The sequence below is a fragment of the Maylandia zebra genome, linkage group LG7 (genome assembly GCF_041146795.1).
Source record: "Maylandia zebra isolate NMK-2024a linkage group LG7, Mzebra_GT3a, whole genome shotgun sequence".
Lineage (NCBI taxonomy): Eukaryota > Metazoa > Chordata > Actinopteri > Cichliformes > Cichlidae > Maylandia > Maylandia zebra.
The window spans coordinates 16,734,827-16,868,322 of record NC_135173.1 but is presented as its reverse complement, the minus strand read 5'-3'; the positions used below and the strand labels follow the sequence as shown (position 1 = coordinate 16,868,322).

Sequence of the window (133,496 nt, the reverse complement as noted above, 5' to 3'; positions counted from 1 at the left end):
TCCTCTGCCTCATTTCCTGCCCAGCAGCTTGGCAGGAATCAGAAGAATGATACTCTGACTCACACTCTGAGCCACCTTCCTTCCTCTCTCCTCAGCTCTTTATACCTCTGTCTCTCCCCCACCTCTGCGGGCAAATCCAGCATGATAAGGGCAAGCTCTCCTCTTCATGTGGCCTCTTTGGCCTGTGGAGAGTTAAGACTGCTGAAATCACTCTGGCACTCCGCTAACCATCGGGAGCCTGTGAAAACTTATTAAAGTCCAGTGAGATAGAGGAAAGGGAAACTGGCACGGAGAGAAAAATCTTGGCACCAAGTGTGGAGGAAGAGAGAGAAATAAGAAACTACAGCTGGACTCTGCGGTCAGCTGCCCTGTCTAATATTTTCCAGAAAAGCACCACATAAACTTTACTTCCGCTGGTGAAATTTTTGAAAAAGTACAACTCTTAAGCACTTATTTTTACCTGACACTTTATATTTTAAACCACTACATTTGAGGGGATTACCAGCTGACACAGGGTGAGATAGAGGGTGTACAGCGGACAGGTTGCCAGCCCATCACAGGGCAAACAACCAGAGACGTATAACAGCACACTCTCACAACCACTGAGCCTAACAAGCATTTCTTTGGACTTTGGAGGGGAAAAATCCCCCATGCAGAAACAAAACAGATATAAAAACCACAGAGAAAGGCCTCAGCTGACCAGATGGCTCAAACCCAGAATTGTTTAGCTGTGAAGCAGCAGCCTGTCCATAAGTACTTAAAAAAATATCTTATTTTCAACATTTCATGTTGATGTGAACAAAAAAAAAAGTTTAAAGTTAAATGGAAACCTGATTTAAGCCCAATTATAGCAGATGAAAAATGGGAGGAAACGTCTAAAGGTGGACGTAAATTCCCAAATAGCCCAAGATGGAAAATCAAAATCAAAATGAGACGTACCAATTATTACTTCAAAATATAATAACTCATCTGAACTTTGTTGGAGGGGTTGTGGCTAGATCGGGAATTTGCGATTAGCCTCATTTATTGATAAGATGTTCAAGAAGAGATTAAACAGATGTTGGGAGTTGATGCTATGTTAGATCTGTTACTTTATATATTGAGCATATGAGTGGATAATATAATAAATGTGAAATTTATATATATATTAAGAATTATGCCACTGTGAATGCATTTTGTTTTTGTCCCCAATTTTTGAAAAATGATCAGTTCACTGCAACAAAATCCTGCAAGAACGTCCTCACAGGCTGGATTACTCTGCCTCTGACGGTCTAGAAAATGGACTTTAGGTTAAGTGGTGATTCTTAATTGGCAGCAGGTGTCAGTGACTGTCTGTCTCTCTGTGTTAGTCTATGATAGACTGGCAAATTGTCCAGGGAGTGAAATGACCTCACCCAAAACCTAAATCTTACCTAAAAGTGTGAAACATTAAATAAACCCTGTGATTTAGCAGATTGTAGAACCACGTGTATCAGAAATAACTTGGAGTAATTGTTTTCTGTATGACTTTATCAGTCTTTTACATCGCTGTGGAGGAATTTTGGCCCACTCTTCACCACAGAACTTCAGTGGTGTTGAGGTCTGGACTTTGGACCATTGCAACACTTTGATTATTTTCACTCTGATGTAGATTTAATGCTGTGCTTGGGATATTTGTTCTTTTGCATGACCTAATTTGGGCCAAGCATTAGCCGTCAGGCAGATGGCCTCACATTTGACTCAAGGCTGCTTTCGTATACAGAGTCACTGATTCATCGACTCAATGACTGCAAGATACCCAGGTCCTGTGGCCCTCAGTCATTGTGTTTTACAGCTGGTATGAGGTGTTTTTACTCATATGCTGTGTTTGTTTTTTTGCACGGTCTGACCTTGAGTCAGTTTGCTGGGACGTCCACTCCTGAGAAGATTGGTAACTCTCTTGAAAGTGTTTCACCTGTAGAAAGATGGTTTTCATCATCCTTCTCACCGTAGAAGGATGGTTTTCAAATTGTTTAGAAATGTCTTTTAAACCCTTTCCAGACTGATGGGAAGATCGGTGCTGATGCCTTTCATCTTCACTAACCCACATCTGAATGTTTCAGACCAGAAAACTGCAAAACTACTTTGAAAATTCTCCCACTCGTCAGCTCCTGGTTCCTTGTTACCCTCTTTCTCTCTCCCCCCCCAACCCCCACCCCCCCACCCCCCCGCCTGTCCCGTTTGGTTCTTTTGCAATCAGAATTATTGTCTAAAGGCCAAGAAAGATGCCCAACGGATTTACTTTACCAAATGGACCATCCCGGCCTTGCCGTATTGGTCCATTTGATTGACCTTTGTTTTTATTGTTTATTTTATTTTATTTTCACTTGCTACACACGGGACAGACATGACTGGGGGAAAGAAAAGGGAGAAAGAAAGAGGTAAGGAAAGAAAAAAAGCGGGGAAGAGGAACGGTGATGAAGGGCAAAAAACAAAAACAAACAGACAAAAAATACATATATCACTCACCTGGATCACCTGTTGAGAAAGAAAAAAGAGAAAACAAGCAAAAAAAAGAGAGCAATTTAATAAACAACATCATCGCGATGATCTATGTGAATATAACAGTAAATACTAAACTTTGAATATTATTGTGCAGCACGTCAGCGCACAGTGTGCTTTGAGGTAGGAGCCAAAAAGGGTGCAGTTTGTGTGTGTGAGCACCCGTGTGTACACCTGTGAGCATGAGCGCGCTTGTATTTAAAAGGTTCCTTCATGTAATGATCTGCTAGAGGGTGTGGGAGCCATAGGGCATGAAGCAGGTATGGAGGAGATCAAAACTCCAGACATCCAGAGACCCTCAGAGCACAAGAGACCAAGGAAGACCAACAGAGGGGCAGCCGTGCCACTGTCTCGGAAAGAGCTGAGGAGAGTCCCAGATGAGGGGTCACTCAGCAGCTGCGGAGCAGAAGGCAGGGGGGGTAGCAGTGATGTGCCCGTGAGCTCCGCTGGCAGCGAGCTGTGCCAGAGTGACCGAGCCCCAGGCCCAGAGGCCGAGGGCACCCCCCTCCCCCGAAGGGGCCTGAGCGAGCCCCAGGCTCCAGGCCTCAACAAGCAGACACCAGGAGTGAGCCGGTGCGTACCTGAACGCCCATCCCCGGACACCAAGAACCACCAATGCACCCATGTCTGAGGGCGTCTGCCACTGGCAGGGGGAGTGGTTGGGGGGATACCCCACCACTATCCTCTTTCTACCCTCATTCTTCCTATAGAAGCAGTAACATTGTACTTAGTTTTTCTGTACACTTCCTCTGCATTTTTTCTTAGTTTTGTTAAAAAAAGAATAATAATTACACGGTGTATTCAGTCATGTGTGGTTGTTAATTTGAGGTTGTATTTGCCTGATTTTAAGGCCTATTAATGACCGTGTTATATTTATTACACATGATACATGTACAATAAATACAAACTTTGGAACTAATAGAGTTCATTTTCTTTTTTACCATGGCTACAGCATTAGATAGAGGCGCTGGACTCATAAATACAGTATTTTATACTTTTTTTTTTTCAATATGGAGGTTTAAAAAAATCTGCTCTCATCCAACCTGAGTCAGCAATAATTTAGAATCAGATGGTGACTTATTTTCATCTGAGACCACCAACACACTCCTTATTAATTAGGTTTCATGCAAAGCTTTGACTGCTTTGAAACACGATTTTGTAGGGTTGTAGAGAAATAATCAAGATAGCTTGCATCTTCCTATTTGAAAGCTAGTATAAATGTGCTAACCGTGCACATGTGGTTGACAGCAACTTTATATAAAAGCTAGATGTAGCCACAGTGACATCGCTTGTTGGGTTTGCGATGTCCCATTGTGAAATCTGGAGTTTGGTTTTGGAAACCAGATGTCACAGATGAGGTGTTCGCTTGTCTCTCCCCATGCCCTGAAACTTACTCAGGATTACTGTTTGTGCAGGCAAAACGGTGTTCATCCTTTGAAAGAACACAGGTTTAAGACATTCCACTTGTTGGTTTCCCTTTTCAGACCTAGAGGAAACAACCATCTTTTACATACTGTTTATGTATTTTCACTCGGAGTGCTATGTCTCATGCAACATCAGCTCTGGCGCTTAGGATTAGGAAGTATGGTGGTTAACACTGTCACCTCCCAGCAAGAAGGTACAAATCCTCAGCAAGAGTTTAAATCCTCAGGCCTTTCTGTCCAGTTTCTCTCTGGGGACTCTGGCTTCCTCCGACAGTCCAAAGACACACATGTTAGGTTAAATGGTGATTCTAAATAGACTGCATAGTCGTCTGTGCGATACCCTGGAGGGCCAGTGCAAAAACTGAAAGAGAATATTACACTACATTAATGCAGTCACTCTAACTCATAATCAAAATTTGATTGTGCAAGAAAATGTAATTGGAGGATCTGAATATTGAATCTATCATCTACAAAGAAACTGCAGACTGCGGTAGCACCTGTAGCTAACACATCTTCATGATCACACCTGACAGTTGTGCTTGAGGTACTAATTATTGTTCATTGTGTCCATAAATACCTCATAATAACACTGCAATCTTCTGCATCAGATTGCATTCTTCATCACTGTTTCCCTCCAGCTGTAATGAGATAACTCTGAATTGAATGTTTGAGGGTGTTTGTGTACGTGCCTGATGTGTTGGTATACTTTAAACATCTATGTATTTGTGAGTGTGTGTCTGTGTGCGTGAGTATTTGGTGCTTGAGTGGGAGTTCATGTCTGATCTGATTGATGGAGGCTGCAGTTGAGGGAGCACTCCCCCTGATTGCAGCTACAGGCAGCACTAGACTTCTCATTAACCTATGATAATGCACCTGTCACCCTGATACGAAAGCCTTGCAGCACATTTGCTGCGGATGACTGTTCTTGCTTCTTCTTCTTTACCCCCCCCCCCCCCCCCCTTTTTTTTTTGTTTCTTTGCCCGGTTTCCCTCCCTGCTTCATCCATCTCCTTCTGCCTGTCCTTTCTTTCTCACTTTCTTCTACATTCATGTTAACACACACACACACACACACACACACACACACACACACACACACACACACACACACACACACACACACACACACAAAGTAAGCTCTACCTTTGGAGAGCCTTGTTGACTCCTTGCCAAAATTGACCACAGCAGATGGGGGTTAGCACCCTCCCCTTCTCTACTGAATAGAGCAGCAGCTACAGTATTTAATAGGATCTGTGCTCACTAACCTATCGGGACAGGGGCTGATACGAGATCAACCGTTCCAGCTTTTGTGTATGGACTACAAATGTGGCAGCAAGTATGTGCAGCAGTATGTGCTTTCACACAACATAAGCCATCTGAGTTGACTTATTTTCTGGCTGGTAGAGACGTGATCTCTCCTTCTGGTGAATTTGAACTCTGAATGAGATAACTTTTCTTTCAATTCAAACACATTTGGTTATGCCAGGAATGTACATTTTAATCCAAATTTGTATCTAAAGTCTACAAATAAGTGGTAAGTTTGGAGTAACAAATAACTACAGTTCTGACTACAAAGGCAAGAAACTAACAACAAAAAAGAAGTCTCTGTACCTAATTTATTGTGTCATGATAGGGTTAAGGTTTTGCTTGAGATATACTTTTTCATTAAAAAAAAAAATTATAATAATAATATTTCATTTAACACATTTCAATAGTCTATGTACTGAGCTTGGAAGATAGCATCAAACTATCAGTCCTATCGCGCTAGTATTAAGCTGATACCAATACCAGGATTGCTATCGATACTATCGATTGATCCACACCTCTAATTTCTAAAATATTTTTGTTTACTAGTTTTTATGACAGGTGATTTAATAAATGTGTCAAGCACTGTATATATAACTGACTTATTTCCATTTTATTAAGGTTTAAAATCAGGTGTTTTAAGAAAAGGTAGGTCGCAGCTAGGCTGCTAGCTGCCCTAGCTAGGCTCCTCCTCAGCTAATTCAGGTCACTGAACTGGACCTATCAAGTGCACCTGTGGTGTTGGGATCTATTTAAGCATTTCTGATGCAATTACCTGCCAAATAAAAGTAGCTTAAGGTGCAGTGGTCAACACGTTCAGCTTACACACAAAAATACCCTGAGACACAAATCTAGCATAACAGGGTCACAAGCTAATGTACTCATAGCGCTGGCCCAAAACCTGGATAAACAGGAGGGGTGCATCAGAAAGAGCATGTAGTGTGGCGACCACTTAAGAAACAAACCTGATAAATAATATGGTTTGATTTCAAGTCACTTTCAATTTCACCCCATCTGTGAAATCGCTACTTCAGTTTTTTGGGGAGAAATCATGCATTTGATTTCTACATTAACACTAATAAGCAGATGTCTGTGCAATGCACCCACACAATCTGTGGCTAAGTTGCTAAGCATTTGCTATCGTTTATGTTTGCTACCATTACCTGATAGTGGTCCACCTGTCTCATCAAAAGACAGACTCTGGAATATGATAGCAACAGCGATAAGGCAAAATTCAAAGCCCTAAAGACGGCACTTGATGAAGTGGAAGGTGATGAATCAGTGGCGAAGTATATCTTTTACGTAGGCTAGCAAAAAACCCACTCTACACGCGGTTTGTTTAAAGTCTTCATTTTGTATTTAGTGGAGACTCGAATAAAGTTCCTTCACACATACAGATTTTTGTGACCACTAAACCACATACGGATGACACACTGAACTTGACACATGAAGTAAATGAAAAATGAGAACGTTACATTAAAGGGATGATGAAATGAACATAAAATAGGTATGAAAATTAAAAGAGTTGTGATTTATAATAAGTCTTCTTCAAAGACATCAATGTTAAGAATCACTGTATGTGTGATGTTCATGCAAAGTTTTGTTCAGATTGTCCCACCTGTTAAGGAGGAGATAGGGTGCACAGAGACATATGTAGCAATCAACATGAAGTCAACACAGGCCTGCCTCCTTTGAGGGGTGAACATCAGAATTCTCAAAAATTCATAAAAATGCCAAAATGTTAAACATATACAGTTTTATATTGGGTCAGATGTGCTTACCGTATATTATCATTTTCACACACAAGTTAGCTATGTGCACCTGACACTTGGTAAACAACATCTCTACCCACGATGCGGCTTGTGTTAATTTTGTGATGTGTAAATATTGTTTTAATTAGCACTTCCATTACATCTGAACTCAAGGCGAGCTGGCACAATCATCTCCAGTAGTCAGTGTCTTATAATAATGTGTCTCTATAAGTCATTTTCTCCTCAGCAGACAGGCTCCAGTTCCTCCACCAGATGTCTTCTTTATTCCCTGTAGCCCGTTCCACTCGGTTTCTCTTTTCTCCAGAGGGCCTGTGTGTGATTTATTTATCATATCTGCACATTTAGTTAGAGCCAGGAACACGCCCAGAGAGCTCGCAGGGCTGCGTGAACACACTCTCTCGAGCTGCTGGGGAGTGTCGAGAAAGGGAGGACTTCAGAGGACAGGCTGTAAATCAGTAAAGACGTGTGTCAGAACCGTTGCGTGTTGAGTCGCGGCTGTTTCACAAGGACATAAATGGAGATTCTCGGTCTATGAATTTGTTGAGCATGTTTAGGTTTGGGTCTTTTCGGCAAAGAGAAGCTTCAGCGGCTCCCATAAGGCACAGTCATAGGCTAGAGAGACCTTTTGATGCCGAGCGTCCTTTGGAATTCAGATTTCCCAATATTGGCAGGACTTGATCATGATTAAAGAATGAGCATGTGTGGTGCTTGGAATGTCTCTGGCATGACTCTTTGCTTCCAACCTCTAATCTCCTCTGTTTCATCTTATGCCACACTCATTTCTCCAAGGACAATCAAACATTGCTTGAACTGTTAATGTCTCTGGACAATAGCCTGAGTTTGTTTGCGTTGGATACCAGCTGCGCTCATTAAGGAAAAGCACAGGGATAATAAAAAAAGAGGAACACCCCTGCTTTGACTCGGACCTTCCTGTTTAACAACCATTCAGCTTCCCGTTGTGGTCTCTGTCTTGGTTTTTTTTTTTGTGTGTGTTCTTTTTGTCCTTTGACTCCCCGCGGTTAAACTGGCATAAATATCCTGCCGTCTTTTTGCTTTTCATCTATAAGCGGATCATCGAGATGTAACAGAACCCACAATCACTTACAAATGAATTCACACGTTTCAAATTGTCAGCAGTGACACGAGTACCTTTTTGAAGTTATTTGGCTGTATTTGCCCAGCAAGCTGTCATTTGGAAATTGCACATTTTCAGCACAAGTGCTCATTTATTTCCACTGCTTACCGAGTGGAGCAAAAAGTACTGGAAAGCAAGCCTCTCTTAATGTGACGAGAGCAAAGTGGATATCTTTAACATGGCAGCCTGCTGTGTTTAACATGTAAAAAAGAGGGAGTCCACGCTGGACATAATTGAAGCTGAGAACAGACGCTGCTTTCTCGAGGAGTTTAAATTAGAACCCTTTATTTTTTTTTTAAAAAAAGAAGAAAAAGGTAATGGTAAATTTATGCATCAGAGTAATCAAAATGAGAGGAAGGAGGTTGGGAGCAGAGCGGATGGCCTTCAGTGGAATATTCTCGGCTGCTGATTAGAGAAGCCCTGTTAATGAGATTCACTGACAGACTAATACGGAGAACAGCATGCCCCCTGCTGCGGCTGTCTGTGTCGTCCCTTTCTCTCACTCCCCATCTTCGGCTCGTATTTTGCTCTTTTTCTCAGTTTCTTCCTCTTTGCTTGTCACGTCCTCACAGAGGGAATCGTGTTTTCACTGGACTGGGACAGCAGGGGATCCGTCTGTTTACCACCAAGTTCTTTAATGATCCCAGTTGAGGAGTTCTACTTTTAACAGCACACGATTCTCACAGTCCTCCTGTCTTCTTCAGGAAGGAGAGACAGGAGGACTGTTCTTAGCAGCCCACCACACACACACATGCACGCTTACGCACAAAGTACCTTGGGATTTGGGTACGGGTGGAGCCATATGAAAGGCAGGCAGAAGGCAGCTGGGTCACATTAGCAGGAGTAATGACAAACGGGCGATTGCTGTTGGTTTTCTCATATATAAACAGTAAACTGCAGCTCTCAGGTACTGTCACTCAAAGGAGTAACCCAGTATGTGTCTTTTAGATGTATGTGCTTGTGTACACTTCATATGCAGCCACATGCTAAGAGGTCCATCTCAGGGCTCAGTGGAAAACTGTGCAGAGGAGGAGGGAGACCCAGCTGTTTTAGCTCAGTAAGCTGAAAGATGAGTTCATGGGGAGAACATCTGAGGCTTTCAGCTCTGTTGACCCCCGAAGAAAGTCTTAATCCAGACATTTTGTGTGCATATGTGTACAGTGAACACTGAAGATGAAACTATTGTTCAGGTGCTTTGGGTCCAATAAACTGTGATCTAATTGCCATTTTGCCATAATGATACTTCAAAACAAAAATAATAAGCCAGATGTGGAAACAAATGCGTTGGTAATGCCTGTGGCTGTGTGTGAGAGAGTCCGATAGAGAGGGTGAAACGGGGTCTTAAGGAAATAGTTGAGAGTGTGATTGTGCCAGACAAAAGTGTTCCCTATTAAGCAGAAGCGTGTCTGTGTGCGCAGGCTAACAGCTTTCACTACAAAAAAAGTCAAGCTGGAGTTAATGGCCTTCCTCGTATCTCACGATTCCCCTTTTCTGTTGGCCCAGCAGCTGCAGCCTCAGTGTTGTGACAAACAGGGAGAGAATTTAGCAGAGGTCAGATGGAGGGATGGCTCGCAGGGTGCGAGTGCCCTCTGGTCGCATCGCTTACCTTCCCCCAGCTGAGGAAAAACAAATTCTCTAAACCACAAGCAAACACCCAAAGACCCCCCCACCACACACACACACACACACACACACACACACACACACACACACACACACACACACTGTACTGCTGCAGAGTCTGTGGTCAACCTCAATGCCTGTATTTAAAAGATGGACACAGTCACAATGACTACGGTCTCTGAATTTTGACCCCTTAGCATTAGCATTTTTGGCCCCCATTATTTTGTCTTTTTTCTTTTTTTAGGAGCCAAAAACGACCGTATTTACACAAGAGGGTGTAAGTTTCATTCATCAAATCTGGAGCACAAACCTGACTGAGCTGCACCAAACAAGAGGCCATAACAGTTTCGGATATGACAGCAAAATCCATCCACAAGCCTTGGCATCCTTTTTAAACGAAGTTAAGTTAGGCACTCTAACGTGGAACTTCATGGGAACTGACTTGCTTCTTGAGTCTGCCTCACTGGCTCAACAGGAACTGCAGTTTTTGACACACTGTTCAGCTCTGGGGGGTGCTTGGTCATACACAGCTGATTCACTTTGATCTCTCACTAGAGTTCTCCTCAATTCAACTTTTTTCAGCAAACCACACACCTAGATTATCATCAGGTCAGTCTATGTGTGAACTTTTCTGTAAGTTATGATCGATTTATTTGTGCCCAGTGCCTGATGTCTATTTAGATATGCCTGTTTTGCTGTCCTGTAAGCTAAATATCCCTCTTTGGTCAAGGAAAAGCTGTAAAGTAGACACAATTGACCAAAGTGGAAATGCAAGAGAATGTCAAAAAAAAAAAACCCATACAAACACCAAGGAAAATATGCTCCAAATATAAAAACTGCAAGAATACCAAAACCCTAGCTAAAAGGGAAAACTAAACACTAATGGAAAATGCTACAAAAAGACTTGGCTGCGGTTTGATTGGGTATGACTGGCTCTTTTGCAACTTTCTTGTGGCATTACAATTTTTTTGTGACCGTGAACAATATTTCCCTAATGTTTTTTCTTTGATCTCTGATGACCAGGAAGGAGGACAGGATGAGCTCATCTGTGAGGCTGTGAACCACTTCAAAAACCAACAAATCACACCCCTTGTTTTTAAGGTTTCAGCCAATCACTGCACCAGTGGACAGGGGGGTCATGTGAGACCAGTTAACTCTTTTACGAGGCCCTACCAGACAGGGGGGAATGGGATGGAGAAACGCTGTCTTTTAAGGGTTACTGGGGGATAGTGCGCTTCCATCTCAAGGTTATTAATAAAGAGCTCGGCATGCGCACTCTCTTGCAACCTGTGGGTGAAGCCTGCTGCACCTGGGCTCAGCTAGAGAAAGAAGCTTAACCCCTGGTCTCCTTGCTCTGGTTGTCCTGATGCTTCATGTTTTCATTTCAGCCCTTATAGATTGTTTTCCCAGTTTGCAACTGTGTCAGAATCAATTCTCCATCTCAGTCATAACTCAGTCTAAACTGAACATAGAGACATGAGAAAGAAGTCTTCATACTTATATCTAAATACCTTTATATCTAATTACCTTTGTGCGAAGTATTTGCTCAGAAATCAGAGATAAGACTCATAGCTTGACATGTATTTCTCAAAATTATTGTAATTCAGAGATTGCATTCACAAGTACACTGCAAATAGAAACTACTAAAGGTATGTTTACATCAATTTAGTAAAGGATATTCAAAAAAGTAAAAACAAAAAAAAAGATTTATACGGCAAAGCTATTGGCTGGACATCATCAGTATACTTTCTTTTTGCACATTCTATTCACACAGTCATGTTCTTAAGAAATAGGAAACATTCCACCAAAGGCCTGACAAAGAACCTAAGAGATTCATCTGACCCTTCAGCTGATCCATCGACCGTTCACTGAAGCCTCATCAGAAATGGGCTCATTGGAAGGGTGGCTGTCAAGAAGCCATATTTACAAAGGGAAACGGTAGAAAAGGCAGAGCTATGCCACATTACACAAGAACTGCACTGAAAATCTGTGTTAGTGGGTCTTGTGGTGTGATGAATCCTAATTTGAAATTTTTGGTTGTATATATGGAGTTGGTTAGGAGAGAGGTACAACTGCAGCCATCTCTAAAACACGATGGAGGCTTAGTCCTGTTTTGGGGCTGCATATACGTCAGTGGTGTTGGGGATCTTTGTAAAACTGATGGATTATGAATGCAGGAAAGCACCATCTGATTTTCATACATCATGCTACACCATCTGGAAAGCGTCTGATTGACAACAGCATCTCAATGATCTCAAACACAGTGCCACTGAGGAAATAGCACACAGTGGAAAACAATGTGTTTTAAACTCTGGGATTTCCCCCCTCAGAGCATGAACCTTAACGTATCTGAAGTAACCTGAGAAAACACCAGTAACTATGTGGTGTATCTGAAGCGAGACACAATCAGTTCATCTTGTCAGATGACCTATGGACCACATGCATATAGTTTTATTTTGTTGTTTTTTTCTAGTCGCAGCACAAACAGTAAAACTGAGAAATAGTTCTGCATAGAGCATGCTGTGTACACTTGAGGTTCTCATTAGATTGAACTCTTCAGGCATCTGCAGCGATAAATGAACACACTTGAGTTTTAGAGATCTTCCTCGTCTCTGTTTCTTGGTCTTTACGATACACGTGTGCCCTCACATAAAGTGAAAGGACTGGGAAGAAGACTAGTCTAGTAAACCAGGATTTGATTAACTCCTCCACAGGGAATTGGTGGGGTGGGGGGGTAATATAGACGGTACATCTAACTGAATTTCACTTTTTAAATTTCCCTAGCTTGTACTCCTGTATCCGGTCTTCCCGAGAGCTGAGCAGTTTACAGCCAGCAAGAGAGAATTTGTCGCCAGATTGGCTTTGTCATTTTGATTCATGTGGGGCTCACTGCCGAGTGTGTTATTGTGCAATCCTGAGCCTATTCTCCTGGCTCACCACGCTCTCGTCTGGTTTTATTAACTTAGCATCTTAGATGTGTTCTGTAAGAGACGAGTAGTCACGGGAAGACTTGGAAAATGATAAATTGATAGAGAAAATTTTCTTTTTTCTACTCCCTGAAACTTGCTGCTGATTGAAGCCTTGAAGTCTTTACATATTGTACCCTCTGCTGTGAGCTGAAGGTAGGTGGATGACAAGAGAAACACAAGGGGAAGAAGAAAGAGTGTGGAGGAGAAGGTACAGGAGACAAAACAGTTAGCAGTGCATGATGTAACAGCCTCTTTTTTTTACCTTTCCCTTTTTCTGCAGCCACAAGATTTCTGTCACCCACATGGGAAACTGAAACAAACTATTCACAAGAGATCTGATGAATAATTCATGATTCTGTTGGATTACCAGTGGTATTTTTTTCACATGACAGAACCACTGGCATCCCATGACAGCATTCTGAGCCTGTTTCATGTGCAGATTGCTTTGACATTGTGGTAAAATTAGTATATTTGCTTTGTTTTCAGGAATTACTGTTAGTGTTGTCCCTTCAATATAAGCACTTTGATCCTGGACCATCAGTGCAACTGGCCAGTCATGCTGGTTGTGATTCCATAGTTCTAACTCAAAGAAAAGAGACTGGCGCATGGCCATAGAAATTCTATAAAGATGGATGTAGCCACTGTGGCCTGAGGTTGACGTGTTATCAGCTAATGCTATCAAGCCTTGATACAAAGCAACATTCATAACATGTATGGGTGCAGGGCAGAAGCACAAACTCTCACTATTCAGTGCTCAGTAATAGACTGTTAACAACACTAGAATTATATTCACCAAAAGTGAAGCAGTGGGTTCAACTACATTTGACATAATAGATAATTCCATGAAAAGGCTCCAACATGGTAAAAAGGTCCAGTTCAGTGTCACCAATTAGCGGAGATGAGGCCTTGGAGACAGCTACTGGCTACAGCGGCTAGTGTCGAGACATCTGCTAATCAAAGCTGCCGAGTCCCTTCCTGTCAGACCTCTACGGTATCCAAATGAACTTCTAAAAATTGTCACGCATATTATGTTATAAAAGGAGAACCATCGATCCAGACGAAAGTGTTTATGTACCAAAAAAGACATGTTTTCACAGCTGAAATTGGGCATTTTAATCGAGGTTTTTCATGTGACATCATGTGCACATTGCTCAGTAGTGGTCTGTCATACTGGCTGTGATACAGTCACCAGTTGGTTGGGAAAAATGTTCATTCACTGATTGGTTGGCAGTGGTTCCTGGAGGTTGCTGGGCAAAATTGGTTGAAAGAAGATGCTGCAGCAAAAACCTCCCAGCATTTTTTTTTTTGCATGCAAACAGATTGCCACGGTAGTTTTTACCCCTCAGCCGTAAAAGGGTCATGGCGTATTGTTGTCCAGGTCACCCACCTACCGTGGGTGGCGTGAACGCCCAAATTTGTGTATGCAATAACTTGAGAACTAGGTGACAAAGACACCATAGAAATAGACACCATAGATCTACTAGGAGTCTTGGGGTCAGCATTGGTAGCCATCAGTTTGTCTTTAAACACTTGCAAACTAGTGGCCAACCAGTGAAAAAATGTGATACAAACTGGAAATGGAAAAGGTTCACCTTCAAAGTAAAAGTTGTGTTTTAGCTCTGCAGGTAACATGTTTCAAAAGGTGCCACTTTTAATTCAACAGTAAACAGTCTCCATTTCCGGCTTGTTTCACGCTTTCCACAGTTTCACTAAAGCTTGGAGAGTGGCTGGACCGTGTTTGTAGACAGCTCTACCACCTTCCTTCAGTCTGCAACTGCACCAATATGCTAGCAAGCAAAGCAATCACAAGTCTTTGCCAACAGATTTGGGGAATACAGGTTTTTCCCAAGTGACCAGTGGTTAACAGGGGGGCACTGAACCCGTCTGTACTCTTGCCTGCATGACTGAGGCTTTAGCATCATTTTTCCTGCAACTGCCATCAAGCAGTTTTTGGCAATTCCAGATTGGCCTATTTTCTTAGGCCTAAGGTTTCCACTTCTCTTTAAGGTTGTGATGGATGAAATACTACTACTAATAATAATGGATTGCATTTTTATAGCGCTTTTCGAGACCCTCAAATTCCACTATTCATTCACACACTGGTGGAGGCAAGCTACAGTTGTAGCCAAAGCTGCCCTGGGGCAAACTGACAGAAGCCAGGCTGCCATATCGCACCATCGGCCCCTCTGGCCATCACCAGTAGGCGGTAGGTGAAGTGTCTTGCCCAAGGACACAACGACCGAGACTGTCCGAGCCGGGGCTCAAACCGGCAACCTTCCGATTACAAGACGAACTGCCAACTCTTGAGCCACAATGCCCCCCCAAAAAGCATGGCTTTGTCTGAAACCAAAAGTAAACATGGCACTACTTAAAGCAGTTTTCAGTCGCACATTGGTTAGGTGTAACAGAAAAAAAAAAGCCTCAGTTATCTTAAGGAAAAGATAATGGTTTCAATTAAAATGGATGCTTCACAACATTAACTATCTATTGAAAAGGTCTTGGTGCTTGTTGAGAGTGCACTGAAGGCCTTCTGGTGTAGTCTTTTTTCCCTGACTTTTGTAATGTTGTCACATTACAAAAACGTGATTGGCCAGTTCCAGACATGGTCTTTGTTGTTTTGGCATGTTTGTTTTTCTATAGTTTAAATAACAACATATAGTGTGTTACTTAAAGAGGCTTATATTTACTGGGTTAATACTGGTTCAGGTCTGTGTGCTGAATCATGCTAATCAGCTGCTGGTGATTCACATTTACCATACGACACAAGAGTAGAATCAGTCTTTCTGACACGCACAGGAAAGTGGAAAAGCAAAACTATTTTTGTAAGTCAGATAAATGCCATATAAAAATTCATGCAAGTTATTCATTCAACTCTCTGTCCCTGTGCCAGGAGTCCAGTTGGTTTCTTCCTTCCTCCTCTGCTTGGCTGCAGTCTGGACTTGTGCGCCATGTGCTTTGTGGTCTGTGGATACAAGAGTGGAAGTGACAGGGTGGGACAGCAATGTCCCCAGAGGGACCTGACGTCCTTCTGCCTCAGCAGTGAGCGAGACTCAGCGAATCCTAAATGAAATGCTCAGCCCAAACTCATCGTGACAGAGAGGACAGAGCCTCAGCTCAACCCTGAAGGTGACTGGACTCTCGCTGTGGTCAGAGGCCACACGTTTACATGCAACACTGCACCCATATGATCTGAAAAAAATACCTTTGGGATCTGAAATATGTTGGAAATCCATCCATAAAAAGAGAGAATCATGTAAAACGGCTTTGACAGCACAGTCGCCTCAACAGGTGCTACGAGACTGGCTCAAAGCCACAGCCCAATCGTCTGTGATGGCGAGACAGACGATGGCAGCAGCAAAGCCGTCCAAGTGTCATTATAAATCACTTATAGATGAGTTTTACTGGCTCGTCTGGTTTTGTGCATATGTAGTTGTGCTGGTAAACCCCAGAAGTCTACTTTGTGATTGGAGAGAGAAATGATGGGCCTCTTGGTTAATGGCGAAAGCAACTGGCGTTGGAAGCCTGTGTTTTTCTAGCTCATCTGGCTTAGATTAGAGCACGCCTGCACTCCACTGTCATAGTGAGAGTGGAAAGGAGATAGAGGCATTAAGAGATGAAGAGAGCACAGAGTGAGGAGGGAGGGGACTAAGGGACGGGTCTGGGCGGTGGGAGGGAGTGAAAACAATAATATAGAGAGCAGGGAGGAAGGAGGGGTGAAAAAAAAGCATTTGCAGAGGTTTTTAGGATTTGTGATGAGCAGTGTCACCCAAAGTGCTTAGCTCAAGTCAGAGGCATAAACCCTTTAGATAGGCCTTGTGAAACAATGAAAAAGGGGGAAAGCTTTTAAGACCAGGCCGTGAATGAAAACCGAGAGGCAGGGAACAGAGCCAAACACCACTGGTTGCCCCTGGCATGTCCTTGCCCGCTAACTAAAGAGTGCACGCCCATTGCGGGAGGGCAACTTTCACCCTTTTCACCTTCAGAACATCCTTCTGCCTCCACATCCGCCTCCTTTGCTAATACTCTCACTTAGCTGACAGTCGCTCCCTACACTCCAGAAGAAAAAAGCAAAACACAGGAAGAAAAAAATAGTAGGCAGGGCATCCATATCACTCAGTGCAGGTTAGAGTACATGGTTCACCAGCTTTGTGTTGTTGTTGTCGTGCACCTGCAGAGTCTCCGAAACAAGTTATAGACATGCTGGAACTAATTATTTCTTCTGCTGACAACAGCACAGTTTCACAATGCCTTAATTACGTCAGCTCCACCCATATCTGTTTCTTGTCTTGCAGTAGGTGCATCTGCAAATCTGCTTTGTGGCTCAAGAGATTTATTTTAAGTTAACTGGCCTTTTCTGTCTGTATGGATTTTGTGTCGTAAATGCTTGTACCCTTTTTTTTGTTTTTGTTAGTTAATCCAGTCTCCTAGACAGCGAGCTGAGTGGAAGGATTTTGAGTGTTTTGAGCCCGTCAGTCTGTCTCAGCTTGTTGTGCACCCTGCGTGCAGACAGGCTTTCTGGGTCATGCCTAATTGACAACCTGTATTAATAACAGTGAGCAGCATGTGCATGCGTGTGTGTGTGTGGATTTATGTGTGCATTACTGTCCTGGTTTTTGCTGTCTCACTGTCCTCAGGCGCAGTCTAGAGCTTTACCCATACAAAGATACAGCCCATCACAGAAGACCACCCTCTGATCCTCCACCCTTTCTTGTTCCCTGGGGTTCCTGCTAATTTTTGGGCTACCAGGGATGACACAGAGGGTGTGTGTGTGTGTGTGTGTGTGGGGTGTATCACGCTGTCACTCCAGACTGGCCAGCCTTCGTTCACGCTCTTACTTATTTTGTCTCTACATGGGGTCGGTTTCCCTCCCGAGCTGGCGTGGGGGATGTTGGGAGGGGTTGCAGTCTGAACAAACAGCATCCCCTCTAATGAGCAGAGAGTACAAAGCAGTGTTCTAACAAGAACCAGGGAAATGCGAATATACTGGCTGCTGTTGTGTAGGTGCAGTCATTATTTCAACTAACTGTTAGTTTTACGTTCACCACAAGCCTGTCCTAAAGGTGAGGGAAATATAACAACAAGGTCACTGCTTTGATGCCAAGACATTTGCACTAAATCTTGATTTCTCCCATCCATGTGAAACAGATGCAGGTGCAAGGATTTTAATCTCAAATGCTTAATTGGCCACCTTATCATACTGCTGTGATCATGTGTAGAGACTGAAGAGTGAATATGAGAAGGACATTGCTACAATACAAACGTCTCCTTGAATAAATTGAGGGAATTTTTAAAAAGGGTGGGTGGGGTTACTCAGTCAGACAGTTTTAAGCAAGCCAAAAGTTACGCCCAATTATCTAAAACTAAAACAAGAGTTCTCAAACTTTTAACGACTCAAAGCCAATTTAGTGAGTGAGCATATAATTGAGGCCGGCGCTGAAGAAATGCACACATCAAACAGTTTTACTGCCGGTAATGTGTCTGGCTTGTGCTATAATCAAAATGTCAGGGCTCCTTCATGTGTATACATTTTTTTAAACCCCATTGACAGAAGTATACTTGTCAGTGTTAGGAAGGTTTACTCTTTATGTTGGCTGCAGTTGAAAGTAACGAGACAAATGACCATTTCTTTCTCAAATCGCTCGACATTCTTTCTTCACCGTGCTTTCATTCAGCATCAAATGTTACTGATCTGCACCAAAGCGCTGCCAGTTTGAGAACCCTAAACCATCTGATCTAAACTATTTTATTTGGGGGTCAGTGTTGGATCTGATATGCTCCACATTAATGTGTAACCAGGGGTTTAAGTGGGCTGGAACAATCTGGAACAGCGTTCGGCCACCTTCAATAAACGAGCAATTGAATCTCGTATGAAGGCTAATACATAATACAGTTAGAGAGTTAATTTTTCCTGGTGTTGTTTCCAGCTGCTAGCTGTTAGCTGTTTCCATTGAGATACTTGCTCAGTAATAAAATAATGACGTCCCACCATCCGCTTACACCTTCAGCTCATCACTTTTTCCTTCTCGTCCCTGTGATGGGTTCATGGTGCAGATGTCAAAGTTACGTTTGTGGCGCTTCAGCATCTAGTTAGCACAACCGTAGAGGAGTGAGCATAAAAGGGACAGCTTTATGAAGCGGCAGGCAATTTAAGGTGTAACTTTTCAATCAACTCAGCAAACATGAAGCATTTCATGTTTGCTGAAAACTTTTTAAAAACACATCAATGTTTGATACTGTCACTTGTGGGCAAAAATAAGAGCGAAACAAGGGGGTGAGGAAAAGGAATTAGTTAAAGACTATCAGATTTTTTGTCTCTGTACATAATGTGTTGCTAAATTTTGTTCTTCTGAATTTCATGCAAAACAAACTTAAGTGTGCTCTTCTTGTGTTATCCAAATTTTGCACAAGTATACTGTACTAACCACTTAGTCTGCAGCTCTGTAGTGAAGTTTACAACAATAATTACAACAACACTGGTACAGAATAGGTTGTGGTGTTCATGGTAAATGCTAGGCTACATCAGCTAATTTAGATTTAACGTATTGATGCTGGTTAGATTCATTCATGATTCATGATTTTACCTTTTGTACTTGGTAAATGGTAAATGGCCTGTATTTATATAGCGCTTTACTAGTCCCTAAGGACCCCAAAGCGCTTTACATATCCAGTCATCCACCCATTCACACACACATTCACACACTTGTGCCATATTGTCTAAGGGTGGGAATCCAAGAAGATAAAAGCAGAAACACATCCCCCAAAGAGCAGCAGAGCAGGTCACATGATGACAGCCTGCACACAGAATGAAATCTACTTTATAATCGATGTGACTTATATCTAAGTGATTCTTTGCCCCATGCTGCACCTGATCATAGGATTTACCTACCTGCCAAATCTCACATTAAACCCTTTGTGTAACTGTAATCACAGTGCATTTGGTAACAAGTTGGTAACAACTGTGTTGTTACTTGCATAATTTCTTTGATTATCTGCAGGATAAGCAAAGAGAGAGAGAGAGCCCTTTTCCTGGAATCATCTGACCAATTCCTGTGCAGGAAGAAGAAAATGGCAGTGGTCTTTATTTGTTTAGCACAGCACTTTTTTTTTCTTTTTCTTATGTTTTGCACAAGGACAAGAATGGCAGACTAAAGCACAAACCGTGTCCTGTTTGGAAATACAGCATGCTAACACAAAGCTACTAGTGTGGAACCTGAGAGTCAGAATGATGTTCAAGCTGTGTGTATGTGGATTTAAGCCAAGCAGCCCGAGCTCGATATTCAGCAGGTAAGAAAAGTAACAATAAGCAGCCAGCAGCATTAATGTATACACACCAACATATATATTTAGGTTTCTGGTAATTAGGTGGGAATATATGCTGTGGGATTGTACAACAGCAATGTCATATGTAAAAAGGAAGGAAGTAGATAAGCAATTTTCCAGAGTAATGTGGAATGCATTACTTTTTTCAGTAATAACTAGAACATGAATGAAACCCTTGTGAACAGTTTATATGGAAGCCAACCCATAGCTGTAGCACGATGTCAGTCTATGAGCTGTGACAAAGATTTACAGGGTGTGAGACGATGTTACTGTTCACATTTTTCTATATTTACAAATCATTTCAGACTGATTGTTTTCCAGTCTGACCGTTTTAAGTGAAGTCATCACGTCCCATGATTACGGTAGCTAATCTGTTCGGTGCAATCTTGCTATAATCAATAGACTTAAATCAGTGGATGTGGGGAACTCCAAGAGGATTGTAAAGTTGAGCTGCGATATTAAAAAGTGTACATTGGCAGATAGAGACCATTTACACCAACAAACTTACATGATGTCTCCACTGCCCCCTTCCACAGTTTTGTTTGTTTTTTTTGGCAAAGACAAAGGTAGCTCATTCTTATTTATTGTCCTTTGGGGTCTTTGGCTGACACACTGAGTTATGACAATAGTGAAACGGCTCTTTTCTTTATATTTTGTTTCCAAGGAGCCTGACTTTCTACATTTTTTTTTCAATCCAGTCATTGTACCGGATCATCTTCAGAGGAATGTTTTTCTTCTTTGTTTGCTAAAAAGCTTAAAACCTACTAAAAATCACTCTGGTATATAAAGCAAATAATGAATTTTAATTGTATCTTTTAGCACTTTGTTACCAGCAGCTTGTTGCTGAAACACATCATTTGTTACATTTTCTTCAGAACAGTCTATAAAAAATGCCAAAGATAAAACAGTTTAACCGACATAAAATAGTATTTTTATGTCATCAAGGTGATTCCCAAGGCGCTATTAACAGACAACCCTAACAACAGACAATATCTCAGCACAGTCTGCAGTGCGTCACTAAAAAAATTGAGGGAACTGCACAAGTGGAGGACAAATGAAGAATTGGCAGCAGATGAACAGTATCTGAAGGTCATGTCTTTAGTAAATAGAAAAAGAAATCAAGCACAATCTGAACCTGAAAGATGCACTTTTGCTTTTAGATGATCCGTCTACTGTTCATTGAAGCCTCATCAGAAATAACCTCTTTGGAAGGGTTGCTGTCGAGAAGCCTTTTTAAGGAAGGAAAACAGGGTAGAAAAGGCTGAAGTTTGCCAAATTACATAAGAACTGGACTGAAAATCAGTGCTAACAGGTCTTATGGAGTGTTGAATCCTAATGTGAACATTTTGGTGGGGGTCAGGAGTGAGGTGCAACAGTGAGTGTGAGGCTCTGTCATGGTTTGGGACTGGATTTCAACCAATGATGTTGGGAATCTTCTCAAAATTGATGGAAATGAATTCAGAAAAACGTAGCGAAAATTCCTAACCTACATTAACCCAAATATTAATCTTTTCCTAAACCTGACCCATGTGTTCTTGGTGTATAAATCTATACAAGCATAACAAGCATTTGACTATAAACGACTACTACTAAAGACATAGACTACCTTCTGCTGACTTAAAAACGTTGGTACTGGCTCTAAAAAGATTGACAAGCCCTGCTCTAAATATTTACAGTTGTTTATTAAGTGTTGCTACTGATTTATATGTCTCTTTATAAATCTGCTCAGTTAGATACTTGACCCGTGTATTTGCATGTCATTTACTGTCTCCTGGAAGTATCCAGCTATTCAACTTCAAGTTTGAAGCAGGAAAAAACGTGGCTGTTATGCAACATCATCGGTAATGGTGCTAAACAAAGAATAAACTTGATTCAATTGGGCTTCACTCTCAGGGTCAGATCTTTGAGTACAGCAAGAGCCAGACAGTTAAGAAACACAACTTTTCTTCTTCTTCTTCTTCTTCACACAACGAGCAAACTTTCTTGTTAATCTTGCAAGAGGCACTTTGAGCTGATGCGTGCGTGTTTGCTGAGTCTGGAAGTGAAAGCCGTGTTACCTTGAAAGTCTGTACACTCTACTCTCTGGGGCAAAGCGCTCCTGCTGCTCGGCCTTCTAATCTCTCGTGGAGTGTGCTGTGTTCAACGCGCACTCTAACAACCCTCTGCTCCTGTTTTTCTCACGCGCGCCTCAGCTTTGTTGGTGCTTCCTGTCTTTCATTTGTGCCTCATCCACTGGCTAGACCCGGAAAGAATCCCGCTTCGTTCTCCTCCACCTCACATCCCAGTAATGTTGTTGTTCCCAAGAAAGATATCGGTGCAAAGAGAAACGGTGTCCACGTTCACAAAACGTCAACACTGACATGATAAACGTCCAAGGCAACAGCAACAACATGTATATGTGTGTGGGAGAGAGCAAAAGTAAAGCAATGGGGAAATTATTTGTTTGTTAATGAGACCGAGTGCGTTCATATGTGCAGTCTGATGTGACTACTTTAAATCCCTCCAATCGACCCTTCTGACTACAATAAATCTTTGTCTCCTTCCTAAGATAATGTTTTGGACTCGGACTCTGGTGCACTATGGTCTGTGGAATTTAAATGTGAGAGCTTGTAATTTCTCACATCTGCTTTTCTCATGAGTATCCACGTCTTTATATGGTCAAACTATTCCGTGCAGCTCCTGCTACTCAGTAACAACATTTAGAAATGGCCTGAGATCATCTAATTACGTCCATGTCCACATGCTGACGGAGCGGTGCAGCCTGTTTAGAGGCGGCACTGAAGCGTGCTGTTCAAACTCTACTTCTGAGATGAATGTCTTCAGTTTAAGTAGCTTCAAGTGAACATTAACATGCATTTTGTCGCCGGAGCACACTTAACGCGCACATTGTTTCACCTCTCCATGACAGTCATGCTGCTTCTGTGTGAGCAGACTGACGGGGCCACGTCCTGCTCGGCTCGCAACACTGAACTCTGTTGTCATGGCGACGGAGACGTCGTGGCAGTTGGAGTGCATCTCCTTCGAAAATAAGACCAGCACACAGCATTATGCATCTACGCGTACTGCCTCTTTACTATTAATGGACATAAATATTTATACGGTTTGGAAGATATTTTCACGGTGGAGGAGAGCCAGTGGCCTGTGGCGAGCATTGTCAGACATTTGTGTCGGTGTGCCCATGTGTGGAGGCGCAAGTGCATTGCTCAGCGCCATACTGTATAAGAATAATGATGCTGGGTTTTATAACATGCAAATTAAGCACTCATTGTGCTTAACATACATTTGAATATCTTCAGTCGTGCTCCGTATTTGAACAGTTAATCTCTGCTGCAGAGCCGTGGTAATGAAGCGTTCACAGTATTCTTTGACTGCAGTGAGCAAAGAAAAAAAAAAACAGCAGTTAGTTAATTGATTTGGCAATTTATACAACAAAATACTGACAAGTTACAGAATCCAGACTCTCTGTTGTTTCTTCTGTTTTATATCAGGTTAAGCGATGGGCTGGGCAGGGGGTATGATCAGTGTGGGACATAATAAAGATGGTGTTGAACTTTAACTAACTAATAATAATCTCACGCAGGTGTAGGTTTGTCTGTTTGCGTTAACCTACACCAGGGGTGTTAAACATAAGGCCAGGGAGACTGAATCAACCCGGCAAAGACTCCAATCCAGCCCAACACAATATATGAACTCACAAACACACTTTGCCATCTTAATTTATGTTCCACCTGCATCCTTACATGCAGTGAATGGGTCATTTGAACAGCACCTCCCCAAGAGACCCCTCACAAAATCAAGAAACTGAAGCTGTTTCACTTTGATATATAAAATAAATTCATACAAGAAAAAAATGTTGCTGATTTATCACCACATAGTCTACCTGCACATTAGTGCCTGTATTGAGCAAATGCTTAGCTAACCCAGATAAATTCACAAAGCATGAATTATGCATCCCAAATGTAACAAGTAAGCCTAATTTCTCTACTTCTAAGTGGATTCACACAGACGGGCGCTGTCTGCACCAAGCAGTGCTAGGGTTTGGGTCACTTACATCCTTCATGCTCTCTGGAGGAACTGAAAAACCTACAGATGACAATGACTAACAGCCAGTTAACCACAATGCACACTGGGTGAGAGTAAGCATCCCTAATTTCCTTAGGGATTAATAAAGTATGCTGATTCTGATAGTCCTGTCTACTGTCTGCACGTAAATACAAACCAAGAGTTTTTATCAATATAAACTGAGAAAAACATGCATGAAAAAAATACTAAATATTTGAATAAATACTGACTATCTTTAAGCAGGTTTTTAGGGTTTATTAAAGTGAGATTTTAAAAAAAGCATCTGAAAATTTAGTTCTGTTGTCAGACCTCCACAACCTTCCACGTGCATTGGTGGAAAGCTGCAGTCATGGAGACACACAGCAACACCTCCTCTGCTAAACAGCGGGCATATGTGACAACAGACAGGGCACTGGTTGGAGCTGGGGTTGAGGTGGCTTGCAAATGTGGAGCAATTGTTGCTTGTATTTGCCAATCCATCTGGCAGTTGGATGCATGTATGGGTTTCAGATGGGTAGTTAGCCAATGTGGGTTGGCCATGGGATTGGTTAATCTGCTAAGACTGTGACCAAGCTTTCTCTCATATTTTTTGAGCAACAATACAACATGTAAAGAAAAGGTTGGATCCACTCTAATGTCCAATGAACATGTATCTAGAGCATCAAGATGATTAGCCTAGCTTAGCATTAGGACTGCAGATACAGCTAGCCTGACATCAAAAGTCTCTGAAGTCTCGTGGTGTAAATCATTATGTTGCTCTTACACTTCAAATAAACAAAATGTGATGTGTTGTACTTTTAGAGGCATTTATTGGCAGATGTATCTGACAGGACCAGGCTAACTTTTTTTCCACTGCTTTGAGAATTTACGCTAAGCTAAGAAAACTGGTTGCTGGAACTTGTTTAAGGTGCAGACTATATGGCATCAGTCTTCTCATTGATTGCAAAAATAGGTAAGTCAATATAAGAACAACAATACCCATGTGTTTTTTTTTACACTGAAAACTGATAAATGTTGCTCACACTACTCTTAAATTTAAAATATAGATCTTGTTCTCTGGCCATGTGGAAACAGAGCTGAAAAGCAGGAAGAGTAAAAAAGGCTTACTTTAAATGAACACAGTCCAATCTTACTGTATTTGCCTTTTCATTCTGTGTTGATAAATTGCATTCCCTGGCTACAAGGTCACCCTGTCACTTCAATGTGCATAAGATCTATATTTTATTGGCTTCTGTGCCGCCTGGATTTCACACTCGGCGCCCCGCTTCCCCATTTCTCTCTCTCTCCAGCTTTGTTCTCTAATGCGCACATCCTCTTTTGTCTTTGCACTTTCTCTTGAAGTTCTCTTGAATCTGTAACATTATTTCTGGTAAAGGTTCAGCATAGAGGCTCCCACAGTGGGCTCAGATTTATAGCAGATTAAATTATACGTAGAGTCCTTGGAATCTAAAGGGAGAGGAGAAAAATGATCCTTTTTATATTTCATTTGCATGCTTTCCCCATCTTTCCTCCAAGCCTTTTGGTTAACGTGACCAACCTCCCATGGCTGTCTCACAATCCATCCTCTCCATAATGACTAATTTAAAAGGCTTTGATAATCCGTTAGTACAATGAATTAAACAGCCATTAGAAGAGGGTTCACAGGGAATGATGTGAATAGAGGATGGTCCAGTCCTCCTCCCTATCTCACCTCTCACTCTGCAGAAAAGTCCTTTTTATGTATTATTTAAAACATTCAGTTTCTCTTATCATTCAAAGCTGGTCTTTGGATGTCTTTAATTTTTAAATAACTAAGTTTATTACTCTTTAGAGCAGCTGTAGCTATACGTTTGTCTTTTAAAAGTATTGTTTTAGTATTATAATTTTTTTTCTTAGCAATATGTGCAAATGATATCTCTCTAACATTTTTAGATATTTACCAGTTAAAGAGAATATTGAATGAAACTGATTATTTTGATTATTTTCCATATTTGTTGTAAAAATATAACCTCTGAACATATTTTAATGTTTTGTCAATACAGAAACTGACCTGGAACACTTTTTACATATTGCCTCAAACTCTTATGTTCAGGTTTCAGTCCAAGTCTTTGCATGAACACCTACTAACAGCTTTTCGGTTATATTCCATTTGAACTGTTGTATTGTTTATGAATATAAGACTTCACACAGATCATTAACCCCAATGTCGGTAAACATTTGGAGAATTTTCCTCCTGCAGCTTTCCCCCCCAAAGCTTTCTCCTCAGCTTTTGTCTCTTAAAATCACTCCTTTCTTGAATCCAGTTATTACTACAAGAACACATTTTTGGTTTCTGTCTTTTCTGCAGCCTTCCCTCAAGTTATTGTCTCTCTGAAAACACTTCCGTTGTGTTTTCAAAGATTTTTTTTTTTTGTATTTGTGGCATTTACTTAAGTTGTAGTGTGTTTGAACTCTCAGGGCCATCGTAGAAAAGAGGTGTCACCTGATTCAGCCCTAAGTCTAAAATTTAATGTGTAATCTGTCTGACATCCTTCCAAGTATCTGAGTTTTTAATGTCTTAGGCTAAAAGTAACAATAATATAGTTGTTGGAACTCAACTGTTCAGTATCTGTCGGGCTTCTTGACCTTTGACCACAGCCTGTTTATAAAAGATGTACATCGTTAAGGTGATGATACTCACTGTTTTCTGCACTCTGCACTGTTAAGTGTCAACATTGGCATTTAGGGGAATGCTACGTCGTTGTTTTTCAGCCAGGCGTGGGGTTATTTTCAATCTGCTATGTTGCTTTTTTAGCAGTCTGCATCCATAAACTGCTCAGGTCTGATACTTCACAGGTAATCATGCTAAGTGTCAGGCTAAAGCTAGAATTTCATCAAAACTGAAGTACAAATATTCAGCTAACTGTACAGTTGTGATGGTGCGAAAAACGATGATATATTATAATTATATTTATATAGAATAGAAAAAACTCTTGCACTAAAGTGTAAACACGCAGATTTTTAACATGGGAGTCTATGTGTATTAACTCACTTTTTGAGATAGTCTCAAGTGGCCATTAGAGGAACTGCAGTTTTTAGCACTTTGTGCTTGGCTTCAGTTTTCGACTTTAGAGTTTGCTGCTTACTTTCTGTCTCATGCTACCACAATGCACACTGGTTCTGGAGCTTAGAAAAGACATGAAATTACTTCTGTCAAATAGCCGGTCAATTACAATCAAGATTCCTTTTTTAAGCTGATCTCTGAAAGCACTATCCTGCATTATAGGACAGACATTCTTACCAGCTACATGTGAAAAAGAAAGCACATGCTCTTTCTTTCAAGGTTTTATATATGAGAACATAAGACAACAAAATCCCCTGGTCCTTAATATGTCTTACATTTAGGTAAATACAAACTAATATGAACAAGAACACACAACATATTAGTCATTAGTTATTTAATAAAAACGAAGCCAAAATACAGAAGCATTGTGAAAAAACTAAGTATAGCCTAACTGCTTCTATAGGAAATAACAGGGTAAATAATAGAGTTGATAATCAAATGCACGTGGTTACCTGATCATCTGTGAAAACAGAGGTTTTTCCGGTTTGCCAGTCTGGAGCAGTCAGGTATTTGTTAACACAGTGCCAAGCAGGAAAGACATGAGTAATGATCTCAGAGAAACAGCTGTTGCTGCCCTTCAGTCTGGGAGGGGTTATAAGGCTTTTTCCAAACAATTTAAAGTCCATCATTCTACAGGGAGAAAATTTATTCACAAGACAGTTGCCAATCTTCCCAGGAGTGGATGTCCCAGCAAATTCACCCTCAAGGTCAGACCATGCAATGCTCAGAGAACTGCAAAAAAGCCAAGAGCTACATCTCCAACTCTACAGGTCTCAGTTAGCATGCTAAATATTAAAGTTCACGACAGGACAATTAGAAGACTGAATATGTAAGGCTTGTTTGGAAAGGCTGCCAAGAGAAAGAAACTCCTCTACATACCAAAACAATTTTGGAGTCAAATATGAGGCCATCTCTCCGACAGCTAAAGCTTAGGACAAACCGGGTAATGCAACAGGACAACGATCCCAAGCACAGCAGCAGATCTAAAACAGAACGGCTGAAAAAGAAGAAAAAAATTAAAGTGTTGCAATGGCACAGCAAAGTCCAGACCTCAACCAGATTGAAATGTTGTGGCCTGGACCTTAAGAGAGCTATGCATAAATGAATATCCACAAACCTCAATGAACTGAAACAGCACTGTAAAGAAGAGTGGGCCAAGATTCCCCCACAGTGATGTGAGAGACTAATAAAGTCACACAGAAAACGATTACTATGGTGGTTCTACAAGCTACTAAATCATGGGATGTACTTAGTTTTTCCCACTTCTGCATTTTGGCTTAGATGCTGTTAATGATAATAATTAATGGCAGGATGTAATATATCATGTGTTGCTGTTCATTTACCAAATTACCATTTACCTTATAACCTGCTAAGGACAAAATGATTTTTTTAATTATTATTTATTATTATTATATCCTGATACATAAAACCTTAGATCTGACAGAGGGTGTAATTTTTTTCTCACATGACTGTGCCAGCATTGTTCCGCTCAAAGACAATGCAGCTCCTAGTTTGTTTTTTTCTCTTTATGTGCAGTCTAAGCCTGTGTAAATAGCAGACAAAAGGCACAAAGAAAGATACAGTGGAGTCTGCATATTAATGAGGCCAATGACGCACCTAATGCCAAGAGAAGACAACAACAACACTCTAAAAGATCAACACACTATACAGCAGACTGAACAATACAAGCACCTAAAACCATGGGCATGTGATGTGTTAATCAATAAATACGAGTTTTAAAAAAGGAAATCTTTCTTCAGTCTTGAGTTTGACACGTGGACGGTGTATTTTAAGCAGCGGTGTCTTAAAAGAATTCAGTCATTTGTTCCAATTTACCAGTATTGTGCAGTTTATCACACCCCGCTTCCAGGAGAGGAAAATGCATTCATTATTAAACATGACCCTGCGGCAATCAAACGTCACTATTGTTAGCAGTAATTAACAAGGCAGCTACCTTTAGGACAACAGTTTAATAAAGAAACAGAAAGCAGTCGAGTTTGAAGCACGCTCTGACTGCCGGGAACAAATTCATAACAAGTCTTCCTGTAAAGCTCCAACAAGATAAACTGATGCAGTGTGTGTGTGTGTATATATATATATATATATATATATATATATATATATATATATATATATATATATATATATATATATATATATATATATAGTTCCATGTTACTGTCAGTTTCAGAATCGGAGCAAATTGAACATTCAACCCGGGGGGAATATAAATATCGCATCAAAGAATCAGATCCTTTTTATTAAGAATATGTACACTGCCAGCTGACAAAGGCATCAATTCTCCCCTGACAGACCCGAGCCAGGGTGGATTTTTGATTTAAAAATGTGATTTTATATGAAACTCAGCAGTCAGGTGTTTCCCCTGAAACTACCTGCTGAGTTTTGACAGGATGAGGAAAATGAGAACTAACCTGTGCTTTGTTGTTTTCCCCTTCTTTTCTTTTTCAACTTCCCTGTTATTTTCCTTTTTCGTTAACCTTTCGGTTTTATACATGTTTTATTCTTGGAACAGCTGCTACATTGGATCTTGAAGCTGCACTTTGATAAAGCAATAGTTCAGCTTTGCACTCTGTAAGCACAGCCTGAGCTTTGACTCATTGCCATTGATGTGATTTCAAGGTTAAACATTATATCAGCCCCCACCAGCCCCTCAACCTCATCCTTTCTACAAAGATTTGTACCATGGACTCACGATAGACTGTTCTAATCAATCACCCGGATTGTCTCTGCGACACCTAGGACATCTTCAAATAATGAGATGGGGATTCATCGGTAAATGAAAGTGTCACATCATTGTGACAAAATGGGTATCATCTTTGTCTTTTGTCGGTGAACAAATAAATGTCTATTTCTTGTTCGCCCTTTCACGTTCTTTGACAGACTTGATGGTGTCGTGACTGTCCCAGCACTGTCTTCATGGCAGCTACTTAATTACAGTCCATCAGTGTGTATAGCTGTCTATCATTTCTAGTCTTTTGATTATTAAGAGATTAAACAGCTGAGAATGTGTGAGGGTTTTTTTTTTAATTCACATCAGCACAAAGGTGTGTAAGATGGAAAATTAGATCTATCCATGTGTTTTCTTAACCACTGGGGGTGAGGGCAGGTGTGTCGTAGTACAAAAATGGTAAATGGCCTGTATTTGTATAGCGCTTTATTAGTCCCTAAGGACCCCATCCAGTCATCCACCCATTCACACACTGGTGATGGCAAGCTACATTATAGCCACAGCCACCCTGGGGCGCACTGACAGAGGTGAGGCTGCCGGACTCTGGCGTCACCGGGCCCTCTGACCACCACCAGTAGCCAACGGGTGAAGTGTCTTGCCCAAGGACACAGCGACTGAGACTGTCCAAGCCGGGGCTCGAACCGGCAACCTTCCGATTACAAGGCGAACTCCGAACTCTTCAGCCACAATCGGCCGTGGTGGAGTCCAACCCGGACAGTCTATAACAGGGCTAGTCAGGGGCTGTGAAACAAAGAGACAGACAAACATTGACTAATTAACCCAACAAGCATATCTTTGGACTGGGGGAGGAAGAGTTCCTCCAACCCCAACCTAAAAGCCATGCAGTCATAGTCACATGCACACTTGACTCCACCAGAACCTGCTTGCTGCTGATACTTACATATCCATGTCTCCCTTGTAGAGAAAGTACAAAAGAGGATGTCCTTAACATGACAGCTGCCACGAGCCAAGTAATTAGATGATCTACGGGTAAACAGTATGTCGTGCGTTTTACACCAGTGCTTCAATTGCAGCATTGTTGAAAAAATTCAGCGATGCAATGGAGCATTAAGACTTTCTTTAACTAATAGGGCAATGTATCTACCAACCCTTGTTTGTTCCTTTCAAGTCTGAGCAAACTAAGAAGTATATTCAGATTTAACAAGGTTTAGTCCTAAACTATTCAGGACTTTATATTTTCTGCAAAACAAAAATAATTAGTAGATGCCAATTTTTGTGATAGATGTTTATGATTGCTTTTACCCTTTAATAATTACCACCTGGTCCCTATAATTATACTGATATTGAACATGGTAGCTTGTGAATCTGACAGCAGTTTCTTTTTTTTCTGGATCTGAGCGAGGCAATAATCACTAAAAGCACAGATGGGAGGTGTGGAGTACAAATTAATAGCTTTGCTTAAAAGGTTACTCTGCGTCTACATGTTATGTCTAAATAATTATTCCTAATACTACTACTAATAAAAATGAAAATGAAAAAAGAACACAACGCTATTTATAAGTGCAGTGCATTTGTCGAGATAGCTTTTTATCTCCAAATTTCCTTAACTCTGACTCATCAACAATGAGAGGTATCCCTAAACCTTAAAATAAAACTAAAGAATCTTTCTTTTTTTTGTTATTATTTATTTATTTATTTATTATTACTATTTTTATATGCACATATATGTCATTTACACACATGTTGTATATATGACATTTTTGTGAGTAAAAACTGGATTCAAAACATATTAATACAGCCATACTTGAGCTAACTTTAACATCTAATCAGACACAAGTTCCTTTTAATTTATATGTATCTTTAGTACTGTATGCCCTCACAAAGCCCTGCATTAACTGAGTTTCTGGGCTCTTGGAGGCAAAGTAACAAAACATGGCTTAACTCAGTTTGGTTTAAAGCTGATGAATTTTTAAAAAGTGTTTTCAGTTGGGTTTTTAATGACGTCTGATTTCAGTGAGATCCTCGTGTGAAGCAGCAGACAGTTCAACAACTTAGAAGTAGCTACTTGTCAGTGGTTTTATCTGGACCTCGTGACAGCCGGGAGCATCTGGTCAGCAGACCTCACTGATTTCATGAGAATGTGCGAAGTAACAAGATCACAGAGTTTAGGAGGTGCTTACTAATTTAATGGGTGAAAAAAACCCCGAATCAATTCAAAATCTTAAGCTTGCTTGGAGCCAAAAAGTGAGCATAGACTAATTGTAATAATAAGCTTTAAACAATAAACTACACAATCTAGACAGTTTTTCAGTTAACTGTATATCTTTGGAGATTCTGCAGATTTCATTTGAAGACTATACGGCTCTACAATATTGAACTTTAATTATAAATGCATTGTTGTGGCAGTGGAAAGCCTGTGCTGTTGACCTTGCACGACCATTAGGAGCTGCCCACGCACAATAAGTTCTGTGGGTGGAAGGAGAGGAATCAATAAAGAGGAATACAGTGTTTATATTGCTTTCTCCTCCAATGACATTATAGGTTTCTGTGACATTTTTCCTTTTGCAGCTACTTGGTTTAACAAGCATCGCAACTTGTCTGGCGATGCCAGCTGTAAAGTATGAAATGTCAAGATGTCTCATGAAAAAAAATTAGATTACGTCTCTCTGCCCTGGGGTTTTTATCTATCATTAGAATTAGGCCCAAAATAGAGGTCCATCCAGTATGGTACATTTTGTTTTGCAGAGTGGATTTAGAGTACCCGCCCACCCTGCAGTTCCAGTGCATGTACAAACAGGGTCACAGGAGAAGCCTGTGATTTGTGTTTTGGGAGCTCAACGAAAATCACGCACGCAAGTTCTGGTGCTTTGAACATGTCTGAGCAATTTCTCTTCTGTTGACATCATATCTGATGACATCTGGAGTGTGATGAGGAAGAAATCCTTCATTTGTGTGCTCAGATTTCTGTTCGGGGTATTGAACAGGTGTTTTTTTTTCCAAGGAGCCGGCCTGTTCTCCTTATTGGCCACACTGTGCACACAAACGCGCAAGTCTCTGATGGTTTCCCTCAGGCCTGCTGAATCTCACATAGAGCAGACAGTAATGAGAAAAAGGATAACTGTGTTCCATCAACAGCTGAGCCCTGCAGCTCCTGTCAGCATTAAATGCACATATATAGCCTCTGGCCATGCAGTTGCTAAGGAAGTGCTGGTATCCAAGCAGAAGTTGGCAGGGAAACATCCCCAAAGTTGATTCAAGAGATTGGATGCCGCTGGAGATGATTTCAAGCTACATCCATATTTCATTTATGTATACGAGTTCTCTGAAGCCAAAGGAGGAAAATTACCTGGACTTCTGTAGGAAGGCTGCAATGTAAAGTGTATCAGATCCAAAAGAAACTCTGTGAACGTCATTATTGGCTCACAGGACATTAAAACAACAACCAGAGTGGTTGGATATGACAGTTGTTAGACTTATGGCCCCGTATTCAAATGTTATAAACACGTGTTCACATCAAACTTGGTCAACGAGGTCCCAAACTGGCCGAAGAAAGAGAAGACGCAAAGCAAAACAAACAGTGACCACCGTGATGTTGTTTCCACACCTGACTGCTGCTCTCCACTCAAAACCAGACAAGCAGGCTATGGCTGACAAGCCACCAAAGTACACTGTAAAACATCAGAGAGCAATTTAAAGCAGTTCTTCATTGTAAATGTATCACAGCAGATCCACAGATCTTCTACAGCAAGTGATTGTATCCCAGACGTTAAATTACTATTTAATCAAGGAATTGAGAGGCGCAGTAGAAGCAGAACAGTGACTCATGGGTGCAAAATGCTGCTACGGTAAGAGGGTCATGCATTTTCTCAAAAACCTGATGCCTATCCTGGCCCAATATGTGACATAAAAGCAGCAAAGACATTCAAATTCACACTCACAGACTTTCTGTTAAGTCCATGAGGACCAAGGGCTTTCAAATTGTCAAGTGCATGAGGGCTCTCTGGCAGGTATCTTGTATCCCTTTGCACTTTCCGTGGAGTGAATTTGGATGTTTTGAGACAGGGAAAAGGAAAATGAAAGCTGAAAGAGCATTATTACAAATCAGAATCCAGCACAATAATAGTTTTTATTTTGTTTATCTTTTTTTAATTATGGTGATATTAGGTGTAATTAGGTGTAAAGGTGTAATCGGAATTAAAATTGGAGCAATTTTACAGTATAATTGTTTATAGAACTGCCAAAGATTAAAATTTCTGCTGTCTCTGCCCCAATATGTAGGTTTTAAGAAGCTTTCCCCCCCACATTACATTATTACAACTTTATTAACAGCTTAACATTCACCTACATCTTTACTCCAATAGCAAGTGGATATAATTCCCACCAGATATTAGCTGAACTGTTGTATAGCGCTACTGTGCACGCGCATCAGTGCAACAGTTTGATTGGCTCATTTCTCTTTCGGATGATTGGCTCTTTGAGGGCAGGGGTAGCATATCTTTGGAGACTTCTTACAGGATCCTTTTAGTCTCTTACTTGTAATGTCTCTACTTTAATGTTGGTTCAAATGAACTCATTTGAATATGAGCGATGGTGCTGACTGTCTTATGCACAAAGTGAATGTGTTTGGGGTGGAAAAACCTTTCTATGTCCCACGGTTCCATTTTCCAAGACTCTCAGACCAGAAAATGTGTCTGGCTCAACCAGTAACCACAGAGCTCCATACTTCTGCAAAGCATCATGGGGCTCTGACTGGCTTCAGCAGCTTCCTTGTAAACCTGTTTGAATTAAGTATGTCAAAACATACGCAGACTGTGTGGCACACGCACAGGACTACAGAGTAGAAAGTGCATGTTGTATCTGAGATAGAACAAACAGCCCATGTCAAACGAAGAAGGAGAGAAATTCAGTGTGACAGACAAATGGATCTTTCCCTGCCAGTGAATCAGATTTCTGGAGGAGGGGATGCAGCGGTGGCTTGCCTGGCCTACTTTCCTCCATTCATCAGCCAGTTCATCCTCCTGGGAAGACTGGAGGTACGGTATATGAAGGGAGTTCAGCCACGCTTGGCCTGCCACCACAACAGCAAAGAAATGGCTGCACTCATCAAGCAAGAGGGGATGGGTGGAGAGTCAGCATGCAAAGGTAAAAAATGGACCGCTCGCTCCTCTTTTCCATCTTTACACTCTCCATTTGCACTCACCCCGTGGCCCTATAAGCCTCGTGTGTGGCTTCTTTCTTTCCCCTTTCCGCTTGGTTAAGTTCAGGCCCTCCAGATGTTTCTGCTGTGTGCATTCCTGAATGAAGAGGTGTATAAAGTATCTGGTTAGACTGGCATATAACTCTACAGTATTCCCCCTCACACCCCCTCATATCCTCGGGCTCCTGTCACAGACTGAGATACAGCAGGTAGACATCCATAATTATTAAGGTGGAGGAAGGCATCGCGCTAGATTGCCTACAGGTGTTTTTTAATGCTAAGGAATGCACACGCAGAGGGAGAAACACAATCCAGAGCAGTCTCAATACAGTGAGCCTTAAAGATACTTTCAAAGCTTTCTAATTCCAGATTTAGCCTGCTAATGCTCTGATTTCCTTCTTTATTCCTCTTCCCACGGATTTGTCCAATTACTCCTCTAAACAGCGCTGGGGGCTTGTTGCTAGGTTACCACCAGGTAACACACACACACGCAGTCACCACAGAGTTGCTAAGATGAAGGTGTTTCCAAATAAAGATGATTCCTTAGCTTCTGGCTTAAGAGTTAAACAGACACGTCTACTGTCACCTTCCTCTAACCCTTCTCCATCAGCTTGGTGAACGTGACAGATGCAGACAGGCTCACTAAGCCAGATGGAGCCGCATGAATTCACACATGATTTCATGTGAAAGCACACTGATTTTAAATGGTGTCGCAGACAAAGTCATAGAGGGGAAATTTGTTTGCCACTCTCTTCACAAGTACTGCTTCAGCTTAAATCCCATATATTTCACATATATATATCATCATTTTTTCTCCAAAAGTTTCCTCTCTGGGCAAATGCATGCCTAAATTCAATCTGGAAAACCAAATTATGACTCAAACAATACAATGGAAAATTAAAGACAGCAAGCTCATTCAGTGCAGTGGCATTGCAACTTGAATGTGTGTTATACAGCCCTGATCCAAAGGATGAGTCTACTCTCTGCCTCACAGCTTGAGTCCCGTCCTGGAGACTTAGAGGGGGCAGAAAAGCTGGGACACATGCCACGTCCCCCCTGGGCATTGGCTGATGCCCCCTGACAGATTGAGGCTGCAAAGATGTGTTCACATTTGTGTACTGTGTGCGCTTAAGGGTCTTACATTAATCAGAATTGACAAACTGCGCAGTTTGGGACAAGTAAAGGTCTGTTTGTTCAAGTAAATAACATGTAAAAAAATTGATCTGTCATAAAAGTCTATGGCTGGACTGCTCTGTTTACAGTAATGTGCAAGAGTCACCCTTGATTTCATTATATTTTGCAAGGGAAATGAAAAATAGGTGAGGTGATTTACTGAAACGTGTGCTATCTAGGTATGCTTTTACTGCATTGGCAGTGTGTTTGGCATCACTGCCATGTTGAAAAATGAAGCTGTTGGCAGTCAGATGCTTTCCAGATGGTATTAGCTGATGGATCAAAATCTCATTATAGTTTTCATCATAATTCCATCAATTTTGACAAGATCCCCAACATCACTGTTAGAAATGCAGTCCCGAACCATGACAGAGCCTCGACCGTGTTTTACAGATGGGTCTAGACACTCACTGTTGTACCTCTCTGCTGACCACCTCCATACAATTTCACATTCTACCCATAAGATCTGTTGCCACTGAAAGTCCAGTTCTTGCATAATTTGGCATACCTTTGGTGTAGACATTTATACAGTCCTAACACTTTTTGCACATAGAGGCGTCACCTCTTGCTAGCCAAAAAACAATGCAGGTTTAAAGATTCTTTACGGTTGCCTTTACTTTTCAGACCCAGACGCTGTGTCCATCTTTTATACAATTTAATTCTGCTTCATTTAATTTGCACTGCAAGAAAGTCAATCCTGTGTGTTTCAGGGACCAAAGTAACACAGATATAAGATATGAGGTAACACTGAAAGAATCGGACAGTTATCAGTATATCTAACTTTGGAGCAAGCATTATGTCACTAACAGAGATAGGCAGTAACGCGTTACTGTAATCCGATTACTTTTTTCAAGTAACAAGTAAAGTAAGGGATTACTATTGCAAAAACGGTAATTAGATTACCGTTATTTTCCCGTAGGAACGCTGCGTTACTGGTTACTAAAACCGTGATTTTTTTTTGCGAGAATGTAAGCGAGTGCTACATTGTGACAACAGCTGTGTGCAGATCAACAATGGATCATATGAGTGTGGGAGAGAGTATGAGCGTGCGGCGTTTAAAGCGTGGAAGTACTGACCTTACTTTGAGTTTGATTCCATAAAAAGTGACAAAAACATTAGCGTCCGTTGTGCGTGGGAAGAAAACTTCTTTTTACAGCGAAAAAACCCCCCTAAACTTCCAAGCAAGCACCGAGTAGCTACCACATAATGGGAAACTCACAGAGAAACTCGCGGATTCTTCCACTGACCGCTGTGGCACACCTGCACCAGGGTAAACCTCCGCCTACCTGACTCCTGCTTTACAGGTGAAAATAGAGCAACAGGACCGCTAGTCTTTGATGTTATTTATTTTCTGCTGTGTTTTACTTGCATCTATTTGAAAGACTGAGTGTAAACACACAAAAAAAAATTTATTTTATGTGCTGGAATGTGCAGAAAATAGGTTTAAATATTAAACAAATTTCTTCCAGTCAGAAAATGTTGCATATAATTTAATTTTTGCTTGATGCATAAAGTTAAAAGATTAAAACTAATAAAACAAGTTTTAAAAAGAGACTTTTCCATTTGATTACATTTTGTATGATGGATTATGCAGAAAAAGTAGAATTGGGCTGAAAGATCTATTTCTTCATCACCTATTCAGGTTGTAAATCATGTTTTTAAAAAGTAACTAAGTAATTAATTACTTTTGAAAATAAGTAATCAGTAAAGTAACTGGATTACTTTTTTGGGGAAGTAATCAGTAATTAGTTACTGATTACTTTTTTCAAGTAACTTGACCAACACTGGTCACTAATAAGGTAAAAATCCAAATATCACCTTAGGCTCACTGAACAGTGTTACACTGCAATGTAAAATACTCTAAAAGCTATAAGTAACGCTAATTATGTTTGCTAACTCAGGGCTAAATAGTGCCTTGCTAACGCATAACTGACATTAGCTTTCTTACAACTAAGTAGACACAGAGCTCTAGCCAATAGCACTTCAGCTGACAGATGCATATAATGGGGGTAAATGTGTTCTGCTCCAGAAGGTGTGGCCAGGCTCCTCTGTGTTTTAAATGTAAACTTACGGTGTTAGCGTGAAAGCTCCATGGGTGTTGGTAGTAGTTTTTAGCCAGCTGTTTCCATCTGCTTTCAGTCTTAAAGACAAGTTGGATAGATAGATTTGTTTATTTCAAACATACGGAATATATTAACCATGCATCTGCATATAAGTAACTCCTAAAAGGAATAGGAAGAAGTATAAACCTATGTGATCCTACCCCTCCAAGTTATTGGCCCCTTGACTCTAGCTACATATTTAGCCAACCTCTAGAACACAAACAATTACCCTATTGATTAGCTGATCGATAGAAAACAAATTGTCACTCTCTATGTATTGATTAATGGCTGAAATGATTGTTCAAGCAGAAACATTCACAGATTTTCCGGCTTTAAAATGTGCTGCTGAAGTGTAGGAGCATTATTTTCTCCCTCCAGTGGCTACACAATGGTGATATTTCATCCTTTGCTCATAAGGACTTGATATTTGCATGCTGCAAAACATTTAAAGAGAAAACAAGACAGCATTGCATTAACACAAAATGCGGTAAATTAAATTACTCCTATGCCGTTGCTGGGGAAATTCCTTCAGACTCCATCCCCTGTGTGTGCTTATGCATGTCTCTGTGTGTACATAACAATGAGTCCCACTTTGTGTGAGCTTGTGAAGCATGGCCATGGCCTGTTTAATGAGATAGCATGTGTTATGATGCTATGTGTGTGAAATTGAAGTGCCGGCAGTGTAAATTGAATTAAATGGGTATGTGTGCGATAAGGATGTGCATATGAGGAGCTGCCTATAGGCTGAGATAGTTCTACCTGCGAGTGTCATGTGCATCTTATGTGATTACCATGGACACAAAAGTAAATTTCACTGGCAGCTGCATGGATGGAGGAGAAACAGTAATGAAGTCTGCTTTCAATCCAAATTCTAAACAGTTTAACATGCACATGACTTAGCTGGAAACTCTCAGCAATGATAAACAAATAAATGGTTAATTGCACCAGTTTCCATCTGAAGCACCTTAAATATGACTTGGAGTTTCGAGAACAAATAACTTCCTGGATTTTCTTTTGTATTGGGGGGGATAAAATGTCACTCTAAGCCATTACAATCCGACTTAGGCCATCAAATAAAGGTCAAAATCCGAGACTGTAATCCAATTTTGTGGCTGTGTATTGACTGTGACTGGCGCGCTGCATCATGTGGACAACAGATCAGTACATTCGTTGATCAATCACTGATTAGCTAAGAAAAGAACAAATAATCACTCAACTGAACCGTGTCAGAGCTTAAAGAGTGCACATCTCCCATCGCCAGTGAACCATGTGAGCGCTCAGATGGGAGTGGGGCTGTTTAGTCAGTGATTCACTTCAGCTTTTCTTTACTCTGAGCCCTCTGAAAATACCCAAGGAGCCAAAAGGAAAATACCTCACAGCTGTTCTCTCTGCAGCCAAATCATTCCAGATATACCTCTCTTTACTCGCCCTACGCCTGAACCCCGAAGAGCTATTGAATCCAGCCTTTCCATAAGCTAATCTTTGCCCTCCTCCAAACTTCACATTAAGTCGCTGGATGTCTTTTCTTTTCTTTTTTTTTGCTGTTGTTGTTTTTAACATTAGAAATACATTTAAAATAATAGACGTGTCCCGAGAGCCAATGAGCAAAGAGTCAGGAGACTGGGGGTTGGAGGTATCACATGTGCCAGTGGGAATGTCAGTGTCATGACCTTAGAGGAGTGGGCAAAAAAGATCAGTCTCCGGAGCGCTTATCTTGCTCTCCATCTGTAGTAGATTTGGTGACACGAGGAGCACAGAGGGATAGAAAACACTTCAAGCTCAACCCCCCACGCCCCCAAACCTGGAACAAAAGCACTCGCCTTGTTTTCTGGCTGGTGAGAGAGTCGCACAGCATGAATAATTAACAAGGGACAAACAATAACTATCAGCTGCCTATGTGTAAGTTGTTGCTTATCTGTGACTGTCATCAACAGTGCTTCAAAGGAACCCATACTCGTTAGTCTCATAAAGATAATATTCCTGTATGCCTTGGGGTACTCGCTAGAAGCAGTATATTGTTCTGTGCTGTGGAATTTTGTTAGTTTCCCCCAAAGTGTTGACGGCATTCAATTCAGTTTTATTTATATAGCATCAGATCACAACAGCAGCAATCTCAAGATGCTATATAGTATAAGATAAAAACCCTGTAATGTTAGATAGGGAACCACAGAGTCCCTCATCTGTGCAAAAAAGACACTGAGCGGACGGTTTTCCTTTACAAGGGATGATTGCAAACATTATGATCATTTTATCCAGCAACCCAGCAACTTTATAAGCCATTTCTCTGCTAACCACAAGCTGCAGAAGTGATTATTTGAATCATGCCTAGTGCTGCAACTTATTTTCAATACAGATAAGTGTGTAAATTATCTTTCCCACACCCAGTTTGCGTTTATATTTTATTTATTTTTAAACTATGAGACACAGAGAAGGTTCCTTGCATTTCCCCCTCCTATTTAAAGACTTAAACAATTAATTACCCATTAAAAATTATGATTTTCTTTAGATGGACTAGGCCTAATCAGTTATTGAACTCAGCAGCTCCAATTCTGAGTTCAATAAAGGTTGAATATAAATGAACAAAACCTAAGAGATCCAGAGTTCCCCAAAGTTTGGAAACCAGGTAGAAGCAACTTAGTGGAGACCAAATCTAAGCAGGGGGTCGGGGTCTGGGGCCGTTATTACAGTTGATTACACTTGTGTTTGGTGGTATTTGAATGAATGTGTGACTAATGAACTTTTCAAGAACTGATTGATCGGTACTAGCTTAATTATTATTATTATTATTATTATTATGATTATTATTATTATTATTATTATTATTATTATTATTATTATTATTATTAAAATACTTGGGGGGAGGGCATATTTGGCGATATGTATTACACCACCCATCTGTTCTTACACCTAATTTTGACAGATTGATGCTTTCCATTAAGCTGGTAAACGCACGTTTCTGCTGCGTTTTGCCACACACGCACAAACAACACAGTGAGCGTAAACTCGAGGCGTGTATGTGGTCAGGAGTCTCCGCCCTCCGGAGCAGAGCAGGCAGCTGTATGAGCCGCTCAGCTTTCAGTGAGTTCAAAAACTGTTTGCATACCAATCTTCCCCCAAACACTGCGTGCGGGTCTAAATTGGGATCGCCGATCTCGTAGTGGTGGATCTTTTTTCACAGTTGGACGCCGTTGGGCACGTTTCACTCCAGTGGACATCCCAGCTGATTCCGCCTTTCCTTTTTTTCTTTTCTTTTCTTTTTGGTTTTGTTTCACCTGAATACGTAGGTTGCAATCAGTAGTAGCAGCTCTCAGAAATAGGCTGTGAGTAGCAGCGAAAACAGCGTGTCACAGCCAGAGGTTTCGGCACTGAGGTAAGAAACTGCTCTTCAGAAGTGTCTCCAACTCAAATGTTACGCACCGAGGCAAAAGATTTAAAAGAGAATTTCGTGACTGCCTCGTTGAACTGAGTCATTATTTTCAACAGCGTGTCTAATTGTCTAATGGGTGGTGGTGTGAGGGGTGTTGTTGTGTGCGCACTGTTTGATTTCTGCAGAAGCTACTTTGTTGCGGAGAGTTTAATTTTCACATCAAACAAGGAGCAGAAATGAAATGCCTCGCAAGAAGTGACACGAGCAGGAGCGCGCTTGTTAATTGTTTAAGTCGTTTATTGGGTTGTTAAAACCTCTTTAACCACGGGTCACATCTCTCTTTCGTCTTTTAGAGATGCAGAAAAAAAATGCGTCGACGCATGTCTACATTCTTTGAAAGTAGTTCAATCTTTTCATTTAATTGTGGGTTATAGTGTGAGAAACCTGACAGCAGGGGCAGTCCAGAGCGACGTCTGTCAGTCTCCAAGCTGGCTTTCTTCCCACGGGGGTCCAGCTAAAAAACGGGCAGGCTGTCTGCAGAGACTTATGGAGCCACCAAATGGATGTCTCTCATGGCGCTACCTTCGTTGTAGGGCAGGAGTTCACTGTCAGTTCGCGTTAATCAGAGGGATGCATCATCCAAAATCACCTCCTCCATGTTTCTGTCTGTCAGAGCTCCTCTGGACCAGACATGAAATACTCAGAGACTGAAAGGGCAAATCCGGCACTCTTAGGAAAGTCCCGTACTTGTGGCTTTTCCTAGTAAACTTGGGCTGTTTTTGTTTTTAAACTGATAAGTTGGATAGAGTGAAAAGTTGACGTTCTAACTCACTCAGTATGCAGTGAGAAACTCAAAACATCTGTCACTGAGTGTAACAGCTGGGAATCGGGTTATAATCAGATTTTGCCCAAGGAGATTGGCTCCAAGGGACCCATTAACACGCTCACCGGTGTGTCCAGGTGAGCGTGGTCTGCTGGGCTCTCTCGCCTCAAGTTAAAGTCACTGCCGGGCCCATGTCTCCCCGAGGCTGGTACAGTGTGTCAGGAGAAAGCAGAATCATATCACGCCCCAGCAGCTTGGACAGACTGACAAATCAGCTTCTGTCTTGATAAATGAGCTGAGCTCCACTATACTGCTGCCTCATGTGAAGATTTCTCTCTCTCCGTCTCTCTTTCTGCTGCCTGCTCTTTGTTCCACCTTATTTATTTTCTTTATTATCATTTTCTCCCCCCTACAAATCAGATGAATGTGAGCTGGTGGCTGGAGAAGAAGCACAGAAACTGGGAACAGAGGCATGTTTGTTCACCATGTTGCGGATGAACATTTGCCTTGTCAAAAAAAAAAAAAAAAAAGACAGAAAGAAAGAGGAGGAGGAGGAGGAAGGGGGGAAAAGAAACAGTAGTATTGATGCTTTTGGAGCAGCAGCCAACACGGATGACTAAACTCCGCCTGAAGCCTTTCTCTCCTCAGCTTGATTCACATGAGTGTTGGAAAATAGAAATTGTTTTTTTGCTCAGCGATGTTTCCAATACAAGTACAAATGTCAGCAAGGGGCTTTGCAAACCTACAGTGTAATTTATACGGGGAATAAAGGTTAGCAGCAACAATGCAGACTCCGGAGGACAGCAATTAGATGGGAACATGTTTGAGTAGACTCAAGTCTCCGGCGTGCCGGCTGATATTTATTCCACCTACAGACAGAGAACACCTGGTGTGAGACTTGCCACCGGTGATCAGTGCACTCGTTTTAATAGTGCCTCTGATAATGTGTTGCTCTTAATCACACGTTTATGCGCCGGCGCTGAAGTGAACAGCAAAAACACATTAATAGGAGAGAGAAGGCGAGATGGAAAGAGGGAGAGGAAGTGTGGTGAGTTCTCTGCTCCTGTGTCATTCAGTCCTTGGCAGAGATGGGGAAGTGTGAATTGTAGTGTATGGCAGCTCCCGCTGTGAAGATGGGGTGACTGACTTGATGCCGCCTGGCCTGGCAGTGCATCGCTCATTAAAGGCCTGAAATTAATCAGTCTGCGGTTCCACATGGTTGGGTGCCTCTGATTTCTCTCCGTCCCCTCCTGTTTCACTCTTTCTCTCTTTCTTTAATATCAGCTGATGTGCATGCAAATGACGGGGTGGGGAGGCTGATCACCGACCCTGAGTTTACATTCCTGATTCACTATGCCTCACCATAACCTCCTTCCATCTTCTCTTTCTCTCTCCGTCTGTTGCATCTAATCTATTTTTCCTTCTTCATCTCGTTCCCATCCTTTCTCATCGTACCTTTCTTCGTTCTGCCCTTATACAGTTTGCAGTACACGTCTGTATATTGATGAGTTCAGAGCAGCGGAGGCACAGGGAAAATGAGGCTGGGTCATCACTCTACACTCGCTTTCCCCTGTATCAGCCTCACTACAGCAGCAGTGGTCCGTAGAGATCCCGGAACTAAATGGAGTATCTATTGGCTCAATGAGAAAATTGCTTTTTTCGATTGCTAGAGGACCCTTCATTTAATGTGTGTGATGCAGAGGCCCCGGCCTGTAATGGGTTCGGCATCTTTGTTGTCGAGAGACAGGAGAAAATGAAATTTGCTTTTCAGCTGGCAGAAATAATTTACTTTCTGAAAGGTGTATTTTTCATCAGCTGTTTAAAAGCAGCGAAGGTGCGTGTTGGTGTACGGGCCACGTCTGCGCTTGAATGTCCAAACCGGCGTGTTTTGATGTTCTCTGCTGAGGGCAGTTTTTCCGCTAGAAGTTTGATCACAACACAGCTCTGCTAAAATATAAAGCCGAGGTGGAAAACTTTGCTCCTCCGTGAAAGCAAAACGCAGCAAAGCTCGGTAGAAAAATGAGCGTACGAGGTCAGTGAAGCCCACTACTTCCTCTCGCTGAGGACGCCTGAAACTGTGGCAGGCCAAAACAAGCATGTTGAGATCACAAGTGTCTGATGAGACATTTTGGAGAGCGAAGAAGCAAGCACAAACAACAGCTCTTATCTTGTCCGGCGATGATGCGCAATAAATGGTACTTTCATCCACACTCCAATATGAATTTACACATTAACCTCCTCAGATGAGGCTGCCCTTAATTAGAATAGGAAAAATGTTATTCTCTTTAAATGTGCCAGGCACGGCAACATTTAACCTTGTTCGTACCAGATTATTTACATTCTTGATTGACCTATACTTAGCTTTTATAAGGAAGTGAACAGCTAATATGCACCATCTTTAAAAAGCCAAATCTTTATTGCAGTATTGACCAGCGGTATTGCACATTCTTGGGTTTTCTAGGGTTTAGCTACCCTCCCCATCATCTTCAACCTTCATCCGTTCACGCTTCCATTTTCTGTTTTGTTCTTGGGTATTAGTCGCTGGGGAAGCAGTCTAAGGCATATCCCTTTTTAAATCATTTTTCAATGTGCAAGATTCTCCAGTAGGATTGACTCAGTCCCTAAACCTCTGGAGTAGATGCTTTGAGACTCAAATTTGCTGTGCTGCTGTCGTTGCTTGGAGAGAAGCTCGTTGCAAATCAGAAAACTTTGTCTGGTGAAGTGTGTCATAATTGGGTGTTTTAACCTGAACCGTGATCCTGACCAAACAACTGGAGGAAAAATGGAAAAGGAAAGTGTAAAAATAATCATCTAGGCATTCAAACTCTTTGATTAACAACATCCATCTGGATCGAGGAAAGAGTTTGCATCGGGTATCAACAAATTTTGGTCAGGAGTGAGAAAGTGTTGTGTCAAAGCTGTAGCAGCAAGTAGACACAGTAAATTGTTTATACTGTAAATGTTGCCATAGCGAAAAAGAGACATGGAAATTGTTAAGCATTAGTATGGTTAAGCAAGTATTTTAAACGCTTGCATATCCTTCTAAGGGGACTTTATAATTTTATATTTGATGATTGTATGTGTTTATATGCTAATTCTGGATACCTCACGAGTGCAGTTGCTTGTTAGAACAAAGGTGTGTTGGAAACACAACACACCTAAAAGGTTTTGCTACATCATAGTGCATATAAACTGTTTATTTGAGATGCATATAATTATAAATATTATAAAGTACCAATCAACGTGAATATAAATTCAGTCTTAGCTTGCTGTCGAGTCATGTTTCTGCATGAACACACAATCGTGCACTCCTGTGTCCCCGGTGTGTCTCCATGTGCACCAGGAAGCAGAGAGTGACCTAAACATGGGGCAGTTGGCAGCTCCACACTTCGCTGAGAGCAGGAAGTTGAAGGGGCCTCTTCCGTTTTTATCTGGAGGAAGCAGGACGTCTGTTTGTGCTCAGCCCAAGAATTCTTTGTGCTTATCTAGCGTTCACCCTATTTCCCTCAATAATGGCTGTGCAGAGCAGGTAATGAGGTAAAAGGTATGTATGTGGCAAGCTGGCCTCAGCAGATAGCAGGCTCTCCAATAGGCTTATGGCTCTTAGTTGAGGGCACTCTCAGCCACGTTTCAGATTGTTCAAATATCTCAAAGTCTCCCCCCTGCTTCCCCTCACCGACCCCGCCCTCAAGCCATCTTTCCTTCTGCATAATGTTTTTCAGAATTAATAAACCATTTCACTCAGGTGGCCATTAAAGGCTACTGGTGAGGAACCGCGAGTTATTACACAGAGCGAGCATACTTGCTAAATCCCCTGTGCTTTAGCCGGGAGGTTTCTTCATCACCTTGTGGTCTATTCATCCCCCCCACCCCCAGATGTAGTTAAAGCTGAGAGAGGGGCTTAGGCAGACCAGGAGTCTAGGTATGTGACACGGTGAGATTATCTGCCTGGCTTCAGAGAGTGGAGCGACTTGGTTGTACTGAATGATGTTTAAGTTTAAGCGCGTCGCTGATGCAGAAAGCATTGTAGCAAAGGTACAGCAGAGTGCCTCACAAGTTTTCTTTGCTTTAGGTGTGTAAAAGGGAGGCATTTGTTTTGTGTTTGCGGCTGGGCTCGCTCACATTGGGTTCAGTGCCGGCTCACTGGGCTGATAATTAAATAGTACCAGAGAGGAAGTGTTCATTTTACGGATGCGATTGTTCTCCACGCTCTCTGCCTAACGCTGGCTCTTTCTCACTGTAGATGACTTTTGGCCTCCCTTTTTAAACTGTTTCTTGTCTTCTTTTGCAGAAACGACTCACTCGCTGTTGTACATTGTGATAAAGCCCCTGTGCTCACATGATTCATTAGGCAACTCAAATGGGGGGGGATTATACACTGCTTACGAATCAATGAGGAAGGAAAGAAGTGTGTTACAGGAAGAATAACCCATTTTCTACAACAATGGGAAAAGACTCCATTGTAAGACTCCACCATGTTTCTCTGTTTGCACAATGTGCAAAAGCGTCACTCTGATTGTCCACTTCAGCTCCAGTGTTGTGTTTCAAGCATTCTTCACTGTGTGTTTGACTCTCAGCGGTGATGTGAGAATTGGAAATTGTGCAATTATAGAGCTGAAGTGAGTCATCAATGCCAGTCATCAGTCAGTTATTCACTAAGTTTTTCTGATCAACTGTTTGTGTTTTTTAGGGCTGTCGCTGTCTAAATGCCATGTTTTGGCCTTTTGAGCTTCAATGGTAATCGATAGCGAAAAATAATAAGTATCTGCTGGTGTACAGGAGTTAAGATCACATCTGCAATTTCAACATGAATGTAGATTTTTCACTCAAACACACAGAAGAAGAATATATTTCATACTTTTTTTTTTTTTTATTGTTCTCTGACTCGGTGCACCAGTGCTCACCACCCAGAGAGAAGGCAAGGAAAACATTGCTGTGCCAGGAGAGCAAGACTTGCTTGCAAAATGCAATCCTGGTCATCCATTTTTTGTGAGGCTTTTAAAGCCTTTAAATCGGATGCAAAGTCACTACATCTGCATCCAAGCAACAAGGCAAACTGAAGAATGAGCATCATTGCAGTGAGTAAAAAGGATATCAGACAGAGCAGCTTAAGTTATATTTACTCATCTGTAGGTAGCAACAGAAAATTGAACAAAAAACAATACTTTCCCAGCCAATATATGTGTTTTATTGTTTTATTTTGAGTCAAATAAAACCTCTTACCAACCAGTGTACCAGCTGTTTTATTTCTAATTGCACATAAAATTGCAAACTTTAGAAAGTTCCTGCAGTCCCTTATGCATTTAATTGAGCATCCTTGAAGCACATTAGCAGTCTGTGGCTAGCATGAGTGGATTATCTGAGTAGATGTACTGATAAGGAGACATCAGCGGACATGAAAACCCATCGCACTTCGTTTAAGGCCACTGTTGTACTCTTTGGCTGCTTTTTGAGGATGGTACTGGGAGCTGCACTCAGTTCAGATCTGTTTTCACAGCCTCTCCCTGTGACTCACTGGGCCTAATGGTTCTCTGCTCCTGACTCAGGCATTTTTTCTGATGAAATGGGACTCTCTCCCAGCTTCTGGTCTTTTTTTTTCTCCTCCTTTTTTCTGTTGCTTCAACCACAACTGCGTCCCAAATCTCCTCTTTCTGTAGGTTCTTTTCCTCGAGTGCTCGCACTCTGTGCATCCAGGTTTTTGGATAAAAAGGCCATAGCATTACAAGAGTACCCCTATTAGTCATCACAGGCTTTTAAAATGTGCCCTATTTTATTCCATATTCAGCACGGTGCTTTTTATTTCCTCTGCCTACAGGGGATCTGAGCGCCTGTAAATATCCCTGTTTATTTTTAATCACTGACGACGGGCTACACAGTATAATGTGATATGATAATTGTTGCTTGCAAATACAAACACACTTGCTCTTGTCAGAAATTGATTTGGCAATTTAGAGCGTACAAATTATCGTAGGGATGGACAGCAGGTTGTTAATGATGACCCAGATAATTAGGTCATTATCACTGTAAACAAATTAAAGGCATGTTGGTGCTGGATGATACCTCATTAACTCACTTTTTCAAACATTTACATTCTGATTGGAAGTCGGGGAAACAAAGCGGCGAGGGTGGAGTCGCATCAGGTTTAATGATACAGAGCGGACGCTTGGTTGGTGTGTGACGTCGTCTTGTTTGCTGTCTGTTGCTTTTCCAAAGTGGCTGAATTATAGAGTGCTTTTTGGAGATTTATATTCAGCGTGATATGGGTTTGCATCCCGGTCTGTTAATAACACTTTGCTGTTCCAGTCAGTTATACCCATACAAACCTCAAATACAAAACCACAAGTGCACATGAAGCTCTCCCACACACACACACACACACACACACCTGGGTGCTGCTGCTACAACTCTAGTGGAAAATGGGGTTGCTTCATATTTACTGCATATGTCTTTCATATCTGCTTGAATGTGGGTGAAATGTTTTGAATCGCACAGGGGGGGGGGGGGAACCTTAGCTAAGCAGAGATTTCTTTATTTTAACCTGGAAGAAAACGTTGTAAACTTCAAGAGACGTAAGTAGGCTAATGTGATTCTTTCACTGCAAACTGATTATGTGCGTTCATATTCACGTTTCAGTCCCTTTTCCTGTCAGCTGGCTGGCTTTGCTGTCTTTATAGCCCACACACCTCGTCCACAGTGCTGCTCCCCCCTGTAGCTCCTGTGGAATAACAGCAATGTTACAGGCCCTCCCACAGGGTCAGACTTGCCACAGGTCTATTAGACATACGGGCTCCCTGTTAGCTTCCAGGGCATCAAGGCCACAGATCGGTTTTTTCTAATTAAAGAAAAAAAAAAAGAAGCTCGCAGCAGGTTGGAAGCTGTACCTGGGGAAACTTGTGGGGGGGGGGGCAATAACGGTCTCTCTCCCACCATGATCACAAGCCTCTGAGAGAGACGACTGCATTTACCTCGAGCTTGTTAACAGGAAAGTGAAAATCTTTAAAAGTCGTGGCAGTTTATGTGGCGGGCGTCTGCCTCCGCTGTTTTCTGTTTACATTTTGTAGGCTTGCTTGTGACTCGCTTTACTCGTGCAATAACGTTTTGTCGCCTGAGGTTATGGAGCGTCTTACGAGTGTGACACAGGTGTGCTCCTTGCCGGATTTAGCTTCCCTTCAGCGTCGTCCTTGTTTATTGCACACAGTCACACTGTTGGACTACATGTGGTTGAAAACTGAAGCTGAACTGTTGCTCGCAATGTATCCCTCAAAGCCAACTGAGGTTGTCCAAGTGAACCAGCATCCTCCAGCAATCCAGAGTAGGCCTGTGTGAAGATCGTAGTGATGGTTCTTGGACAGCCTCCCTGCGTGCTGAACGTCTGCCCCCTTCACGTCTGACTGAATAATTGCCTTTTAACAGCAGATCAGATGTACACGGTGTAGACTGTTATTTTTACTCCTCAAAGGCGAAAACAATTAGACGGCAAAGACTGTACCCACTGCTGCCTCATGACTTTTTCATGGCGCTTTATGAAATTTTTAACCTGCTGCCTCTTTAAAAGTGCGGCGTGCTCGAGACAGCATTCATGGGTCAGTGCACTAAAACCCGGCCTCTGTCCTTTGGGCAAACGGTACGTCAACCCCAGCTGATGTGTTGCAGCCACAAGCAAACCACACCATTAGTATGAAGGAAATGTGCTGCATTTAATATTCTCTGTGGCTTTGCAACTTCCAAGAGGAATTCTTAAGAAGTCATGCGTTTTCTAAGAAGAAAATAGATCTCTTTTTTCTTTTGTAGTTCTTCATGGTAAAATAGTTTTTATTCACTAATAGTTATTAGGGTAAACACAGGCAAACCATGAAGCATAATTCCCTTTTCCTTAATCCGTAACTCTCTGTTGCTTCTTTGCTTTGAAGCTTGAGAAGAGAGTCTGTGGAATTGAAAAAGCTGGCCACTGTTTAATTATTTAAAGTAATATTAAAGCATTTGATATTTTTATGAAAATGTGTTTGATTCCAACATTTCTGACACCAGCATCCAGGGATCACCTTCACGTGTGTTTGTCAAAGATAGCACAGGCAGGACAGGTGTCTCCAGTCTGTGAAATCAAATTGGCTGCAGTGCTCATCGATTTAAATGTTCAAAAAGCGAGAACACCCCCCCCCCCCAGATCAGACACACTTGGAGATTTTTTTTTCCCCCCTCAGTGGAACATCAGGTGAGCTTGGCTGGTTTCCCGCTCGTTTTGTCACTCATCTCACGTCAAGATGACAGGCTGCTCGCACAGTGGTCCAATGTACTCTTGACCACCTGGTTGTGACGCTCACAAGTGTGAAGTGTTTGAGGACAAAACAGACAGCTCAGGCAATTTTCCAAGAGTTTGCACCCCGGAGGATCGCTTGCCAGATCGTCTTTCCCGATAACGCTTGGCAGGAGGCAGATCCCATATGAAATATCTCGGCACAGACTATGAAGCCAAAGTAATTTTGTGGGTGTCTGTGAAAACCCCTGGACGTGTAAAGGTTCTTTTTCGCTTAAAAAAAAAAAAAATGGTGGTTCTGCTGCTGGCTCCAGACTGCTGCTTTAATTGGACAGATGACAAAACAGGATTTAACAAAGATAAAACAGCTTTTAGATGAATTCCTTTTAATGCTTAAAATTTGGTCTCACAAAAGAAACAATGAGGCAGAGGAAAGCCAATATAGCGGGCAGTTATCACAACCACTTTTGCTTATCTTTGCAGGCACTTTGGAAATGGACAAGCCCCCCCCCCCCCCCCCCCCCTTTTTTTTTTTTTTTTTTTTTTTTTTTTTTTTTTTTTTAAATAAGGAACAGATGTCTACCCTTTCCTCACTCAAAACATCTCAGGGTGAGCTATTTGCCACATCGGGTGCGGCCGTGGAGTCTATACACTGAGCTTTCAAAACACCCCCCTTCAAATATTTGGTCAGCTCCGTGTGTCTATATATTTATCCTGTTGCTTTTGGCTTGAGCCAAATGTGTGTTGTGCTTCCAAGAAGCTCAAGACTTTGCAGACAGCAACTTTAAAGAAAAAAAAGGAAAGAAAAGAAAGCGTTCCATATCTCCTCCTGCATCACCACAGCTCATTATACGGGATATCATCTGTAATCTCCCTCTGCTTTGTTCATCTCTTCACCATTTGGTGGCTCACATAAACACAAGTCCCACGCCGTGAAAAGTAATGAGTTGCATCTTATATTTGTTCTCTAGGCTTAAATGTTGTTTGCAGCTGTTTGTAGATATATTTTTGTTGTTGTTAAGACTATATAACAGACCCCTTGGATACCTTTGATCTGCAGTACTCCTCTGCTTCAGCTCGCAGGATTGCTGAATGTACATCAGTCTTTTTTTTTTTTTTTTTTTTTTTTTTCATTTTAAAATCAGTCAGACGTTTAAATAAACACATAATCTGTAATGTGTTTCGCCATAAATATCCCAGCGGTGGTCACTCCTGTGGTCCTGTTTCAGGACTGTGGGAGCACTAAGTGGACTATTTATTTATAACTGTTAGCCTGTGCTACCCCGCAAAAGCTGCAGTGCACGCTTGAGCGCATTACTCACAATTTCGTCACCATCCCAATTAATACTCAAGACGGCATCAGCAGCATCTGCATCAGTCCCTCTGCTTGAGTTCAGTTGAGTTGAGAGAATTAAAAGTATATCAGCAGCGGTGTGATTGCTATTCTGAGCTTGTTATCGGCGTGTGCAACCATGAGCAGGTTCGCAGAGAAGAGTCTGCATTACAATTATGTCTGTTTTCATAGTTTAGCGTTTTTGTTTTTTTTGTTTTTAGTTTTAAATCGAAACCAATAATTTCAGATGGGTTTGACCTCACCGTGTTGCCCGTGCTTCTACGACCGCAGTCCTCCCCGTACGATTGTCTCAGATCCATCATGTTCTGTGGTGTAAATCTATTGACTTGTGTTTCTTCTGGGACTTAATCTTGGAGCCTCTCCAAGCAGCTCAGTTTCCATCCTCTCCCTATCTTTCCTCCCTCTCCCATAAATCAATGTGATGTAATTGCATAAACTCCCTTTCCCACATCTCAGGACTGGAGGCAGATCATTCTCAGGGAGAAAGTGTTTCAGTGTGGCCTGTTAACCTTAACCCTCAGATTCCCACATTTGTGATGTCCGTGTCTTGTGAAAGTTTCATGTTGACCTTTAATAAAAAAAAGAAAAAAAAGAAAAGAAAAAAGCAGTGTTTGCAGAGTTTATTTCATTGGTGATATTTGGTGTTTCGTTTTTCCAAACAGCAGGACTGTGGAAGTGAACTTTCTCACAAATGGCACTGGCTGTTTACATCTGGCTAATTTACTCTAAGATCAGCAGATTAAATCTCATTTCTCTGAGTGCTTTTTGTGTTTAGCCAAGCATGATTTCTCCTGACGTCTCCTCATCGTCAGGAGTCTCACTAGGTTCCCTCGGCCTATTGAAGGAATGTTTCTCAAAGCACTTCTGCATTTTCACGAGATTGGACCGTGGCAATAGTCCAGCTTCCATTCCCCCTCTGTTTCCACATTTCATTGCCTTCCTGGCTTCCTCTTTCATTCAGATATCTCTCAGCTTTGTCCGAGGAGAATCGAGCGTAGAGTGAACCGGTGTGGAAAGGTTTTGCAGTGAGCAGGAGTCTTACTCACACACTTTGTACTTATACTTTATCCAGGTTTCATCATTCGTCCGCTGCTCCAGTAATCCTCCCGTCATGAATCGCACCCTGCTCTCATGGTGATAAAATGATTTTTTTTTTCTGGCTCACGCTGAAACACACTTCCACGGTATTTGGCTATTAGCGCAGGCATATTTGACAGTGTGAGAGACAAAACGCATGTGTCGCTCTCAGTTGTGAGTTTGTCACAGCTTGTTACCTGCTGCTTGTTACCGCAGCTGCCACATACAGGCCGACATGGATGAGGAATTCTGAGGGATACAGGGTTCTTTGGCATATGTGCAGCTTTATGAGGAGTTCCCAGTGTGGAGCCTGTGTGCCGAGGAAATGATCCAGATGCAAAGCTTCTGGCTCTCATAACCCAGTGGGACACCTGCCTTACTGCTCCCGTGCAGCCCTCTGCAAAGTCCACAAAAACGAAGGCTACCATCTTTCCTTGGAAGGAGGAGGAGTCATAACGTGCTGCTGCATATCAGGCATGTGGAGTATTTGTGTTGCTTGTATTGCATGTCTCTGGTTTAGGAGTTTCAATTTAAAGCCGTTGTTGAATTCACCTAAATGAAAACTCTTAACAGATTAAATGTTGAACTGGTTTTGCCGGGTGTGATTATTTTAAAAACCATGTTTAATTTTCCCAACATGCGTCTGATGGATGGAAAAAGCTGCTGGACAACCCGAATAAATGCCTCGGTGTTTGTCAGCCGCAGAAAACTGCCAAACCACGCTGTGATTAACTGGCTTATGCTGAAATGGCTAATGTTTTTCTTTATTTCTCAATAAATTGGGCTCAAAAGGTTTTGACATTCACATAATTTACTGCAAGATGAAACCAACATGTCACAGTCTTAATTGCAGGCAAATGTAAAAAATATAAACTTCAAGCATATTTCTTTTTTTTTATAAATATAGTAAACAAGGGGTTTTTGCTGTGTTTACAAACCTAAAGGAGAGTCAAAAATGTATGTATATTTATGTTATCTGGATTATTTTTGTTCACATTAAGCATCTCTTTGAGGTATGAAATCAAAATGACATCAGATCCTGGATATATATCAGGATGTCCTGCAGTCTTTCTCTGTGTGTGTTTGTACTTTTTCTTTAGTAATGCGACCCACATGTTTGCACGCTAATAAGCCCAACATGTGTTGTTATAGCCCAGCCTTTACAGCATTGTTCCCCTTGTTTGAACACAACAACAACTTGCAAACAGCGGTTTTAGAACTTAAAATACGCCGACAAAATAGTTTTTGTCAGTCGGTGCATCATCATCATCTTATTTCTGAAGTAGGAAGCTTCACTGGGGTGTGTTCACCAAGGTATGTAGTGAAAACCATTAAGAATTGGAACCAGATCTGATGCTGTAAGTACCAGGCAGTGATCCAGACATTGCTCCTTTTTGGGATTTATACGTTAGTTGTGCCAAAAGTTTTTGTTTTCATTCATGCAGCAGTGTGATGTACAAACTGTTACAAAGTGGCCATGGAGCAAATTCAGATTAACAAAAGCAAAACATCACTGGCTTGGCACAGCCTGTCAAGCGTATGGACGTTTCAGAAGAGGAAGGAGTCCAAGTCACTCCTCCTCCTCCTGGTTTTAATCATGAAAATAAGTTTCATCTGGTCCCATTGCGCACATATTCTTGCTTCCACTTCTTGTGTCTCTTTTGCATTATGATGTTTACCGCTCATGACCCACTAAATAGAGTCATGAGCTTCAGCTGACAGAAAGGTCAAGGTGAGAAAGATCATATCCCATGGCAGCTAATCTCACAGGTGCAGGATGTTTCTCTCTGCCATTTCTACATCTCTTCTCAGAGATGTAGGGAATCAGATCTTCACAGCTATACAAAAAACACTATTACCTCACGGTATTGCAGAAACATTTAAGTGAAGCCTAGAAATGGTTTCCAGATGTTTGTTTGTTTTTTTTTTTTTTGTTTTTTTAAAGTAGCTTGTTGGGTGTATAGGACAACAGTGGGCCAATATTTCTACAGCGTGCTTCGGGGGGAGTCAGGATATCATACGCTGTTGTACAAAATGTAGCTGATTCATAATATATTTCAGTCTCTTAGGTGCAGCAGATATCTGTATTTGTTCTATACATGCATAATACATCATTTTGTAAAACGGTCTTCTGTTTGCAGCATCGAGCCTGATCTGTATGTGCAGGCTGACTGACAAGCTGTCATTGCTATAGCTGTAAGTGACCAACAAAAAATAGGCTGTCAGTTACTCAGGAGACGCTGCCAAAAGTTCCATATTTTAAATTGTTAGTAAATGGTGTTTATTTTATGTTTTCAGAAGCTTTGGGTTTTGTTGCAAAGATTCAAAATATCAATGTGCAGACACTGCATTGAGCTTTAGGACCTTTAACTGGGATTGATAAATAAAACAACAATTAGTGATCGGAACCAGCTGAGAATGGTTTCCAAATGGTCTAATCCAGGGGTGCCCAATCCCGGTCCTCGAGAGCTACCGTCCTGCAGCTTTTAGATGCATCCCTACTCCAACACAGCTGAATCAAATGGTTTGATCTCTTCAGCATGCCATCATGTTTGGCAAGGGCCTGATAACAAGCCATTCATTTGATTCAGGTGTGTGGGAACAAGGATGCATCTAAAAGCTGCAGGACGGTAGCTCTTGAGGACCAGGATTGGGCACCCCTGGTCTAATCGATCAGAATCTATCAGAATCGTTTGCCTTCCAGCTAATCAATTCCTTTCATCAGTACGGGCATGCTGTTGTAAGACTTACATGCAGCAAAACAATGATATGAAACTTTTACAAACCTCAAACAAGCACTGTTTGTATGCTGTATATAGACTTGGAGATCACATAGATCAAAAAGGGACGGTAATCAAGAACTAAAAAGTAAACGGAATCAATAATGGGATTGGTATCAGTTGTATCAGTATACATCCCATGTTACAGCTCTACTAATGAAAAAAATGTCTACAATAGTCTGATCTAATAGTTTGAACTGAGCGCAGATCTGGCGTTGTTTCTTTTTGTGTACACGAAACACTTTATGAAAACTGTGCTAACTTCCTCTCTGTGCATGCAGCTTGGATTTTCTTCCAAATTCCTCTTAGATTTGAAGCTCCCTGAGCTCACTTCTGCACAGTTCTCAAGACTTACTGACTGAGGGATTTCTGTGGGTTGGAAAATGATTATCCTGTGGCTGTTCGACAGCTCGCACCTCTGGCGGTGAACAAACTGGATTTAGCAGCCTCAGCCCCCTCCCCCTTTGTGTATCTAGTAATGAACTCTTACCTTGGCTTGGAAGGGTGCACTGCTGCTATCCTTTCTGTGTTTTTGTAACCCTCACTAAAAAAACCTTCCTCTTAATTGTGTCCCATGGGTCCCGAGCTCTCAGTATTCACAGCCTTTCCTGTCCCTCTTACTGATCCTCCTCCTCTCCCAACCTTAGCCCCATCATCCCAATTCGACAGGTTTCCTCTTTAATCGCTTGACTTCAAAGCGGTATTTTGATGCCCCCTCCCCAGGCCCCTGGCTCCTCGGAGATAAGGAGAGGGCTAGACTTGGGGGCCTGGGAAGTAGGGTGAAAGTGTGGTGGTGCACAAAGCAGCTGGTTAAGTTAGACAGGCATGGGTTAAAGAAAATAAGTAGTTCAACTGCTTTTTTTTCATCACTTTGTCACAAGAGAGAAATTGCTGTTGTGTTTTTAGAGAAGCAAGTCGCACACCTGAAAGGCTCTGTGTAAGACATGTCTCGCTGTTCTTTGCAGAGGTGAGAGGTACAAGCTCCTGCCGGAAAAAACCTGGCGAATAGAGACGAGCCCTGGCTAATGTTTGCCACAGAGGTTGGACACAGTGTCATCTGTCATCCACATCAAAATAGCACCCTCCAAACACACTTCCAAGAGCTGCATTCTCATCAGGTTCCCATTTAGCTCAAAGCGATTAACACTGAGAAAACACAAGGCTTGCTTAATGAGTTCAGTCTGCATCTTTTAGCTGGAAAAATAGTGCACCCCAAATGCATGAATACACTCTTGCCCCGCGTGTAACCTCCCCGGAGCACCTACTGTAGCGTGAGGAACAAAGAAGAATTGGGTTTGCTGTGGCCAGAGAGGAAAGGGTGAGTGATTAGCTGTTGGATGCCCTCTGATCAGTGCAGGGATTGTTTCTCCATCGTGCTGGTTTATCTTTGTCTCTGGTAGTTGACTCGCACTGTTAGATCAATAAATCCAGATGGAGTAAGGCGATAATTCTGCCTCAGCATTGCCCTCATTAAAGAGGACGCTCAGGAGATGTATAGCTGCCGGCAAGTGGCCTCCTTCTCATTTCTGTAATATTAGAGTTTGATGTATATGGCGAAAGATCACCAGGGAGGAATGACATCCAGAGCTGTAGATTTTTCCTTTAAGTGTCTTTATGAAAGTTGGATTTGAGCCGTAAACCGCCCCTTAGGTTATTATCTCCAAATTTGGAGTTCCTTGTAAAGCTCAGGGGTTTGCTCTTTGTCATCATTAGTGAGAAGTTGAGGTTAAACCCAATTATAATGTGTAGATGGAAATACTGTCTATTCCTGTACTGTTGTCCTTTCCACTTCCTTTCCTCAGAGGAAGTGCCACAGCTCAAACTGGGTGCTGTGCTCTGACTTCTGACATGTCACAAAAGGTTTCCTGCCTAACATGCAAATTGGCCTGTGCTTAAAAAAATGTTATTAAATCAACGTGTCTTGGATGAGCACAGAAAGTCATGCGTGTAATGTTAGATTATTAAAAATCAATGTGGTCGACTGTGTTCAGTGACTCAGCTGTGGTGAAGCCTCGCAGGCAGCTAGCAGCTACAGCTGTCAGTGCCACTCAAAGCTGTCAGGCCCTAATAACGCAAACATTTAGCATTAGTGAAGTTTGAATGGAATCGAAAATACTTTATTGTTGTTATACAAGTATACCGATGTTTAGACTGCCATCTCTCCTATGTTCACCGGGAAAAATGAACATAAATAGATTATTATTCAAGATGGAGTGGTTATATAGGGGTGCAAAGATAGTCCTGAAAGTTATTGTCAGTGCATGTTGTTCTAGTGTATGGGGGGGTTGGGTGGGGGTGATGAAGGCCATAGCTCGGGGGAAGCTCAGCTTGTGTGGGACTGTATTAATTTGTTTGTCTATCTGTTTGCCTGATGGCTGAAGTTCAAATCGAGGCTGACCGGAGGGGAAAGTGTCTGAATTGAGGCTTTTGCCTTCTTCAGACGGTTAGTGTAGACATCTCTGTGGTGTCATAGCTCCAACCCTACCACATGCTAGGCAGTCTTCACCAACAGTGTAGGTCCTTCTGCTCAGCAGCTGTGCAGCTTCTGCACCGCACCTTGATGCTGTTTGTGAGGATGCTTTCAAAGAGAGTTTCATTCAGCAGCAGCAGTTTTTGGGGGAGCTGTGCTTCAACTTGATGAGTTATTGAAAAGATGAACTCACCTTACAGTTCTTATGAAGGTGGGTATTAGTTATAGAGACCAAAAGCTTCTTTGTACAAAGCTATAGATGTGTCTTTTTCTTCTATAAAGTGATGCATTTTAACAGCGGACTCCATCTGGTTTGACTCACTTTTGAAATTGGCCTCAAGTGCCGATTGGAGGAACTGCAGATTTTGGCACTTTGTGGTGGGTTCATTGTTCAGTTCTTGAGGTTTCTGCATGTTTAAAAGAATCAATCTGGCATCACAGATGATGCAAGAGACAGAGAAGCTGACAAATGGCAGTAACATACGGAGGCTTTTGAGCATTTTTATTGAAGGCATTTGTCCTTATGCACACAAAAATCATCAATTTCGTTTTAAAAAAAACAAAACAAAAAAAAGGAGGGAATAGAAGCTTGATATCCATAGTTCATAAGTACTCACTAAGTACTGGTGCTTCAACCAAAATGAATTTGTTCTAATTCCCTTTCAGCCCTTTCAGCGGTTATCTGCGTAAGCACTGACACTCAGAATGGCCATGGATATTAGACTGTATTGAGAAATGCCTGGAAAGGTGAGGGCAGTGTTTATATAAGGAGTATATTCTTACTGCATTATGATACTACAGTTTCCCCTGCTATCTCTATTGTGAGTGGTATTGAAGCACGTGATTTATCATGTGCTGATGGCTTGCACACAAGATAGATGTTGATGATGCAATAATATTGCCAGAGCCTGAAATAACAGCACAGACTAATCAATTAGTGGCTGCCTTGATGTTTAAACTGCCCACAGTGCTTCGGCGCTTAAATGTCAGTGACAAATTGGCAAGGGAGATTTCCTTTAAAAGGAAAGTCATCGAGCGGATGTAGATGAAACCTTTTCTCTAGTGTTGACTCGTTCTCTTTGTTGGACCCTCAGTGGCCTGGCCTTTCTAGTCCTCCCCTCGAGGTTTCGTCCTATTGTTGTGCTTTCTCAGCCGCCTGCGCTGATCTCTCTTCGCACCCCCCCCATAAGCGATTCATTGAGGCTCTGCGATCCTATTGGTGCTCCACTTTCCCATGGAAGGGTTTCCATGGAAACCAAAAAATAATGCAGACCCTCAACACTGTTGCTCTTCACTGGCTAATAACTCTCTAAACAGGGGTTCAAAAGAGACTGCCACTGCAACAGGCTTCATGGTAAAATCTGACCGCTCTGTACCTGATTACAAACCGTAATGACGAGAGTTACTTACATATATGCTGCTGTTTGTTATAATCTGCTGCAAAACTGAAAAGGATTACAGTGTTGCGTTACCTGGGGATCTCTGAGCTAAACCATATGGTGAATATTTTCTATAAGACTCACTCAACAAGGCTGCCCATGCATGCGTATCCACTGTAAGGATGTTAATGATTTCCTGAGCACGTGTACCTTGTATTGTCTGAGTTCAGGGTGCTTAGATAAGGGAGTGTATCATTCCAGTGCATCTCCCCACTTCTCAGATTTGTCCACTCTCCTCAGTCAGCCTTTGATTGCCTTTTCCAGATGCAATCAGCGCCTTCTATTCTATATGGGGCTGGCAACGTCAGTTAGGTTTTGTGTCCTGGTGAATCTGATGTCTGCTGGCAATATGGTGTGTCTGCGGGATGATGTGGCTGGCTCTATCAGCCAGAATACTCTTGGGATATTCTCCATCCCCGAGCCTCTGTCAGAATGAGAATACCCTGCCTGTATTTCACCATCTAATGTGGCAACAGCCGCTTGCCGTTCATGTCTTCGTAGGCAGCTCTCTCCATATTTGATGCGGTAGTTGTCAGTGCCAGTGCTTTGAAACTGGCTCCAAAGTATTGTCAGTCAAAACTGTGCTGCTGCCTATTTTTGTACATGGAGGCTGAAATACCACCAATTTAATTGGCTCTCATTGCGATATCATTATTTTCAGCTGGGAGACAGTTGTGGCAAAGCAGTTTAGAAACAGGAAAAAGTTTAAAGCATTTATGCTCATTAGACACACTCGGCTGGAGACTGACAGTTAAAGCCAGCAACGTGCGGTAAGAAAGCAAGGTATTCTACTTCCAGTGAATAATGCATGAGTTCAAATGCTCATCAAGGTCAAGTCGCAAACTGCATGAGGAGATTGTGGTGTGTTGGGTTTTCTAATAAAGGATAGTTAATTAGTGAGAAGATACACAGTTTCTAATACCTCGAGGCAGATATTAAAATTTTACCTGCCCAGAACTTTGGTCTGGGTTGCTGCGACTAAAGGCAGTGCATTTTCCTGTTCTGTCCCTGTTTAATTTTGCCTTCCAGCAGAGAAGTGGAAAAATTCACACAGAGAAAACACTGTTACAGTCCTAGATTGGAGCACTGCGGGGAGCGAGCGCTTCATACATAATAAATGCAAACTCGGTCATTTTAAGTGTCCTAGAATTTTATTTTCTGTGTTTTTTCTGTTTTTTTTTCCAAGCTCTCGCTCTTACTCTGCTCAGATGACTTACGTGCACCAAGACAAATGTACCACTTTTCTTTCTCTTCGCCGCTGCTTCACTGTTCATTCATCTCATTACCTCAGTCTTGACCTGTGCTCCTTCTGCTGTGCTTCTCTCCAACAGCCCATGAAAACAGGAGAGGAGAGAAAAGCGAGAGAAGTCATCAGCTTCACCTGAACGAAGACGAGGAACAAGCAGATACACATGGTACGGTAGTGTTTTATCTGCTAAAGCGGCCCACGCGCAGTTTTTCATTTTCACCTTATATTTATGTGTTTCCTTTACATTTTCCTCAGTATATGTCTGGAACGTGGGGGTGTTTTCATGAATAATTTCTAACAAATCCAACAATAATTCCACTTCAACACACTTAAAATTGTTTGAGAGGCGCTGCATAAAGAGGTTGTTGACAGACTCTTTTCAGTAAGATGCTGACAGCACAGGCGCAAAACCATTGTTATCGCCAACAGGAGGCACAGTGCTAGAGCAAGAACCTGTGTGTGTGTGTGTGTGTGTGTGTGTGTGTGTGAGAAGCCGGTCCTGCAAAGAGGCAGACGTGCTTTTGTCCCTTTGCTATCATAGCAGTCTTGCACTGGTCTTTGTTAGTCCCTGATTTGCATTGGCATTTGTAGCATTAGTATTCCAGACACAGCAGAGCAGCAGACACGTATGGATTGAAAGGTTAAAGGGGATGTTAGACCCAGACACATCAGCTGCAGTCAGTCATACATGGAAGCATAAAAAGCATCCAGTGAAGCAAATAATATGTGCTACATGTGCAAGTGACATGTAAGATCATGAGCAAAGTCGAGCTGTTTTCAGTTACATAAGTATTGATTTTAAACTTTTCATTTTAGTTTATTGCAACGTGTGTGTTAATGCTCAAGCTGTCACTTGTTGGGTGCCCTTCAGGCGCCTTACGGTCAAGCCACACTGTGCATGAATCTAATAAACCTGGCAATGACATCAGGTTTGTTGGATGTAGACTGTGCAGTGATAATGGCTGCTGAACTGGAGGCTATGACACGCACAGTTGCAACTCCTGCTCTTTCTTTCTTTCCATGCTATGACCATCTTGGAATTTTCCCAAGCTATCTTTGGTTGCAAGATCATTACCACCTTTGAACTTCTCTATGGCTATGATCGGACTGCAAATCTAACGGTCCTTTTATGGTTTTCGTATTATTGCCCTTGCGGATGGCGGCATGTGCCAAAAGTGGCACCATAGCTGTTTGATTTTCTTTTTTTTGTGAGCTGATGTGCAGCCGGCATGGTTGGGTTGAAGATGGAAGGGTGTGATTGTATTGGTCTTTACCGCCATGCAGCAGCTTGAAAAGCTCAAACACTTGGGAGAAAACTTTGAAGAAATCTCTGATCGCTTTGCTTCCTCTTTCGACTTCTTCTGCTGTTATACCAACACTGATGCAGAGGTTTTTTGTAAGTGGCAAGGATGTGTTATTCAGGAGATGATAACAGCAAATCTGGTGCTTTTTAACTAATAGTATAAAATGGTTTGAGTGATAGTGGCTCTGTAGTGTAGTGGTTAACGCATTCACTTAACACAAGCAAAAGTTTAGGTTTGACTCCAGCCCAATCTGGACAATACGAGTAACAGATTTCAGAGTGAACTCTAAACTGACGTGTATGTGCAGCAAAAACTATTAAAATGTTATTTTATAGATGTAAACAAGAATAAACAAAATAGAAACCAGCAGTAACGGTTTCATTTGTAAGTCTTCTGTGCCGTAAGTGCCAGAAAATATGTTCTCTAATTTGATTTTCATAAGGAAGAGGATTTTGACATCGGCTTTTTTGTGGCACAGTAGCTGCTACCTGTATACAGAGCTTTGTGTGGATATGGAGTTGCAGCAAAGAGGGGTGGGATGGTGAATCTGCTTCATGGAAATAATGTTATGTAAAATTGAGCATATAAAGGACCGCTTTAGCCCACGAGATGCTCTGCTGCACTCTGCTCTGATGAGTCATGTGAATTCGGATTCGACCGTTACAGCTGAGGTTCATTTGCAAAGATTTAAGATCTAAATTTGATTTAGAATCATACATGAAGAGTTCAGCTTTTATATATGAGGAGTCACACCTTGATGCATGCTCAGTTGTTCAGCTAAGGAAATACAGGAAAGTGGATTTTGTTCATCTGGGCGTTGTTTTCAGTGGGAGTAATGTTTTGTCACTCATTCGAGTCACTCCCTTATAGTGGAGGAACTGCTGGTTTGATTGATCTAAGAAACAAACATTCACATTAATAAATAAACTTAAAGGAGGAAAAAATACAAGCCAGGATATAAGATTTAAACATCCAGTCTAGACTGGCTTCCTGGTTTCACTTATGTCTTCCTCTTTTATTTTTATTTTTTTATTTCAAAATTGTTGGGTGGGGTCACTTTCAGTTTTACCTTGAACCAGCTTTATATTTGAGTTTCTTTTCTTTTCAGTTTTTTTTTTAACTTTAGTTTTACTTTTACCGCAGGACAGCAATTGAAAGAGACAAATCCAGGACAAGGATATAGAAGACTCAAAAGAACAGCGCAAATAGGAAAACAATGAATGGAAAAGGGGGATTGTGGGGATAGAAAAATGAGTGTAATGCAAATTGTGCGAAGATCTGCTGTTTGAGTGGGTTCAATCATGTTCCCCCAGTGATCAAATAAAAGATGGGACAAAATAAATGATAATGTCTGTGAAGGTTCTCAGTCATCCAGGTCATCGTAGTCAAAGGAGCTTGCAAAGAAAAGCGTCTGGACTTCTTTAAGTTACTTGAAGACGTTTCACCTCTCATCCGAGAAGCTTCTTCAGTTCTAAGGTCAAATGGTGGAGGCCAGGTTTCACAATGAACTCACCCAAAACTCTGGCTTATTGGAACCCACACCCAGTTTCACACCTTGGCTCAGGCGATTAGAGGATCATCAGGGGGTCCTTTTGTCCCTCTGTGGGGGGTTACTCCCACTAGGTTTATATCTGGGACTCCCCACCATTTGACTTTAGAACTGAAGAAGCTTCTCAGATGAGAGGTGAAACGTCTTCAAGTAACTTAAAGAAGTCCAGACGCTTTTCTTTGCAAGCTCCTTTGACAATAAATGCTAATAGTAACAATAATTTCAGCAATAACAACAATCCTTGTCTTCCTGTATTCTGTAAAGTATGCATGTATAAACCAATATACCAACCCATGCACATACAGTAGCAGCAGCTGACTCACAGGCATGTAGACACTCTGGACCTAAACTAGTACCACCTCATAATTGTCTTAACAAATCTGATAAAACTGACGACGTCTAAAGACATTTAATGTATAAACCTTTAATGATGGATACATGCACAATGATCTAAAATGAAATAGTCTTCTTCTGCTTCTCTATTATTTCGGAGTTTCTTTCCCTGAAGTCTGGTTTTTAAACTTTCAGTTAGTTTAATCAAAATGTAAGGTGTGTTTAAAGCTAGTTTAATTTTCTAGTTAAGTTTCTGCTTCCAATAATCTCTGTGATGTTTGCTCGATCCTTATAGTTATTATGTGATGCCATCTGAGGTCTGATTTGAGCTTTCACTTGAGGATTTTTTTTTTTTTTAAATAAGGAAATGTGGTGGAATTAAAAGATCATTTTCAACAATCTCACCACAAACATTAATCTAGTTCTTATCTACCCTGGAATGAAAGGCGAGCTTTAGCTCCTCCTTTACAGTTCAGTATTTAAAGACAAAATCGCGATCCACTGAGATCCAAACAAACTGGAATAATCTTTTAATTTCTCTGATACATTCAGTATTGCTAACATGCTTTTGGTTTACTTACATCAACTTGTTTTGCAGTGGGGCCTCAAATATACAGTATGCCGTTATCTCTTTTATCTGCGGCTTCCACAAAAACACAAACGTTCACATGCTTTATCCTCAAGGCTTTGTTTTGATCTTTGCATTGCACTGAAACCCCAGCCTGTAACACAAAGTAGGTTACACTGTTGTTTTTTGATTTGGTTTTTTTTGCTATTTTTCTTTTTCATTTTGTTGAACTTTCGCCAAGTGCGTGATATTTGTGTGTGCACGCCACACACAAGAATCATCAGTAAGTGATAAAACAGCTTTTAGGCTTTCCACACGGGGGAACTAGCTGTATTCAAACTAGCATATGGCCTTGCAACAGGGTGTGAGTGATTGCTCATTAGACAAATGGCTGGCCAAGCTGTCCCCCCCGTTGTAAAGTGCTCTGCTCTGCTCCCCTTTGTTTTCGAACAGGAACTCGAGCTAAGTGGAGATGCCAAACAGTCCTCTGCAGACAAAGGCCACTCTCACCCCATATCCGGGTTGCCGTAGAGACCAGAGTCTTTTTTTGGAAATGTTCCAGCACGTGATTTAGGAAATCCTTCTGTTTTGAAAGATGTGTATCGTTTGCTTAAGAAATAAGATTTTTTAATTTTTCATGGTTTTGTTTTTTGGGGTTTTTCAGCCTGGATTTAGTGATGTTTGGTGACTTGCGTGTATTTTGTGTTCCTTTGTCTTTTTTTCCCCAGTGTCCTGTTCTTGTTTAGTGCCCTGAGGCTAAAAGTGTTGTCTTTCCTGAAATAGTCCATTGTTTACTTCTGCAAAGGCCATCTGTGATGATATGGACATCCGACAGAGACAACAACCTCGTATTCAGTGGCGTTTAAAACAATATTCAGTGTTAAGAAAATAATTGTTTAATTGTTTCTTGCCTGAGGGTCAAATGGTGGTCAGGGGAGTGCTGGTGAAATTATTGACTGGATTTTTCCAAGTTTTTGTTAAACGCGGAACTGATATCGATTCTTCTCCCTGTGACTCCGATATATAAGAAGGAGACTGAGAAACTTGTGGAATAACCCACAGAAGTAGACAGTGCAGTGATATAATTCCCTCAGTTGTTCGCTCAGTAATTTTAGACCATTTAGTTTTGAATTGAGTTATAACTCATTTTTGTGGAAAGCCCCAAAGGCAATGTGTCATTCTCTAAAAACGTGGGAAAAGCCTTAGCCGAGTCCTAACAGCCGGCAGCACCGAAGTGTTTATGTGTTCATTGTGTGCTGTTACCACATGCCCTCACTACCAGGCAACCAGTGGACTAAGCATTGGAGCTCTAGGGGATCAATGCATCATTGACCATGTGCCCGGGCCTGGTATCGATCCATCCTCACGCAGCCAGTTTGTATCTTCGCTCAGCCAGATAGAGGTACCGAGACGATTAAGTGAAAGCCTCTGCTATGAGCGATCTCACACACAGCAGGGTTCAATAGAAGTCAAAATCTGCTCATCACTCAATCACATGTCCTCTGCTCAAGATAACTATCGAGAAGTTATTAGCGCTCTTCCCCCTCCCCCGTCCAGTAGTTCTAATCTAAGGAGCTGGAGAGTCGATTTCGCTGTAGGACTCGGAGCAACTGTTACTACTGAACTAACAGCTGGATGTGTGCCCAGTTGGGATGTCAGGAATGTAGCCTGCAGCAGTGTTGACAACACATGGTCAGTCTGTTTCTTAGTGTTCATTCTGGGAGTTTTCCTCTTGTTAATCAGCCTGGTTTTCAGGAGTGTGTCAGCTGCCTGGTCAGAGGACTGCTTCCTTCTGGGGTTCACATAGTGTCATTTCAAACTGAGTAGGCTAGGAACTGAAATCTGAACTGGAAAAATAGAAGAATTTGACTTTAGATGAAAATTAACTGATTGAAATGCATATTGTGTGTATGTAGTCTTTTAGTTCATTGCCTTAATAATGTTTTTGTACCTATTCTGAACTTTTATGCCTCTGCGTGGCTGTGGCTCAGGAGGTGGAGCAGGTCACCTACTAATTGAAAGATTGGTGGTTCAATCCTTGGCTGCTACAGCCTGCATGCCAAATTATCCTTGGGCAAGATGCTGAACCCAGAGTTGCTCTCTGATGCGTTAATCGGAGTTTGAGTGTGTGTGAATGTTAGATAGGGGGAAGAAAAAAGGGGGCTTGTTTAAATATGGGTGAGTGAGGCATGTTGTAAAAAGATTTTTGAGTAGGTTGGGGGGGTTGCATAAAAACTTAACCAAAATGAGAGAACCCTACTCTGGAAACGTAATGGAATTAAAGTGAACTGAAAACCAATAATAATAAAATGAAAAAAAACAAACGTGAAAAATACCAAAGTAGCCTGTCTGCACCAGTTACAGTGCTGGAGTATAACTCTTTTGTAGTCCCAGCACAAATTGAATGAAATTATAAAGGGTTTTGCACGACTGAACCAGTTCATCATAAACTGTCCACTTTTGGAGGGGAGCAAACTAGCATTCCCTGTAATGTGCAGAAGCTGATGATATTCTGTGTGTACTCTGAAAACTCATTAAGCTAAACTTGCCTGAGGAAAGACAAGTTAAAATACCTACCTGAGCATCTAACCAGCATTAGGACCTTTGCTTTAGCTTGCCCGGCTCAGTGTCTGCACTCCTCTCTGTGTGAGAGCTACACCCACACACGCACACACTGCGAGCTGCCTTTGAGCTACTTTTGTACACTTTCTCCGTGTGGTTGTTTGCTGTTGTCTGAAAACTGTATGCCCTCTAAAGTATACAGTGCTATTGCTGTTTAGCATTCTGTGCACTTCAAAGCTCCTCCGTGTGACAGCAGAGCCCAGGGCTCATTCTCTCCTAATTGGAGGTTCATTAAGGACTTGGTGCGCCTCACGGGAACCCATTTCATTGCCAGAGGAGCCTGTCTTTATTCGGATTTGGGGGTGTTTACTTGCTGTGGCTGATCTAGGAAGTCATGGAGAAATATGAAAATGGGTTTTTAATTGAGATAAAGGCTGATGTGGCATGTGTGTGGTCCCCTAGTGTCATTGTCAGAGGGTATTAGCGCATGCACGGAGAGCTTAGACTGGCATGCAGTTGATGACAAAACACACCTGCTCCAGCTGCATCGGGGAGCCTGGGAACGAATGTGTCCTCCCCAGGGTTCAATTACAGGTGATCACTTAGAGGGTCAATGATATTTAAAGGGGTCAAGATACAACCCATAAAATCTCGAGAGGATTTCAGTATTAATGATTGTTTTTAATGCAGGATCATGCTCAAGATGAAGTGAACTTGCTGGTTATGTGAGGGTGGAGGATGGCGACAGTTTGACGAGGAGCAGACACAGAGTGTCCTTGTAATTCTGATCCTTTTGTCCAGGGCAGCCGCTGGGGGAGCAAGGGAATATGGACTGGTTTCATTAATCCTGCTGAAAGTGACATCTTCAAGGAGAATCACCCACGGGTGTGCTATTTATATGTGGAGTACTTTCAATCTAGTCTGTGTCTTCCTTATCTTTTAATTACAGCGGGTTGACACCACCATAATGGTTGATCGTGTAGGTGCCGACTGAACAGACTTTTGGTTTTATGAGTTAGGAATGGGGAAAAAAAAGAAAAGGTCTATTCCTCACGCTTCCATTGAGACGAATATAGGTCGGATCAGTTTGTCCTCATTAGAGAGCTCTTGCTTCTTTTGGTAGTGTGAGGTTGATGCTTTTAGGATCAGTTCACATCAATTCACCATCAAACTCATCTGTGCCAATTTCCATAGCCTAAGCTGACTGTGGATCAGTTTTCACCAGGAGTAAACAATGGGTTCTTAGCGCCGCATGACATTTTATGATGTCAGTTACAGGAGATGGAGACAGATTTGGCATTTGCTGGATACCTCGGGGCGAAGACTGTTGCTTAGCTTGTCAGATTGAGGACATACAGTATTTCCTGCATGTTTAAAGAAAAAATCCAGCACATTGTGTAGTTGTAGCAGTGCAGTACTCCTCACTGTTTTTGTGTGTGCATGTGTGGCATGTTTATTTATAATAGATTTTAGCCAGTACAGCGTGTTTTCTTGACACATCGCTAGCATTGCTCAGCGGCACACCTGAGGAGGACCAGCCTTTAACCTAGTAGCAATTTTTCAAAAGTGATATAAGCCTGCAGCTCCTGGGGTGTGAACCATGTTTTTCCTTGTCTACATCATATACACTGCAGAATATTCAGAGAAAGCCTTAGTGGTCTGATCTCTGCGACTGGCCAGTGATCGATGAGGACCTGCGATCCCACAGGAGTCATGGGAAAGACCGGTTTGTTTACTCTGCACTTTCTCCGGGGTCTCAGTGGCACTTTGATTTATACCATGCTGCTTTTCAACCATAGGCTTGTTATTTGGAGCCTGTCTGGGCCCTTACACTATAACCCATTTCATTCTTAAATATTCAATGCATTTTTATGCACAGAAGAAAATTGGCTCCAGATCTGACAGTCAGCTTGACCCTGAAATGGGAGCAAAGAGCAAAAGGGTGAAGCTGGAAAAGAAATCGGACATTTTGTTTAGAGAATAAGAAGTGAGCTGTGCCCTGAGAGGTTTTCCAGCCGGCCCCTTCCTCCTCCTCCTCCTCCCCTCCTATTCATTCAACCTCTTCATCCCCTGCCTCAATAAATACAGTTTGCACCCTTCATAAGGGCCCAGAATTGACAGGCTCGAGCTGGAGGGATAGGAATGGACCTTTTCTGATGCTTTTCTATGAGACTGTAATGTATGCAAATCTCAGTTAAGACCTCCTGTGCCCTCATTAGACCTTTCTGGGGCTTAGGAAAGGGAGGGGTTAATTAAAACCCATCTCAGACAATGAATCTGTTGGTTGCTCTCAGAGTACCACTAGAAGGGTAATCAATACCTAAGCATATTATTATGATTTACAGAAAGTGTTTAACCATAGGTCTAAATCAATTTCCTGGGTCCAAAGAGGAAAGCGGTAAAGGGGAACAAACAGAAGCATAAGCCCTCTGGCTGGTGAGGAGAGGAAAAGGTCTTTTTTTGTAGGGTAGCTTCTTCTCACAGCAGACAAAGAATGCCGTCATATCTTTAGTACTGTTTAATTTTATTGTCACGGCAACTTATGAGAGTTAACAATGCAATGGGGGGAAGAAAAAATAAGCTTTTCATGAGGCTCGCAGAATGAAAAACAAACCAGTGTTAGTGCGCTGTAATAATAGAAAAACAGATTAGAAAAAGATATCAGTTCTGCCTTAATTATTCACACGCTTCCTTTTCTTCTGTGGGAAATAATTGCTCCAGCAGCTCAAAACTGCTTGTGCCTAGGCAGGGCTTTGTGCTGGGCTATGGTTTATCATACCTGAAAGCCAACATTTGTGAGTCTGCTGTGTGCAGCACAGGGATGAAAGGGTCAAGGCGGAATGAGATTTGAGCGACAGCCGAGGGTCTTCAAAGATGGACGGGAATCAAGCCCGGTGTTGATCACAACAGAGGTTTCACTCCTGCCTGAGAAGCAGAGAGAGATCACCCAGAGGAGTCCTTTGACATCACATCAAGCAAAGGAAAGCTTGCCTACACGTTATGAAATTACAGCTGATGGATGTTCTGCAAGTACGGATAAAAGAAGTGCGAAGAAGGCATTTAAAGATTTTCTTTTTTTTTCAATTTGCAGGTGCAGTGTGTAGCTGTGTAAACCTATTTACAATTCCTCTGAGAAATCGTTTTTTAATCCGCTTGTTAGCCAGCCTCAATCCTGGCTATCACTATGGGAGAGCAAATTAATAATCAGAAAGTACAAAGCAAAGAGTGCCAATTCATTTCTGCCAAATAATTAATTTTCTTCCTTCACTGAGACTGCAATTACAGCTGCCCCACAGATTGTTTTCATTTCAGTTTGTGCAGAATATGTAGATATGAGTCCTTACACAGTCCCCAGTAGGGCTGTTCCATATAACGACCGGATGACGATATAAAAACGTCTATCGTTTCATTTTATGCTATGGTTTGTTTCGTGGTGTCGCAAAATAAACAGTTTACGGCAATATCTTTTCATCGTTTTGATGGTCACTGTAGTGGTTATATTAATTTCTTAAAGTTCTTTCTCTTATATTTAATATAACCACACTAGGGATGGACAAGCGCCTGTTTTTATGCGTTGTCGTTAGCAACAACGATGGTAAAGCCATCGCATGTCCGCTTGTTTATTTTCCGCATAAACCTTTCACACTAAAGCTCAAGATCCTGTTGAGACTTTTCAAAATAAACTTACCCACGTGAAAGACTATGTGGAGTGCTTACTGTTGAGAAGCAAAAAAGAGCCGTCAGGTGCTAAAAAATAAACATTAGACTCAAACGTTAGAACAGGCTTTTCCCCGCAGCACCCTGTGTAATAAATACTCACAAAGAAAACGGCGGCTGTTACAACTTATGTCTAAAATGTATTGTTTCATGCATCGGTTAAAACACTTGACTCCAGGTACACAACGCCCAGCTGGAAACACTTCACTCAAGTCGAGCTGCCCGAGATTCACAGAATTTACAGAAAATGTTAAAGTTTTGTGATTTATATTGTTATCGGATGATAAATGTCTTATATCGAGATATGAGATTTTGGTCATATCGCACAGCCCTAGTCCCTAGCTCACAAAGGCTGAGGGAGAAATCTTTTCATCTGCAGCTTGAAAGGTTAAACATTTGCTTCAGCGAGGGCACGCTGCATTTTTAGGTGTACTGGGACATGGATTTTTAGACACCCCACCCCACATACACACTGTCGCCCCAGTGTTGTCTGCTAATGCAGGAGAGGTGTTCTTCATTAACCAGGAGTGCTTCTAGGATGGGTCTTCATCAAGCAAAGTGTGTTTGTGTCAGATGGAGGGGTGGCTGATGGGAGCACAAGGCCTCTCATTACATTAAGAAGAAGAAGAAGTTCCATAGCAAAGGCCATCTCTTGTCGGCTAATGAACATGGAACCCCTGTCAGGACTCATTTCCTTAAAATGCTTCAGAGATGGACGTCCCCTCCAGTCGCACTAACATAGGGTTGCCATTTTTCCGGAGACAGGAGGAGCTGACAGACGGCTAAGTTTGAGAGCACGCTAAAATGAGATGTGTCAGATAGGTTGACATTGTGCTGCCTAATCTCGTAGTTGCTTGGGGATTTCCAGGACTATAGCTGGGGACAATGCACCTAAAGGGATAATATGAGGATTTTCATCTGAAATTGGACCAAATCAGCTGACAGGCGTGCGTGTGTGTGCTGTGTGTTTGACTGACAGAACTCATTAAGAATGTGAGCAGGTTCTGGCAGAGCATCCTTTTCTTGGCAGTTTCAGCGTAATGCTTATCCAGGGTGCAGGAAAGTGGGGAATACTGTGAGCATTTGGCAGGAGTCATTAAGTGGCACGTTTTATGTTGTGTTTAACGTCTTTTCTTTTAGGGGCAGGGAGAGGCTTCAGCACGGGGGACAACCATGGAGGGGGACTGTCTCAGCTGCATCAAGTACCTCATGTTTGTCTTCAATTTCCTCATCTTTGTGAGTATTTTTTTTTCCATCTCTTTCTCAAAGACACTTAATCTGGCCGTCTCTGAAGTTTGTGTCAATCTAATGATTTAAGAAGGGCTTCTGCGTGCTCCCTGCCTGACTGACTAATGGAGCCACATTTGCATTTCATTAGATGAGGCAATCTTGATTCTATCAAATTCTCTTTTGATTAAATTTTAGTGTGCTGACACACATCTGAGGCACATTGTGCCATGTGGAGTTTGTGACTGGCACCTGAGTTTATCGGTCTTGATCAGACAATCAAGGGTAATCCTGTTAGTCTGAAGCCGTAAAGCGGGGGAGGGTCAGAGTAAGAAGGTTTGTCTCTTTTCCTGCTTTATTAAGCACAACCAAACCATTTAGTCTCTGTTTAGATGAGGTTGCTCAAGGCTGGGGTAATAATGCAACCAGCAGAGCAAAGAATGAACTTGACTGTCGGCATCACTGTAACAACTACTTTTCACAGCTTTCTTTTTTTTATTATTATTTTTTTAAGTGTGTCTATCTAAGGCCGTTTCACACTCGTGTAACTCAGCAGCATTTCTTTTAAAGCCCAGTGCCTTGAAAATGGCTGCTTCTTCTCCTCGTACCACAGAGTGGCTATCATTTGCACAAACCCCAGGTGACAGGAAGAAGGGGATTGGGGTAAAAATGTTGGAAGCTCAGATCTATTCCCCCTGACTCAATATCTTCTTTTCTTAATCACATGAGTCACCCCACAGTGGCTGCAGAGAGGATTTTATTAAAGGGAGGATGGGAAAGGATGGAAGCTCATTGCATTTCTTTAGCAGGTGGGGAGGCTGGGAGGAGTAGTTCAAGGGGGTAGATTTATCCACCCTTACCCCCACTGAGGTACTGTGGCTCTGTAGATACCCAGCCTTTTATTTTAGCTTTACCTCCAACCTCTGTGGTATTTGCATAGCTAACAGTGGAGAAAAAAAGTCACCGTATGACCTCTGGTTGAATCTTTTGAGTTGCTGGGGATACAAAGCTACTATATCTTCTGAATTGTCGATTTCTATTTTGTCTAAGTAATGTACTCTTTGCCTTTTGTCGTTATCAGCTGGGGGGCTCTTTCCTCCTTGGAGTGGGAGTGTGGGTACTGGTGGACCCCACAGGGTTCAGGGAAATCGTAGCAACCAACCCCCTGCTATTCACCGGTGTCTACATCATCCTTGGTATGGGAGGCATGCTCTTTCTCCTCGGCTTCCTGGGCTGCTGTGGAGCCATCCGTGAAAACAAGTGTCTGCTCCTCTTTGTGAGTTGGCTGACAAAGTCGAAACATAGCTGTGTTACCGCTCGCTCGTGTGTGTGTGTGTGTTGATTATTCTCTCTGTCAGTCTTGAAACAGAAAGCCAAAAGAGCAAAATGCTTTTGTATGCTGTCTTTGTGCTGAGTGAAGTGAGCACCACCAAAATGTGATTTTTCACTTTCCTTTCTTTTTCTTTTTTAAACACATGAACATGCACTTTTTTGTCTTCACTCTCATCTACCTTGTCATACTCTTTCTGACCCTTTCCTTTTTCCTTTTGTCTTACTGCAGTTCTTCATGCTCATCCTCCTGATCTTCTTAGCAGAGCTGGCTGCTGCCATCCTAGCCTTCATATTCCGGGAGCATGTAAGTTTCTTAAAAAGTTCACCCCACCTTTGATCACAAGTCTGCAGTTGGGCTGAGTGTCAAAACGCAAGGGCTCAGATTCTTACTTTTTGTACTTCCGGACCTGACAGCTGCTAATTTAAATCATGATTCTGAAAATTTCTTTTGACGGTGTTCAGGTATTGCACAAGTGTTTGTATTTATAGCATTGCATTCCTATAACAATGTTGTGCTTGTGATGCACAGTTAAAAATTGGGATCAAATTCTATTCAGCAACCAGAGATGCACTCTAATTCTCCATGTCAAAACCTGTTTGGTACATTACTCATTAGGCGTGTGACCACAAAGATTTGGCCTAATCTAGCTTCGAGTCTGTAGCCCCAAACACATATGAGGAGCAGATTGCTGGTGAGCTCACTTCTTTGTAACTCCACACCACTAGATTTTGCCGTAGCACCACCAGATTTCCCTGAGAAGACTTTAATGTGTTAAGTTAGCGCAGTCCCCTAATATAAATGACACTCAGCCCAACCCAGAATTCAGTGAAATCATTCGAAGTAACCGATGTTATCTGTGTGACGCTAACATGTGCGCCTTCGCTTTAGCTGACCAGAGAGTACTTCACCAAAGAGCTGAAGAAACATTATCAGGGCTACAATAACAGCGACGTCTTCACCTCCACATGGAACGCCATCATGACTACAGTAAGACCACCGCACACATGGCAGAGAGCTGACGTAATGCAGCTTTTACCGACTCACCCTTTCCACCAAACAGTCTGTGGAAACGTTAAGGTTAACAGCCAGGGCTATATTTTATAGATAAATCCGAGACATTTAGGTCAATATTCATGCTGGATTGCAGCACGCACACAGTGGACCACAGGCCAGTGCGCAAATGGGCGCTTAACAATAAGGGCTTCTTCTTCTTCTCCTTCCTCTCAGTTTGACTGCTGTGGGGTGAACAGCCCAGAGGATTTTAAGGAAAGCATGTTCAGGATGATGAACCAAAATCATGTGGTGCCAGAAGCCTGCTGCCAGCGTGCCGCTCAGACTGCCGAGTCAGCCTATACCAGCCAGGAGCAGTGCTTATCGGGCAATATGATGTTCCGTAATAATAAGGTAACTTTTCACATCCACCATGTCAAGACCTCTCTCTCTCGCTCTCTCTCTCTCGCTCTCTCTCTCTCTCTTTCACTTCCTTCTTCTAAACCTCCTCAAGGCTTAATTAGAGCTGAAGACGGTTGAGGGGTGACATCCAGGGACTAGCTGACTCCTCCATGGCTGATTAGTGCTTTTCTGTGTTTTGGGTGTCACAGAAGACCATCTTACTGTGTGGTAGAGCACAGAGACAACAGCGCTATGTATGTGTGTGGATGTGTGCGTGTGTTTTGTGTGAGATATATACACACGCACACACACACACACACACGTGCATGCCCACATCCCTGCTCACATGGCTTCCATGTGCACAAAGGAAGCCTTGAGTGTAATTACAGTGAAAGCTGATAGGAAGAGCTTTTTTACTGCAGTCTCCACCTGTTGTTTTTCAGCCCATTAGAACAATGAGAGATATCCACCGTGTGTGCCTCGCTCTGTTCATTCACACAAAGAGCTCTCATTAAAAGCCAGTGAGGCTGGAGGCCCTCCTTCCCACTCATTCAGTCAGGCCTTTGTTCAGACTCTCACTCAGTTGAAGCTGTGATGTTACTTTAATTGTCTCTGTAATTCTGCAAGTTTATAGCCTATTGATTCTCTGCTGAGTGTCACGTCTTTGTGTCCACAGGGTTGTTACTCTGCAGTAGTTGACTACTTCGAATTGTACATCTATGTGGCTGGAGCCCTGGCCATAGTGGTGCTAACCATAGAGGTATGAGCAAGTTTTAAAATATGCAACTTTTTTTTTTTTTTTTGCCTCCAGTGTATTCTGAATATTCATTTTAGAAAATTTGCAAGGCTGCTTTAACCCAAGGCTATTTGCCTGAATATGCCAGTGTTATGCTTTTTGAATAGCAACATCGCCACCTTGTGCTAAAATTCAGTATCACAGAACATAGTGGTTTTTAAAATGAGGTGAATATTGGACAGTACAGTGTATTTATTTCTATTAACAATTTGGGAGGGAGGGATTTTCTGTATGTGTGCTCATTATTTCTTTTTCTTTCCCTCTTTCCTCAGCTTTTTGCCATGGTTTTTGCAATGTGTCTCTTCAGGGGAATCCAGTAGAGCTGCTCCATCCACGAACTTCTTTTTTTTTTTCTCTAAAAAACAAAAAGGGAATTCAGGAGAAAAGAAGAAAAAAAAAATGGACATTTGTAAATTTTGTGGATCTCTTTTTCTATTGGCTAATTGGTAGAAAAACAAACTCTTGTACTTCACAGCTGGACTTTTGAGGTACTGGGTGATTAAAAAAATATACAAACACACACACAGACATAGAGAGACACACATTGCATTGAGACTAGACTAGAGAGAAAACTGATGTTTAAAAAAAAAAAAAGAAAAAAAAGATTTGTGTGGAAAGGGTAATTTGTGGACCAGGTCTTGAGCAGATTGGGTGTAAAGTGGACCGGGGATGAGGACCAGGTGAAGCCTGAGCAGAAGGCACTGCACTGACTTTTGGATGAAGAATATTTATATTAAGTAAAGTTGGCTTGACTGTAAAAATGAAAAATGTGTTTCTTGTAAACTCTGGCTGTTATCCTTTCCCCTTTCATACTGTATAATGTAATAACCTCCCTTCCTCCACATGCCTTTTTTACAGCCACACTTCTTCAATGCTGTATTATATAAGCTCTGTTTATTTGTGTGTGTGTGTGTGTGTGTGTGTGTGTGTGTGCGCGTGTGTGTGTGTGTGCGTGTATATACTGAATGCTCTTTATGAATGTGTATGAGCCTATTTGTATGCATGTGAGCTTGTGGCTCTCCGTGATCTCTCCCAAGCTTCAAAGCCAACTACTCTAATTCTTTTTTTCCTGTTTGTATGGTGATGTTTTATTGCATTAGTGGTTATATGTGGTTCTTGGTGGTGAAATGTGTATGCCTTTGTATTAGATTCTTGAAAAGTAAGTTACATAAATGGCATTTTACCTGACCCTTCCCGTGTGTTTTCTCAAGCTGGTTGCACAATTTCACACCATTTTCGTTTCCTTTTTTTAAATGAAAGCTCGACCCCGTTTATAAAGACACTGGTAAGTAATGATATTGCATCACAGGATAATTAAAAACAAGTGTTTGTTAAAAGATTATTGCTTATCAAGTCTATATCACTAACTAGCTTAACTTTTAAGAGCTTATGTCACATTTATGATCATTTATAGGATACATGTGACTGTTACACATTTCCCACATGAAATTATTTTTCTCTGCTACTGAAGTCTGGAAACAAAGAAGGGGTTTTATTTGCTGAATAGCCAAACCATAAGAAAATGCCATTAGCCTTTAGTGTCCATATATATTTATATGACTCCGGGTGTAGCTTTTGTAACGAAATCAATCTCAACCATATTGCTGGAGTGCATTGATTTTATTTGCAAAAAAAAAGTAAAGGTATTGATTAGAAATGCCTGTGGACATTGATCTATTGCAGCAGCCTCAGAAAATGGCAGAAGAATACATCAAAGGAAAAAAAGGGGAGGCATGCAATGCAACAAAAAAGCATGGTAGGGATGAAAATGAAACCCTTCATTTGTGGAATTTGCATTAGTATTCAGAGCAAAGAAACCGATGGAAATTGAAAAGACACAAAACTGTTTAACATGGGTAAAAATGAAGGTTAGTTCCTACATACATGAATTTTCACTTGTTTTGCCATCCTATTTTTTATTTTTTATTTTTTTATTTATTTAAATGTGGTCTTTTTTTCATCTTCTTTTTTTACTGCATACCTTTTTGCATACTCCCTCCAAACAGCGTGCATGACAAAGCCTACTAAAAACCCAAGTATGGCTTTGTTTGACATTTAGTAACAAATCCCCATTTTCAGCAAAATGTAGCCATTTGGAGGGGAAAACACAAGATCATAGCAACTGGTAAGTGATATCCAAAGAGAAGCAAAAATGCTTATTCTGTAACATAAATATTGTTTTTAGAGTAGTGCTTGCAACCTCAGTCCTGCTGTGTGTTGCTTGTTAGCTTGCTATAGTGTTTGAGGGTTGTGCTACTAACAGTTAATCTTTCTATTTGCATATGCAAGCAAACCGATTGTGCAAAGTACATAGGCTGTATTTTGTGGCTTGTAAATGCTGGTTCCCACAGACTTTGTGCAGAAGACAGATGGCGCTGAGAGAATCCTGAATTTATGGAAGAATTCTGTAACAGCAATTTAATGTTGAAGTCAACTTGAAAGGGTTCACATTGTAGAACATTTCTGAGAGGTGGACATAACTTAATCGTTTGAAAAGCGAGGTGATGCCTGTAAAGTCTTCAGTCTCTCTTACAGCCAGCAGAGGGCGACGCCTCTGGTTACAACAAGAAATCTCTGGGAAAACAACCCTTTGGCTCCTTTGATTGATGATCTCAGTAAACGCGTTCCTGATGAGTTATGGGTTAGCTTCATGTTTTATTGACTACAGCAGAATGTTTAGTTTATGAATTAGCCCCCACCCCTCCCCTAGAGTTAAAAAGGTCAAAAAGCAGGTTTTGTTTTCAGGGAGCCTTTATCTCCTAACAAGCTGCTACAGCACGAATGTACAGTGTCTCTCAGATTCACCCCTTGCTCTTTACCTCCACTGTCAAAAAAGGTAAAGAGTTCTTTGCATGTTTAAATCTGTCTGTCTTCTTAAATGCCCACACTGAATCTGTCTTTTGTCTAACAAGTAGTCGAATTTCAAGCTTCAGCTCAACAGTTGCACCAACCTTTTGTGGTTCTTGGCTCTGTTGATGTCACTTAGAATTCTTCTCCATCTAAAATAAAAAAAAATTAACCAGGCTTCAGCTCCTCAGCTGTCATGATGACAGCAGAAAACCTTTTACTGAAACCAAACAAAGAACAAAATAAGGAGGTACAAAGAAATGGCACCCTCTGTCAATTCTCAGGTTTTACATATCAGGAGATAATAGAGTACACAGCGTGTGATAGCAATAGAGCTAACTATCTTAGGAAGAAGGCCAGGAAGGAACCGCTTTTTTAAAACCCCTTTAACCCCCCACTCATACGCTTTAATAACTTGAACTGATAACACTCTGATGATCATAGGAGAGATGCCAGTCTAAAATTTGTTGCACTTAACAAAATGACTATTCTATTCCGTTTGTAGATAATGAAAAAGTCCTTAGCAGGTCTTAAAATTAGGTAAATACAACTTGAGATGAAACACATGACACATCACATCATGTCATATAGTTATTTAAACATAACTCTGGTGTTTTGAAGCCATTCTGCTGTAGCTTTTCTGATGTGGTTGGGATAGTTATCCCGTTCTTTGGTTCACAGAGGAGTTCAGAGACCGCAAAACAAGCACAAATCAAGCACCCTGCACCATCGTGTTTGACAGTTGGCACAAAGTGTTTGTGCCGATTTGCTTTTGATTTTTATCAAACACAGCACTGTGCATCTTGGTCAAACATCTCCACTTTGGTCTCGTATGTCAACTAAGATATGATTTATTTCCTTTTTGGGATTTTATTACCACCACACCTGAATGCTGCAGATCAGCAAATGGTTCAAATTTCAGCTTTTACAGAGATGTTCACACTTCCTGGTGATGATGCATACAATTAGCAGAACCCAGCTGCTACTCACCCTCTTAATTCCTATAGACGCAGCAGGATTGTAGTTATTACATGCTGCTTTTGAATGCCGGTGTAGGTTTTGCTAAATAAATAGTATAATATGTCATATGTTGTTGTTTAACTGAGACTGATTTTCTTAATAAAAGGTTAGATTTGCCAAACATGAAGAAAATCAGTATTTGCTTCACTTTAAACGATTGGATTAACCTCAACATAACACAGCTGCCTACAGTCATCTACTGCAGGCATCCTACAGTATATATGTGACAATATAGCATACTTTATAACTGGATTTAGCAACTAAAGCAAAATGAACTGATGCAGGTTATATCATCCATACTTTAATACTTTAAATCATCCTCACTAATCTGTGCTTGGGATTCCCCAGGGCAAGACGGGAATGCCACACACAGACTGTATATCCAGTGTGATTACGATTATCTGCGTGATGTGAGGTTTTTTTGCTTTTTTGCTTTTTTTAAGAAAAAATGGATGACCAACATTAGGTTTGTCATTCGTCTTTGTCATTTGGCTAGTTTTACAGCAAAAATGAATATATAGCAGCTCATAATATTATAGTCATGTTAATGGTACAGTGGGTTACTGCAGCACTCACTTTAGTTCTAAATGAGGCATCGTATCATTTTACATGCCAATCAGAGCATGTTGAAAAATACTCTAATTTTTAACCTGGTTTGTTATTCAGTCTTATTATACAATCTATCATTTCTAATTGTATGTATAATTTGTGTTCATCCTTTCTTTATAAACCATTTACACTGTTCACAGTCTCTCAAAAACTCAACCCGACCCAACATATGATCACAATTTTCCTAATGACCCTATTAAGAGTGCACTTTTACACATGCATGAATAATTGTTAAGCTCAAGGTGTACCAAACAATGACCAGCTGACTTCTTTTAGTTTCGCTGCCTCATTACCATATACTGGAGCTCATTACTGCCACCTCAAATAAAAGAAGAATGTACAGCTTCGTTTCTTGTTCCAGAAATGCCAAAGGCATTAAAAAATGGTCCCAAACAGTAACCATTGGTGTTAAGTGAATTGTTGCCAAACTGAATCAGTCCAAGTTCAATTATTAGAGCTCACCGGGATGTTATTTTGGAGGTTTTGGAAACCGCAGCATTATTATTCACTCTGCAGTATTTAAGGAATTTAATGTATGTGTTGCTTTCAAGCCAGACTTTCTTGTCATTTTGAAAGTACTCTTGATCAATAGTTCTCTGAGCTTTCTGAAAGTTTCTTAGGGCATTGGCTGCTTTTTCACTCATTTTCAGTCCATTTCTTGTAACTGAACATTATCAGAGAAATGACTGATAAATTATTCAAGCAAAAGGGAACCAAACCCAAGGAATAGATACTTTTTAAAAAATTAACAAAGAACCCATTTGTATTTGCACTTTGGGGCACTTTTTTTTTTTACTTACCACTTGTTACAAAAATGCCAAATGTATTTAGCTGAAAGGGTGATTACCTCACACGCGTCAGCAGGTTGTGCTGAGAGAAGAAGAGCTTTTAATTAATAATTGTTCCAACTCCATTTGTGTCTTATGTCCATTTATTTTTGCACGTGTTCCAATAAATTCACTTTTACGCATCACTGTAGATGTTAAATTAGTTGTGAATAACGCCAATTTATTTAAAATTGTGGTTATTTTAAGGCAGCAGGGACTTAATTCACCACATGAGGGCAGTAGCATTCCTACTCCTGCTCCATGCACTTCTCTTGAGGCTACATTTTCTTCTTTAAGCATGAACAAGAAGGGTCTTTTGTGTAGCGAGTGTTTTAACGTCGATCCCAGAGTGTAAATCTGTCATCTTTAATGTCTATAGATTAGGTTGTTTTGTATTTTAAAATGGCATAAAGGATCGCCACAAAACGCAGCATCGCCAGTGGATGTGTTAAAGTGTAACATTTCATCAGATCTGTAAACAGTGAAAAACCTCTCAAGAGGCCTGATTGTTTTAATCCTGCAAACATGACATGACTGTGAAGCAAATTTAAACAATGTGGTGCTTTAAGCACGTTTTGCATTTGACCTTCTGTTAATGACTTAAGCACCAGTAGCAGTTTGTGTATGCTTGTGCCCCCTCCACTCCCTTTGCTGTCATTTGAAATGTTCGGATCTGCTCAGGATCTCAGCAGTGAAGCCTTACAGGTGTTCAGCAGCGCTTCCCCATCATGGGTGTTTACTCTCTGCAGCACGCTCGGGTCACATCGTTATATGTTAATGAGGCTCCAAAAAGCACTGCACAAAGTCGCGGGAGACAGTGTACTGTGACATTTATTGTGATATCCTTCTGCTGTTCTGCCTCTGGGATATCATAGCTCGACACACATTTGGACCCATGAAATCAAACTAAAACCAGCTGAAATTCAAAATCTGGCATCTTCGATCTCCATTTGAGAGTTCTTTCATACAAGGGAAGAACACCAAAAGAAACATTTTTGCTTTGAGTTAGTGAAATGAATTGACAGTTTGTGGTTTTAAGAAAAAACTGCTTTCAGTGTGTGATTATTTTCCATATTAATTGGTGCTGCCAGAACTTTTGGATTTTCTAATAGAAGAACAAAACCCTGTAAGGCATTATTTGAGAATACGCCTTTGTTCTCCAGTTATGAGTTACTGGGGTTGGATTTGAAGTCCATTCATTACTGATTAAGAACCTAAAAGGTCTTAAAATATTGTTAGAGTTATTTATTATTATTTGTTTATTTATTCGGTTTGTTATAGTAAAGGGTCATCTTAAAGGATTGATGTCGTAGCAGTTACCTCTTTGCTCGAGTGTATGTTTGCACCGCCGCATATCTTCTTTCCTCATAAAAATTCCTACCGGGAAGGAGAGCGAAGGAGTGAAGGATGGGGGTGAGGTGAGGCCGAGGGGTTCCATGTTCAGTTTGTTTTAGCCCTCTGTTTGGAGAGGAAACTTTCATTGCTTGGTGATTTATGGGTGGTTAGCTTCCCAGTGGAATCAGAGAGTCGTTTTCCTGCATGTAATAACCCACTCTTTAACATAAAACTTGGGTTTCTCTTTTGTGTTTTGCTGATCCAGTGTGAAAGGTGTTACATCCGGTGCAGAGCTGAAGTGCTCAACAAGAAGCCCTTGAGGACCGTTTAGCAGAAACTATACCACGGGAGATGATTCACATCTATCCACAAAAACCCTCATAGAAATGTAAGGATCTAGGAAATGCATATGACAGCATAATAGCTTCGGTAATGCTCTAGGTCCCTGTGCAGTGTTGTGGTATAGCACATCAGAACTGTCCCACAGAAACAGCAGTTTTGGACTTGACCAGGCCGCACTTGTGACGCACAATGCGGTGCCTACGGCCCAACATGAAACAGGAAGTAAGCGAGAAAGGCCGGGAAATTAGTCTACGGGGATGAGTTGCTTCTCAGGCCAAGCATCACCACTGGCTTGAGAGATCTGTGACTCACTTGTGGAGCATGTGTTTTCAGTCCGTGGGACAGATGACTACAAATAGATGGCCCCAGCAAACCCATGTGAGAGGACCGCAAAGTGTTCTATGGTTACAAATGAGAAAAATAAAGTTTAGTGGCCGGCCATGAATCTGGTGATAGTGAGTGCTGGAGCCTCCTTGGGATTAGTATCATTGTCGGGGTTTTTTTGTTTGTTTTATTTTTGTTTCACTGTTTGTCTTGTGTTTCTGCGTTCCAAAGTTTCCACACAACGTGAGGCTAATGCAGCGCTTGGCAGCTTTTGCGTCGGCCTCTTGGCTTTCGCTGCTGAGCCATCATCTCTGCCTGTCAATCACATCCAGAGTGACACAGCGCACATGAGTCCTCGAGAGGTCAATTGTTGTGTATGTCTGACCTTTGAGCCCTGCAGCAGGAGGGATCCATGTGCAAATGCACTGAACAAAACTGAGCTTGAGCGCGTAATAAATCAGAAGAACGCTTTACTATCCCCATATACACAGGATTCATAATTGGAAGCATATTGCTGAGCGGAGAGACGAAAGGCTGCTCCAGAGCGAAGACGTAGAGGGGTTAAAAACACAGGCTGATAGCAAACTTGAAGGGTGTTGGGGTGGAACTTGCAGTCAGGCTTTCAGTATGTTGACTCAGGCAGAGTAAAAAACTACAGCAATCACCACAGTGAGTCATTCATGGCTACAGCATGCCAGCTCACAGTCGAAGCATGTTTTATCCGTCGTATTATTCATGTTCTACAACACGTGTCTAGTAAATGCAAAAAGCTGCTGTTATAAACCCAACCAGGCTGTTCTTCCAATGTAATGCTTCTGCAAATATGCACTTTTATTCTTGTGTCTTAACAGTCCCTATAACAGTACATGAGTGCTGGTTTAACCCACTAACCCAGTTTTTTTACATTGATGCTGTTCATCTCTTTTTTAGCCTGCCCAAACCTACACCCACGTGCCAGTACCACTTTAAATCCTTTGCCTCTATATTTATGTTAGCATGTCAAAAAGCCACACTAGACATTTCCACACTGTAATAAACTAGATTTTATTAGTGAGAGCCAGTGAAGGATGGGAACTGCAGCCAGGCCATCTCCATGGTTACAGACCACAGAGATGGCTGTCAAGCAGCTTCTGACCGTGGCGTGTTTCGTGGCCACCATCAGCTGATGGCTGAAGACAACCCAGCGCATGTGTACTGTGCTTTCCTTTCCAAGTATGCTTGCTCTCACCTGGGCCTTCGTTTAGGCTTTCAATCGGGAGTTTTGTTTTTTCAAGTTGGCAAAGTAGCCCTGCGACAGACTGGCAACTTGTCCAGGGTCTACCCCGCCTCTCACCTGTGACGGCAGCCATGACCCTGAATTGGATAAGCGGAAGTTGGCAAATTTGTTGCTGCTATTGCACAAATAAACCTTGGAAGAACGTGTGAATGGAAATTTAACTTTATTATTATTTAATAGTAAATAGTAAATAAAGTTATTATTTACTGTCTTTCATGATGATTACTTCCTATATTCACCAAAGTTTTCATGACAACATTCAAATTTTGGTTTGAGAAAGATTGTTGTGTTGCATACCTACAAAAGACTGTGTGTTGTTGCTGGACATGTGGAGATGAGAAAATGCAGCAAAGAGAGACTCTGCCAAGGTTAAGTTCACAGGAGAGCCTTTTCTGTATCTTCTGAGGGTCTTTTTGTCAAATTATATTGTTTCTTTTTAGCCTGGCAGTGACTGTTAGCAGGACTAATTGTGGCCCATTAGTTGGGAATCTCCATTTTTGACAATAATCCCACTTGAGTACTAAGTGCTGAGTTTGTCCCGTGTCCCTCCCCTAACCTTTGCCTCCCTTACACCATATTTGCCAGAGGTCTCTTCCTGTTAAAAGGAAGTTTTTCCTTACCACTCTTGCCAAGAGCTTGCTCATAGGGAGTTGTCTGATTGTTGGAGTTTTCTCTCTATTATTGTAGGATAAAGCACCTTGAGGCACCGTTGTTTTGATTTGTACATATACATATATATATATATATATATGTATATGTATATATGTATATGTATATATATATATATATATATATGTACAGAGATGGGCAGTAACGCGTTAATCTGATTACTTTTTTCAAGTAACGAGTAAAGTAAGGGATTACTATTGCAAAAACGGTAATTAGATTACCGTTACTTTCCCGTAGGAACGCTGCGTTACTGCGTTACTAAAACCGTGATTTTTTGCGAGAATGTCTCACGACAGTGACGTAAGCGAGTGCGCCGTTAGTGACAACAGCTGTGTGCAGATCAACAATGGATCACATATCAATTGTGGGAGAGAGTATGAGCGTGCAGCGTTTAAAGCGTGGAAGTACTGACCTTACTTTGAGTTTGATTCCATAAAAAGTGACAAAAACATTAGCGTCCATCGTGCGTGGGAAGAAAATTTCTTTTTACAGCGAAAAAAACCCCTAAACTTCCGAGCAAGCACCGAGTGCGCTACAACTTAATGGGAAATTCACAGAGAAACTCGCGGATTCTTCAACTGACCGCGGCACACCTGCACCAGGGTAAACCTCCGCCTACCCCACTCCTGCTTTACAGGTGAAAATAGAGCAACAGGACCGCTGAGTCTTTGACTTTATTTATTTCCTGCTGTGTTTTACTTGCATCTATTTGAAAGAGTGAGTGTAAACACAAAAAATATTTTATTTTATGTGCTGGAATGTGCAGAGAATAGGTTTAAATGTTAAACTAATTTATTCAAGTCAGAGAATGTTGCATATAATTAAATTTTTGCTTGATGCATAAAGTTAAAAGATTAAAACTGATAAAACAAGTTAGAAAAAGAGACTTTTCCATTTGATTACATTTTGTATGATGGATTATGTAGAAAAAGTAGAATTGGACTGAAAGATCTATCGCTTTATGTATGTATGTATATATATATATAGATAGATAGATAATTTAATTGAAATTAATTAAGTCAACAAGGAGAATAATACTTGGTTTAGATCCTTTGAAAAAGTTCAACACTTTTTCTTTCTTGCAGACAGTAACAGTAAGTAGAAAACACATGTGCCCGTCAGGTATAACTGCTGTAAATGCAAATTTACAACACTGCAGATGTTCTGTATGAGCATGAAAAGACATGAAACTGATCTCAATGATAGTTCAGTTAAAGGTAATAGCAAAGGCTGGCTCATAGCCAAAGACCCCATTAGAAGGAGCCCAGGGAAGGCAGGTATATATGCTTCACCCGCTCGCCTCTCTAATCTCAGCTGTGAGCCATATCCTCCTGCAACATTTATCTCCTACTGCAAACACAATAACCTGTGACATGTCATGCTCTTGTGCAGACACAACACATTTTGGGCCCCAGTGATTTCTGTTTTTGTGAGGCAAAATTTTCATTGGATACTACAGCAAGTCACAAAATGTATTCTAGGCAGTATCATCACATTTCTCGATCACGCTCTTTGTCAGTTTTCCTTCTTTAGTTGTAGAGCCTACTTAAAAACAGATGTCAGTTCTCTTAGATCATTCATTATTTATCCTCTTGAGGATTAGTTTCTTATGTGTGTCAAAAATTATAAATCTGAGTTATTTACTGGGATGTTTTGCTGGACATTTATCTTCTGCTGCCTACTCCCCCGCACTGATGTACAGCCACAACAGGGGACTGCTGCTGCTTATACTTCCCATAGGGCAGAATCAACAAATCAGCTTCTTTAGATTAACAATGACAACTCCTTATTTGAGCGCGGTATCCTTTGGTTTCAGAGCAGTGAACATGACTGGTGTGAATTCGCATGTCTAAGCCTGTTAGGAGTGAGGCCTTTTACTGGAGAGCTTGCACGTCTTTTTGCTTCGGCTACAGTCCTTTACAGTTTGCGGGTCTCTTCATTGGCCCAAAAATGTGTGCAGAAATTTGATTTACAGTGCAAGCAGCAGCTTTCTTTTCAAACCAAGGGATCATTTAACACTGCAAGTGCCAGCTCTAAAATATGACCTATAAGAAATCTTTGCTGAAAGCTGATATAAGCACTCATTTACAGCCTTAGCCTGGCTAACGATGGCCCTTAATGAGCAGCTCAGGCATCTACTTGTTTATTAGGGCAGACTGACTGACAGGTCAACTGATGGAAAAATAAAGTACTGAATGAGGAATTGGATCTGTCCCCTCTTTGCCACATCAGCGGGGCCCTAATGTAGTGGGGTGAACTTTGAAGTGCCCTAATGGTCTTCATGGTCCTTTAACCATGCAGGCTTCTATTAGGGGTGTCAGTGGAGCCTGGCTGGAGCAGCGTGACCTATTAGGTTTAACGAGTGCTGCTAAGGGCACAGTAGGCTGCTCTTCTTCCTCTCTGTAAGTGTTTATTTATCTCGTCTAGCTGTGTTTTGGACTGAAGCAAAGTGCAAAGGCAGCGGCAATGTCTCTTACGCTCACAGTCCATTTTATTCTGTGGGTCTTTCTCTTTTTAATAGGGCTGTGTGATTAATGGTCAGTTAACAAGGATGAATTATGTTGTATTTTCCATATTCTTGCAGTGGAAAAACACTGAAATTGTTCTGATCTACAGACTTACTTTGTTTAAAAAGTATTAAAACATCAGAATCACACAACTACCAAGTTAAATGGAGAAAGTTTGTGATTGGCTTTAAGATTTACTTTAGAGCTGGGTGTCAAAGACAAGATAAGAAGGTAAAAAGGTACTGAAAAGCATGGTAACACTAGAGTTTGCTGTCCTTTTGTGTAGTGCTATTGTAAGAACACTATGAGGCTTCCTAATGCTGTTTGTAGTTTGATCAGGTTGTCTTCTAATCTTAGGGTCCATCCCAGGCATTTCCAACTTGACCAAGTGACTTTGGAAAACACCAGATGGCAGGCCAGAGGCTTGGATGGCAGCTCTGCCACCAATAGTGTGTGAGAGAATGGGTGAATGAGAAGCACATTGTAAAGCACTTTGTAGAACTGCTAAGGTTAAGAGGTGCCTCATAAGTGCAGACCATTTAGAATTTTAAAGAGCACTTTCTAGTCTAAGTAAACTTTACTTATTACGTTGTTCTGAAAAATCTGTATGCTTTGTCTGAAATGTGCAAGCCTGCAATGAAGCCGTTTTTCTCGTATTCACGATTGCCAGTTCCTCTGCTAGACATGGAAGCTTTATTGGGTGACAGCAGGCGTCTCATGAGTTCTGCCATTGTAACGTGATCGAAGTGCTCCAGTAAACTGTTGCGGCGCAGTGGAAAAGTTAGCATTTGTTTCTGGGAGCAAACAGAAATGGATGTGCCTCAGTGCAATGTTTTTTTCTTCTTTTTTTCCAGGCCAAAGACCAAAGCAGTGGCATGATGTGAATTGCCACAGGTTTTCTATAATTGTTTTTATTCTTTTTTTTCCTGGCCATGCTTTCTCTTCCTCTTACATGAGAGTTGTTCTAAGTGGTTGCTCCTTCTCTGAAGGATTTTCAGAACAAAGGGTAATAACGGGGGGATTGATTACACACAGAGATTTTGCAGTGTAGGAAAGATATTTTGGAGCATTTATAAGAAAAGATTTCCTGAACACTGTCTTGTCTCATACTTGTAAAGCAAAAACAAAGAACATCTGTGTGAAAAGAGGTTCTATATTTTCTTACATCTCAGTTTATTCTAGCTCTGGCTACAGCTAGATTGACCACCTGTAGGTATTTAAAGCACATTCAAACTATTAGGCTTAACTTTCAGTCTAATGGCTTAGGCAGAGCATCCCATCTGGACGCTGTTGATGCGAGAAAAAGGATGGAATCGGATATCAACCCCAAGAACACAGAAAGACAGAAAGACACACATCCACACTCGCACACACACATCACTAAAAATGTTAATTATTTCATTTTTAGAGGCACCTATTGTATTTTTCTATTTATGTTAATAAATGCGTGTAATTTTATGTTCAGTTCAGTTACATTTTTTTCTTGTATCACCATAAGAGCTATTTATGTTGCAAGATAAAGAAACGACCCTACAATTTTAGTGAGAGATCCACAACAATTACATGATCACATGTGAACAACAATTTACTAATAGCGGGGAGGAAGAACTCCCTTTTAACAGGAAGAGACCTCCGGCAGAACCCTGCTCAGGGAGGAGCAGCTATGTGTCGTGACTGGTTTGGGAATGAGGAGAAAGAGAAGAGATACAGAAGACAGAATGTTTATGCATTCAAATGGAAATATGTTGATGTTTTTGAGATTTGAGGTAACTATTATGAGGTCTGATCGTTCAGAACTTTTTATGTAAGGAGACACATTTTAAACGGATTCTGAATTTAACAAGAAACCAACAAAGATGATTTCTCTCTGTATGGAAGAAATATGATCTACTCTTAACTAGCTGACCATAGATAAACAGTTAAACAATAGGTTCTACTGTCAGTGCTTTTTTTGCATATACTGTATGAAAAGTTCGTAGGTCACTGTTGTGATCATGCAGTACACTGCTGAGTGTTTTTAGAGTCTGAAAATTTTACTTTTCTCTTTATTGTGCTACTGCTGAAAACATAAAACATTGCACAACATTATTTCTTATTGTTTATTCAAGAAATGTTTTCAGCTGCTCCCAAATTCACAAGGGACAAAAACACCAAGTAGCTCCAAAAGTTATAACTATAGAGCCACTACTTTTGGTTTTTCAATGTGTCGGTTTAATAATTGTTTACAAGTCGCTGTCCATCTATCCGTTAAATACAATCCTACAGCCAGCATTCACTCACCCAAAGAAACAGCCCAAATAAACCAAACTCCTTCTCTTTCAGAAAATGATTGTGGTGGACATGAGTTAAATTTCTTAACCTTTCAAAGAAAGAAAAACAAAACTATTTGCACTCATTCTACCACTGGAGATCAATTTATTTCAAAATCATTTAGAAACCATCATTAACAAACACAGCGAGTTACTTCTGTACAAAAATACAGCACATGAGCAGCGCTAAATATGGACGGGCTTCGTTTTTTTTCTCTTTTTTTAGTTTTTCTTAGTTTCTCCTGGGACAAAACCAAAACCACGTAGTCTCTGGCTTTATTAAAGGAAGCGTCCCAGTGGAATAGGCAAAAATAATGATTAAAAAAAAACTCGGACAATCTAAGTGCAATAACTTATTGCACTGGCACAATCATACATGGAAATATTTGATTAATATACAGAAAAACGCTTAAAGCCATAAACAAAATGTGAACAAGTTTTCAGCCTTTCTTCCATGGCTACTTTTCAAAATAACAAAGAACATAATTTTACATTTCTCGGCAATATTAAGGTAATACTTCATTGGCTTATCTCTTGTGGTCCATTATTTGACAAATAAGCAAAACAAATGTACAAGCAAATGAACAATATTATTTATATTGTTCATATTCACACAATATGACATTACAACCATGGATTTCAATTGCTTTATTTCAGTAGTATCAACACGGACGGAGCTGCAGAGGAGTGGAGCACTGAGGGAGTACCGGCAACGCAAGGTCAACTTGACAAAGTAAGGATTGAGCCACACATTTCTAATCTTAGAGGTCCTTGTCTTTTACTTTGCTGAGGTTTGAGTACCCTCTGCAGGGAATATATAAAGAGAATACAGACATCATCATCTGGTCCTCCTTAAATGGTCTTTCCTTGCACACACAAAGGTAAACGTTAACATTTTTGATGTTCTGAACGGAAAACATGGTTGTACATGCTAGTGCATGTGAGTCCCTCTCTTTGGGACGTCTTCATAAAGAGACCAGAATGACACTAAAAATGAAAAGACAATGTAGAGGCTGAGCAATCAGCATTTTTCCCAAGAAGCAAATAAGTATTTTATCCATCTTTTTCTGTGCAGTCACATCATTTCAGATTATCTGAATCCTGTTGTTTTGCTCTCTTTTGCTTGTGCTTGTTTCCATCGCACTGTACACACAGTGAGACAGAGAGCAGAGGAGTAGTAAATGGACAGTTCTTATGTAGCACGTTTGCTTGTATCAGTCCTAGGCTTGTATTAAGCCTAGCTCAAGACTAAAAGAAAACGTTGATAAGGATCCCCGCTGAAAAACGTTTTAGTCCAGGACTAGAATTATTCCAAGTCCAGGAAACTAAACCTTGAAGATTAAGACCAGTAAGCAACCACTAAGAGGACAGAGCCATGCAAGGTGTGGGCCTGTCACTGAGATTAAACTGGGTTTGCTGTCTTGCCCAGAGAGGAGAATCAAACTGCTAACCCTCCACTTCATTGTCAAATTATTCTACCACCTCAGCCGCAGCAGAACGGAAAAGGAGAACGGCAACACAAACTTTCATCACCACGGTGGGCTCATGATCAGCTGACTTAAAGCACATGGCTACCATGCAATAAGTTTCACAATGCAGACGTCAGCCAATTATCATGACTGGATTTTGGTGTTTTTGGCTGTCATGTAAAATACCTTCCTAACTGTAACTGAAATATGAAATGAGGGAGGTGAGCAGTGGCCAGCGGGCCCTTTTGTTTTGGTTTGAGATGCTGACGCAACATTTAGTAGTTGAATAGACAAGTATCACCATTAAAAGAGGGTTTTTTATATTGCTGAAATCTCAGATGTGACTGCAGCAGTGGGTCACAGTAACTCAACCACTATAATCATATACACTTGATCAATGAAGTCATTTGTCAAGCAAAAGCACCAAACAAACTGTTGAATTGATGTTTAACTTTATCTTATGTTACCATAAACTGAATATCTTTGGGTTTTGGGCAGCGAGACATTTTAAGACGTCACACTGGGTTTCTTGCCATCATCCACGCAGGAGGAAAGAAAACCGATATGTAGCCCAGCATGCGTCATAGAGAGATCAGCCAAAAAGCTAATGAAGCCTGTCTCTAGCCTCGGCCTGGAGCCCAGCTCTGGTGACAAGCTTATTCCGGCGGGGTAACACACACACAGATACCCCTACAATCACTGGACATGCTCACCACATTCCTGTAGTCCAGCTCTAATGTCATCACATTGACCAAACATTACTGAATGCTCTTCGGGACGATTAGGCCCACTGATTTGGCCTGCAGTCTCTGGCATGTATAAGATTCTGTTACCAAGCTATGAATCGAACCTTCATCCCTGCTGAACCCGCGTCTAGTGATGAAGCGATCACTTCTGTGTGTGTGCCGTATGTCCTCACCATGTAGACTGTGATGTACTGCAGCTTTCACAGGGCAGAAAGGCTCATTTTGATGCTAATTAACTGTGTCTATTCCTGCTGGTTGCTGATTAGAGCTGGCGTGGTAAGCTGGTGTTGAAGGTTGCTGCTGTGCATTCCTGTGCCAATGGAGACACCATTTCCTGTAACCTGAAGCCTGAGCCTATTAGTTGAACCTGTGGAGGGAACCCTGGGAGGGAAATGACAACTTCATTTGAAATTGCTGCCAATCCAAGCCCTGCCCTCCACCCAGACTCAATTGGCAGGCCATGTCTGCTCTCGCTCAGTTAGACTCTGTTCACTTACTCTGCCCTTCTCTGCAGGGAAATAAACTCCCAACAACATACTAGTGAAATGTACAGAAATGAACTGGTTTATGCAGTGGAACAGAATGGTGTGTGGTGGGATGGTCGGTATAAAAGATAGGATGAAGAAGGCAAATGATGTGAATCAAGATCTGCTCTTTAAATGACGATACCGTACTTGGCATTATAGGCTATAAGGCTATGAGGACATTAATAAAACCAGGTTTGGGTTTGCTGAATTTTACTGAAAACAGCGTCATGTTAAACGGTTTATTGGGGTGTAAACACCATAGTTGCATGAGACCTGAGAGATCAAGGAATCAAGAATGAACATCTAGGTGATATTCTCATCTAAGTCACACCTCTGCTTGTCTCTCACTTTCAGCATCTGCTGATTATCATAGACACAGTTGTCTTGGTTGCATCGGCAGCTGCGGTGGCCTCTGTTATCTCCACAGTCTCTCCCTGTTCATTTGACCTGTGTTATCATTAGTGCTCGCCTCCTCCCCCCATAGTGCTTGCTGACGGCTGCTCCGGGGCAGGGGCCTTATGGGGGCAGGTTGGGATCGGGCTGGAACATCATGTAGCCCAGGAGATGGCTGCACTGTGTTCCTTGGCCTTCATACGCAGCGCAGCTATGCTGGAGGACTTTCGATCTGGATCAACATTGAGATCATAGCCATTGATTCCCCCACCGATCCCAGCGCCCCCAAACAGACTGCCCATATGAGTCTGTCCCATGTGGCTGCTTCCTGGACTTGGTACACCCAGGAAGTCAGAGACGCCTCCAGGACCGTGAGGGTGAGGGGGCATGCAGGAGGGCATAGAGTCACAAGGCACGACACAACCGGGCACCGGAGATGCCCCGCTGCTGCTCCCTATCCATGAAGGGTTCTGGATCTGGAGAAGAAAAGGAGGAGATATTTTCATAATAACTGTTGTTTCAAATGAACACATGAAAAATATTAGTCCCGCCATAGTAATCAGAATCAGAATCAGAATACTTTATTCATCCCGAGGGAATAGTCACCTGCACAGAATTATTTTTGATTTGATTTGATTTTTTTGCCACATCAGCTGCTGTTAATAGTAGAAGCCCTCAAATTTAACACTTAGACCGAAGAAACGTTAAGAGAGAGCAAATTTCACACTTCCTAACTGCAATTCTGATATCTGCCATCAGGTCTATCTGTAATGTGCACACCACTGAGGACTGAACATTTACCTGTGCATAGTTCTCAGGTCGAGTGAGCAACGGCAGCTCGTAAGCTGTGGAGAAGTGCGTGCGGACCTGTTGCATCTGGCCAAAACGCTCTCTCTTCCTCCACTTGGCTCTGCGGTTCTGGAACCACACCTGCGAAGAAAACAGACTATCAGGAAAATACCTCTAACCAAATAGAGACCAAACACTATCAAACAGAAATGTGACTATCCTTCTTAAACGAGGCCATTAAAGCTCCTAAAAAGTACACAGAGTGCTTTAGTTTTTCCCACAGAAAACTGGGCCATCTTCTTGCTAAGAAAGACAAAGTAAAAGACCACATAAAATGAGGACAGTGAAGCAAATAAATTCTCCCGCACATGAAAGTCCGAGACCCGATTTTAAGACTTGACGTGTCTTTAAAGTGCCGTCCACACTGAGCTATTGATGTGAAAATGGTGAGTCTCCCCTGGTGCTGCATGTTTCAGCTCCTCCCTTTGATACACAGACGTCTGCCTCCCTTCAGGCTGCCCGCGTCGACAGATCCACATCTGGGCCTGTAGCCGTGCATAAATCACTCTGAGAAAGGTGTGCTCTCTCCCACATGTCAGCACAGTGGGATCCAGTGGGGAATCCTCTGTATAATCCATGGAACAAATGTTGAACTTTTGACCAGGACATATATATATATATATCACCTCCTACATCGTTCCCTCGCTCACCTGGAGACCGCTGGAAGCACTGTGAGAATCATGTTCTTTGATTTCTCCAGTGCCTTCAACACCATTCTTCCCTCGGTTCTAAAGGACAAGCTGGTGAACTCTGGAGTGGACCATCACCTCACTACCTGGATCCTGGACTACCTCACCGACCGACCACAGTATGTGAGGACTCAGGGCTGTGTGTCGGACAGGGTCGTCTGCAGTACGGGGGCCCCACAGGGAACGGTTCTGGCTCCGTTCCTCTTCACCATCTACACTGCAGACTTCTCCCACAATTCCACCCAGTGCTTCCTGCAGAAGTTCTCTGATGACTCTGCAATAGTCGGCCTCATCACTGATGGGGACGACAAGGAGTACAGAGGTCTGACCCAAGACTTTGTGGACTGGTGCCAGCTGAACTACCTCCAGATCAACGCCAGTAAAACCAAGGAACTGGTGGTAGACTTCCGCAGGCACAAGCATTCTCCACTGCAACCACTGAACATCCAAGGTATGGACATTGAGGCTGTGGACAGCTACAGGTACCTTGGTGTTCATCTGAACAATAGACTGGACTGGACTCATAACTCAGACGCCCTCTACAGGAAAGGGCAGAGCAGGCTGTACCTGCTGCGGAGACTCAGGTCGTTTGGAGTGGAGGGCCCACTCCTGAAGACCTTCTATGACTCTGTTGTGGCTTCTGCTATCTTTTATGGCGTGGTCTGCTGGGGCGGCAGCATCTCTGCTGGGGACAGGAAGAGACTGAACAGGGTGATCCGAAGGGCCAGCTCTGTTCTAGGATGCCCTCTGGACCCAGTGGAGGTGGTGAGTGACAGGAGAACGGCGGCTAAGCTGTCATCCCTGATGGACAACATCTCCCACCCCATGCAGCAGACTGTGACAGCACTGAGCAGCTCCTTCAGTGGGAGACTGCGGCACCCACGGTGTGGGACGGAGAGATTTCGCAGGTCTTTCCTCCCCACTGCTGTCAGACTCCATAATAAAGACTTTAACTGATCAAGCACACACATCCATACATATGCAATAATACTAAGTGCAATAATCCTTTCTGTCATCGTTGTATTTTTACTCAGTTGTATATAGTATTTGTATTTGTATTCTATTTTTATCTTATTGTATATTTATTTTATTTTATTCTACTGTATATAGTATTTTATTTTATTCTATTCTGTACAGTTGTGTACTGTATTTATTCTTATTGTATTCTAATTTTTGCCTCATAACTTTTGCACTGTCCACTTCCTGCTGTGACAAAACAAATTTCCCACGTGTGGGACTAATAAAGGTTATCTTATCTTATCTTATCTTATCTTATCTTATATACTGTATATATGAGCATAGAGTATATGTATGTGTGTATATTCATCATTAGCTTTACTGAGCATTGTTTGTAGCACATGAAATGACTACTGCTCTTCAGATTTGTAGACTTGCTACTTCTCAGAGGGTTGAGCTTTCGGGAACCTACTGACAGACCAAGTGCAGGCTGCTTAGTCCACTTCTCCATGACTGCAAAGTAGAAGATGGCTATGAAGGCTGAAGCCTAAAAGAACTCCCCAAGAACATTTCCCCCCTAAAATCTTAGTGTTAATTGATGTGATGCCTAATACACTGTAGAAATTCATGATGTTCTACATACTGGAAGACAAATCTCATCACTTTTGCTCTTCCAAAGGTTTCTTCCTTATCTAGGGTTACACGATATTGATGAGTGTGGATAAAAATAAGGAAAAATACATACTAGATATTGATTACACACATACAACTACCTGGTAAAATAATTAATGTTTTAATAAATGAAGAATTCATTTGTTCTAATAACAAACAATGAAAATAATATTCAGTTGCAAACTTAGTACTATTCTGTTTTATGTAGCCCAGTTGTGTGTCCTATTGTTTTGGGAACTAAAATGAAAAGAAGATGATTAGCAAATAAAACAGTACTTTGCAAAAGTACTGTTTTATTTGGCATAGGCATGAACACATTTATTCTTCAACACAACCCGAACTCTCTCAGGCAAACTTGCGTGTAGTTTCTTTAAGCGGTCTGTGGGAATAGTTCTTCAGGCTTCTTGAAGGACATTTAAAGGTCTTTTTTGGGTGTTAGCGGTCTTTTGTTCTATTCTCTGTGAAGATTTTGAGGTCTGGGCTCTGGGGAAGCCATTACATAAGCAGTAGTGTTCTACAGTGTATTTTTTTTCTATCCAGGTATAGTTTTACTGCATTGTCAGTATGTTTGTGATCATTGTGATGTTGAAGCTGCTGCCAATGAGATGCTTTCCAGACGATATTGCATCAAAATCTCACTGGGTCCTTGACACCATGGGCTGAAATGCAGCTCCAAGCCATGACAGAGCCTCCATTGTATTGTACAGGAGGCTGCACTACCTCTCTCTTCACTTTCTCCGTACATATCGACAACCAGAAATATAAAATCTACCTTCATCACTCCAGAAGAGCTGTTGTCACTGATTTTCAGTCCAGTTCTTGTGTAATGTGGCATACCTCTGCCTTTTCTCCCTGTTTCTCTACCTTCAGAATGACTTCTTGACAGCCACCCATCCACTCAGGCAATTTCTGATGTGGTTCCAGTAAAACAGTAGATGGACGGATCTCACATGTCCTGTGTCAGGTATTTGCTGGATTTCCCCCCCTATTTTTTAAGGACCTGACCTTTTGATAGACTTGCCACTTCTTCTGCCATGGTGTGTTATCTTTGGCATTTTTTGTAGATTCAATAAAATAAATATGAACAAATGATGCGCTTTTGTAACAGTTGGCTAGTAAAAAAGTGCCTAAAGATAAAATTTAAAAGTGATTCTTTACTAAGATGCGTTTTACATACAACACTGGTTCCCTTGAGTTCCCTTGAGTCCCCATATCCCTTGAGTTAGATGCTTTTTTTATATTTGAGTGATGCATAAGTCACTGTTAGCTGGGTTAACAAACAAGAAAAAACATTCATCTAAAAATGGTCAGTTAGAAAGATTGGACTGAAAATGAGAGAGAAAAAAGAGCCAATGTCCAAACAAAACCTTAGACCATTTTAAAAACTTCTGAGAAAGTCTGGCGCCTTGGAAGCAAAATATAAGGAAATAAAGGGTAGTCCAAGACTTTTATACAGTACTGTATGTTTCAAAATAGTCAACAGATACAGATTAAACCATACAGATTATCACAGCAACTGCATCTTTCGTTAAACTTTTTTTCTGTAGAATTTTCTCACATCTCCTTGCGAGAGAATAGAAAAAGCAGAGGGGGTTACTGGGAGTCTCCACATGTTTATCTGTATCTATTTGTTGGTTGTTTGAATCTTATCCTCCCTGGAGAGAAGGGGGAAACTTCTTCAAAGAGAAAAGAGAGGGCAGCCTCGGTTTGACACAAGGGTTAGAACTTGGATTGTTGGGCTGATTCCCAGCCCAATCAGCTTGTGGTTTTCACAGTCCCTGACATGCAATTTCCCTTCAGTCATCCCCTTCAAATCCCCACTCTTGTCTCTGGCCATTTCTCTCAGTCAACAATAAAGTTTGGTGGCAGAATTGAGCACTGTCGTACAAATGCATATTTGCAAAATGCTGATTTTCTTATAGTAAGGACTTGACTTTAAACATATGAGATAAGACCACCTATAAGCACCCTAACCTGCAAACTCATCGTCTCATTTTTTTAGATGCATTGACCTCCTAGCAAAGTCAAAGTGAATAACATATCCATATGTCTGTATTTTTGCAAGAAACTGACGTAAAGAAGTCTCGTCTGACTCCGACATTCTTTGGGTCAGCTGGTGAGATTAGAGAACAGCTCACCCTTACTGAGTGGTAAGCTGATATGTGAGGTTGTGACTGAACCCCAATGTCAAGGTGAGGGGTTGGAGCCCTTTGAATTATATCATATGTTTGGAAGTAGGTTTGTGGGTCTATTTTATACTCCTCCTGAGGATTTGGGATCTATTATTGTTTAAGATTTGTCATGCCTTTCCTTTGGTGGCTCTTTGGTTGCACAAGCTCATAATATCACAGGTTTCCAAATATAAGCCCCAACATGAAAACAGCAACATTAAGTTTCATTACAGCCTCAGTTCTACAAAGATATGTTACTAATGTGATTAATGTATTACCAGCTCAAGGACTCAATTTTCCTCCAGATATATGCAATTCTGGCAAAGTTTGAAAGATGGCGTATAAGTTTGTCCATTTACTAACTCGCCACAGGTAAACCACAAGGTCTTTATGATGTCCACGGTACCCTCATTTAGTTTTATAGTAAATGTAACAGTCTATTGATACAACAGTGATTGGTACAAGCCAGGTACATTGTAAACAGTTAATCACAATGTAAACTTACTTATATTCTAAAGCCATTTCAGACTCTTCAAGAATTTTTCAGGGCCCTGCACGAAAAATACGTGTTTCTTTCTCAGCAAACCTAAGTTTTTAATTTTAATTGTGATTTTGACAAATAGAGATGCCTCATTCAGTTTTCATACTGTGCTGGCACCACATGATATGTAGCTAGATTTCCTGGATTTTTATAATATTTAGATACATGCAGGACAAGAGCATCTGCTGGATCAACCATCAGAGTCGTACTGCCCTTCCCTCCGTCTTTGTAAACTAGCCTTAATTTTTGGTTACCTGTATTATGAAAATAGTCACATTTCATTTAAATATTTATAAAACTCTTTGAGGAAATGTTGTCAGAATAGCAACAGAGCCTGATGAATGACCTTCTTGATTCTGGTCTTAGATTGTTATCAAAAATATTTAAAAATCGCATATTTCAAAGCTCTGCTGTCAGTCACCCAGCGCCGTTATTGTACTCCCACTCCTGTGTTGAAGCTCAGGCTCTTCTGTCCCTCGCCACCCCGCCCCCAACTCCGACCCCTCTCTCCATGTCTCTCTCCTCCCTCCGTTTTAAGTCAGTGAGGGGAAGTGGGGATATTGGAAAGTGAGATGGGAGAATGTTCAAACTGGAGCTTGTTTTCATTTCATGTTTAATTTCCTGATGCCTAAGCCCTCGGCTTTCCGCAGCTAACCCCTCTGACCTTTGAGAGGCGTGCAGACAAGAGCAGTGGACCAGGCGTGCACACACATACACACAGAATCACACACATTTGCATACCATGTTATACTCACATTTCAAAGTTGCTCTCCAAAAAATGCAGTATTTTAACCTGGACCCTCTCAAGCACTTACTGGAAGCTTTTTCATAAACAGTTTCTGAGCACATATATTTCCCTTGTCTTGGTTTCTGAGTGTGTAATGTTTCACAGAGAGTTTGCTCTACGTAGCTTTTCCTTTGAACGGCAGTAGGAACAAGACCCCTGCCAAATAGTTTGGCAGAGAGATAATTCGGGAAACATTGTGGAGTCAGATGTGTCCCTTGCTGCTCCATCTCTCATAGTCCCTGACTTATAAATTCATGCAGTTCTTGAGAAACTGGTCACTGCTGTCTTTGTGCAAGCAGTTTTCCAATTAACATAAATTGTCTTAATTGTTTGTCATGATGAACACCAGTGGTTAATAATATATAAAACCCAAAATGATGCTATTTACCAACTACACACACTCACGACTCCTGTTTATTTTATTTTAGCAGACATCTGCAAGGAAGGTGGCTCAGTGGTCTTGGAGCTCAAATAGCTTGGCGGTGATACAGTAATTGCTAAAGACGCTGACAGCGAAATGCAGCTTACAGAGCCATTAAAGAGCTTTATTTATGCTCCAGAGCCAGCAGGCAGAGAGAAAGGAAGAGGGAGAAAGGGAGGGCAGAGTCCACAACTCCAAAAGTAGCTTTGAAGTCCAGCCGTCTCACCTCATCTCTGTCATCTAGGACCACTGCAATTGATAGACTGCCTCAGCAGTCAATCACGTACAGCCTCCTCCTCAATAAAAAGTAGGCCGTATGGTGAAGTTCAAGTCACGAGACTCTGAGCTAATTGCTTCTAAAGAAATTAATGGCACCAGAAGTCACAGATTGTGTTATTGGAAAGCTGCAGCCTGATTTTATGAAGACATTCAACATCAAAACTGAGGATGAAACCGTAGGACCTTGACACTAGCAATTTGGCAGAAAACATCTGTATTCTGGATTTCAATTGCTGTTGTTTTGCAGATGAAAAGGATTCTCGATAGCTTTCCGAGCATCGAGTGCCCCTTGGTATTCAACAATTGGATATCCCTGGACTTTGTCTCAATGTACCTTCAGTTGAAATTGTGGGGTTTAGTCTTGATTGCGTGCATATTTAGGGTTTGATTTTAGAAGTATGGGTCAAACCTCACAGTGACTCAACAGAGTCTGCAGTGTGCCTGTCAGATGAAGACGTTAATTATATTCATCTGGGGCATAGATGGGTCTGTGTGAATGCAACATGAATGTACTTATTTTACTGTACCACCACAAGGACCAGGCCCGGTTCTCTGTCCCTGACTATGTCTCGGACTATGTGTGGAAATTGAAACTGGCATCTCAAAGTGTTTTTTATATCCATGCCAAAATAGCTTTGATGGTGTTCCATGTGTTTTCCCTCGTTGCCTCCAGAGCTGTGCAGCGAAGTAGTTTAAACATGGCGGTGTGGGGAGAAACCCTTGGCCTCTGACCCTTTCCAGAGTCTACACCGTGTAAGTGCTAAGAGCAGCGTATTCCCTAAGTCTCCTCCATCCCACTCTGATCTAAAACTGGCAGGCACAAAGACAGATGGAGAACAATAGGCTTTGCTGTCTAATGCTAGGAACAGTCTTTGTAACTCTCAGCCTTCCCTGTCAGTTCCCCCAATGATTATCAGCGTGCAAACAACTGTACTCATGGAAACTGTCTTAACAAGACAGAAGGACACCATCAGCTGCTTCAGCAAGTGCACGGAAATGACATATGTTTGTATTAAAGTCTCAAAGTTCTCCAGTGGACAGACAGTTGTTAATTTCCCACTCACAATGCAACATTGTCTTTAACACGATCATGCTCATTCCTAAACCATATGTTTTATTACAGTGCCAATAGAATCAAAACACCTAATGTTTGTTTGTTTGTTTTTCCCTGAACCATGACTCTGAGTGGGGGGGTATGCATGTGACCCAGTCTGTCTGACATCTCTATGCTGGTGTTGTTCTTACATCATCATAATTATGTTTGTCCAAAAGTGCAACTAACCAATCACACTGTTGTGATGTTGCTTTGGACTGTCGAGGAAAACGAAAAGAAATGATTTTGTTCATATAAAAGTCTCTTCTGGGACAAGCATTACAACTGTTTTTATTAATTAATGTATACAATATAATAAATATATTAGCAAGTTGCTAGTGATAGTTTTGGTCAGCTGCAATCTTGATCCTGGATCAACATTTTTGTGATTGATATAGGAACAACAACAACACGGGGATATGTCATAAAGTAGATTAATTGTGTATTACAGTAATTTGTTTCGATGACATAAATAAAATCTGGTGATATTTTGATTAGATGACAGAGATTCATTTTCTCTTATAAATAAAGGACTTCTTAGATTATGTCAATGCAGAAAGGTGCTTTTCAAGCGTAACCCTCTGTTTTGACTTCATCCTCACCTGTACACGGGCCTCTGTCAGGTCTGTCCTGAGTGCCAGCTGCTCACGGGCATATACATCAGGGTAGTGTGTCTTCTGGAAAACCTTCTCCAGCTCCTCCAGCTGGTAGCTGGTGAACGTAGTGCGATTGCGCCTCTTCTTGCCTTTGTTGCTCTCGGCCTCGCTTTTTTCCAGTGGGCTAGAAAGGTCCGACCCCGGGCGCTCGCTCTGCCCCTTCACTCCAGTGTCCTTTAGGTTCAGGTAGCTGCTTTCCATCCCAGGAGGGTCGACGCTCTGGGGCAACTCAGACTCTGTCAGGCTGCTGCTGTCCTTTCCTGTATTTTGGAGATAAGAAAAGTAAAGAAGAGGTCAAAACGTTTATTTTTAACAGTTTGTTCTTTTAAAGGGGCACCACACAAATTTTATACGTTCTTTTTTAGTTCAAAATGCTCTCAAGCACTAAATCGCTCAAGTACTCCTTCTGTGGCTTCCTGTTACTGCTCAAAACTTTAATGTGGAATTTAAAATGTGAAAATACAAGCGTTTGGGTGAAGCATTAAAAGATGAAGGTAATACTTTATAACTATACCCACAACTAAAGGTGTAATTCCCCTGTAATTAAATGGAATCTCAGTGTATTTTTATTTAAACTACAGTGTCATTATATTTATATATATATACTTAAAGGTAGGTACCTTGCCTTTTAATTACAAGAGAAGGACAATTAAATAATACAAAATTATGAACCATGATGCTCACCATCATTAGGACTTTTAAATAACAATGTAGAAATATAAAGATATAAAAAGACAAGATTAAGTAACTCCATAATGCAACCCAAAAAGTGCAACGTTTTAACGATATTTACGTAGTTCTTAAAATTACTCACACACGACTTAAATTTACTGACAGTATAATTATTTCTTTTTTCCTGTAAAAACCTAACTTGTTACCCCCTTTCTTTCTAGAGTACCAACCTTTAAGTATTTGTATGTAAATATAATTGCCTTGTAAGTTTAAATGAAATGTGCTGAAATTCCATTTGATTAAATATCAATTACACCCTTGGTCGCTGTTCGTATTATAAGGTGTTAACAACTTAGAAAACATTCTCAAAATTGACTAAAGTGTGGCTTTACTGTGAAATCAGTTCATTTGTGTAATAATAAACAGACAGTTATCTTTCTGACCATCTCACAGATGAATAAAAACCGCCATGTGTTCTCAGTAATAGTCCCACGTTTACAGTTAGAACATTCATTAGAGCAACGTGTCATTAAAATGTGGCTGAATGATCACATTCAAGCCACCAAGAGTGTCTGCTCATCGTCACATTACAGCATCCCCGCCAAATGACATTTACTTTAAGCACACATCATCTCTGTGATGTTTTATTTTAAGGTTCAAAGGCCTCGTCTGTGTGCAGCAGGAAAGAAAGTTTGAAAGATATGTCACGACGCATTGGTGTGACCTGCAACACAACCCTCGAGCCCTTCTCCCCTCACATCTCTCAATCACGCCACCTGAAATCCGAGCCACACAAAATCCTGTGCGTCTCGGGCCGTGTGTATGGCGGGCCTTGTGTATGGGGGCAACCACGCTTACCCCACGGCCTTCCCCCTGAGATGTAAACAACATTGTGTTTGTCACCTTCAATTTTCAGTGCATCCATTTTGTTACAGACCTTGCTCTGTTCCTGTCAGCACATGCTGGCTTTTTGTTTCCTTTTAAGAGATGAAGAAAGCTGTCCCTTCTCCTTCAATAAACAAACAGCCGTGTGAATAAATAAGCAGAAGGGCTCTGGTTGCAGGCCAGTGAGAACAGTGTGCTCGGTCAGCCTCTGTTTGCCTTTCCTGCAAATGGGCATGGAGAGTGCCCTGTCCTAACTGTATTGGTCTGAAACCAGCGCATAATGGTCTCCTCCATATAAACAGACTTGTGAGTGTTGTGCAACACCACCATTACTTTAATCCAACAGAATTTTTCTCAGAGTTAGGAAGTGCCAAATGATTGAAAGTTATGGGCTTGTATGCATGCATTTGCTTTTGTTACGTTGCATTTTTCTTCTGAGTAACGTCAGTAATCGCTGTGTGTCATTCTTAGAAAGTTACCTCACTGAAAGAGTTGACACCTTTTGACACACAGTGAGTCACAGAGTCTTGTTTTTTAGTGGTTAACAAGATGACTGAATAGTTTTAGGGTGATGAAGTTAGGCGGTGGTTGTCTGCAACAAGCATGTTTGTTTTCATGGATTAGTACGCTTTGGGCTTGTGTGTCCCACAATGAGATGTCAATAGTCATCCCCTCAGAACTGCTGCAGCCCTTCCCTGCTTTCTGGCTCAGACCTACATGGGCTGAAACACTAATGGAACAACACAGCGTTGCCCAACTGGAGTTCATGTCCTCATACAGCAGTGGCCTACCTGTCAGATCTTTTTACAGTCTCCATGCAGGCAGATATTCTGACATCACCAACCCCTGAGCTGGCCTCGTATCCTCGAGCTACGTACAGTCATTTTATTCTGCCTCTGGGCAGGAGCATGGCTCTAGTGTTAGTAAAGTAAGACAGGTCAACTCCAGGTTCCTGTCTGGCATTTGCATCTGTGAGAGAAAATCCAGTTATGCCCCTGAGCAAGGGGCACATATCCTGTGAGACTGCAGCTGCACACAGATGAGGAGATGGGAAAAGGGTAGGATGGAGTGTGGGAGGTACTCCAATTTGTCAGTGCAATTAAAAAAATGATTTAACATTTTGTTAAATACACATATTTCTTTTCTTATCCAGACATTGGATCCACTGATCAATGCCAATCCCATAACCGTAACTAAATGTGAGGCTACCGTGAGCAGCCTGCTAAAGGCATAAGGACTGGAAAGATGAGGTAAATTGCTTGCCTGTCACTAAAAAATTCCACCAGGAAGTAACATATATATAACATATAGTCATGTAAAAGAGGAAAACTAAGTACACCCCATGATTCAGTAGCTTGTAGAACCACCTTCACCCGCAATAACTTGAAATAATTGTGTTCTGTATGACTTTACCAAATGTCTCACATCATTGTGGAGGAATCTTGGCCCACTCTTCTTTATAAGGTTGCTTCATTTTACTGAGGTTTGCTGGCCTTGAGGTTTGTAGCAAGAACTTAAGGTCTCTTTGGTTTCTGGAGCATTTCAATTACGTTGAGGTCGGGCTTATACTGGGCCATTGTAACACCTTTATTCTTTTCTTTTTCACTCATTTTGCTTTAGATCTGCTGCTGTGCTTAGGATCATTGTCTGTTTGCATACCCCAGTTTTGCCCAACTTATAGCTTTTGGACAGATGGTCTCACATTTGACTCTAGAATACTTTTGTATACAAAGGAGTTCACTGGTCGACTCAGTGATCCTAGGTGCCCAGGTCCTGTAGCTGCCAAACAAGCCCAAATCATCAACCCCCCACCACCATGCTTGACAATTGGTATGAGGTGTTTGTGTGGATCTGCTGCATTTTCTTTTCACCAAACGTGGCACTGTGCATTATAGCCAGACATCTCCACTTTGGCCTCCTCTGCTTAAAGGTCACTAAGTTCTCGTGGTTTGTTTAGATACAACTGTGCAAACCTAAGCCGTACTGCCATTTTTTAAATTTTTCTTTTAGAGAGAAGAGTAACTTTCCAAACAAGCCATACTTATTCTGTCTTTTTCTAATTGTACTGCCTTGAACTTTAACATCTAACATGCTCAGTGAGGACTGTAGAGTTTGAAATGTCGCTCTTGTCTCTGACCTTGGAGTGGATTTTCTGGGACAGTAATGATAACATTGTGTTAACACACATCTGAATGCTCCAAACCAGCAAAGTGCTAAAACTTCTACTTTTAGAGAGGTGGTCACATTTGCTAATGATCAATTATTCAAATGCATTTGATTAGCAGTGCCTGGCTCCTACTTACCCTCTTAATTCCCATGGAAGCAGTAAGGGTGAACTTAATTTGTCACAGGACTGTGTCTGGTAAAAACTTTGTCATTTTCAGTTCTTTGTGCATAGATCCAAAAAACATGCCCTTTAACAGAAACATTGTAGGGTATGACAATCAAAGAATCCTGAATAGAAATATATAGGGGAATTTGCCAAAGATACTACCAAAGAGGGGCTTTGTCCTGCCCTTGCATCCAAAGAGCCATCCTGAGCTACGTGCTTTATATCAGCTGAACCCAGAAACATATATTTCAATCCAGTTTTATTGCACTGATGCACACACACATTTAACTTTCATGACCCTTTCAGTTGTGTGGTGGCATGCTGTGTCTCATATCCCATTTTCAGCACTCTGATGGGATAACCGAGTGACAGTGATTGTGTCAGCACTCAGGACTGGGTTGTAAATTCATCCATAATGTGGTAAAACTTTGCTCAAGCGTGGTGGAAGTATAACGTTAAAGGGGAACATTTTTTTGAGGCAAAGTCACTCATCTAAACAGATTTCATCAGATCTGAGTGGTGTGTTTTTATGCCCCTTACACTGTTTAAACTGTGGTTATGAGTCTCTCTCCATTCATTTAGGTTGGGATTTGATGTTGTTATACTGCAGTATATTGCACTGGAAATCCCATAAAGCAGTATTGACTATTTGCAATCATTTGCCTCAAGATTCCTTAACTTTGTTTGTTGTTCTTTCGTTGTTCTTTGGTGATTTTGCAGGAGAAATTGAGACTGTTGCGAGTCAGTTTTGATCACCTGGCTGTATTTTGCTCTTCCTGAAATCTATTTATAGATGTATTTTGGGCTTAACTAGTTACTAGTCTACAGTTAGTTAACTGGCTACAGCATACATCCCTATAAGTGTTAATAACTGTCTCATCCATCAGATCCAAGAAGAGACTTAATCAGGGATTTTCCCACGCTGAACTCTCCCTTTAAGTCTCTGAGCTTAACCCAGTCTTTTACCACCATATTTTACACTGGAATCTGCAATAATCAACATCTTTTGTCTGTCTAGTATGCCAAACTCATCCCTTTTCTCTCTGTCACGCTAACCACACAGAATCCTTTCCCACAAGCATCTTTCAGTTTTCCCGCATGCTGAGCTGTCTCTTCTGCACGCTGCTCCGGAGAACACAGCCATCACACACTGCTTTCTTTTGGGAGCCAAGATTCCACTGTGCTGGCTCCGAATTTTTTTGGCATTCACAGGAATGTGTTTTTGACAGTTGTTCTAGTTTGAGCATTCAGCAACGTATATGTGAACGCACCATCTGCGCAATGTGCCAGTTTCTCTGTGACAAGCTGCAGACCTCTTCATTTAGCCGAGGTCAGGTGTTTACTAGGGTCAGCAATTTAATCACTGCTGAAAACAGAGAGAAAACATCAAAGTGTAATTTAACTGGTTGTAAAGCAACAGGGCACCCTCTCGGTTTTTATGGAACGGGACAGGGAGGGTCAAGTGAAGCCAAATAAAAGAAACACTATAAATTAGTAACCTGGGGAAGGGTTAATGACCAAACACTAAATAGGGAAGGGAATGCTTTTAAACAAAGTGCTCTGAAATGTTCTCTCAAAGCATTCGGAGCTGACAGCAGCACTCCACCAAATAAAGTCAAATATTCCTTCAGGTTTGGTTGTCAACAGGTGACTATTAATTTACAGTTAATGTCGGCTCGCAGACATGCTTCGACCCGGATTATTTTTTTTCTGCACCGCGCTCTAAGACCTGATGTTGACTGTTGTTTCCTCAGTGGAAGGGAGGCTCCCAGATGTTCCTGAGGAGAGATCGATGCCAGCGGCTCATGCAAGAATGCAGATTCCCTGGGAAACAGAAAAAGTCTTTCTGTTAAACCTCACTGCTGTCATATTACCTTGGGCTGGGTCGCTCACTGTCTCATATCAAAATGCGCAAAAAATAGTTGTGGGGTTAAGGTCGTTTGAGGGGAAACTAGTGGAAGAAGAACACAAGTGTCTTTCTTAAACGTGGAGAATCTTGAGAAAAACATTCACGTGTTTGAACTGTATATAAACTGCATATTAAGCATTAAGATAAATAACATTTGCCACTCTTGGCAAATGTTATTTATTGGCAATGTAATGTGGCAATGCTGCAACATTACAATTAGGTTGGTCATTACAAAATCCCTCTCTTCTAGTAGATCACAGTGGCAAGCAAATTCTTGCCATTCCCATGTCTCTTTTTGATCACACTACAGTCCTGCGCGGCCATATGTTCGCATTGTTCAACAACCCTGCAGAGGTTAGATTAGAGTCAGATTTAACTGATGAAAGTAGTAAAGGTGAAGCCACAGAGCCAGACTCAGCACAACAGGCCCCACAGTGTGTGCCAGCTGGCCCGAGTCAGTCGCTTTATTTTTGGTATGTGTGTTACCTTCGCCTGCAAGCGGGATGACTGAATGTTTAAGCATAAAAGCAGCAAAACACAGCAGAAAGAGTGAATGCAGGAACAGATACAAGCAGGAACTTGACATTGAGAAAAACAACACCCCACAGTACAAGATCTCGGGTTGCCAAAGCTATATGGATGTATATTTCTTTTCATGGCGGGCCAGTTGCTGCTCCTTTGCGTCCCGAGTCACACATTTATATGAGCCACTGCTTCCAAGCATTCACTCATTACGTATTCGAATTTATTCTGGTTCGCAGAAGCATGCTGGTACGATCACAGGTGTCACTCTGGCGCTCGCGTTTTTGCTAAAATCAACACAATGTGTTAGTCATCAGCACATGTGTATCCTGTGACATCACTTCCCCAAGCCTTTTAATGCGTACTTAGAATACTGTATTTTGACAGGACGCTTTTAAAGAGCTGCCAGGACTTTTTGAGCTTGTGTTTTGGTTTTCATATGCTGAGAAAATGTTTTACATATCACAGGATGCTCAATGTCCCACTGAGGAGGAGGAGGGGTTGTTTAAAAGTACAAAGATTGACAATTGTTGTACTTTCGGAGTGTATAATTTGCTTTGGTTATTTTGTGAAGAGGCGAAAAGGATATGAGCCTTTAGCCCGAGTTGTACTAGTATTACCACAATACTAGTGTCTCTCTGATTGCCACCTTTAAGCCTTACTTTCATTTTATAAATACTGAGTGAGAATACTCTAATGATTGCTTTATGTTCATGAAACAATATGATCTCCTCTCTGAAGCGAGCAGCCCCTATCAAAGGCAAAAAACTGAAATTAATTAAAATTAAACAGTGAGTTCAATAAAGTGCTGTGCACGTAAACAGTCGTTCCCACACATGTGCCGCTTTCCTGGAAACCCTCTCATTTCTCTCGAGTCTCTCAAATCATTACCCAATCTCCATGTCTGTTTCTGACTCCTTGCTTATTTGTACAAGGTATTGTTGAGACAGGGTTATGTAAACCAGTCCCACTTTGTCATCTTGGGGACTCTCTGTAGCTTCGGAGATCTGATGTTTGGGGAGTATGAATAATAACTATAGGATCCAGTAATGCACATCTGCCTTGCATTAATGCGGCCCTCTCCTGCGGCGCTGACCTGCATTCCTCAGCTCTCGATCAGCTCCAGGGATTTTTATTTCATTCATCGCCATGTGAGCAGGTAGTCGGCTCCATCCCTGTCTTCACTGCAGGACAGTCTACCTGATTAACGTAGGCTTAGAATGAACAGTCCCACCGATCGGAGCCACTACTGTGCACGGCTGCATGTTGATTCATGCTTGCTGAGTCAGGGTTGTTTTCTGCTTTTTCTACACACGTGGTTTATGAGACAACGTTGTATTATTAATAAACAAGATTTAAGAGTATATCCACACCACCTGAACCTGGATGTTATTTTTTAATAAAGTAAAATTAAAAAAAAAAAAAGCTTGAAATATTTTGATTAATATTTAAATTGGATTTTAAAATATTTCTTAGATTTCTATAACTTTACAATTTTCTCAGATGAATTGTACTGAGCTGCACTGAAATCATGTGAATGTAAAGGTGTTTCAGGGGTTTTGGATCTCCTAAATCAAAGGTGTAAATTTAAAAGAAGAAATGTGGATATTATGGAGCAGTTATTAAATACATTCCACGATAATATAAAATTCCAGTTCTTTGCACTTTATGTATATTTAAAAAATGGCCGTTTTAATACACATCTAAAAGAGATGGCCTAGCTGGTTGCCTCTCTTTTGGGTGTTTTGATGTATGAAAACAATTTCATGTAAAATCTTCAGAATGACATAGAGATTTGCCATAAACAGCTTTAGAGCCGTAGCTGAAGTTACCACATTCAAAATTCCCTTTGGGGACAAGACAGTTTTGTCATCATGATGGAGATAAAGCATCAGTATTGAGCAATATATCTCCCATTGAGGACCACACATAACAGCACAACCCTGTTGACGCCTGAGGCTTTGGCAAGTCCCCAAAGTATCCTCCCCAGAGCCACGATGCCTTCATCTGGCTGCAACATTTTCAATATTAACATTGCACAGCTCTCCTCAAGGGAGGCAATGTTGCATTTAATGATGGTGTTTAAATGATTCTGTCAATGCACTTGCCAAGTCGATTTAGTTCAGTGCAGGGGTGCTGAAAATGTTGGAGGCAGAAAAGGTGACAGTTCAGACTAAAGTGAAGAGTGACACCATTTTTTTTTCTCAGAACAAAAAAGAACACTTTGCACTTTGTGGCTGTGTGATGGTGGTTATACAAAAATGTATACTGCCGGTCTCCTCCTCGCAGATCACGCAGAGCAGAATTAGACCAAAGCACTTTTATTCATTATGTGTAATGAGCAGTTTTTAGATCTCAAATTTTGGAACTTTTCTGAACTTCAGTGAGAACTGCATTAGATGCATTTAGGATGGATTGCTGCAAAGGACTCGATTCACTTAGTTTTAGCTGTGATCCCAACAGATGTTTTCGTCTATATCACTGTGGTAAACATCTGGAATTGACGCCAACCGGTCTGCCTCAGTGTTCACCAAAATCTGATTTTTGATGTAGAATATTATAGAGATATGACATAAAAATATTTAAGATTACTGTCTGTTACTTTTTTCACCCTATTGCCCTTTTGACCTTTTGTTACTCGGAATAATTTGAATCGGATTCATCGGCTTAATAAAGTTGTCTGTTTTGATTTTAATAAAAGCAGAACCTTTTCTTTTGCCGACCTTAAGCGTGGCTCCAGAATTGTCGATTGTCGCAAAACTGTAAAGCTTTCATTATAAACGCTATTTAAATGCATTTGGTACGAAGTTGACTACACGGACAATTAAGGGACATAAACTAAGCATTGCTTTTGGCTTATAAACCTCCATCAAATGGATTAATTAATATTAACAAAGACACCTGAAAAAAAAAATTGCCCTTTTGTGTTTACTCTCACAGAATAAGCAGGACTTGCTGGAAAGAAAATTATAGGCCCTGCACATCCAAAAAATTCTCCAAAAATTAGGCCTTATGTTTCATAGGCTGTAAGGCTGAGGGTTCCGCGTAACGCAGACAGGTCTCAAAGTGCCCCAAATAATAATAATAACAGCAATATTCCACGAGTTGAGTTTATTTGTCAGCGATCAAGATAATTTATTGTTGACGATAACATGCTGCAGTTGTAGTTGAGTGAGAATAGTCACAGCGGTGCTGCGGGCTCGCCAGTCCAGCGATGCAGTGACAGACACAGGAAACAAAATTCTGCGTTAGTGCTTTTATTTTGTAGCGTCAGTGCGCAAAAAACGGACAAAAAGTCGATTTAAAGGCACAAAAATACCAAACTGCCTTTGGTCAAAGCGCCTCATTAAATCAAAATAAAACCCAGAGGTTTGATGCATTAATTATAACTCACCTTGCAGATGTACAAGTACCTAAAATCCTTTAATCTCACTAGACTTGTAAAAAAAAAAAATCAGCCTACTTCTAATATTTACTTTTTCTGCAATTATCCGGATTTAAGGGCTTTAATGTGAAGGTTATATTCCTGAGTCAGAACCAGTTATGCTCAAAGAAAATAGGTCTGTTTTTCAAAATGTGTTTTCTTTTCATACCTCGGCTTCTCCAGTCAGGCTGATGGGTTCAACAAACGAACTTATGGCACACTAATGCGCACACTTTCTCCTCCTCTCTGCTCTACTTTGACAGCTTATTTTCACACCGTGTGTTAGACAATACTATAAATTGCACTTATTGCTTGCAAATGTCCGGTCCTGCCTCGCATTTCCGTTAAATTTCTGGCCAACACATATATTCCCTGCAGAAATCGCACTTTGTCTTGTGCGCACTCACCATAGCAGGAGATGAGCGTCCCGTTGTGTGTGCTGTCCGGGTGCAGCTTGCTGCCTTCCGGGGGAGTTTTGCAGGTCGGTCGCTGCATGAAGAGCTGGTATTTGTTGAAGGTGCCCTCCTCAGCGCCATCCAGTGACTGGCAGTCCGGCTGGAAAGGACTCCTGGACTTCTCTCCGTAAGCCTGCCCTTTACCCGGAATGAACGTGGGACTGTATTTTGTTTCAGTGGTTGGGAAAGTCCTGAAAGGGTTCGCTTGGTGATCTCTACTTTGCGCAGTAGATGTACTATAATATGAATCCATCGATGTCATATCGCAGTATGAGACGCACGTATCTGCGTTCATACCTAAAAAGATATATTTTTAAAAAAATCCACACGGTTCTTGTTTCCCTCCCCTTCTACAGACAGCAGATATTCTCCCAAATTTCTCTCGCACTGACAGGCTCACACTGCCGCGCTCATGCACACACACTCTCACACTGGCGCATCTGGGACTGGTTAAAAAATGAATCAGATGTTTTCCAGAGACTGCAGACTGAACAAATGCTAAAAGCCCCCTGAAGGTTTGTCGGGGTAAAGAGAAATGCCTTCCTCAAGCTGATGCCGCCTCAGTAGCCTACAGTGGATCAGACACACGCACACGCAGCACTCCGACCTTCAGGCTCGACGCACGTCTGAAGTAGGGCCCACACCGAGCTTCAACCTCCGCTATTATGCAGCCAGTAGAAATGGGAGGTCAAGCTCAGAAGGGGGACAGTTTTTTTTTGTAAACACGCGGGAGATACAACACATGACATTAATGCAATTAGGGGATGAATATGACCGCTTTGATTCCCGTTGTTGCATGGCGTAGGACCTTAACCTCCTACTTAGAGAAAAAAATTATATATTTTTATTAACCTTTAAAGGACTCTTCCCTTCCTTTCCGGGGAAGCCAGATGCTTATTAAATGACATTTGTGGAAACATTTGTGTTCCAAATATGTGGGGGAAAAGAGAGAAAACAGCACAAGTGTAAATGGATCAAGCCGGAAATTCGAGCAGCAACAGCTCCTAAATTCAGTCGTCGTTAGACTTCAGTGTTGCATAAATGTTTTGTTTGTGTTTATGTTGTGGAGGCCCGCACGAAGCGCATTATCAGGGGGGGTCCGTTACTGCGCACACGTCCATTCACAGTGGAGGAGAATCAGAGCATCATTAAGCAGCTTTGCCATTTGAAAATGAGCACTTGTAAATATCGAATTGGCCTAATTATGAATCGTTAAGCCCATCATGTTCGCTGAAATAGGTTACTTGGCTTCGTGCGCAAAGATCTGGTACAACGAAGCCGCGCCGGCAATTTGCCTTTTCTAGACTATAAAACGCTGGAATGAAGCAGTTAAGGAAACAAGATGGGCCTTTATGTCTGTCGGTAGTCAAATTGGTTAAGCTGGCTCCAATCACGTCCTTAATTTTAGGATATTGTCAAGATTACCTAAGAGTTTGAGAGACAGCGAAAATGAGAAAAATAAATCCCAAATCTTTTACAATCTGGCGCAACCGAGCGTGTCTGATTCGCATTAATATCACATGGTGACATGGTAGTATACGGCAATAGTCCCTTAATATTTGGCCAAACATTATTATTATTATTATTATTATTATTATTATTATTATTATTATTATTATTTGTTTCTGCATTTATTTTTATTAATCTAAATTCTCGAGTCCTCTTCTCTTTCTTTCTGTCAGGTTTAATTAATTTTATAACTTTTATTTGTGGCTCTTGTTTAGCAACATAATGCAGTATACTCAGCCAGCAGGAGGATTGAATTTCTTAAAACATAAAATAAAAAGAGACACCAATAAGCGAATTAGCTCTATTTTTAAGCTGTTAGCGGTTTGTTTTTGTTGCTTTTTTGCCCGAAGCAGTAATCTTTTAGTATTCATTATGTTTCTTTCTCTGAGGAGGTCCCTTTGTTCACATTTTAAATGTGTTCACTTGTAAAATAAGAAAAGAGCCAAATGACCGGTTGAGGCCCGGTGCACGTGCAGTTTGTCGGCGATGTCCTGTCCACCGCCGGCATCTCTCCGGCTGTGCAGATATTCCTTAACGAGGCTTTTGACTGTTTTGTTAGTAAAAGTCTCCCGCAAAGAGACATTTCAGATATAATGAGTATGACTCTGGCTGCACACCACACCGACCCCAACTTTTCTTTAGTCATTTTCTTTTCTTTTTTATTTTGAGCCTGTGTTGCGGCTGGTAATGTGAGGGGCGATTAAACCTGTTCGGCTTTTATACTTCAGATCCCTGCAGTTTATTTCAGCTGTTTTATGTCTTCGTGTCTCGACGAGAGCACGAAGCACACGAATATAAACAAGCAGCAGAAAGCTTGGCTCCACAGAATGATCAGTGTTTGTTTACGTTATCAACATTATGATGTGAGACAGAAGACAAGACAAGCATACGGGTTTTTAATGCAGTCTGTAATTATTCATTTCGCACTGTTTTCTAATGATAAGAGAGATAAATAATTTTTAGATATTTTTTATGCGCTAAAACCGAAAGTCCCTGTTGCCTTTGAAAAACCCTTTTCTGTTATTTGGATTTTTGAGTATTAAAGTTAGCACATTTTATAATTTTACCAGGCTTTTCTTTGCAAATAAAGAGGTTTGTTTTGAGAGTGTTTAGCTGGTGTATGTCCAGGATTTTAAAAAAGAGAGAATTTCTACATGCATGATTATACCTCATTTATAGGAAATCAATATAAGTGGTATGACTTGGAGTTGTTTTGCTGTGCATTTGTATTTCTATATTTTTTTTATTATTCTTTTCAGAGTAAGATCCCACAAAAAAAGAAAAGAAAATACAATTTTTTTAAGGTAATCGTGTCACAATTAAGGAACAAGAAGTTAACGGTTGTCACACAGCTCTCCAAACCGGAATAACAGTTTCCCTTTACTACAGTGTATATGCAAGCCATAATACAAACCATTCTACTGCTACAGGCTAAAGCCTCAGCTGTCACAGATATACATCACCAATGCATGGCATTCTCCGTGAAAGGTTTCCACTTAACGGTGACCTGCCTGTTTAATTTCCAGCAGGAACCATGTCCAGGTATTCACCACTGAGCGGCCGGGCTCTGCACTGATGCAGCAGCTCTCTGCCTCTGGGGTTTGTGTTGGCACAGGCCTCGTGTGCATCAGCAGCAGAATCCTCCGGCTATCAGTTTCTTGTATGAGAGGTGTGGCGAAGCGGTAATGGGCTGGAGAGAGGGCTTTAGGTTAGATTACTTAGTCCCAGCGTTGCCATGCTCTGTTTGAAAGTGGGAAAGCTATAGACATGAGGGACAGGAAATATACACCCCGCAGAGAGTTTCTATGCTTGCTGGGAATATATATATATGAAACTATTGGAATGATGACTGTGATTTTAAGTCAAGTCAAGTTTATTTATAGAGCACATTTAAAAACAACCAAGGCTGACCAAAGTGCTGTACAGTAAATACAGATAAAAATACAATAGAACACAATTTCGTAATAACACCTCGCTGATAAAAATAAAATAAAAATATATAAAACAAATAAATTAAACCTTTCTAAAAGCCAATGAAAAGAGGTGTTGTCATGCAGATGGATCACTGGTTCATTTAGCAGATACATGTCATAGCATGTTGTAGTTTCCTGTGATGTCCAGTTACCTTATAGAAAGTAATGTTGGAAATTCATAAACCGGCTGAGACTCCTCAGACGAGCCTGTCACATCACAGCTTCAGATCAAATCTCCCTCTGCCTTTGTGACACAGTCTAATTTAGGGATGACATTGCTGTATGGAGTACCCCTGCTACAGCACAGTACTTTTGGCTATATTGAAATTCTCTACCCCTCAATGTTTTTGCTTATTGTTATTTCATTCACATGTTGGTGCTTAAAAACTTGCAGCATTAGTGCAGGAACACTGTTTTCTGTGACCGAGAAAGATAGATTTGTTTTTTGACACGAGAACTGGTGTGTAAATTAATCACTCTCCACACAGACTAAATATAATTTCATTTCAAGTAGGAAACATCTTGTGTCCAGAAGTTACTGTAAATTTTCTGTGTTTTTCAGTAAAGGAGAAGCAGTGTGTGCATGTGTGTGTGTGTGACTTTTTCCAACTTTAAACTTGGAAATCAAACTTTGTTTTTCTGTGGAAAAACAATACCAGACACAAATTGCTGCAGTATTCACAGCAGCGTAATTTTCTTAATAATGTCCAGAAGGGGCCTGCTTTTGAAGAATTCAGCACACAAGACGGTCACTACTGTAACTGCTTGTTGAATTTCTTCTGTCCGAACACGTTGCCATTGTTGTTTGAGTAACCTTATACAGTAGCAAAAGCAACAAGATAATGGACCTCACTGACGTTTCCACGAAAACGCCCTCCTAAACCTGCTGTCATTCTGTAAACATCACTCTGCTCACAGTTGTTGCCCCATAATTATATGCAGTGCCCAGCTTTCACCTGCTGTCCCCTGCTTAGATATATACAGGCAGAGTATTAATAGAAATGGGTCTCTGCATGTCTGACAAATAGCACACACCACGCCCTTTGTATATGTGTGTGAGAGTAAAAGGGACAGCAGATTTTTATGTGTAGCTTTAAATTGGTTTCACATGAGCTGGGCACACACTGCATCAGCAGATTCTCTGATCAAATTAAGCAGAGATGAGGGGGAAGAAAAAAGAGGCAGCGGTTGTACTGATGTGTAATTCAATAAACAGGACCAAGTAGGGGCAGACAGAGTGAACGTTGTGCTGCCTTCATCACTCAGCTCTATATCTGGTTCAGCCATGGATGGAGACACAGAGTAGCAAACGTCCGTTCACCATTGCTGTCGTAGTCAACAGAAAATATAGATACACGTCTAAGGAAATAATATATATCCTCTTTGCAATCTGTATCCTAACAGATCTGTCACATTACAGTTAATTCATTAGTCAGGATTTATTTTTACTGCCTCAGTTTTGAAATCTTCAATTAGCTGAATGTAAGCAAAGGTTTGAGGATTTTATTATGAGTTTTTATTCATGCATTATAGCTCAAATTATTAAACAAAATTTATTAATCAATGATTTTTTTAAAAATGGTGTTAAGGTTTACTGTTAGGTTTAATTAATGTGATCTCAAAAGTTTTTCACTTTGATTGTTGTACAAATGATGCACATTTTTAATAATGTTGAATAACTGCTGACAACAAATTAATCACATTATTATCTTGTCAAGAAAAAGACCCAAACATTCACCAGCTCCAATGTCATGATTCTGTTCTCAAGTTAACACATATCTTGGGTTAATTATAATTTTATTTAAAAGAATTGAAAAAAAGATAAAATGTCAGATATTCAGTCTTTCAAGTGGCATAAATGATGCTGCTGTCTGTTTTAAAAAATATATATTTTTAACATAATATTTATGTTAGTATTTTGGGGATATGGACTTCCTTTTAGACAAAACAATTTTAAGGTGTCATGTTGTGGTCTGAGAAATTATAATGAGCATTTATTTCTCCATTTTCTAAAAAATAAAATAATCTGTGGATGAATTTAGGAAATAATAAATCCATCAATCGTTTGCTAGACTACCACTGCTGTTTTTTCCATAACCACATTTACATCTGCATCCATTAACAGTATTATATGAATGTACAAATTAGTCCTTGTGCATTTAGATGCAAAAAAGCTAAAAGGATAAAATGTCTAAACTTACGAAACAAGTGTTTAGACCCTTACTGCAAATATCAACCATTCAACCTGAAACAGAATATGTGTACTGTAATAATGAGTGTTGTCATTGTGTTCAAAGGTAATTGGACACATATACATTCGGTCCAGCAGTGTCAAAATATTTAATATTTTATTCAGCGAAAGCCTGCAGCCAAGTTCAGCTCTCACTTATGAAGGCTTTTTTTTTTGCCGTTAGTCTGGTTTTCATCGGGTGACTGAGTTGGCCCATGAAGGATATTCCATCTCTTCACCATGAAAAGCTGTTTTGTTGTGTTTTTGCCAAACAATTTGCTAAATGATGAAATGTCTGGTGAATTTGGCTGAATTGGAGCACAAAGAATACTTTTGTTTCTCCCGCTGCTTTATCAGACTATATCTTGTCTTTCTTTTTTCCTTTCTTTGAGGTCTACCAGTGCTGTGCACCATTCAATAAACCTTCTGAGGTTCATTAAGCCTCATGTGCATCTGCATCTTGAGAGCCTTACTGATCACAAAGAGGTTTTTCTTCATCATGGAAATTATTGTTCTGTTTATCCAACAGACTTGTGCTTCTTTGTCCACCAGGTTTGCAACTTTTTGACCACCTCTGATTTTATTTATTTTAAGCCACATTATTATTTTCTTCACTCACATGGCCACATCTGTGCTTCTTATTAATTCTCTTCAACTTAAACTCCAAGTTTCAGGTAGTTGTTTTGTGCATTAATAAACTAGCATTATTAACATTATGTCAATTTTTTTTCTAGCCCAAGTTTCACTGCACTTTGTATTAAAAGGACTGTATACACACACAGATAACCTAAATTGCTCTCACTGAGGTTTAGCACTTTAAAGAAGACCGATTAAACCTTTCCTTGAGACATGCTGTCAGAGAGGATGCTCACGTTAGATTAAAAGTTCAGTATATGTGTACATAATCTTTCACACTTAAGACCACTCTCAATCCTGATTTTCAGATTGTTTTTGTTACCCCAGTCTCTGTATGGTGTCACTCAAAGCAGACATCATTAATAGTGTAATGGCCACCACCTTTCAAACCTTCTGTTTGTGAGAAGTAGCCAATCAGAAGAAAAGGTGGCTTGAACTGGGGATTGATAGCTTATAACTGATTGGCCGCACCAAGGATCAGCATACATCTATTATAATTATGAATAATGCAAAGCTACTGTAGTGGTGTACAAGAAAAAAATATGGAGATGGAAATTATTATATATAAGGTCTTTTTTAATATGACATTCTGTCAACATTTGTAGTCTTAAAGAAAAAAAATTAATTTTAAGTAAAACATAATGACCTTGGAGAAATGCCCATTATAACAGGGTTGTGCTAACAGAACAAACACTTAAGATCTGGAAACTTGAATGTGCAATATATTTATTCATAGGGGTGCCTTAATGAAAAACTGAAGCAGTTTCAGTTCAGGTATATACATCTGAAAGATTTCAGAGCATGACTTTGAATAATTGTGAATGCCACGGCACTAAAGAAACTGCCTTAAACACTGAGGGAAAGGTGAAGAAGAAACCTCTCTGCGCTTGTGTTGAATGTCATTATATCAAGCACTAGTTGACGACAGCTAGCGGGCATCTTTAGTTTTAGTTGAGTTTGCAGTAGATCACATGTTAATGATAATGAGTCTCTGTGATAACGCTGTACAATTTGAGTGCAGACAGAAATTGCACCATCTGCCAAGAATTCTGAAGAGATAACAAAAATCGTATGTGCTTTGATAACAGCTCTTTATGAAAAGAAACTATGAATGCATCTTACATCATAATTATATAACTTTACCACTAAAATTATTGTTTTCCTTATCTTCATTGTAGTCAAATATGATTATAAACTATTTCTAGAAACACATTTAGCAGTATAAGATATCTGCTCCTGAGCACTTTCATACAGAGGATCCTATTCAAGGCCAGCCTAATGCAAGTCAAGTGCTTCCAGACTGAAAACAGCATTTGTTGCAGCTCCGTGCACTCAGGTTTTATAGTTTCCATTGCTCTGATTTATAATACATGTTCTTACGCATGGTGATGTTTTTTAAGACAGGCCAAATTAGCTGGAAAACTGAGTTTCAGTTCCATGCTTTTAGATAAGAGCAGCCTAATAAGAGTGCAGTATTTAGGCAAGGAGAATGGCTAAGTTCATTCAATTAAATGTATAATGGCTTGCATTGTGTCAGTACAGTGTCATTTCCTTTTTACATGTGACTTGAATTTGTGGAGGCAAGGAACAAAATAAAAGCAAAGGGAATTACACTTGAGCATTAGTCTCTCACTCAAAAGTGTTTATTATGTGGAAGTCATCGTTCAAGAAATGTCTTCGTGTTTTAATTTCGGAGTGAGACTATAGCTATATCAGCCACTGGTGGCATCTTAAGACTGTGAGAGGTAACGGCTAAAAATACTGCAACTTTATTTTTTTTTACCCAGGTCTTCTCTCGCTCCCCGTTTGATACAGTTTTAGTTAAGTGTTTGGATTGTAACAGAGCACCGTGTGTGTGCTGACCCAGCCTGATCTTCCCATAGCAATGTCTGGACCAGGCCAAGCAATGTGCACAGAGACGCAGGACCAAAACAAAACAAACGGGTCTCCGGGAACAAGTCTGTCAATCCTGGGTTCAGCGCAGCCACACAGAGCTCAGCAAGGACTCCTATCTCAATAGGGAAAGAGCCACATTCCCCTGAAATGAGCTTCTATGGGATGAAAGCCTTGTGTGAGCCCCCCAGATGACCCACGACCCCGTCTATATTTGTGCAGGGGGGAGCCCTGATCCTGAGCTCTCTGCCTCCCTGCCAGGATCCCGGGGAGTCAGGTTGGGGTGGCCAGACAACCCCACCATTCTGCCCTCGGGTGTTTTGCTTTTGGGGTAAAGAGAGATTCTCAGATGAGCCGGCACTGTCACAGCAGTAACCTTTCACCCAAGGAGTTTTTAGAGGTGGACCATAAGAGGGTCTTCCTGGAATGCTATGCTATCCCATGTCAGGGTCTGCAGGACAGTAATATTTCACTAAATCTTGGGATCTGCTTTCATGGTTTGAGGTCCGGCAGCATGATGTCCACATTTTACTTGCCAGTAGCTGAAGCAGTCTGGCATGTCTCAGCAAAATGGAGGCGAGCTCCAGAAAATTAAATCTCTGAGAGAAGAGTTGAGGAGAGGAGCTGTCATCACAAACCTGTCTGTTCCTTTCATCTTTGCCAGCGACGGCGTGCTGACATCTTCACACCCAAAAAGCTTTGAATCATAATTCAGAGATTAGAGAAGGAGAGATACAGATTCACAGACGTTCAAAAGCACCCCCTCCTCTTTTTTTTTTTTAACTCACCCCTAATACCTTTGAAAACCAAGGATGCTCTGGAACGTCACCAGGCAGCTTCGTGGCACATGTAGAGTGCATGCCGGGGCTACGATGACTAACCTATGCCCTACCCCTTAGGCTTTTCAGGATGTTAAACTCAGTCCCAAACATACCCAATTACAAACAAACACACATGCTCGAAATTCCACTTTCACTTAAAGCAGCTCGCTGACCCTCCTTTCCTCTCTATTCAGGTTACCTCTTCCCACTCTCTCCCTCAGGCCAGCGGTAATCCAATAGAGGACTTACTTTAAAGGAGTCTGAACAGGAAGGCAATGTGAGTGACTGGGTAACTAACCCAGCTGCCTCCTCCTCCTCCTTCCCCACCAACTTGTATATGTTCAAGGGGAGATGCAAAGACGAGTGCAGCTTGACCCGATTGTTATCTGTTCCAACAACAAAGTCCAGATTTCTGCAGCTCTAGAGCAGCTCTCAGAGGGTGCAGACACAATAGTGAGCTAAATGCTAACATCATTGCTGTTTTGCTTGTTAGCAATTTCATATTTAGTTATTAACAGAAAGTACCGCTTGGTCTGGTTTTGCAGTTTGTTTTTAAAGAATTGATTTATATCTTGTTCTGATCATAGCACTATTTTGAAAAGGTTTAAATATTGTTATTATTCATCATAACGAGGCATACTCAGAATTGTATTGCATTTCAAGGCAATCCATCCAACAGAGGAACTACCGCACTGTTTGTTCACACTAACATGCCACAGTGCAATTTTATTTTAGGCTTTACTGCTTAATAAACCTTTTAAATATTCCCAAACACAGCTGGTGTGAAGATATGTTACAGCCACTTAACTAATGATGAAACTGGCAGAAAGTCACCAAACTTTGAGAACTTCTACAATAAACATTTCACTTCAAACCACAAATGTGAACTTCTCTGTGATACAAGGAGGAAGTCAGACTTTTACCTAACAATAGTCTTTACAATTCCTCCTCTGGGGATGATGAACATAGGTACAAATAATCCCTCCAAGTTGTTGAGATATTTCATTTTAGACGAGAGTGAAAGATAGACAAAAGCTTCCATTCTTGTCAGATTACAATTTATTTTCTTGGTTCAGTGGTGTTGCATTAGTCAATTCTTGAGAACATTAAATGACTTGGGATCCTGTTTGGCTGGTATTATGAACCACCCAAATAATTGTCCAATTTTCCTAAGTTTCCATTATTCCATTGTTTGCGAAGTTTCCTTTTTCAAACCCTTTGTTGGCCCACAGCATTTTAAGGTTGCATGACTTCTTTTATTTTCCCTTTGTTGCTCAAATCTGACTTCTCTTTTCCTTTCTGTTCCCATCTGTTACAAAAAAGAAAACTTTTCTTCAATGTTGCCACTTTTATTATGTCTGACCTTTTTTCCTTTGTCACATAATCACTCCCATTCTTTGTCTCTCCTCTAGTGCGAGGGTTTGGCATTTCTGACTGCTCAACATCCCAGATGGCAACATCCAGATTGATTTTTGTGGCTGTGTCATAATATATTCTGACCATGCGACAGCCAATAAATGCTCTTGGTCGACCCTGCAGCTGAGAATAAAGCTTCAGATTCCAGTCGTCTCAGAGGCAACAACAAAAAAGCTAAAAATCCTGCTGTTTCTTTATTACTTCTTTGCGATGTATTATTTGCAACTAATGTGAACAGTAGTAGTATTTACTGTAATTGCTGTAACCTAATTTAACTAACTATTAGGGGCTCCTCACCTGCCATGTGTTAATGCTGGCACTGAAGAGCTGCATGCAGATGCATCACATGGACTCCCAGGTAGTCTCTGACCCAACAGAAAAGGTTGCCTCCAACAGACAAACAGAGCTCCACTCATTCACCTAATTGTCAGGAATGTTCTCATTGAGACAAGAAAGAAGCTCTTTCACATGGCGTCTAATCAGAGTCATGCTCCCAGCACTTAATTTTGTAGGACACTTGTTGAACAACTGCCTTGTCCTCTTTCAAACGGCTGAAGCGACTCGGAGTCCCGTTCACCCCCCTCCGCACATCCACCACAGCACAATGTTAGTTCACAGCCTCTAACCTTTTCTCTTATCACATGTCCGTTCACTGCTGCTTTTAACAAAGCCTTACCTTCTTCTGTTGTACTACTTTAATTACTCAATCTGCTCTTGGTTTGAAGATCTGAGCGAAATTCAAAGAAAAATTATAGCTTTTCCAAAAAAAAAAGCAAATAAAAGGCATCCTTGCTTCAAAACAAAGAACAAATGCTGGCAAAAAATAAAATAAAATTGCATTACATTGTATTTTCAACACTATTTAGCCCTTTTGTTTTTAACATGTGTCATTGTGGATGTATAAAAGAGACACCGTTTCATCCAGTATTCAGACTTTTGGTAGCGATATCATTGTTTCAGTTGTTTTTGAGACATTTTGATTTTTGATAAAAAATTTCAAAACTAAAATTTCATATGTCAATACTTCACAATTACAGTAGCCTGTTGCTATAAATCATGGCTATTTTTGGGTACTGTTTGTCAGTCTGTCTGTTTCCAGGATTGCAGACAGACAGCGTATTTGCTATTCACTAATAGTCTTGTCAGGAGACCACTCTCATAGTGCCCTTGTAGGTTGTGGACTAAATTACTTACCTATAGATGTTTCTATCTGCGTGTTACTGTAAGCCCATTTTTCTTTTGTTCATTGCTGCAGATGAAGCTGACTCAACTATGATTTGTGGGTTCAGCTGTGATCTCAGTCAGCTGCAGTAGTCATCATAGCATCCAGGAGTCTATAACAATTATTAGTAACAAAGCTTTACAACATATAACTTGAGAATGGAGCCTCTGGCTGGCCTGCAGACCTCGGCTCTCACTATTGCAGCAGGTTATTACTGTAAATCTATGGGCCTTCTTGGCACAAGTGAAGAGGGTGCTGTCTATCTTTAACATATGACAGTTGGCATGTGCAATGATTAGGCATTAAAGACACATGTGGGATAATACACTTGTCTCCACACACATTTGCCAAGATTGCTTCCACAAGTCAGCTCCTCAAATGGTGGCAAGAATTCTTTGACATTTCTACAATCCTGGATTTAAAATTAACATTGTCTTTTATATTTTATAACCAGCCTTGACTTTTCTAATCCTGCCGAGGGCTCGCGTCTCTTTGGTTTAGTAATGAGCCATATTTTACAGACTGCAGCTCCTCTGTGGACTTTGATTTACTCTGAGAATTAGCAGACTTGAGGTAATTTATGGAGCTATTTTACTGCATCATAGTACAGCTTTGGATCGGGACATTTTTATTTTCTTTATTATAATGCCAACTGTTTCCTGCCAAATGTGCATGAGCTAGGGCAGAATGACAGTAAACAGCTGTGTGAACGTTTGGCTAATGGGTCTTCATGCACGGGTAATATTTCAAGCTGGGATAAGTTTTGCCACAATTCAGAAAAATTTCACAATCTTGCTTTAGCTGATGTTTACGCTTTTCTTTGGTTGAAACCTGTCAAGTGTTTTGTGATCTTTCTGGACTGAATGTTTGTCTATCAGACTTAGCTAAGGCCGACATTCCCAGAGCTTGATGTATCCAAGTAATGGGATTTGTGGAAATTCTGCTCTCAGACAATAATAATTGGATGTTTTTGTGTGGTTGACTCCTGTCTAAAGGTAGTGACTCACATGGCAAACACAAGACATGGCAGTCCCTAAACCTGTAAACTGTTCCTGAAATTGGTGGCCGAGCATATTGGAGTGGAGTGGTCCACACAGGGATGCTGGCCAGAGGCCGATCAGGCCGCATGATTTAGCCTGAAAGGTAGCAGCAATGATGGAAGGTCACAGACAAAGAGCCCACTCACCAGTGCTCTTTTGCTTTACGCCTCAAACTCACGCGCACTGCCCTTCGATTGCTTATTGAATTACATCTAATCATTCAATTAAAGTCACATGGAGGAGCAGCATACATTGTCTGAACCGAGGCACTGGATGGTGGATAAGGGGCACTGTGTTGTTTTTCGTGGGAAGTTACAAAACAAGATGTCTGAAATGTTAGCACTATGACAGGCGTCTCAATCTTCAGCTTCAGCTTGGGAAAGCACCATCGGGAATCTAGATCAAATACTGCGATTTCCGTTTTCCCATTCAAACAACAGCTTGCGTACACTGACATACATGACTAAAGTGTTTTTTTAATCTATGAATAAAAACTCTGCTGATCATGGAATAATTACCACATCTGTACAGCAGAAGTGTGCAGGAGACAATTTGGTAACACTTTGATGTGTCTAATAGACTAATGCAGCAGAAGATCCTGTGTTCTGTCAGCAAAGCAGATAAAGATGTGCGTCCAAGATGCAAATGAAGCAATGCACATATTCATACCAACCCCAAGTAACCAAAGGATGTATAAATAATATTCCTTCTGCTGCAAAATCAAGATCAGAAGGATTATTATTATTATTATTATTATTATTATTATTATTATTATTATTATTATCATCACAATATAATATTCTCAGCTTCTTCCGTTTATTTCTGAAAAATTTATTCCTGTCCGTGCTATAATGGCTTTTCAGTGATAAATTAGCCACACAAGAGTTCAATTTCATTAGGTCTAAGGATTTTTTAAAAATGTTATGTGAATCCACTTTAAAGTCTAAAATCTTTGAGGATCTGATGAATTAAAATAAAGTGAAAAAAGATGGTGAAAAGGATAAGTGAGGACAAAGGAGGGCAGCTATGAAGACTGGAAAGATGGCACCTCCATGTCTCAGAGAGAGGGAAGACTGTGTCTGAGAAATGGAGAACAAGTGTACTGGTACCAAATTTCAAGAACAAGGCTGATGTGCAGAGCTGTAGTAAATACAAAGGGATAAAGTTGATAAGCCATACCATGAAACCTTGGGTAGAAGTTGTTGAAGCCAGGTTAGGAATAGAAGTGATGATCAATGAGCAGCATTATGGCATCATGCAGAAAAAGATGTGATGTTTGCTTTGAGAAAGTTGATGGAGAAGTATAGAGAAGGTCAAAAGGAGTTCCACTTGAGTACCTAGAGGAAACCATATGCCAGGGTGCCAACGATCAAAGCAGCCAAACGTGAGTACAGGGACAGGGTGGAACAACAGTTTGACAACCCTCGGAGTATGTGGCAGGGACTAAACACGATCACAGACTTTAGAGGGAAAACCAGCACACCGCAGACCACGGCCTCTCTGTGTGAGGATCTAAACGTATTCTACGCTAGATTCGACACAGCGAACACCATGAGACCGGACAGTGTGCGCACCGCGGATGACGTCAGTGCGCACACTGTGTCTGAGGAGGATGTGCGGAAGTGCTTCAGGAAGGTGAACGCACGCAAAGCTACTGGTCCGGACGGGATTCCCGGCCGCGTCCTCAGGTCATGCGCGGCTCAGCTGGCTGGAGTGTTCACGCACATCTTCAACCTTTCCCTCTCTCTGTCTGTAGTCCCAGCCTGCTTCAAAATGGCCACCATCGTCCCTGTATCCAAATCCTCCACCATCTCCTCATTGAACGACTGGCGACCTGTAGCCCTGACCCCCATCGTAAGCAAATGCTTCAAGAAGCTGGTCAGGGACTTCATCTGCTCTGCACTACCCGACTCACTGGACCCTCTACAGTTTGCATACCGCCACAACAGGTCCACTGATGATGCCATAGCCCTGACACTACACACTGCCCTGTCACACCTGGAGAAGAGAGACACGTATGTGAGGATGCTGTTTGTAGATTACAGCTCAGCATTCAATACCATCGTTCCCTCGAAGCTGGACAGGAAACTGCAGGATCTAGGACTGAGCAGCTCCCTCTGCAGCTGGATCCTTAGCTTCCTGTCTGACAGACGCCAGGTGGTCAGACTGGGCAGCATCACCTCATCCCCCATCACACTGAACACTGGTGCTCCACAGGGGTGTGTACTGAGCCCTCTCCTGTACTCACTCTACACCTACGACTGCACAGCCACTAACAGCTCCAACATCATTGTGAAGTTTGCGGACAACACTACAGTGGTGGGTCTTATCACCAACGGTGATGAGACGGCTTACAGGGAGGAGGTCAGCGCCCTGACCCACTGGTGTCAAGACAACCATCTCACCCTCAACGTCGCAAAGACAAAGGAGTTGATAGTGGACTTCCGGAGGTGCAGAGAAGTACACACCCCCATCACCATCAACGGCGCTGCTGTGGAGAGAGTGAGCAGCTTCCGGTTCCTTGGCGTACACCTGGCTGAGGATCTTACGTGGTCAGTACACACAAACAAAACAGTGAAGAAGGCGCAGCAGCGCCTCTTCTTTCTCAGGAGACTGAAAAGATTCGGCATGAGCCCCCGCATCCTCAGGACCTTCTATCGCTGTGCCATTGAGAGCATCCTCACTGGATGCATCACCACCTGGTATGGCAACAGCACCGCCTACAACTGCAAAGCTCTCCAGCGAGTAGTGCGGTGCTCTGAACGGATAATTGGAGGTGAGCTTCCCTCCCTCCAAGACATCTACAGGAAGCGTGCCTGAGGAAAGCGGGGAGGATTATCAAGGACTCCAGTCACCCCAGCCATAAACTGTTCAGACTGCTTCCATCAGGAAGGAGGTTCTGCAGCATCCGGTCCCGTACCAGCAGACTGAGAGACAGCTTCTTCCATCAGGCCATCAGACTGCTGAACACGTCATAGACACCTCAGCTTCACTACTGGAACTTCAACATTATGCACTCCACACTGTATATAAATGCCACTTGTTTTGCACATATTCAACTCTGTATATTTTATATATTTTATTATTATTATTATTATTTTATTTTATTTTTTTACTATTTAATTTGTAAAAATGTGTATACACACACACACACACACACACACACACACACACACACACACACACACACACGTAGGAAAATATTTAGTATACACATCCAGAAATGCATACACTATTATATATTGTACATATATTTATTAGTTTCAGGTTGGCCATTCTTGTATTTTGCTCGTTTGTGTTGTTGTGTTTGCACATCTCTGTTGCTTGTGGGGCTCGCACACAAGAATTTCACTCGCATGTGCTGTGCCAGTGTGCCTGCACATGTGATGTGACAATAAAAAGTGATTTGATTTGATTTGAATAGGGGAACTGCGGTACTGTGTGAGGAAGTCAGGAGTGGCAGATAAGTATGTGAGGATAGTGAAGGACATGTAAGACAGTGTGACAGTACAGATTGGTCCAAGGTGGGGGTGGGATTACATCAGACATCGCCTCTGAAACCCCCTGTTTGAAATAATGATGAACAGGTTGACAGATGAGGTCAGGCAGGAGTCTCTGTGGACTATGATGTTTGCAGATGACACTGTGATCTGCAGTGAGAGTCAAACAGGTGGAAGAAAACTGGGAGGTACGTACTGGTATGTATGTGTGTGAATGAGAAGGAGACAGCAGTAGCCTGCCTCAGTACCTAGTGAGGTGTCTAGGTATTGAAGATAGAAGAGTTTAAATACCTATGGTCAACCACCCAAAGCATCAGAAAGAGCACAAGAGAGGTAAAGAAGAGCATGCAACCAGGGTGGAGTGGCTGGATTATGACAGAAGTATAGCAACAATAGTGAAAGGGAAGATGTATGGTTTGGAGATGGTGGCAATGACAAAAAGAAGATTCACGGATGTAGAGAAGGAAGACATGTAGTGGGTTGGTGTAACAGAAGAGAATGCAATGTGAATGCAGTGTGAGATGGAGGTAGATGATCCATTGTGCCAGCTCCTAAAGGGAACAGCAAAAACAAAGGATTAATGGGGGTAATTATCATGATCCCAATCACTTGTGTTTAATGTCTCATTTGTCAATTAAATTTTAAAATCAAAGCAAAGTTTATTACTTTATCGTAGGAAGAAATGAGACTTATTCATGAGATTTATTGGCACATTTACCCATGTGTATTTAAGGCCTTATGCGGGGTCACTTCCAAGGTTTTCCTAATCTATACAAGCGCCGTGTGGAGATCTACTGTGGCTGGAGCAGGTCGGGTGTTGAGAGGCAGCAGTGAGTGTGAAGGAAATGGGGTCTGGCATGTTGACTCAGGAGTAAATCCCTTCGGACTTCTCAAAAGACTGTTATTAGAGTTTAATAACCCCGCGATCCTGGACACACTCTGAAGCTGAGAGGGATGACTGATGAGCAGGCAGCATGCAAACTATAAGCATCAACTCATCCAGAAGCTGCAATCAACGCTTTGGATGGATGAGTGCAATCCAGTGATGAGGGAAAGGGGGGGAAAGCTTTGAAAAAAATGACATTACACTTTTGTTTCCACTTTTCACGCTTCCTTTTTTTTTTTTTAATTGTCTTTTTCCTGGTGTTTGAACAATTGGGTTAGAAACCACTAGATTACACTTGTAAATGATATGGCTAGCACAAGTTATTTGTTTTCATAGTTAGATTTTATTACCTCAATTTTCCCAAGGCCTTCACAGCAGTGTTCTCAATTTCTCAACAATTGAGGCTCTTAGTTGTCATTAGGCGCAGCATATTTTTAGACAAAGGGTACATTCTGTTGTCTGCAAAAGCAAAAAGCAGAGCATGAGTGAATTGTTTCAAGAGAATCTGCATAATGCTTAGTGACCGAGTCTCCATTTTAAGCTGAATTTTTTCCAGACATGCTGTAGCGCTACCAGAGAAAAAAGAAAAAGACCAAGTGTGGAGAGAAATGGACTATCAAAGGAAGGAACTGAGCTTTCATGTTAGGACACTTTGATTGTGTTACAGATTGGTTCCAGGTGAGGCTCCTCTGAAAGTAAAGAAGTCAAAGGGAAGACAGAAATTCGTAACTAAGGATGGCATTGGCAGGATTTAAACATAAAGGCAAGATGTAGAACAACAGGTGTAGAGAATTGAGGAGGCTCAAACACTGTGTTGTTGTTGTTTTTTACAGTGGGTGGCGTGGAGCCCTCCAGATGTTTGTGGAAAGTGTCTTTCTTAATCATTTAATAAACTTTCAGACATCCCCATTTCCCAAAAAGTTGGTATGTCAGTAAAAACAGAGTCCAGTGATTTTCACCGAACTGTAACTCATATAAAGACAATACATTTATGCCAAAACTTAAGAAATATACATATTGGGGGTTTTAAAAAAATCTATATTCCTATCAAATGTTTTAAGACACAACAAACAAAGGGGAACATTTATGATATATTATAATGTTAGTTAAATACATTGTGATATAATGGTGGAAAATCCCAAAACTAATTAGGTAAAATACTAACATAAGTAAGTATTTAAAAGATAGCGAGTCTCTTATAAGCAAATATGTGGATCAGTTTAAGATATAAGATTGTAAATATGTGGGCTTACTCATTATCTATACCATATAAAAGCATTAAATGATTTAGAAAATCTATAGAAATCTTTGTATGCAAGGGACAAATCCCAAAACCGAGACCGAAATGGTTAAAAAGATGATTAATAACCGAAACTATTCTATAGTGAAAAATATTGCATTGGGTTTGAGGCACAAAAAACATTTATAAACAAGGTCTAGAAACACTGTTACGTTTAATCTTTCAACTAAAAATGAGCAGGACTATTCAGCTTGTTCTCAGTGCAGTTCAAATGCTGGCATCTATGGTGGTAAGGAGGAGTGCACGTCACATGGGTAAGTGAAGGCACCGTTAATGCTAAATAGTATGCACAGGTTTTAGAGAAATACAGGTGGCTATCTCTCATCTCCTGAAAACATTTGTTGCATTATGAAATTTAAAAACATGACAAATGGAAGCACAAACATTTCACTTTCAAAGCTACATGATTTGATCTTCTAACTTTCTAAGTGTTTGCAAAGTGTTGCTAAAAAATGAGGCAACACACCCATCCACCCCCTGTCCCAGCTTTCTTTGTTGTTGTTGTTATTGGCATCAAATTCAAAGTAAGAACATCTTAAAAAGACATTTAAGTTTCCTACTTGAAAGATTATTTGTAATTTCCTGCATTGTTTTCATTTTTCACAGAAAGTCCGACCATATACCACAACCCCAAAATACTTAGTTCATAATGGAAAACCAAGGCGTGCAACCTAGTCTCACATTTCAATCAAGTGAACTGAAAGCATCAAATATTTTCTTTTTTTTCTTGAAAATGAATGAAGTAGTCAATTACTGAAATACTGGGAGTCCTTTTCAAGAATAGTGATTGATTAATCAACTTCAGAGCCATTTTATGAATTATGATGCATTGTTACAGATGAAAATTTGCCATGTTTAGTCATGTACAGCATAAAAATAATGCATAGAGATGCTACTGTCAGTATATCTATATTTTATTTTAGTCAAACTTTCAAAGCCAATACAAATATGCAAGTTAAAATCTCTGCCCAGCCAGTTTTCTGTTTTTACGTTCTTCATAATCCATCCAAATGCGGCCTACCATCCTGCCAATGTGACTGCCTGCACTGATTAGAAGCAGGCATTGCATGGGAAGTCCAATTAGAGATGGAAATTGCACTGAGGCTGGCGCTGTATAGCGAAGGTTTGCCGCATGGTCACTTACCTGCACATCTGTACCGATTTTTTAAAAGCAGTAGCCACCTTTTTCCACCACCTTAATTGGAGTTTCCATCGCTGATTGCTTGAAAGTGAAATACACTGCCACGGTCTGCTTCCTGGTAATGGTCTGGCTTCTCACTGATGCCTGATGAGAAGGAGGTATGTGTCAGACTTAGATTTATACCAGGCAGGCCGTTTTATGCTCATCTAAATAGAGCACGTAAGGGATCCCAACAGTGTTTGGTACAAGAAGTTGTCTAATGTCGCTGGGATAAAGTGCCTCGATAAAATATTACGTGCATGACCGGGCTGTGTTTAATAAGAAACAGGAAGTAGTTGGCTGAAGGAAAAGACACCACAGCAATCAATCACTGAAACGTTCCTAACTTTACCATAGCATTCACATGTAACAAAAGAGAATAAATCACAAAGGTTATTAAGACTCTCAATTATAAGCATAATTTTTTATATTGCCTGACAGCTTTGCTCTTTATACTGACCTGTTCTCTGCTTTCAGCACAGGCACAGTTCACCTTTGACCTTTAACAGTTACTCATGATCATACTGAACCCTCAAGAATCTTTTCATGTGTCACGTTAGCTCATTTTCTCTACTATTCATCCATGAAAACATAAGTCGGTGGTTTTGGAGTTATAAAGCACATAATTCCTACGATTGTAGTTTCTAATCTGTATTATGTGCTCACAGCATGCAGCTGCATTTATTATTGTTCTGCAGTTTTGCTGCTTGTCCATCCCAGTAGGGCGGCACTTTTCCCCTCAGCATGTTTGATGAAGGGCTTGTGTAGTAGGGTTATCAGAAGCCAACGCTGCTCAACATATGGGGATCATTTAAGAGCATAAAGTGACTTATGGCCCAAGAATTTTGTATGCTGAAAAAAGAAAACATCCTGTAGATTGGTTCAAAACAGATTTACTATCCCTGCATGATAGATCAAAAGAATTTGGACCGTGACAAACTGTAGGATATCTATATCAAACGAATAAAAATATATTAGGCCGCTCAGACTAATTTAGTTTGAAAAATAAAACAGACAAATTTGTTTGTGTTTGAGATGCAAAGTGTATGCCAAACATTTCCAGAAGTTGATGCATCACAGAGAAGATTTCTCAGATTTCCCAGGGAGTTTGGACATGTAAACTGGATATCCTGATGTATTGGAAAATTCCTAATTCACTCATTTACAATGAGATAAAGGAGAAGATTGAAGGATATGTACTACTTTACTGCTTATATGGTAGAACTGCAGTTAAAGCTGGCAGCTGGCTAGCTTACTTAACATGGATAGGAAAAGGAAGGCTAACAACTAGCCTGGTTTTGGACGTAGCAAAGTCTGTATATTTTTGTTTTCATGCTGGGACTAGCAGGGAATCAGTGATGCTCCAGGTCCTGTTTAATCCTTGAAAAA

The 133,496-nt window shown here is 41.2% G+C and overlaps 2 protein-coding genes across 2 annotated transcripts; one reads left to right on the top strand and one right to left on the bottom strand.

Moving 5' to 3' along the window:
* The first annotated feature begins 41,430 nt into the window (after nt 1-41,430).
* tspan18b (tetraspanin 18b) lies at nt 41,431-77,175 on the top strand. Its single transcript, XM_004567715.5, has 9 exons — nt 41,431-41,763; nt 61,289-61,372; nt 72,380-72,475; nt 73,548-73,742; nt 74,028-74,102; nt 74,688-74,786; nt 75,027-75,203; nt 75,868-75,951; nt 76,260-77,175. Exons 2-9 carry the CDS (start codon nt 61,370-61,372, stop codon nt 76,305-76,307), a joined length of 777 nt encoding a protein of 258 aa, XP_004567772.1. The 5' UTR covers nt 41,431-41,763; nt 61,289-61,369; the 3' UTR covers nt 76,308-77,175.
* Nucleotides 77,176-90,134: 12,959 nt separating this feature from the next.
* On the bottom strand, nt 90,135-113,155 carry alx4b (ALX homeobox 4b). Its single transcript, XM_004567714.3, has 4 exons — nt 112,454-113,155; nt 102,249-102,562; nt 93,989-94,117; nt 90,135-93,663 (listed from the first exon to the last, which is right to left on the bottom strand). The coding sequence occupies exons 1-4, from the start codon at nt 112,794-112,796 to the stop codon at nt 93,343-93,345; spliced, it is 1,107 nt and encodes a 368-aa protein (XP_004567771.2). The 5' UTR covers nt 112,797-113,155; the 3' UTR covers nt 90,135-93,342.
* Nucleotides 113,156-133,496: the final 20,341 nt, after the last annotated feature.

Excerpts from the sequence above, each read along its gene's own strand:
- alx4b (XM_004567714.3), bottom strand. The coding sequence starts at position 112,796 with ATGAACGCAGATACGTGCGTCTCATACTGCGATATGACATCGATGGAT. Across the intron at positions 94,118-102,248 it reads TGACAGAGGCCCGTGTACAG|GTGTGGTTCCAGAACCGCAG; the intron begins GTGAGGATGAAG and ends TTTTCTTCGCAG. Across the intron at positions 93,664-93,988 it reads GACCTGAGAACTATGCACAG|ATCCAGAACCCTTCATGGAT; the intron begins GTAAATGTTCAG and ends TTTCTTCTCCAG.
- tspan18b (XM_004567715.5), top strand. Across the intron at positions 73,743-74,027 it reads ACAAGTGTCTGCTCCTCTTT|TTCTTCATGCTCATCCTCCT; the intron begins GTGAGTTGGCTG and ends GTCTTACTGCAG. Across the intron at positions 75,952-76,259 it reads TAGTGGTGCTAACCATAGAG|CTTTTTGCCATGGTTTTTGC; the intron begins GTATGAGCAAGT and ends CTCTTTCCTCAG.